Genomic DNA, 144,179 nt, shown 5'->3' on the forward strand with positions numbered 1-144,179 from the left:
CGGCGGAGGCCGCACTTGTATTATTATTGAGAGTCAGCTGGTCACACGTCGGCTGATGACTAGCGGCTGGTAGGAGGTGCTACTGCATGCAGCATTTGGCACTTTGACTCGTCAACTATGTTGAGATTATCTTGCAGCCCTCAGCAACCGGGAAGCATAATAATCAAATTTAATATGATGCCGTGATTTATCATCTGGCCAGGGATACGAGGGTTTATCTATGACCCAGCAAACCCTGTTATTAGCTGGTGGTTTTCCTACATCTTTCCGACACTATCGTGCTAATCACTGCATACCGAAATGTGATTATGTATTTTAGAGAATGATCTATTGGTCAGATGCTCACTTCTCTCCCACTTACTCCTTGTGGACTTTGCTAAACCAATCCCCCTCAGATACGTGTGTGTTTCAATGTTCAGATTCGTTAAGTTCTCTCACTTTGTAATTTACTGCTCACGTTAATGTGTAATTATTGCTTTCTTGATAGTCACTGATAGTGACCGCGAAAAATACCTCACGAAATATGCGACAAACGAAAAAACTACAAAGAACGTAACTCGTCTAGCTTGAAGGGGGAAACCAGACAGCGCTATGGTTGGCCCGCGAGATGGCGCTGCCACAGGTCAAACGGATATCAACTGCGTTTTTTTAAATAGGAATCCCCATTTTTTATTACATAATCGTGTGGTATGTAAAGAAATAGAATGTTATAGTTGGACCACTTTTTTCCTTTGTGATAGATGGCGCTGTAGTAGTCACAAACGTATAAGTACGTGGTATAACGAAACATTCCGCCAGTCCGGACGGTATCTGCTTCGTGATACATCACCCATGTTAAAATGGACAGTTTACTAATTGCGGCAGGCGATCATTGTAGGCAAAACTTCCTTCCGCCTCCTTGATTTCTATCTCACATCTATGGCCGTCCTATCGCCCTCACCCCCACCCTTAAGTACCTTGGCGTCACCCTCGACCGTCGCCTCTCCTGGACCCCCCATCTCCAGATAATCCAAGCCAAGGCACGCTCCTGAGTCCGTCTCCTCAAGCTCCTTTCCGGCCATACGTGGGGTCTGGACCCCTCCACCATCCTCCACACCTATAAATCCCTCATCCGCCCTATCCTTTGTTACGCCCATCCGGCCTGGATCTCCGCCCCCCCCCCTACCTTTTATAAATCCAAATCCTTGAACGCCATGCTCTCCACCTCGCCTATCGCATCCGTCTCCCCTCCCCCACGCGGATCCTGTACGATCTCATTCCATTCCCCCACCCCCTCCTTTTAGTTGAAAGGATATGAATCCTGTACACCTCCCATAAACTCGATCCTCCTCACCCGCTTGTCTCGCCCATCCTCTCCCACCCCCGCCCACTGCCACGCCTGTATTCCCACGTCCCACCCGGTCTCCATCTCTCCACCCTCCTTACCCTCTCCCAAGGTGGCTTCGACCAGCTCCCTCTCCCTGATGATGTCCTCCTCCCCTCCCATCAACTTTGATCCTCCCCCCCACCACTTCCTGTGTCCTTTCCTTTAGGCACCCTCCCTCCCTTCCCCTCCCTTCTCTTTCCTTTTCCCCCCATCCCCCTTCCTCCACCCATCTTCGCCCGGTCTTCCCCTCCCCCTTCCTCCCTTCCCTATATCTCCCCTGCCCGTGGCGTCTCTGCTCTCCCCTCTCCCTCTCCCAACCCCCCCCCCCCCCTCCACCCTCTTAGCAGGTCCCCGGACTCGTACATAGTCAGTGGACTTTCGCGCACCGGAGATCATCACCATCAGTATCTCGTGTGTGTGCCTTCGTTTTGTGTTTAGTGTTCTTTCGCCGTCACGCCACCACTGTTCACGTGTGCTGTCGCAGTCATCCGTGTTATGTGCGCCGTGTCAACAAGTGTTAGTGTTTTTTCTTGTCCAGCGTGAACGGCTTCATGTTTATTGTTTCTCGTATCTACATTTTTTGCCCGCCGTTTTTTTGTATTATCTGTGCCAGCTGTATGTCTTATTATTGTACCACTCAAGGCTGAAGAGCAGCGTAATATGCTGCTGACAGCCCACCTTGTATGAGTTGATTAAAATTACAATAAAGAAAAAAAAAAACCAATTGCAGAAAAGGTAGATTTTGTGTTGATGTATGGCTATTGTGATCAAAATGGCCAACAAGGGTGTGGTATGTAAGCTGCACGGTCTCCTGGACGACATCTTCCAAGTGTCTGGACCGTTTGCCGGATAGTTAATGATGATGCTCAAGTAGGTGTTTTAGCTGCTGTCGCGGCTAATCCGCACATCAGTGGCAGACAAATTGCGCGAGAATCGGGAATCTCAAAAAACGTCGGTGTTGAGAATGCTACATCAACATTGATTGCTCCCGTACCATATTTCTATGCACCATTAATTGCATGGTGACAACTTTTAACGTCGTGTATAGTTCTGCCACTGGGCACAAGAGAAATTAAGGGACGATGACAGATTTTTTGCACGCGTTCCATTTAGCGACGAAGCGTCATTCACCAACAGCTGTAACGTTAAACGGCATAATATGCATTATTGGGCAACGGAAAATTCGTGATGGCTGCCACATGTGGAGCATCAGCGACTTTGGCGCGTTAATGTATGGGGTGGCATTATGGGAGGAAGGATAATTGCCCCCATTTTGTAAAAAAAATTGTTCAAATGGCTCTGAGCACTATGCGACTTAACTTCTGGGGTCATTAGTCGCCTAGAACTTAGACCTAATTAAACCTAACTAACCTAAGGACATCACACACATCCATGCCCGAGACAGGATTCGAACCTGCGACCGTAGCGGTCGCTCGGCTCCAGACTGTAGCGCCAATAACCGCACTGCAACTCTGGCCGGCCCCATTTTATCGATGGCAATCTAAATGGTGCAATGTATGCTGACTTCCTACGTAATGTTCTACCGATGTTACTAAAAGATGTTTCACTGCATGACAGAATAGCGATGTACTTCCAACATGATGGATGTCCGGCACATAGCTCGCGTGCGGTTGATTGATCGTCGAATCACCATACCATGGCCCGCACGTTCACCGGATCTGATGTCCCCAGTTTACTTTCTGTGGGGAAAGTTGAAGGATATTTGCTATCGTGGTCCACCGACAACGCCTGACATCATGCGTCAGCCCATTGACAATGCATGTGTGAACTTTACGGAAGGCGAACTACCCGCTGTTGAGAGGAATGTCGTTACACGTATTTCCAAATGCACTGAGGTTGACGGACATCATTTTGAGCATTTATTGCATTAATGTGGTATTTACAGGTAATGTCGCTGTAACAGCATGCGTTCTCAGAAATGATAAGTTTACAAAGGTACATGTATCACATTGGAACAACTGAAATAAAATGGTCAAACGTACCTACGTCCTGTATTTTAATTTAAAATCTTACCGATTATCAATTGTTCGTCTATAATTGTTAGCCATATGTTTGTGACTATTACAGTGCCATCTATCACAAAGCGAAAAAAATAGTCCAACTAAAACACTTGTATTTCTTTACGTACTACACGAATATGTAATAAAAATGGGGGTTCCTATTAAAAAAACGCAGTTGATATCCGTTTGACCTGTGGCAGGGCCATCTAGCGGGCCAACCATAGCACCTTTTGGTTTCCCCCTTCAAGCTAGACAAGTTTCGTTCTTTGTAGTTCTTTCATATTAATGATTCTAATTTCGGCGTTAAATTGGAACAAGACTTTTAATTCAGCAATCAGATGGAAGCTCCTTTGAATTATGAAACTTTTAATATATTTTGTAAGAGCACCACCTGGGACTAATTTACGAGGCTCATTCTATTCTTATTATTCAATCTGTTGTGGGATATAATCATTTACTAATGGTAGTTCATGGCGAGTCTTCTATCACTTGGTCGGTCCAGCAAATGCAGATCCTAAAATTCTTGCTAGTTCGGTTGGCGTCTTATACTATGTCAGTCGTCCTAAGAGAACTCACAATGACTGATGGTTCCGTGATCTCTCAGGAAGACTGAAATATCACTGTTTAATGCTTGAAGGTGTTTCTTCTTCTCTCGTTGTAACTGCAAAAATGCGTTTATTTTTCACCAGATGCGTTTCGCATTATTGAGGTAAAGCATTATCAGTGGTGTTATTTACAGATACAGACCACTGATGGGCAATGGCCTTACTTGCAGACACAAACCACTGATGATGCTTTACCTCAATAAAGCGAAACCCGTTTGCTGAAAACCGTCACACATTTTTCTAGTTGCAATGACAGAACAAAAATACCCTCAAGAATTATAAAGCAACTACGGACACTATGGCCACACAAATGAAGAATTCACTGCATAATGTGTTTGAGGGTGGCAGAGGGTGGCCGAAACAAGTCGTGTTATATTTTTTTAAGTATGACAGGTGCTGGCATTTTATTTGAAATAGCTCTGCGGAAGGAGTAGTGCTTCTTACGTTTTGCTGTCCTCTTAAATACTCCTTTCACTCATTATTTTGTAAGTTACAGAGAAGTTATCTCAAATACCCTGTACATGTACAGTAATTTATTAAGAAGCCACAAGAATAATTTCTTATACCTTTCACAGATTAGGCGTATCAACCTGTTCTAAGCTCAGTACACCTTTTAACTGAATGTCTTATGTTTCTCTCTCTCCTTTGGATTCTTTATTAGAATTTCAGTTTCAGAACCCTTCTTTCTTCCATCCTTCCAGATTTCGTCCCAGTTTTGTTTTTATTCCTCTATTATTATAGTTCAAATAGTATTCAGTTTGTATCTACTGTTTTCATTATAAGCGCTGTCCAACATTGTTCAGTGGTGGACTACGCGTAAAATTTCGTTTCAGCGGCCTGAAAATGCCTTGCGTCTTTTTCCCTATAACCCAGATTTCACTGTCATACGGTATCAGAGTTACAGTGACCAAGTTACACAGTTTCAATTTTGCGTCTCCGAGTATTTTTCTGATGTTCTGCTTATTGTGCTACATATGCTCCGATACCTGAAATTTAATATCTATACCGCTTTCTTTTTTAGATTATCAATCTTCTGACTAGTTTGATGCGGCGTGAAACGTATTCTTCTGTTTCGCTAGTATCTTCAATAAAGGTAGCACTCACACGCCACGTTCTCTATTATTTATTGTATCCATTCCAATCCCTGCCTTCCTCTAGAGTTTTTACTATCCACATTTCCCTGTAGTACCATGAAGGTTATTCGATAAAGTCTTAACACAAGTCGTTTCATCTTGTCTCTTTTTCTTCTTTACGTTATCCATACGTTCCTTTCTTCGTCGATTATGCAGAGAACCTCCCTACTCTTATCTTATCAGTACACATAATTTAAACGTTCTTCTACAACATCACATGTTAAACGCTTCGATTCCCGTTTCTTCGGTAGTCCCACAGTCCATTGCTCCAAACACTTGTACTTAGAAATTTCTTCCTCTAGTTAAAGCTTGTCTTCGATACCAGTAGACTTCTCCTGGCCAGGATTTCCCTCTTTGCCAGTGCTAGTCTGTTATTTATGTGCTCCATACTTCATCCGTCATGAGTTTCTCGTAGTTTGCATCCAATGTAGCACTATTACTGAACTTTGTCTACTTCGTAGCTAACAGTTTTAGTGTTAAGTTTCTCTCTTTTCTCATTTTTGCGCTTCAGATTACTTTTCTCGCTTTCCTTTTTACTCTCAGTCCAAATTCTGTACGCATGAGATTGTTCATTCCATTCAAAACACTCTTTAATTCTTCTTCACTTTCACCGAGTGTATCACTGTCATCAGCGTGTCTTTTCACTCATGTCTTTTCACACTGAATTTTAATCCCGCTTTCGAATCTTTCTTTTATTACCGTCATTTGTTTTTCGATTTATAGATTGAACAGTAGGGGCGAATGACTGCATCCCTTTCTTAAAGCCTTTTTAAGCCGATCATTTTCTTCTTGCTTCCAGTCTTATTGTTACCTCTTTGGTGTTGCAGGCATTGTATATTAACCGTCTCTCCCTATAGCTTACTCCTATTTTACTCAGAATTTCGAACATCTTGTACCATTTTGCATTGTCGAACGATTTCTCTAGGTGGTCAAATCCTATGAGCAAGTCCTCTTTCTTCTTCAGTCTTGCTTCCATATCAAGCGCAATGTCAGAACTGGCTGATTATTTCTTGTAATAGGTCCATAGTTTTCTTTTCCCTTCTTTACTATGTTACGCATGAGCTGTTAAGCTAACTGTGCGACGGTTATCACACTTACCTGTCGTTATCTTCAGAATTGCGTGGATGATATTGTTCCGTAGGTCTGATGGTACGTCACCAGTCTCATGATTATACACACCAACTTCAGTAGTTGCTTAGTTGACAATTCCTCCAATTATTTTAGAGACTCCGACAGAATGATATCGGTCCCTTCTGGTTATTTGATTTGACGTCTTCCAGAGCTCTTTTAAATTTCGACTCTACTGCTGGATCCCCTATGTCTTCCATATCGACTCGAATTTTTCTTTTGTAACATCATCAGCCTAGTCCTCGCCACACAGAGGCCTTCAGTCTATTCTTTTGACCCATACGTTATCTCCCCTTCACTTAACAGTGGAACTCCCATTGGGCTCTTAATGTTATTACCCTCACTTTCAACTTTCATGAAGGTTATTTAGATTTCCTATATTCTGAATCAATCCAAATGACGATGATTCGTTTTCCGATTTCTTCGCATATTTCGTGCAGCCATTTTGCCTTGGCTGCCCTACTCATCCTATTTATTTCATTTATAGGGGATTTACATTGTTGCATATTTGTCTTTCCCTGACTTTTGGACATCCGTCTTTCGTCTATCAACTGAAATATTTCTTCCGTCACCCAATGTTTCTTTGCAGGTTCCTTTCCCTTTCTGCGTGTGCGTGTGCATGTGCGTGTGCGTGCGTGTGTGTGTGTGTATGATTGTGTCCAACATCTGAGATTACCCCTTCTAGATATGTCCACTACTCTTTATCGTAACTGCCTGCTCTGGTATTTCTTACCGCAGTATTCACATACTTAGCGAACTTCAAAAGACTTCAGCAGCACATTTTCTTCCACACTGATTCTCCCAGGCCATTCTCCTAAACTTCAGTCTAGTCTTCATCATATGAGTCCATACATGCACCTTGGTACGCTTTGAAGTCCAGTTCCTGCTTCCGGAACCTCTGTCCAGCTGTGATCTTCCTGTGTCTCTGGATCATGTCCAAGTATACCACCTCCTCTTGGTGATTCTCGAACAGAGTGTTTGCTATTACCATCTGCTAAATCTACACCAGGACTCAACCGGTCTTCCTCCTCTCTCATGCCCACTGCCAAGCCCACATTCTCCCGTAACCCTTTTCTCTATTCCTTGCCCTACAATTACGTCTTCATCCGTCCTGATTATTAGATTTTCATCTCCCTTTACAGACTAAATATCCCGTTCAGTATCCTCGTATACTTTCTCTATCTCTTCGTCTTCTGCTTGCGACGTCGATGTGTATACCTGAACTATTACGGTTGGTGTAGGTTTGCTGTCGATTCTGATAAGAACAGCCCTATCACTGAACTGTTCACAGTAACATACTCTCTGCCCTACCTTCTTATTCATAACGAATCCTACTCCCGTTATAAGCAGCATTTTATGCTGGTGTCGATATTAACCAACATTTGTCTGATCAGAAAACCTTATCTTCTTTCCGTTTTACATCACTGGCCTCTGCTATATACAAACAGAGTATTAGCATTTCCCTTTTCAGATTTTCTATCTTCCCTACCACGTTCGTACTCCTGACGTACTAAGATTTGACTCGTAGAATGTTATCCCAGCATCGGTTATTCACTCTTCTTCTCATGACCAGCTCTTTCTCAGTATTCCTCTCCCCGAGATCCGATTGGAGGACTAATCCGAAATCCTTTGTCTATCGAGAGACCATCATGACAGTTTTTCAATAGCAAGTGACATTTCCTGTGGATAAACGTTATGTGGCATTAATTCAGTGGTTTCCATTAGCTTCTGCATCGTCATGCTGTCATCACTGCTGATTCTGGCGCCTTTTACGGGCAGTTTGCCATCCCAAAGGTAAGGAGTGCCCTCCACATCAGTCTTCCCTTCCAACCTCTTTGAAAAGGGTGCAGATCGTGGATGACTTGCTATGCCTGAATTCTGCGGACGCAACTTCTAATAATTTTCATGCAAAATTAAACCAGTGGCTAGGTACTAACCCGGCACCGAGGACGTTCTGATTACCAGCGAAATACACTAGCACTGTACCACGGTACGTCTACATCCTTATTCTCGTTGAAAGTAAGTATTGAAGTGATGAAATTGCTCCAAAATCTGGTCTTCAATTACAGTTTTGTTTAGAATTGCTTATTTCCTTTGGAGGGCATTTTCTTAGTTTTACTTACTAGTACTTTAAAACTGTTTTCTTTTAAAATTATTTTAAGAGATGGATAGCTTTTTGAAGCTCATATTCAGAATTAGCCGTTAATACAGTGGCGCCAGTATTGCATAGTAAGTTAATATATTAGTTATTTTTATAAGGATTTGTTCTGGCGCTCTTCCTTTCCATTTTAGGAGGGCAGCGTTTACATAAATGTAAAAAATAGTAGCTGATAAAGTGCATATTTGTCTTACGCCTTGGTTTATTAAAATCTTTTCGCCTCTCTAATAGCCGTAGCCAAATATAATAATTTTCGTTATACAGAATCCCGATGCCGTTTATTAAGGGATTTGTGTACCCGCGTTTTGCCATAAATTTCAACAGGCTCTCTCTGTCCGCTTTGCCAAATGCTTTCTCAAGCTCTATGAAAGGCAGATAGGCTGGTGAATTTAATTCTCTACTTTCTGTATTATTTGTTGCACAGTAAATATATTAACCTACACGACCTGCCTATTAGGAAGCCGCTTTCTTGATCTGGATATAACATCGCGATAATAATCTTTAACTTTTATTTAACACACCTCAGTATATATTTAGCAGGCAGTAATTAACATATAACTCTATAATTTGAAGTTTAGTTGCGATCCCTTTTTTAATTAGTGCCAACTATTTTGCTGTACCCAAGGCTTAATAGTTTATCCAATAGGTGCTGATGAGAGGCAGCGTTTTAAATATAAGCAATACAGCGCAAAATTTAATAATTCCTATATAGAATCATGTTCGGGGCATTTCCTGCAGTTCTGTTTTTCAATTACACTTTTCACTTCTAGTACGGTAATTGATTCTGAGTTAACATAACCAATTTTTATTTTCGTAATAACTACTTGCCCTTGCGTTATGAGACAGAGTGTTGCAATCTTTTGTCGACTGTTCTTAACTTCCTATATTTACTTGTGCTACATCTTTCTCACATCATTTTAAGTGTCTTAATATATGGAAAGACAAGTTTTCTCTCTCACACATTCATGTACTATATCTGCAATAAACTGATCCCACCTATCTTGACCAGCCTCACTTTCTACTGGTACTGTTTATTTCTTATCAGTTAGTTTTCGATTGTTTGGGCATTGGGAGATTGCAGAAATCACTAGCCTGCTCTTTGTTTCTCGTTAATTACTTCTTGAATTTTTTTCATTCCACATTCTAGAGTATTGTTTCCTTTGCCATTCAGATATCTTTATCGCGGCTTCACCTGCTGATTTATTTATACACTATATGATGTCACCGATTCTATGTTCACACCGTCTTGTGTAATTGTGTTTAGAAAATAATAATTCAATATTTGTTGATAGGGATCTTACTTTAGAAAATCTGTAAAGATAGTCGGTAACTCTACTTGACAGCAGCCTTAAGTATTCAAGTTCGTCTACAAAATACAATGATCTGACCCGATCGACGTGGCGTAATGAATACTCCAAATGTTACAAACTCGGGAAATGCTAAGTTCATATTCTCATACAGCGCTCCAAAATAAGATATTCCGCTCTTTTTTTCTAAATCAGTGGAAACAAATTCCAGAACGACTCTTTCAATGCGACCGAGGTCATTTCCTTCCACTGTAACGATAGATGGAAAAGAAAACTGAGGATGTGTTAGATGGCGATCAGTTTGGCCTTAGGAAAGGTAAAGGCACCACAAGGGCAATTCTGATGTTGCAGTTGATAATGGAAGCAGGACTGAAGAACAATAAGGACTTGCTCATATGATTTTTCGACCTAGGGAAAGCTTTTGGCAGTGTCAAATGGTGCAAGCTATTCGAAAGTTTGAGGAAAACAGAGGTAAGCTATAGGAAAAACGCAATACGCACGTTAGCCAAGACGGAACAATATGAGTGAAAGACCAAGAACGATGTGTCGGATTGCAAATTGCGTAAGATAGGGAAGTGGCCTTTTGCCTCTGATGTTGAATCTACACATCGAAGAAACAATGATAGAAATAAAAGAAGCGTTCAAGAGTGGAATTAAAATTCAAGGTGAAAGGATATTCATAAGGTTTGCTAATGATATTGCTATCCTCAGTGATGGAAGAAGAATTCCAGGATGTGTTGAACGGAATTAATAGCCTGTTGAGTACTGAATATGAATTGAGAGTATACCAAAGAATGATGAAAGTAATGAGAAGCTGCAAACATGAAAACGGCGATAAACATAACATCAGGACTGGTGAACATGCAACAGATTAGGTTAAAGAATTTAACTTTGTTCAAATGTGTGTGAAATCTTATGGGACTTAACTGCTAAGGTCATCAGTCCCTAAGCTTGCACACTACTTAACCTAAATTATCCTAAGGACAAACATACACAACCATGCCCGAGGGAGGACTCGAACCACCGCCGGGAACAGCCGCACAGTCCATGACTGCAGCGCCTTAGACCGCTTGGCTAATCTCACGCGGTAAAAAATTTAACTACCTAGTAAAACAACACGTGGCATATGGAACAACGAGAACATAAAAATCATTATTGTCACCGGCGAAGAGGGCATTCCCACCTGACAGAAGTCTACTGGTATAAAAAATAACCCTTCATTTCAGGAATAAATTTATGGGACTGTACGTTTGGAGCACAGCGGTGAGTGGTGGTGCAGCATGGACTGTGTGAAAACAGGAAAAGAAAAGAATCAAATCATTTGATACGTGGCGCTACAGAAGAATGCTAAAAATTAGGTGTACTGGTGACATAAGTAATGTGGAGGTTCTCCGGAGACTCGGCGAGAAAAGAAATATATGGCAAATATTGCCAAGTTGAAGGAAGATAATGGTAAGACAACTGTCAAGCCATCAAGGAATAACCTCGATAGTACCAGAGGGGAGAGGGAGCTGTAGAGGGAAAATAGATTTACTGCAGTTCTTTCAATCACAATTGTTGGTATAAATCTGTTGTTTGCTCCACACATTTCTGAGTATTGACTGTTGAGGAAGACAAAAAATTGGAATACGTCCAGCAAAGTGCTACTCTGAGACGAAAATGTTGGCACAGAAGAGGAATTTGTGGCGTGCCGCATCAAAGCCATCAGAAGCCTACCGACCAAAGAAAATATGACCCAACAGAGATAGTGTTTCTCTGTAAGGACGCTGGCAATTCCGACAACACCAGTTGTAATTCTCCTTCTTTCCCTGTGCCGACGGATCAGACATTCAGCAGCTTCGGTACATCACTCTTTGTCACGACGTGCGTGTACTTGGTGCAGTGTACCAAGTAAAGAGTGGCACCTAGTCTATCGCTGCAGTACTATCGTCAACGCTCTTGTAATTTTTACGACTGGTCGCGGGAGTGTAATGTTTTCAAAAGTGTATCTGCAGAAGGCATCGATGACAGAAACTTTTATAGAGGGCCGTGTGGCTGTCAAGGAAAATGTCTACATCTGCACCCCACAATTTAGATGTCTGTGTGTGTGTGTATGGCTACTTCTGGTACTAATAAGGTTGATCCACCTCTCTGTCCCAATCACGAATGGGACCTAGGAAAAATCCTCTAAGCATTCTAATTTCCCCATTATGATCATTTTACGACATAAACGTGGGAGGCAGTAGAATGTTGCCTAGCCCATCAAGAAAAGTACCCGGGATTTTAACAACAAAACTTTGCGCGATGCTCAGCGATTTACTTGCTGCGTCCGCCACTTGAGTCCCGATGACCATCTCCGTGACTCTCTACTTCTTTATGAAAGAATCCGTGATGAAACGCACCCTACTTCTTTGATCTTCCTCAAGCAATCTGCCCTTCCAACAACGAGTTTTACGTGGCTGTTTCGCTTTAGGTTGTTCCGACGATTACTTGCATATACACTGCCTATTAGAAAAGATGAAGCACTCGTAATGGGAGGAGGAAACCAAGTGAAACATCGTTGTTTTCAGATGGTACGTGATATTATTCCAGTGGTTACAAACCCGAGTCAGATTTACAGTGAAACTGGGACGTTGCACCACCTCTGGTGTGGATGCGTGCACAGACTCGTTTGGAAATGGTGTCATAAAGCTGGCCCCTGATATTCTGGATACTGAGTTGACGTCCAAGCCGGTCCCACACATGTTCGATCGTCGACAGAACTAAAGATACTATGCAGGAACACGCTCCATTAGCCGATCTACATCTACATCTACGTACATGCTTCAAAAGTCACCATACAGTGCGCCGCGGAGTGTGCAATGTAACACAACTAGTCTTTACCGTTCCGTAGCCGTCCGGTCTTGGGCGTCTTGTCACGGTTCGCGCGGCTCCCCCCATCGGAGGTTCGAGTCCTACCTCGGGCATGGGGGTGTGTGTTGTCCTTAGCGTAAGTTAGTTTTAGATTAAGTAGTGCGAAACATAGGGACCGATGACCTCAACAGTTTGGTTCCATAGTCCTTACCATAAATTTCCAATTTTTCCCATTCCTGTTCCGTTCGCAGATAGAGCGAGGGAGAAAAAGATTGTCTATATGCCTGACTATGAGCCCTAATATCTCGTATCTTATCTTCGTGCCCCTTACGTGAAATGTATCTTGGCGGCAGAAGGATCGTTCTGCAGTCAGCTTCAAATGCCGGTTCTTCAAATTTTCTTAGTAGTGTTCATCGACATGAATGTCTTCTTCCTTCCAGGGTTTCTCACTTGAGCTGCCGAAGCATATCCGTATCACTTGCATGCTGATCGAACCTACGGGTAACAAACGTTGCAGCTAGGCTCCCAATTGCTTCGATGTCTTCCTTCAATCCGACCTAATGCGGATCGCAAACAAAAGACTACTTCTCAAAAATTGGTCGCTCTAGCATCCTACAAGCGGTCTCCTTTACAGATGAACTACACTTTCCCAAAACTCTCCCAATAAACCGAAATCGACCATTCGCCCTCACTACCACAATCCTCACATCCTCGTACCATTACATATCGCTTCGCAACGTTACGCCCAGATATTGAAACTACATCAATGTGAAACTTCCAGGCAGATTAAAACTGTGTGCCGGACCGAGACTCGAACTCGGGACCTTTGCCTTTCGCGGGCAAGCGCTATATCAACTGAGCTACCCAAGCACGACTCACGCCCCGTCCTCACAGCTTTACTTCCGCCAGTAACTCGTCCCGAGTTCGAGTCTCGGTCCGGCACACAGTTTTAATATGCCAGGAAGTTTCATATCAGCACACACTCCGCTGCAGAATGAAAATCTCATTCTGGAAACATCCCCCAGGCCGTGGTTAAGCCATGTTTCCGCAATATCCTTTCTTCCAGGAGTGCTAGTTCTGCAAGGTTTGCAGGAGAGCTTCTGTGAAGTTTAGTAAGTAGGAGACAAGGTACTGCCTGAAGTAAAGCTGTGACGAGAGGGCGTGAGTCGTGCTTGGGTAGCTCAGTTGGTAGAGCGCTTTCCCGCGAAAGGGAAGGGTCCTGACTTCGAGTCTCGGTCCAGCGCACAGTTTTAATCCGCCAGGAAGTTTCATATCAGCGCACACTCCGCTGCAGAGTGAAAATCTCATTCTAAACATGAAAGTGTCACGCAGGACACTACTAATGCTATATCTGAAAATTACAGGTTTCTTTTTCCTACTCAACCGCAATACCTTACGTTTTTCTACATTAAGAACCAGGTGCCAATCATCAAAACAACTAGAAATTTTGGCAAGATCATCTTCTATCAATCTGCAGTTACTTATCTTCGCTACCTTCCTGTACATCACAGCATCATCAGTAAACAACCACGTATTGCTGCCCACCCTGTCTGCAAAGACCATTTATATATATATGGAAAATAGCAACAGTCCTATCACACTTTGAAACGTCCCCTTTCAACAATTATACATGACTGTGCTTAAACTGACACACAACATTTTGTTAGCGCAACGCAATCTGACTTTCAAAATTCCCTACAAAAGAATGGCCCTGACTAACATTAAACTATACCTTTCACAAATCACTTACCTCACAAAAATCTTCGCTGCTCAAGCTACTGCAATACAGCGAGCGCCACTACTGTCAGCTAAATAAAAGATTCAAACTATGGAAGGCACTAACTACTGATAGGGATAGTTAGCAAATGAAAGATATTAATAGAGAACAAACAGTGTATTTACCTTGATATCATCATATATAAATATAGCAGTTCATGACAAATTACAAAACTCCGCCATCTCTCTCCCCACATCCACCACTGCTGGCGGCTCACCTCCAACTGCGCAACGCTACGCGCTGTTCACAGCCAGCTGCCTAACACAACAATGGCGAGTATTACAACAATGCAAAGCAGCCACAGACTGCACACAGCACAGCCAGTGATTTTCATACAGAGGTGGCGTTACCAATAAAAAAACCTAAACAGCCTACTTACATAGCCCCCATGCTCCCCACAAAAAATTTTACAAATTGTATTGGGCAGTGGCCAATACAGATTTGAAAAAAATTTTTCATGATTACAATAACAAAGAAATCAAATGTACACACTTATTGATACAATGTTGGTCAAAAGCTAAAATTTTCTCACAGTCCATAAAGACAGTCCTCATCATTCGTCACAGTAAAATTGCAGTGTTTTTCTCAAAGTCTGAGCAGTAAAGGAAAATGCACACAGAAGTAGTGGATTTCCATGCAATCTTGAAGAAGTAGTGTTGTCCTTCCAACGGAACGACAGTGCTGACTCTTGACATGCATACAGGTAATGGGCCACAACAGAGCAAACCCACAGCAGAGTCAGTCGAAATTTTGAAGAGTATTCGTAGGTAGGTCATCACAGAGCAGACCCACTGTAGTCCTGGTAGAGATTACGGTATTGGTGGGCCACCAGAGGTGCAGACCCACTGCAGTCCTTGTAGAAACAATGGTATTGATGGATCATCAAAGATGTAGACCCACTGTAGTCCTTGTAGAGATAATGGTACTGGTGGGTCATCAAAGATGCAGACCCACTGTAGTCCTTGTAGAGATAGCCAGCTGCCATCTGTTGTGACTGTGCAGGTGCACAATCACCATTGAAGAGTCTTGCGGATAATATAGCGAGTCCATAAACCACCACTTGTGCACTCACAAAGATTTTGAAATTGTCCTTAGAACCAGCAATGCTGTTATCCAGTCCCTTGCTGAATCATTAACACACGTGCAAACACTATCAGTCCATATACTATGACCAACAGAAACGTGTGCAGTGAAATGTAACTAACAAGTTAATAATATCATGAACTGGTGACAATTACAATTTTATAACATATGAATACAATAACAGAGGTACAAAACACGTCATGAAAAACATAATAATACAGATAACGTTTGTAGTAATAGGGGCTTTACAAAAGAATAGAAATAACATATACATCAGTGTTACAGGAATTATGACATGAGTACATACATAAAAGATCAGAATAACTTTTGAAATATCAACTTTACACATGAGCATTAAAACAAAACAGAATTAATAATGTCTAACATCTTTACAAAGTAAATAACATATTATTAATGCAAATTATATTTGAGGATAACAGTATTCCTCATCATAGTTCATGTAGCTGAGTATGAGAAAAATTTTACAACAAAAGTCTGATGAGGTAAACATATAAAGACAGGAAGAACATATATACACAAGGGTACCCAAACACATAGTGGGATAACACAAAAGGAAAGGACAGGGTTTGTTTCATTGTAGTATTTTGCAAACAAAACTTTCTTTGCTTCTTGGAGATCTCCCTTCATTCATCATTATTCCCAAAAGTCCTATCTAAGCCTGCCTTCTGTATTTCGTTCACATCCTCTGTCAAAAATAGTTTTTCTCTCTGCTTTCTGTATTCTGTTCACATCCTCTGTCAATAATAGTTTTTCTCCACTGTACACTATCCTTTTTGTTTTGCCAGACCATTTTCTGATAGCTTCTCAATGCATTTCTTATAAATTTATAATAGTTAGTTTCTTATATAGTCTCCTCTTAAGCTAACTTAAATCTACTGAGCTCAGATACTAAACTAAGGGACGAGGCAATGCAGCAGCACATAACAAATTAACACAAACAGCAATGCAAAAAAAAAATGGAAAATTGCAAGGCAAGCTACAGTAAATATAAATTACCAAGCAATGCAACATTACAACTAACATGAGCCAATGTACAGTAGCAAGAAAAATAAGTCAGTAGTAAAATTAGCTTAACAGAGTAACACAATTTAAAATTCAGTAGCACTATGCCTGGCAAACAGCAGCAGCAAATATAAAAAATATAAAAAATATAAAACTTATATCTATACATGACAAAGCTCAAGCAGAAAAAATATTACAGTAAAAACAACAATGCAGATAAGGGAAATGTATATTCACATCTTAATATCTATGTAATTAAAGTGGTGCACCACAACAACTGATTGTAAAAAGAAATATTACCATGTACTTGAAAAGAAAATTATGTGTTACTGTTACTAGTTCCTTCTTATTGTTCTTTCCTTTCCATGTGCTCCTTTTTTAAAGAATGTGGATCATAAAATAATTATTTAATAGATCTGTTGACAGAAAGTGTTCACGTTAGCAAATGCATTTAATTTTATAAAAGCAATGCTGCAACACAGCTGGAAACCAGATATCAAATGAAATAAGCAACTATGAAAAGCAAAGCATAAAAATGTCATTCAGTAGTCATGTGACATTTCATAAGTTAGTAGAAATTCTCTCCACTCTCATAGAAAGACGCTTGTCATAATCAGGTGTGCAGATGTAAAAATATTTCTTGTCATTTTATTAGGCATTTCAGTAAATATCATAAATTACGAGCTCCACAGTATGCTTTCAACAAGGAAATGTCAGTAGCACGGACAATGGCCTCCCCTTTTTTTTTTTCTACCTGTGTCGCTGAAAGGCTAATGGCTTTTTTCTTTTTTTTTTTTTTTTCGGGCGGCTGTCGCCCAGGTGGGTGTCCGCGACGCATTACGTGCAGGTGGTCACTTAACTTTCTTACGAAAATATTTACGACAGCAGTTTCCGCTACAGTGACAGTTTCACATAAAAATACTTCACAGGTCAAGAATTAGCGTTGCAAATCTGTAGAAACAAAATCCTATAAATATAAGTGTCCAAAAAAATTTTCGCCGGCATTGTGATACATTCACACATTTACACACATTTCATAACTCTTAAAGTACGATTCTTGGTTTCCAACATCCTGTTTCACAAGTGAAGAGTCCTTACCCACTATTCATTACTCCTTACCTTATTACACATATACGTATCCATCGACACTCGTCAATATTTCTTCATTATAAATATGAAGCATAATCAAATAACTCATATAGCCTCAGCCTATTAATCATAAACGCACCTCAGCAGCATAATACACATCGTCGTCGTAAAAATAACATCATAACACCTCAGTCAAATCTCAAAATCGTCGTAGCTTCCTCCAATAATTAAAAAAATTCTCTGCTCATGTCAAAAGTGTCATCTGCCTCAAACGTACTTTAAAAATCATGAATCCATACCAAATACATCATTCAAAGCTCTCATAGTATCACAATGGTTCCGGAAAAGTATGAGCATTTCACAAAGTACAGACAAAATACAATTTCATAAGTGTGAAGGTATCCAACTGTGTAATTACGTAAACATCTGTCACTGATGTAGTAAAAAAAGTTTCTTTCTCTGTTAAATGATCAGATAGCTGTGTAATTCTGTGTTAGAGAAATATGGTACCGATGTGTAAAGTTGTATAAGCAAATACCATATTAGCTAGGGATCCTTATGCTTGCCAAACACATGATACACAAAGTAGGCGTGTACCCCCCTGAGGATTAATGTAATTATACCCTCAGGTGTTACAGATTACAGCAATGAAATGAAATGTATCACTGAAAACCTTTGTACCATTGTACTTCAAATATCTTTAAAAATAAATGTTTTAAGTACAAAATTAATCACTCAAATGCGTGTCCTATAGCGCTAAATGTGCGTCTTGCTGTAAGATAATTCTGTGGAAGTGTCGTACTTATCGTCCTCCGAAAGCTAAGTTCTGCAGAAGTCAATGTACTTACCTCAAGATAAACAAAAGTGAAATGCTTTATGTATAGATATCTTAGTTATTACGCTTATTGCCATGATGAAGAAAGTACTGTGCTGTAACGTATTGTTGTGCTACGGAAAAGGCAATCTCATTGTAGCTATACCACAAAAGTTACTACTAAAACATGTTTTACTTTGCAGAATAAAACAGAAAAACTGTGCAGAAATAAAACAGAAACACTACAAAAGCAACATTGTAAATTGTCACTCATTAGTAGCGTCGTGATAAAATCGTGTAGCTGTCACATAAACTAACCACTGTGCCATCTGGTATATCACTGAAAGTACTTTAAATCCAGAATGTATTTTCAAGTAAACCAAAATGTTGCATCAAAATCTCATTAGCAGTACTGGTAAATGTTCTAAGTATGTAAGCCTTATAGTCGTTCCATAATCGTGCAATTAAGAAGCAAGAATGCACACAAACAATAACACTGGGTCGTCTCTTCACAATAACAATGCATTCGTGATTTCTGTTTAAAAATGTTCGCTAGGTTCTTGATTGGATATTTAACTTCAAACATTGTTGCATGGTAACAGTTTCTAAGTCTGACAATGCATACTAGAAATGTGAAGTTAAGAGTTTTATGGCAAAGACAAGCAGATTATCTCTCAATAAGCTGTTTTACATGTGAAGTGTAGTGCAATCCTTTACTCTTCATAGTACTCAGAGTTTGAACTTGAATGCAATTGTCATGCGGTATACGTTGGTAAAGAATACTGGAATTTTTCTCAAGGTTAGCGTCTATGTTATTTTTCTCTGAGCCACCTGGCGCACGCGGCTGCCTGCTGTGCGAGTCATTGTCTGTCTCTTTGTTGGCGCGCGTCGTTATTGGGATTAGGAGACCTAACTTCTACAAATTCGCCTTGCCGAGAGGGCCCAGCTCTGTTAGAATCCCGCCAGTTCTGATGAAATTCACGTCTGTCGTTTTGTCGGTAGTTTACATAGTTTCTTGTTTGTCGGTCATGTGGTGGAGAATTTCTCCCTGAGTCGTAACTGCGCACTGAACTGTTGCGTCTGAAGTTATTCTGTCTCCCTTGATAATAATTATTTTGGTTCCCATATTGTCTGTTTCTCTGATTGTCTCTGTAATAGTCATTACCGCGGAGAGGTGATCTTTCCCTGTAATTATTACTACTCTGCCAACGGTTGTCATACGGGTGGTGTCTGTTTTGGTCACGATTTACGTTATAAGAATGGCCTTGTCGTGTATTATTTCTGTCATCGCGGAATTGTGACAGATGTGACCTGTAATTGTTGTGCTCCTGTTCCCGCGTTCCCCGATTGTCAGTGTCAATTTCCCGTTCTTGTAACAGTCCCTGAAAAGCCTCAATGTCTTCTTTGCAACGTCCTGCTAAAATAATATGTCGTAAATGTTCAGGTAATTTGATTAAGCAAATGCGGATGAGTTCTGAGGGGCTGTATGGGTTTGACAGGTACTGATTCTTGTGCAACATGTCTTCAAAATATTTCACAAGACTGGAGAATTCAGATTGTTCGAAATGTTTCATCATTATGATGCCATGTTTTACTCGGTCTTGTGTGGCTTGAGACCAATATGCTGAGAGGAAGGCATGGTAAAATTCTCCTTCACTGTGGCAATCGTGAGTGACCGATCGCATTCTTACAGCTGGTTCATTCTCTAAATAGCCACACATGAATTCTAATCTGTGTTCTAACGACCAGTTGGGAGGAAAACAATGAGAGAATTGATGGAGCCATGCTTGTGGATTAATGTCGTTGCCAGAATTCTTAAATGTTTTGAATTTATGTGTAGTAATGAACAGCTTATAGTCAAAATCATCATGTCGGCAAGTCGCATGTCGGTCATTGTTACGTCGTTTCGGCGGTTCCATCTCAAAATTCGGCGTACCTTGCCAACTTCTTTCACAATTTCCGAAGTGCCCTGTGTTGCTATTTTGTGTCTGTTCCGTATTTCTATGTCCCTCTTCCCGTATTGGGGCGTGAGTGTCCTCTGAAACACGTAATTCTTGTACTACTTGTGCCAACTGATCTTGCACTTCCCGGATTTCTCTTTTGTACTGTGTATTGATTTGATTTTGATTTTGTTTGAATTTTCTAATTTGTTCATACTCTTCAGTGTCCGTGAAGGCTACAGGTGTTGTGTCATTCAGATCATCATCTACCTTTGTAGATAAATTAGTGAACTGATCCGAAAGTGTACTTATTTCCTCAGTGTGTTTTTCTGAACCAAGTTTCAGAGTATCTACTGTGTCCTTTAAGTTTTCCTGAGTTTTTGCAAGTTGCGTAACTGAATCGATAGATGCAACTGAGTCAAATTTTGCTTGCAAGGTCTCATGATTTTCATGAACAATAGTTTGCAGTTTTTTTATGGCTGCTTCGTGATTCTGTAATGCATTCTCATGCCGCGAAAAAATAGGTTGAAAATGCTCACAAATTTGTGTTTTTACGTCATTACAGACTTTTTGACATTTCGATTCAATGTTATGTAACTCAGTAGTTAAATCTTCACGTGTTTGTTCAAGAGTTTGTTCCAATGAGTCTAACTTTTTAAGATTTTGTTCCATTGTGTCTAACTTTTGAAGCTTTTGCTGTGTTTGTCCCATTTGTTGTATTAATTGTAATAACAATGCATTGGTGTCTGAAACATGTTCCTCAGTGCTTCTCTGCAGTGAATTTGCACCGGAAACATTCACATTTTGACAAGCAGAAAATGTGTCTTGACTTATTTGAGAAAACGGTGAGGATCCAAAACCTGAATCTACAGTATTTGCGAGATCGTGTCGTGTCATTTCGGCTTCCTGAGGCGAGCTATTGCCGACCGATCGATCGATAATGCTTCCCTCTTCACTAATTGTTTCACTGTCCACGCCATTGTTTGCCGCCCGCTCCATTTTTCTATGCACAATTACCAAATTACTACTTTGAACATCAGTTAATTCATTACTCGGTGGCGCTAACACACTGCTTTCATTTTCACTGTCATTTCTCAGTTTACTTTTGAGCCTAGTATTACGTTTTTCACACGCCATTATTGTCACAGTATTTCACACGACAACACAGAAAAACACAATTTGAAGATCAAAAATAAGAGAACACATTAACATAGCACTGAAAATAATATCTAGTTAATTGCAGCTGCGAAATACTTGCTGCAAATCTACATGCATGCCACAACTGTTTTACTGTACAACAATGAAAGACTGCAACTACAAAGGAGATTCTCTCTACAGTTACGCACTAGCAATAAACAAAATCTACGCTAATTACACAAACTACAAGAAAAATCAGAAGATTCCAGTGAGGTATCCTGGCAGGGTCGCCATATGAAACGTCCCCTTTCAACAATTATACATGACTGTGCTTAAACTGACACACAACATTTTGTTAACGCAACGCAATCTGACTTTCAAAATTCCCTACGGAAGAATGGCCCTGACTAACATTAAACTATACCTTTCACAAATCACTTACCTCACAAAAATCTTCGCTGCTCAAGCTACTGCAATACAGCGAGCGCCACTACTGCCAGCTAAATAAAAGATTCAAACTATGGAAGGCACTAACTACTGATAGGGATAGTTAGCAAATGAAAGATATTAATAGAGAACAAACAATGTATTTACCTTGATATCATCATATATAAATATAGCAGTTCATGACAAATTACAAAACTCCGCCATCTCTCTCCCCACATCCACCACTGCTGGCGGCTCACCTCCAACTGCGCAATGCTACGCGCTGTTCACAGCCAGCTGCCTAACACAACAATGGCGAGTATTACAACAATGCAAAGCAGCCACAGACTGCACACAGCACAGCCAGTGATTTTCATACAGAGGTGGCGTTACCAATAAAAAAACCTAAACAGCCTACTTACAACTTCTCTGGGGCACTCCTGATGTTACCCCTGTCTCCGATGAACACTCGCCGTCGAGGAAAACATGCTGCGATCTTTTACTTAAGAAGTCTTCGAGACAATCCGATATCTGGGACCTTATTTCATATGCACGTACCTTCGTTAACAGTCTGCAATGGGGTACCGAGTCGAATGCTTTTCGGAAGTCTAGAAATATGGAGTCCTCCTGTTCCCTTTCATTCATAGTTCGCAGTACATCATGTGAGAAAAGAGCAAGCTGGGTTTCGTACTTGCGACGCTTTCTAAAGCCGTGCTGATTCGTGGACATGAGCATTCCGGTCGCTAGAAAATTTATTATATTCGAATTCAGAATATGATCTAGAATTATACAGCAAACCGACGTTAAGGATATTGGTCCGTAATTTTGCGGGTCCGTTCTTTTTTCCTACGTATATACGGGAGGCACCTGCCCTTTTTTTTCAGTCGCTTGGCGCTTTGCACTGGCAGAGGGATTCGTGATAAATGCAGTCTAATTACGGGGCCAATGATGTAGAGGACTCTGTGAAAAATCCGACCTGATGACTTATTTGTTTACAGCTCTTTCAGTTGTTTCTTCACGCCGGGGATTCTTATTACTATGTCACCTGTACGGGACTCTGTGCGATGGTCAAATGGCGGTACGTTTGTACGATTCTCCTGCATGAATTATTTCTTAAACGTGGAATTTAAAACTTCGGCCTTCCTTACACTATGTTTTACTGCCAAACCAGACTGGGCAATGAGTGACTGGATGAAAGCTTAGCGATTTTACACATTGCAACGTAACGTTCTTACTGTTGGTGGTATAGTTAAGGATACAACTCGACCTTGTAGGAAGATTACCGAGGCTTATCATGTCCTACAGCCCCTGGAAGCTACTCTCTGTAGTAACGGTTTATCAAATTCGTGTGGTCCACGAAATTACAGGCCTCTGCAAGTTACTGCTGGGGTGTAAACAATTTCCAGCGGCAGGGTTTAACCAACAAGTAAAAATTTCAACGTAACGGATAACGCTGTATTTTTTGGAATAACTACAGAAGACACCTATGCAGGGATTAATAGGGGGCATAGAGCCATTATTTACTTTCATGACCCAGCTTTCTACTGTGGCACTGACTTTCACCTATTCTTTATGATGAAGGGAGGAAGCAATCAGTCGAGCGCATAGGTTAACTGGTATTTATCCAATAGCGATAGCATTTCAATAACTAGCCGTTTGTCCGTTGGAATATACTTCATCACAACTGGTATCTCTACTTGATTCACTCTCGCCACTTAATTATGGAAAGGGAGAGAGAAGCGCAGACGTGGCTTAAATGTAATTTTTTGCAGGTACACAATTATACCTAAACCCATACTTATTACAATCAATTACTATAGGTCACGCAGAATAAGTTCAGTAATGGCACTACAAACAAACTTGGTCAGGGCGGAAGAGTATTTGATTAAATATTTCAATTGAAGAAAGGGGTAGCAAGTGTTGCACTTAACTGTGAATGTCAATTTTCGTTTAATCTTGCTTTCAGAAACACCACGTTACTGGGCGGGGGAGAAGGACTTTTACTATCATACGGCGGGAAAGTTTTGCAAGCCTTTATTCCATCAATGGGCATTAAAATCTGCACTTTCCTAGACACAAGAGTTTACACCATGTACTTTAAGTAACTCACTTCATTGTAGGCGAATCAAATAGTTTAGGGGCCACAATAAATATTAACTAACTATCACATCAGTACTATTCCACACATGTGACCAAGTAGTGGTAGCCAACAGAAATGCGAAAAAATACGGGCACACAAGATTATTCCTTCTCTATCTAACACTCACCCACTACCGTATGGTTATTCACTTGACGACTATACATTTTTAGACAGAAACTGCAGTTTAACGACGTGGTGGTTGCTCCAGCCGACCACGTAGCGGAAAAGCAAGTACACAAAGGAAACATATGAAAAATAAATAAAAATCACCTACAATATTACTGTAAAAGAAAGACCAAATTAAAATACATTAAACGAGTGAAATTCCGTTAACCGCAGAGCAGTATTACGATCGTGAGCTTAAGGCCCATGGTGCATGGCCTGAGCAACACACAAACGCAAAGTTCATACCGAAATTGGAATAAATTATGAAAATAAACTCCCTTATGGGGACCATATTAACGAGCAGATTTGAGACTCTCTGATACATTTGTTGTTGTTATTGTTGTTGTTGTTGTGGTCTTCAGTCCAGAGACTGGTTTGATGCAGCTCTCCACGCTACTCTATCCTGTGCAAGCTTCTTCATCTCCCAGTACTTACTGCAGCCTACATACTTCTGTATCTGCTTAGTGAATCCTTCTCTTGGTCTCCCTCTACGATTTTTACCCTCCACATGGCCCTCCAATACTAAATTGGCGATCCCTCGATGTCTCAGAACATGTCCTACCAACCGATCCCTTCTTCTAGTCAAGTTGTGTCTCAAGCTCCTCTTATCCCCAATTCTATTCAATACCTTCTCATTAGTTATGTAATCTACCCATCTAATCTTCAGCATTCTTCTGTAGCACCACATTTCGAAAGCTTCTATTCTCTTCTTGTCTAAGCTATATATCGTCCACGTTTCACTTCCATACATGGCTACACTCCGTACAAATACTTTCAAAAACGACTTCCTGACATTTAAATCTATACTCGACGTTAACAAATTTTTCTTCATCAGAAACGCTTTCCTTGCCATTGCCAGTATACATTTTATACCCTCTCTACTTCGACCATCATCAGTTATTTTGCTCCCCAAATAGCAAAACTCCTTTACTACTTTAAGTGTCTCATTTCCTAATCTAATTCCCTCAGCATCACCCGACTTAATTCGACTACATTCCATTATCCTCGTTTTGCTTTTGGTGATGTTCATCTTATACCCACCTTTCAAGACACTGTACATTCCATTCAACTGCTCTTCCAAATCCTTTGCTGTCTCTGACAGAATTACAATGTGATCGGCGAACCAAAAAGTTTTTATTTCTTCTCCGTGGATTTTAATACCTACTCCGAACTTTTCTTTTGTTTTCTTTATTGCTTTCTCAACATACAGATTGAATAACATCGGGGAGAGGCTACAACCCTGTCTCGCTCCCTTCCCAACCACTGACTCCCTTCCATACCCCTCGACTCTTATAACTGCCATCTGGTTTCTGTACAAATTGTAAATAGCCTTTCGCTTCTACCGCTTTTTCCATTCGTCTGTAACTAATTCACGTTAGTATTTTGCAGCCATGACGTATTAAACTGATAGTTCGGTAATTTTCACATCTGTCAACACCTGCTTTCTTTGGCGTTGGAATTATTATGTTCTTCTTGAAGTTTGTGGGTTTTTGCCTGTCTCATACATCCTGCTCATCAGATGGTAGAGTTTTCTCACGACTGGCTCTCCCAAGGCTGCCAGTAGCTCTAATTGAATGTTGTCTACTCCGGGGGCATATCTCCCATTTCATCTTCATCCACATCCTCTTGCATTTCCATAATATTGTCCTCAAGTACATCGCCCTTGTATAGACTCTCTATATACTCCTTCCACCTTACGGCTTTCCCTTCTTTGCTTAGAACTGAGTTTCTATCAAAGCTCTTGATATTCATCATTTGGTTTTCCTTTCTCGAAAGGTCTCTTTAATTTTCTTGTAGGCAGTATCCACCTTACCCCTAGTGAGACAAGCCTCTACATCTTACATTTGTCCTCTACCCATCCCTGCTTAGCCATTTTGCACTTCCTGTCGATATCATTTTTGAGACGTTTGTATCCTTTTTGCCTGCTTCATTTACTGCATTTTTCTATTTTCTCCTTTCATCAATTAAATTCAATATCTCTTCTGTTACCCAAGGATTTCTACTAGCCCTCGTCTTTTTACCTATTTGATCCTCTGCTTCACTATTTCATCCCTCAAAGCTACCCATTCTTCTTCTACTGTATTTCTTTCCCCCATTCCTGTCAATTGTTCCCTTATGCTCTCCCTGAAACTCTGTACAAACTCTGGTTCTTTCAGTTTATCCAGGTCCCATCTCCTTAAATTCCCAACTTTTTGCAGTTTCTTCAGTTTTAATCTACAGTTCATAACCAATAGATTGCTGTCAGAGTCCACATCTGCTCCTGGAAATGTCTTACAATTTAAAACCTGGTTCCTAAATCTCTGTCTTACCATTATATAATCTATCTGATACCTTTCAGTATCTCCAGGGTTCTTCCATGTATACAACCTTCTTTCATGGTTCTTAAACCAGGTGTTAGCTATTTATTAAGTTATGCTCTACGCAAAATTCTACCAGGCGGCTTCCTCTTTCATATCTTATCCCCAATCCATATTCATCTACTGTGTTTTCCTACTCTTGAATTCCAGTCACCCATGACTACTAAATTTTCGTCTCCCTTCACTACCTGAATAATTTCTTTTATCTGATCATACATTTCATCAATTTCTTTATCATCTGCACTGCTAGTTGGCATATAAACTTGTACTACTGTAGTAGGCGTGGGCTTCGTGTCTATCTTGGCCACAATAATGCGTTCACTATTCTGTTTGTAGTAGCTTACCCGTACTCCTATTTTTTTATTCAATCCTGCATTACCCGTATTTGATTTTGTATTTATAAACCTGTATTCACCTGATCAAAAGTCTTGTCCCTCCTGCCACTGAACTTCACTAATTCCCCTGTATTTAACTTTAACCCATCCATTTCCCTTTTTAAATTTTCTAACCTACCTGCCCGATTAAGGGATCTGACATTCCACGCTCCGATCCGTAGAACGCCAGTTTTCTTTCTCCTGATAACAACGTCCTCTTGAGGTGTCCCCGCCCGGTGATTCGAATGGGGGACTATTTTACCACCGGAATATTTTACCCAAGAGGACGCCATCGTCATTTAATCATACAGTAAAGCTGCATGCCCTCGGGAAAAATTACGGCTGTAGTTTCCCCTTGCTTTCAGCCGTTCGCACTACCAGAACAGCAAGGCTATTTTGTTTAGTGTTACAAGGCCAGATCAGTCAATCATCAGACTGTTGCCCCTGCAACTGCTGAAAAGGCTGCTGCCTCTCTTCAGGAACCACACGTTTGTCTGGCCTCTCAACAGCTACCCTTCCGTTGTGGTTGCACCTACGGTACGGCTATCTGTATCGCTGAGGCACGCAAGCCTCCCCACCAACGGCAAGGTCCATGCTTCATGGGGGGGGGGGGGGGGGGGGGGGAGGTACATTTGTTAACATTACCAAAATTGAGAGCTGCGTCTCCACGTTTGTCCAGCACCGCAGCCCAGGAACAGGTTGACCTGCCGACACTTCGCCTAACTGTTTTTCGCTCAAAAGGTGGTGGAAGGGAAGGTTCGCCAACCCGACAGAGCCAATACTCATGCCTTCGCCACCTCTCTTTCCTGACTTGCACACTATCATTGCCAAACTTGTTCGGATTTAGGCGGATGGTACTATCCTACCACAGAACCACTCCACTCATTCAGTGTTACGACCTCTGATCAAAGCTTTCTGATACTTCATTCATACAGTCCAAGGTCGCATAAGGGAAAGGATGCAGGGAAACGTGGCACACACGAAATAAAAACCAATGAATAAGTAGATAAACAACGCTTGGTCCATTCTCTTCTGCTAGTTACTCACAGACTTACTTCTGCAAAGTAAACTTACTCTCGCTATAATTCTCATAGAAAGGAATTTAATGAGAAAAATACCAAACGGGACAACAAGTTCCATTTCATCAGGACCAGAATTTTCTCGCGTTCTCCGCCGAATCTTTAGCCAAGATATGACAGTGATATCTTTGTATGTTTTGCGCAAAGAAGTTTTCACAGATGCACGAGTCTCTACTGATCTTTGCATCTCATTATTTGCTCATCCGCTTTTGAACCGAGAGTGCAACAGCCTTTGCTTCTTCAGCATTTTCCGAATTTCGATGAGTATTGTCCTGTTGAAAAATGGCACCACTAAAGTGTCTCACGCGGGTTAACACGTGAGGGCGTTCATCTTATGCCATTCTGCCGTCAGAGTACTGCCGTGTTCTAAAGTCGTAACCGATGTTTCGCACACCATGACGCCAGTAGTAATACCAATGCGCCCGTCCAACACATTAGCAGAATGAGACCTCGCCTCATGTCGTTGCCACACTCATCGCCATACCCGCCGAAGATGGTCATTAGCGATTCGTCGCTGAACGCAGTGCTATGCCATTCGTCAGCAGTTCATGCTTCCCGCCAACAGCATCACTCCGAACGCTACCGTTTGTGTTGTTGCGTGGCAGCTGGGACCCTGATTCTCCAGAGCACCTGCTCCTGGTCTCCGACCAATGGTGCGGAAGGACACAATTTGAAAGAGTTACCATATCCTTGGTGAAAAATACAGGGATCCTCCCTTCTGGTAGTCATATGTGGTTGGTCAGAGTATTGATGACGAATGTGGCTCCGCTCACGATCACATGCTGTCGACAGACCACTGTCACATCCGAATGCCCTACAAATATGGGTAATGAGTCACTCGACCAGTTTAGCAAATGGAGACCCAAAATAAGCCTTGCTTCAAACCCTTTCAGGTGCTGATAACGCTGTCTCACACGAGGACGCGTCATGTTCGTGCCATTTATAGTGGTGACAAAATTTAACGCTGTTCATGGCCCCAACACCCAAACCTCCAAATGTGAGACATTCAGATCGCTACCAGACGTTGCATGTGGACAGAGTATGAAACGAAACATCGATTTATTTCGTGCAGTGTGGTGTCGCGGAGTAGAACATACGTAAAGGTATCACCTGAGGTACAGAGCACTGGAATAGAGTAACAGTGAGTGATTATTGTTGTAGATGTCACGTGAGTCAGGAAGTAGAGCGATCGGTCCTCGTACCATAGATCCCGCGTTCATATACGACTGATGGCATTTATTTATTTATTTATTTATTTATTATTATTTTTACTGCTAACGCGTGGAACTGTTGTATGGGAGAATATTTTCCTGACATGTAAACGGACATGTGCTTTTAGCAAGTTTAGCAAGTTTTTTTTGGCAGTCTGCTTTCGCTCCGTTAGTTGAACATTATGTAATCATTCATCTTATTATTTTGTTTACTATTAATTATTATTATTACTATCACTTCCTGAAATGTGATACACTTGTGTCTTTATTATTCTGTTCTTATTTTATACTCTGTGAAACTACAAATGTACTCTTTAAGTTTACTACAGAATCGAAGCGAAAGCAGACTGTCAAGAGATCGTTGCTGTAAACTCCAAATAACCCTTTTACATGTCATAAACACGTTGCTCCACGTAAAAACTTTACGTATAATACAGTAAAAAAGTTTTCTGTTTTTGGGCTTTTAATCCAGGACGTCCGACGGTATACCGCTCTACCAGCTTCCCCACGGGAGCAACGTTTGTTGGTTTCTCACAGTTATGCCTTTGATGTCCTCCGTTGGTTTGGCGTTACTTTTAATTAGCCTTTACGCAATTTCTCCTGAACGACAGCACATAATAGGAACTAAATCTGAGTTTTGGTTGATGTCGACATAGAACGTCTGGTACCGACCGGAGAGTCTGATATCTTGAGGTTGGGGTGTAAGACACGCGTGATCACAACGCTGATGCACCTTGACGGAGAATTGCAACACTAATCATTTACTTACCCGCCCATGGTGAGTGTACATGTAGTAAGTTACATTTGCATCAGCTCATGTCGCTTGGGTGCCTCACTCTTTTTGTCAGACCGTGTATTTTACTATTGTTGCAATACAGTGAAATATTGTCTTTATCATAAGCGAACAGCGATTGTTCTCTCCGCTTACGTGGGCTTAGAATGTAATATTTATTTACGTCGAGGGTCACCTGTTTGTCCCTACATCAAGCATCAACCCGCTGTCGGTTTTACTACATTTTAGTCCCGTGTTCGACGTTTCTCTTAAGAACGGTATCATCCGCGAAAAATGTCTCGGACTATTAATCGTTATTTGAACAGTAACGCGTCTATAAAACTTCCTTAACGCCTCTCTAACTTTCTACTCTGATACTGCGTTTACATCCTACGATTCCTTCGTCTCACGAGTAAGATGTTGGTTTCCATCTGTTGGAAAGCCCCGAATCGAGTCACAAAGCTGAATAGAGATTCCATAACCTCGTACTTTGTACACTAATTGCCAGAGCGCAGCTGTACGGAATGCCTCTCGGAATTGCGGCCTATGTGCCGCTTCGTACTTTGCTCCTTATCTCCCGCACGAGCAAAGCAAGCAAAGTTCAATAAGACCGCTTTTTGCTGCATTCATATTCAGAGATTTGCCTTTCTCCATAAACGGCATATTCTACGAAAACGGAATGTACGATAGAGAGACTCGGCGAACACGCATTTCATTATGTAGGTCTTCCAAATGACTCTTCTTGGAAATGGTAATAACCTGCGTCCTTTGCAGTCACTTCAAATAATCCATCTATACAAGCTGATTCAACTGCTTCTACCGATGTCGTTTTAAGCAATCCGTAATACGACGTCTGGCTTTCAAAAAGAACGCGTTAAATATTCTCTCGCTTGCTACGCACATTGTACTGGTCCCACAGAAAAAATGAACAGGGCGCCTTTATATGAAACTTCATAAAATAAAATTTTGTACTGAGATAAGTTTCCGCTGGAGATCATGGTTCTCGAATTATTTATTTAAAAAAACGTACACAAATTGCCTTCAAATGCACTTCCACCCTCTCACACATTCCTCACCAGTGAGAATTTTTAGTATGTTGTTCGTGGCACTACCTCGTAGCACCGTCCAAAAATTTCTGACTGTACGAAGCGTTCCTGACATTCGACCTTCTTTTGTCTCTATTGATTCCGGCATTGCGCCAATAGCATAGCCGGCAATTTGGTTATAATTTAAACGTTTACGTGAGGACAACGTCATCATTATAAGCACAGTAGCTTTGTATTCGCAATGCCTGACGAATATAAGGAAGTAATCGTTTATTTTATGCTGATAAAACTGATAAAATTACTATGTAAAATTTGCACAAACGTCAGTTTTCAAAATGCGAGTGCTCGACCAAGCCTTTGCTGTTATAAGGTCAGTCAATGAATACGAGAAAGGGTCTAACGTCGGAAGTGATTCGTGCAGTCGTAAATATTTGTCCAGTGGTAGGAAAGAGTGCCGTGAACAACATACTGGAAATTCTGACGGGTGGGAGCTGAGTTTGGGAGTGAAGGTGTGTTTTTTTTAAGTGCTGGAAATCTAAGACCTCTAGCGAAATCGTATCTCTTCCCCCGTCAGAACAAGCCTTGTAAGTATCAACAATACCACCGACCGCCGTGTCATCATTTGTCAACAAGAGTCACTGGATGCGGATATGGAGCTGCTTGTGGTCAGCACACTACTCTCCCGGCCGTTGCTAGTATTCGTGACCACAGCTGCTACTTCTCCATCAAGTAGCTCCTCATTTGGCCTCACAAGAGCTGAGTGGAGCCCGCTTGCCAACAGCACAAGGCATAACGACCCATCCAAGTGAAAGCCAAGCCCAATGGCGCTTAACGTCGGTGATCTTACGGGAACCGGTGTTACCGTTGCGGCAGGGCAGCGAAAACGTATCCCAGTATAAAAATTAACTACATTAAATTTTCTGCAAAAAAGATCCTGTTTCATTTTTTCTGTACACCTAATAGTTTGTGCTTAGCGAGAGAGAAAATACGAAACTCTTCTACGTGGTTTTTGAAGGACATTTTGGGCTGCATAAAACATTGATAAGTGCAACTCACGCAGATGGATTACCTTTTATATTCCTTACAGCTTTCGGCTTCTGCGATTAGTGTTAGGATACCATATCATAAAGTTGTTTCTGTTACCTCCGAAAGTTTCTTTAATTTCTCTAGAAGCAGCGTCTACCTACATCACAGCAGTGCATGCTTTTACACTTTTGCGTTTCTTCTTGGCCTGCTTTGCCAGTTTACGCTTACTATGACTCTGATTATTTTAGACAGATATATTTCCTTATGCTTGGTTCGTGAGCTGCATTCTTATACATTCTTCATCCAAATTTTCAATAATTAGTATCTGACCTAGCGTTATACCGCTTTGTTCTACTACATTTTCAGCATTTTGATCTCTTAAAGGGACCCATCCATCTTCCATTGTATTTCTTTAAGTAGTTCAGTGAGGTGTTTTCTAATGAGCCCTTTGAAAACTCGAAAACCCCTGATTGTTTTACATTAGCCACGTACTACTTTCTTAATTGCCTTCCTTTGTACAATTTCATCAGCTCTAAGCTCCATTTCATAACTAAAACAGTATACTCAAAGTCGAAGTCGGCTCCTCGAAAAGTTTTGTAGTTTAAAAACAGTTTTTTCAGCCCCTCTGTTTACCATTATAATATCCATTTTTACCCTACCGGTGTGTGCAGGTGTTGTGCAACCTTCTTCTGTGGTGTTAGCAATAAAATTCTACCAGGTGTCTTCCCTTTCCTCGTTCTGCTACTCCTATTCTTTCACTTCCTCTTACGAGGTGCATTCAAGTTCTAAGGCCTCCGATGTTTTTTCTCCAGAAACATGTGCATTGTTTTAAAATGAGGCCGCGTTCATTGTCAATACATTCGAGAAATGGCAGCACCGTACGGCAGATGGAATTTTACCGCCAGCGGCGAGAATGAGAACTGTTTTAAATACTTAAAATAGCGACGTTTTCCTTACTTGAACAGCGTTCAGTCATTCGTTTTCTGAATTTGCGTGGTGTGAAACCAATCGAAATTCATCGACAGTTGAAGGAGACATGTGGTGATCGAGTTATGGATGTGTCGAAAGTGCTTTCGTGGGTGCGACAGTTTAATGAAGGCAGAACATCGTGTGACAACAAACTTAAACAACCTCGGGCTCGCACAAGCCGGTCTGATGAGATGATCGAGAAAGTGGAGAGAATTGTTTTGGGGAATCGCCGAATGACTGTTGAACAGATCGCCTCCAGAGATGGCATTTCTGTGGGTTCTGTGCACACAATCCTGCATGACGACCTGAAAATGCGAAAAGTGTCATCCAGGTGGCATGTTGCCAAGCAATGCTATTGCCTCAGCGATTTCCCAGTGGTCAAAACAGACTCCTAAAGAAGCCTTCGCCGCTGCCATGGAATCATGGCGTCAGCGTTTTGAAAAATGTGTACGTCTGCAGAGCGATTACGTCGAGAAGTAACGCCAGTTTCATCGATTTCGGGTGAGTAGTTGATCATAAAAAAAATCGGAGGCCTTCGAACTTGAATGCACCTCGTAGAACTCCAGTCACCAACACAGTTTAATTTTTGTCGCTCTTAATATACACATCTATTTTTGTTTGTTTTTTGTTACTGCGAGTAGACCACCTGAGGACCATGTATCAATTGCAGTTCTTCATTCTTTGTTCTTTTCTTTTCTTCCATGATGCTTTCATCTGTTCATTTTTGTTTCTTGTTTCTGAATTCATACCACTTTGAATCTTTTTCTTTTTTTTTTTTTTTTTTTTTTTACCTACCCTGCCTGGGATTCCTTTCATTTTCAACACTTCTTCCCGATGGGCATCTCTGTTGTTTATATCTCCTGTTTTTATATTGTTTCTTTCTAAATCTTCTTTTACTTCGTTGCTGGCCTATGGTGGCCGAGCGGTTCTAGGCGCTACAGCCAGGATCCGCGCGACGGCTACGGTCTCAGGTTCGAATCCTGCCTCGGGCATGGATGTGTGTCATGTCCTTAGGTTAGTTAGGTTTAAGTAGTTCTAAGTTATAGGGGACTGATGACCTCAGCAGTTAAGTCCCATAGTGCTCAAAGCCATTTGAACCAATTTTTTTTTTTTTACTTCGTTGACCCAGCTTGTTGTGGATTTCTTACCCCACAAACATTTGAAAATCTTGTCAATCGACTGTCTTGCATTTGAAATAAATGTCCAAAAACAATACCACCTTTTATAATTATTTTTGATATGTTTTCTATATTTTGGTATATTTCAGCACTACTTTGTAATTTCCAACCTTTGCTGTGTTTCCTGGTCCTAATATTTTCCTTATAAATCGTCTTTCTAGTATTTCTAATTAATCTAAATTATGGTTTAATGTCAGGCATTCAGTTGCGTATAGCCCTTCTGGCTTCGCTACTGTGCTGTAGTGCCTCATTTTTGCGTTTTTTGGCGACTTACTTTTTATTGTAGAGGTCTCTGGTGATATCATGCACTCTCCTCATTTTATGCAATCTTTCCTCTATTTAAGATTTATCCAAAGCCTTTTCTTGGATTATCTCCGCTAGATATTCGAATTTTTTACCCTCTCCATTTGGCCAATATCTGTTTTCGGATTTTTGGTCCATACTTAACGTTTGTCACAAATTTTGTTTTTTTCTGCAGAAATTCTTAATCCAGTTCTGCTGGCTATTTCTTTCAGGAAATTTATTTGTCACAAAGCAGATGCTACATTTTCTTTTTTCTTCTTGTTACTAACACTATAGGCGAGTTGTCGAGTTCAGTAAGTTTTTCTTTACAAATTCTCACTGTTTTCTGTAACACACTATTGAAACTAATTGGGGAAAAGCCATCATCTTGTCGTACACTTGTTTTTGTTCTCAAAGGCTGTGACATTTCTCCGACAAATGTTATTTTATTTTATAATGAATTTATTTTGTTTGAAAAAAATACATTTTCAGTCTCTTCATCTTCTGCTTTGTACTAATGTAGTGGACTGTCTCAGCCTACACTCGGAGAAAGCAGGAGAAAAAGTTGGAGACTGAATTTGTGGGGATGGCTTCGAATGCTCGGTCCTGGACACAGTACGGCTGACTACAGTAAGCAGCGCAGTTGTTGGAATGTCAACACCAGGACCGGCTGCTCCGGTGAAACAATGGCCATGTCGGAGGAATGGGATCAAAGCGACCCCCACCTGGGATGGCCCTACGACCGCGGCCACGCAGTTACCTGAGCTGGGCTGCGCTATCAGCTGCTGGGTAGCACGCGGACCCCATGCCGCCGGAGGCAGGCTGTAACCGAGGAGAACAATGGAGGTCGACCCCTGCTCTGCGTGGCTCGGCTTTGTCCCGCAGGCTATTATTAGCGAAGCCCCTGCGCATAGCTCAGCTACTGTCCTCTGGTATCGTCGTATCCTAATCATCTACGGAATCGATAAGGCCCAGCCGTCCGACATTAAGGACCCACAACGCTACTATCACACAAAGATCTAATTAATGAGCAGACTTTAAACCTCGTGGGTGGCGGAGTAGACATAATATTTTGATCAGGAACCCATGTCCGGAGATGTACGTTTCCGTTGTACGATGGGCTCAGTTCAGATACATAACGCGTCCCCGTCTGTCTGAGGCTACGACGTTGGGATCATGTGTTTACTTCAAACTTTGTACACCTCTAATACGCCGTTAAAACAACGTAATGAGCAAGTAGTAAGGTGCACTAATCAGGCAATTGCGAGTATATCGCAAGAGAACTTTTACGCGTCTATTATACATAAAGAGCCAAAGAAAGTGGTACCCCTGCGCAATATCGTTTAGGTCACCCGCGGGCACGCAGAAGTGTCGCAACACGACGTGACAAGGACTCGAATAATGTCTGGAGGAACCTGATACCATGAATCCTTCAGAGCAGTCCGTAAATTCGTAAGAGTACAAGAGGGTGGAGATCTCTTCTGAACAGCACGTTGAAAGGCATAGCAGATGTGCTCAGTTATGTTCATATCTGGGGAGTTATGGCCAACGGAAGTGTTTAAATTTATAAGAGTGTTCCTGGAGCCAGTCTTTAGCAATTCTGAACGTTTGGGGTGTCACATTGTCCTGCTCGAATTGCACAAGTCCGTCGAAATGAACAAAGGACATAAATGTAGTATACAGAGAAGTTGCAGCATTAGATAATTGCAGCGAAATGCAGGAAGATCTGCAGCGGATAGGCACTTGGTGCACGAAATGGCAACTTTCCCTTAATATAGACAAATGTAATGTATTGCGAATACATAGAAAGAAAGATTCTTTATTGTATGATTATATGATAGCGGAACAAACACTGGTAGCAGTTACTCCTGTAAAATATCTGGGAGTTTGCGTACGGAACGATTTGAAGTGGAATGATCATATAAAATTAATTGTGGGTAAGGCGTGTGCCAGGTTGAGATTCATTGGGAGAGTCCTTAGAAAATGTAGTCCATCAACAAAGGAGGTGGCTTACAAAACACTCGTTCGACCTATACTTGAGTATTGCTCATCAGTGTGGGATCTGTACCAGGTCGGGTAGACAGAGGAAATAGAGAAGATCCAAAGAAGAGCGGCACGTTTCGTCACTGGGTCATTTGGTAATTGTGATAGCGTTACGGAGATGTTTAGCAAACTCAAGTGACAGACTCTGCAAGAGAGGCGCTCTGCATCGCGGTGTAGCTTGCTGTCCAGGTTTCGAGAGGGTGCGTTTGTGGATGAGATATCGAATATATTGCTTCCCCCTACTTATACCTCCCGAGGAGATCACGAATGTAAAATTAGAGAGATTCGAGTGCGCACGCCGGATTTCCGGCAGTCGTTCCTCCCGCGAACCAGATGCGACTGGAACAGAAAAGGGAGGTAATGACAGTGGCACGTAAAGTGCCCTCCGCCACACACCGTTGGGTGGCTTGTGGAGTATAAATGTATAAATGGGTGCTTACCTACGTGTCACCTGTCAAAGTCGTATCTAGAAGTATCAAGGGTCCCATATCACTCCAACTTCACATGCCCCACATCACCAGCTTGAACAGTCCCCTTGCCGGCATGAAGGTTCTATGGATTCATGAGATTCTCTCCATACCCATACGCGTCCATCCGCCCGATACAATCTCAAACGAGACTCAACCGACCAGGCAACATGTTTCTAGTCATCAGCCGTCGAATGTCAATGTTGAGGGCCAACACGACGCGTAAAGCTTCGAGTCGTGCAGTCGTCAAGGGTACATACATGGGCATTCGCATCAAATAGCCCGTATCGATGATGTTTCGTTGAATGGTTCCCACGCTGGAAGTTGTTGATCTGTAGCAGTTTGCGGAAGGATTGCACTTCCGTCACGCTGAACGATTCTCTTCTGTCGTCGCGGGTCCCGTTCTTGCAGGATCTTTTTCCGGCCGCAGCGATGTTGGAGATTTGATGTTCTACCGGATTCCTGATATTCGCGGTACACTCGTAAAATGGTAATACTGGAAAATTCCCACATCATCGCTACCTCGGAGGTGCTGTGTCCCGTCGCTCATGCGCCGACTGTAACACCACGTCCAGACTCACTTAAATCTCAATAATCTACCATTGTGGCAGCAGTGACCTATCTAAAAATTGCGCCAGACACTTGTTATCTTATGTAGAAGTTCCCAACCGCAGCACCGCATTCTGCCTGTTTACATATCTCTGTATTTGAATACGCATGCCTGTACCAATTTCTTTGGGAAACTGATGCATCTGTGCGATTGTGCCCCCCGTAAGCAGTCATTGTTGTCAAGTGAATATTCCCGCTTCGCGCGAAGGGTTCCGCCTTTTCTCGCCTCTATCATAGGGCTGCCAGGGTTTCCTTGTTTGTCCACAGGGTCATATGCGTCTTTGTGAGCGTCACGTCGTTGTTTGTCTCTCGGCGTCACGTGTTTGTGATGCCATTTTGACATGGCGTTGGCTTGCGCCGTGATGTCGTCAAAGACTCCCACGAATTAAGTGTTCTGCCAATGAATCGCAGACTTTAGTTTGCTCTACCCACAACAATCTCTATGTGATAATTCGAATTTTGGTTATTTGTAATTGTAATCCCTAAGTATTTAATTGAATTTACAGCCTCCAGGTTTGTGTGACTTAGAGCGTATTCGAAATTTAGCGGATTTCTTGTAGTACTCAAGTGAATAACTTCACACCTTTCATCATTCAGGGTCAATTACCACTTTTCGCATCATAGAAATATCGTATCTAAATTACCTTGCAATTCTTTTTGGTCGTCTGATGACTTTACAAGACGGTAAATGACATCATCAACTGCAAACAATCTATCAGGGCTACTCAGATTCTCTTCTATATCGTTAATATAGTTCAGGAACAATAGAGGGTCTATGAAACTTCCTTGGGGAACGCCGGATATTACTTCTGTTTTACTAAATAACTTTCCGGCTATTACTAGGAACTGTGACCTTTTTAACAGGAAACCACAAATCCAGTCGCACAACTGAAGCGATATTCCATAGGCACGCAGTTTGGTTTCAAAACGCTTGTGAGGAACGATGTCGAAAGCCTTCTGGAAATCTAAACATATGGAATCAATTTGACATCCTTCTTCGATAGTACTCATAACTTGGTGAGTATAAAGAGCTAGTGGTGTTTCAAATGTACGATATTTTCTGAATGCATGCTGATTATGTGTCAATAAATCGTTTTCTTCGAGGTAATTCATAATGTTCGAACACAGTGTATGTTCGAAAACTCTACTGCAAATCGACGTTTGTGATATGGGCCTGTAATTCAGCGGATTACTCCTATTTCCCTTTTTGGGTATTGGTGTGACTTGAGCAATTTTCCAGTCTTTAGGTGGGGATCTTTCTGTGAGCGAGCGGTTGTATATAATTGGTAAATATGGAGCTCTTGTATCAGCATACTCTGAAAGGGACCTTACTGGTATACAATCTGGACCAGAGGGCTTGCTTTTATTAAGTGATTTAAGTTGCTTTCCTACACCGAGGATATCTAGTTCTATGTTTCTCATCTTGGCAGTTGCTCTTGATTGGAATTCAGTAATGTTTACTTCGTCTTCTTTGGTGAAGGTGTCTCGGAAAGCTGTGTTTAATAACTCTGCTTTAGTGGCGCTGTCATCAGTGACTTCACCATTGTTATCGCGCAGTGAAGGTATTGATTGCGTCTTGCCACTGGTGTGCTTTATGTACGACGAGAATCTCTATGGGTTTTTCAGTCAGATTCCGAGATTGAGTTTCGTTGTGGAAATTATTATAAGCATCTCGCATTGAAGTACGCGCTATCTTTCGACCTTCTGTAAAACTTGGCCAATCTTGGGGATTTTGGGTTCTTTTAAATTTTTCATGCATTTTTCGTTGGTTCTGCAACAGCGAACTGACCATTTTTATGCAGCATCGGGGATAAGTACCATCACTTATTAATTTGTCATATATATCTCTCAACTGCTGACGATATTATCTCTTTGAATTCATTCCACATCTTTTCTAGGCTTACATTATCAGAAGAGAAGGGGTGGAGACTGTCTCTTAAAAATGCGTTAAGAGCATTTTTATCAGCTTTTTTATACAGATGTACATTGCTTTTCTTTTTTATGGTTGTCGGTGATACGGTATTCAGCCCAGGAGCAACTGCATTGTGGTTGCTAATCCCTGTAACCGTCATGATATTCCCTATTTGTTCAGGTTTATTTGTTGCTAAGAGGTCAAGTATGCTTTCGAAACCATTTACGCTTCGCGTGGGCTCATGAACTAACGTGTTTTATGTCAAGTTCGCAGACGCGCTTTAGGTTGATAGGCATTTCTTGCGGCACGGACGAGAAGTCCCTTTCACTCACGCTTAATTCAGTACCTCAAGCAGAAGTGGATGCAACATATGACTTGAAACTGTCGTTTCCAGACATGAATTCCTTTTCAAAATATTATGTACTTGCTCACTCAACTCTGCAAGTGCTATAAAATTGTGGTGGGAGTTTCCGAAGACACATTAGAAACGGGACTTTATTAATCTGTCGTGTCTTTCAACGGAGCCATTGAGACATTTAGATTGTATGATTTTTCCAAACCACAGAAACGCTCCGACGATGCTTTTTTTTTCTTTTAGAGTTGGTCCACTTCTTTAAGTCCATTCAATACCGTTAATAAAATTCTTCACCTGGTGAGTCAAACAATTTGTTACACAGCGTATATTCTGAGGGGACTCCTCAGATATTTACTCAGTGTATTTGGTGCTACTATGGAACAGTCTACAACCTAGAGTTCAGAGCACTTTATTAGTAAATTGTAGCCTCGAGTCCTACATTTGTCGAACAACAAGTCTCTAAATGGCACACGTTAATTATGAAATCAGTCTGCAAAAGGAGATTTTTTTTTTTAAAGGAATACCCAAGTGGCAAATGAGATCTAACAAAGTGTAGGATATCAAATGAAAAACATCAGGGCAATCTTTCGCCTTTGATAAGGAAAAACGTCCCTTCAAGTGCTAGAGATACAGCATTGTTGAACGGAATGGGTCGGTAAAACGCAGTTGCAGAGACTCTGCATTGTAAGCACGGCCTGAACAGCAGACGTGGCCTGTAATCAAAACGTGTCCTGATAATAATTATATTGGTAAGACATTCTCTATCAGTCCTCCTCCTGTATTTGTGGGAGGGTATTACAGTAGGATATCTGTTATGACGAATATACTGTAACATTAGCCGCATCATAAAATGAAGTAACGAATGCACGATTCATTATGGCAGAGGCGCCAAGTTGGTGGAAGTATTTACTGTGTGCTAAAGGATCGAAATAATAGAAAAAGTAATTGGATAAGCAATTATGTTACACGTTGTAGACTCGCGAGTCGTAGTAGTAAATCTCTGACACGCCACCCCTTTTCACGTTTGTCAGACATCAACAAAAACACTCTGTGAATGCGTTAGCGTCGCTAGAATCAGTGACTGGGATTAGGAGTTGACCCTTATTCTAGGACAGAGCACATTGGTGTTTAACTGTGAAATTTGTTTATTTCCATTTTGTTGTTAAAGAAGCACTCTAGTTTACATACATTGTGACATGAGAATTTCAGGACAGTTGAAAATATGACACATTATGTCCTAGAATGAAATTTTCAGTCTACAACGGAGTGTGCGCTGATATGAAACTTCCTGGCAGATTAAAACTGTGTGCCGGACCGAGACTCGAACTCGGGACCTTTGCCTTTCGCGGGTAAGCATTCTACCGACTTTTTTTCTTTTTTTTCTTTTTTACCAGGAACTGCGTAAATTAACAAAAGATCTGTATTGGTACAAACTTAAATACAACAGAAATGCCATCCTTCCGGCGAAAATAACACAAGACATTATACCCGTACAAGGCGAGCCATTTTTTGTTTTTATGAACAAGGTGTAGGAAAAAAAGAATAATAATACTGATGTAAGCTAAGAGGTGTGAAGCAATATACAGTGGAGTGAGGGAAAAACCAGTGTGTTCTGGTATAGTGCATAAAAGAAAGGAGGCGCGTGTCCATGCGCCTACTCCACTGTGGGTTACAATATAGAAAGTAGCGCGGGGGGTCTCAGATGTCAGCAGGGGGGGGGGGGGGGAGTCTTGTCGGCGTGTGGTACCACCCAACTGAGCGGGGGTGACGTAAAGATCGCATGTAGGTAACTGGCGAAGAAGGCGCGGTAGTGCGGTCGGTGTTCGACTTGACTGTGGGCGGTTTGTAAGTACTGCCAGAAATCAAGGCGTGACTTGTCGCCATCATTATACATGTAGGTGATCGGCCATCCCTTGACCCATACAATCGCATGATTTTTGGTGGCGGGGAAATAAGTATTCTCAGGATGGATAAAAGTCCATGGGTCAATCGAGTCCGGCGGAACGCGGAGGTAACAGGCAACGAACTGTCTGGCTAGTTTCCAGACGTCACTGGTGGCAGCACATGTCAGTTGATGGACGTCGTCATCCACGAGGTGGCAAATGGAACAAAGTGGAGAGTCCATTAGTCCGATGGCGTGAAGGCGATGATTTGTGGCGAATTTTTCATTTGCGACTTGGTACCATGTTGCTCGGACGTTGGAGGGAAGAAAAGGCTGGTGGATATGACGCCAAACCGTGGGCCACCGCTTGTACGGATGTCTCACTTCGATATTGTTGCTGGAAATGGAACGAAGCAGTGGGGTGTAAAAATCTTTAGGTTGAGGAGAACGCGTGGTCGGTAAGTGTGTGTGAGCATAACTGAAGTCGACAATGAAATCAGAAATTTGCGCCAGATGGTGCTCGATGTGTCCGACTGGTACTGGTGGTGTTATGGTTGCGGGCACAAGAATTTCGAGCAAGCTGCGCGTAAGGGAGGTGCCCCCGTGCCACTGCTTGGGCATGGTGGACATGTACAAGGACGCCGCTCGGAGTCGCACATTGACAAGGCCGAGGCCTCCCGCTCGCGTGGGAAGGGTGAGCGTGTCGTAGCGGACCTTAAAGAGCGTACCGGCCGTAAGGAAGTATCCGAAGGCAGCCTGAAGGCTGCGTCCAATTGTTGATGGCAGCGGGAGGACAGGTGCGATGTGGACCATTCTGGACGCCACATGTTGATTGAGGTATTGGACACGTTGCAAAGAATCGAGTCGTCGGAGAAGATTTTGTCGCATCGTCGTGCGGATAGTTTGGAGTGCACGCCGAAAATTGATGGCAGCGGAGCGGCACACGGTGGAGGTGAAAATAATACCAAGGTATCGTAGGTGCTAAGTCGTCCTGTGAGAGGCCGCGTCCAATGGGCATCTCCGCGGATTTAGCCACATTCATGTTACTGCCCGCTGCGGTGCCGTACGTTGATATCAAATCAAGTACCGTGTGTGTTTCACTCCGTGAGCGGATCAAGAGGAGGAGGTCGTCCGCATACGCACGACATCGAAAACTGTGCTGTCGCAAAGTGAGACCAGAAAGGTAGCTCGTCAGACTCCCGATGAGTGGCTCTAGACTTACGGCATGGAGTAGGTTCGAAAGTGGGCAGCCTTGCCGTACGGAACGCTGGATTGCCACTGGTCCCGCCACACGGCCATTAACCTGAATCAGCGATTCGGCGGTGCCGTACAGGCGCCGGATAACGTCGATAAAGGCTGGTGGAAAACCCATGCGGTTCATCACTGAGAACAGAAAAAGATGCCGCACTTTGTCGAATGCGCTGTCAAAATCAATGGCAACCACTGCGGCGCGGAGTCTGCACGCCGCTGCCAGTGCAATTAAATCGCGACATTCTCCTGTGGCCGTTTGTATATTAACTGAGCCGCCCGGAGTTGTCTATTCCGGGGATAGAATGCTAGGCAGGAACTTGCGGCATCGCGTTGCCAGTAGGCGTGTAAAAATTTTATAGTCTGCGTTAAGCATGGTCAGAGAACGGTAATGTGCTGTCGTCACACCTGGTGTCGGTTTGTGGATGGGTATAATAATTCCCGTGACGAAGAACGGCGCTACGGCGTTCCCCATCGTCAGCAGTTCGTGGAACATCGTTGTCCACCGTGACGCCATTAGTGTGAGGAAAGCGCGATAAAATTCTATCGGCAATCCGTCAACACCATGTGACTTATTCAGAGCGCCTTTTTTGATTGCATCGTGGACTTCGTCACGCGTAATTGGCTCCATCATCTCGTCCGCTTCGTCGTTGGTCAGGGTGCGAGTTACGTGTGGTAACACAGACTCCTCAGCGTGGTTGTCGGTAGTCTCCTCCTGGTACATTGTGCGGTAGTGGTCGACAAAGGCACTGACGATTTCAGCCTGGCAAGGGACGTGCTGGCCGTGAGAGGTGTTGATCTCGGTGAAGAGTTGTTGTCGTCGATGTTTTCTATCGGAGGCGATATGATGCATGGTGGGATGTTCTTGTTCCGCCAAATCTTGACATCGGGTTCGCACCATAGCCCCCTGCATTCTACGGCGTGTCAATGTTACAATTGGCGCCTTAATCCTGCTGCGTTCCCTCTGGTGTCGGGGGTGTGTGGTTGGGCGTCCAGGTCGCGGAGAACGGCGTAGAAGTAGTCGGTAGTGTGCCGGCGCCACGCAGCTACTTCCTTTCCATACTGAATCAAAGTACGTCGAATGGCAGGTTTGGCACATTCCAGCCACCAGGTCAAGGTCGTGCAGCATGTAGGTAAGTGACGTTCACAGGTGGCCCATGTCTCGGTAACACGTTGAAGACATTCAGGATCATGAAGATGGGTGGTGTTCAGCTTCCACTGTGCACGACTACGCCAGACCACTTGCTTGGGGAAGAGAATGTTGCAAATGTAGGCACAGTGGTCCGAAAAGGCCAGGGGCCAAAGTTCTGCACCTTGGACTGCAGGTGTGAGTTCCCGAGAGACGTAAATTCTATCAAGGCGGCTCGCAGAGTGACTCGTCTGGTAAGTATGTCCAGGCGCGTCGCCGTGCCGAACTTCCCAAGTGTCGCGGAGCAACAGATCTCGGACGACAAGACGCAGTTCTTGACAGGTGTTGTAGTGGGGCCATGCCTCTGGCAGATGGAAGGTATGTGATATCGGTCACTGGAATGCCTTCTCTGGCGTAGATGGCTACGCCGCGTCCCAGGTGGTCACCAGGAGAAGGATAAGTGTTATATCCCGCGACGTCTGGAAGTGTGGCCAAGTGTACTTCCTGTAGTAATGCGATATCGACATCCGACGCCCATATCATCTCTCGCAGCAGTTGAAGTTTCACTGGTGAGCTACTGGTGTTAGTGTTGATCGTCGCTATTCGGTAGGTTTGGAGCCGTACCCCGCCGTGGCAGGGAACTCCAACGGCGAAGGATGAAGAGGGGCGAGGCAACGGCGAGTCGTGCCGTACGCCACCTGACGGCGTTATCAGCGGCGTAACGATGCTTCCGACTGAAGTAACTCTGTCCCCAGTGTGTGGTCCGGGTCCTCATCGACGTCCTCACTACACACCATTGAAGGCGCTGTCGTTGTGATGGTCGTACGTTCCACGTCGGCCGTAGGGGCGGAGGACGTCTCGGCGGCAGTCGCAGCGGTGGAGTCCATCGGTTCAGGAGCACCTGAGCGAGCCAGTAGAGCAGGCATCGACACAGCCACAGTCGGCGTGATGTTGTCGTCATTCGTGTCGTCGTGCAGGTTCTCCGAGACCTCGTCGGGTCGGACGGCCTCTGGAGCATCAGGGGGAGGTGATCCGTCTCGTTCCGAGACCGTACGGTGCCTCCTCTTGCGCCTCTTAGGTGAACGTTGTTTGCGGGTTCGTCCCTCCGTGTCGGAAGACGGAAGGGAGTCGCGTCGCTTTGAGAGGAAGGCCGTCGCGGGAACGTCAAACGAAGGGGCGTCCATATGGTCGGGCGGGTTCGGGTCGGAAGTCGTCGCTGTTGGTAGTGGCGCCGGAGTAGCGTCAGGCTTTGAGCGTGACGTGTCGGCCCCGGCGGTATCCGTAGCAACTGAAAGAGTCGCCGGTACATGGTCCGACGGGCGGCGGCCGGTGGGAAGAGAAGAGAGCGCCGATGCGTAGGTGATCGGTAAAACCGTCGTCGGAGCCGGAGATGGCACGGTAGCGGCTGGCAAATGGGTGATTCGTCGCTGAAGACACCCAGATCTGAGGTGGCCTTCTTTGCCGCACCCGGAACAGGTCTTGGGTTGGCCGTCGTATATGACAACCGCGCGGCACCCGCTAATTTGCAGGTAAGATGGCACGTGGTGATGGAGTTCAATGGTGATCTGCCGTACACCGTTAAGAACGGGGTACGTTTGGAATTGCGCCCAGCGTTCAGCAGTGTGGCCATGTACAGCGCCATATGGGCGGAAAGCCGCGATAAGGTCTTCCGCCGGGAGCTCGAACGGGAGTTCGAAAACTCGTATGGTGCGCATTCCTAGGCCGGCATCGTCGACGGTGACCGCTCTGACATTGCCGTCGGCGTGGCAAAGGCGTAAGCCATGGTTGGTGTCACGAAGTATTCTTTCACATACCGCGTCATTGACGACTTTGACGTACACCGTACAGCTTAATATGGGCAAATGGATGCCCAAGATGTCGGAAGCTGGGATCTTAGCAAAGTCGCGTAAGAAGCGTTCCACTTCCAAGGCCTTTGGTCGTGCGTAGTCGTTGCAGAAGGTGAATCGTAATGTTGTTTTTCTAAAACGGTTGGCCATGGTTCTAGTGCACGTAAGCGACACGTAAGTGACGGCCGCTGAAATGTAAACAACAGCGAGCACGCGCGCACCGCAGGCGGAAACAACAACACGTCCGCACTGCACGGCGGCGAAAGCCGGACTATGTCGACTGAGCTACCCAAGCACGACCCACGCCCCGTCCTCACAGCTTTAATTCCGCCAGTACCTCGTCTCCTACCTTCCAAACTTCACAGAAGCTCTCCTGAGATCCTTGCAGAACTAGCACTCCTGTTTAGCAGAAATAACACTGAACACAACAATATAAAATTTAAATTCAAGGTTCTCTACAAGATTTTTCTTACATCTACACAGTGAAATTGTCCAATATTGCTACAAATAATCCGATTCCGGTTTTTAGTTCGGTACTATTTAGGTCTACAGAGGATGGTTAGATTTTTTTGACAAAATGAGCAAAAGATTACTCAAGGCTGCTTGAGTTCATAGTCGACGCAAGTTGGTGAACCGACAAGTTTACATCTCTGCCAGTGGCCTTTACCTTTAGTTGTGACGTGCTGTCAGCTGCATGGGTGATCTCATCCTCTGAAAATCCTATGAAAAGATAATTAAAATCGTTACTGATTTTATCAGCTGAAACTGTGCTACTATTCGTGTTAGGCGACAAAACATGCACTCACCCCTAGTATGGAAAATCTGGCGATATGCACTTATATGGATGGTGCAGCATGTATACTTCATTGCGCTCTCAGTTCTCACAAGAACAATTAACTCCATGGCTGTTTCGTTTCTCCGCTATCGGAGTTCAACGACTCTTCAGCTAATTTCTAGCTGAATGTCAACCAAAGTGAACGCAGTGTTCACATAAAATTCCTCTTTTGGCGTCGTACAGAGCGTGATGCTCGCTGTTCTACATTTGATGCTGGTTCAGGGGAGAGACCTCGACGTTTTCGTTCTTGTGTCTTTTGTAGAAAACTGTGCCCCACCCGTATCCTTTTGTGCTTCACGTCATGTCTTTTTCAGACCAATGGGAGCATTCCTTTCTTCTTGTTTAAACTACCTCTGTCAATCTCAAAGGGCCTACCGTAAAAATGCGTCTAAATACCGCCTCTTTCTACTCCTGCCGAGTTCATTTCAGACAGTCGGAGATTTTGTGTCCGCTCCTGGCACCTAAAAGTTACACGTGTGCATCACGAGTGTACCACGGACATTTCGCATGATCAACTGCATCGCTGGTCTGTTTATATCCAGCTGGAAATTCCCCAGTGCATCTTTGTAAAGAATTTTTCCAAAGAAAGCAATGCTGTGCCGCTACCTGCTCTCATCCATGTATCGCCCGGAGCATTCGTTGTCGCTCTCGCTGTGGGTCACCAACTCGTTTGCATTGTACACGGACCATGATGGTGCAACCCGAGCCTGCCCCACCTCAAACGTTTCTCCCAGCAGCTTTTTCTACCTTTTGCTCATTGACATAGAGTGTGTTAATAAAGTCAAATTGAGTGTCATGCCTTTGCATTACATACTGTACATTTAGATAGGCAAATCTACTCATTATCCCCGAAGTATGTAAGGTGACATGTCCTTCTACTTGTTACATATAAAAGCTCATGTAAGGTGCGAAAGTGACATTCATTCAAATTGCCACCTTACACAACTGCTAATTTCACAGTGGTAGTATGAAGAGATGTTCGCTGCCAAGCTTAGAGATCAGCTAATACCATTTGGTCAGGGTGCTTTAATTATACATATTTATGAAAACTATAATATACTTAATACGACTAATTAGAGAAGTGTTGGTAAAGATGATCTCTTTTACTACTTTAATTTATATCACTAACCATACCAACTGTGAATGATAGGAAAGGAGGGGCGAAAATTCGACAAGGAAACATGATAATAATATTGATACTCTTTCGTTTCAAGGTTCTGTCAGAAAATTTGAGGATGGTCCCATTTTGATAGAACCTAGATAAGGACATAAAGTAGATGCCATCCCTTTAGAACAAGTGAGATTTTTTTTTTAGGGTGATCGAACAGGAAATTTTGTATGTGCAAGAAAATAAAAATTTGAAAATCTTCTGAGATTGGAACGCTGTATTCGTAGAATGAACAGGATGTAGAGTTACAGATGAATATGGGGCCATAAAATAAGTTATATGTACATAGAGAGTTTAATGTTCAGAATAACAAAAGGAGGAGATATTCTTTGAAGAGGCTAAGAGACGCAGAAATGTATCAGCTGGAATATTGTGGAGTGTCAAATATTTCGAAATCAGACACTGCACTGTTAGTGTACACAGAAAGAGATATAAATTCAGATCTAAATTTCTTAGGATGCAGATAAGATTGGAGCATATAATAATGGTATGGATGATCAACCTGCTACCAAGTGAGGTACTGGTACTTAGGTGTTCAGCTATGTTATTTGAGCATTTCACTATTCCATAATTGAAGGCATGTCATGAGGATCTCGGCAAAAGCTTCCGGAATAGTCCCCCATTCGGATCTCCGGGAGGGGGCTGACAAGGCGGAGGTTACCATGAGGAAAAGATTGAATAATCAAAGGAAGGATACCGCTCTACGAGTTGGGGTGTGGAATGTCAAAAGCTTGATCGTGTTAGGGAAACTAGAAAATCTGGAAAGGGAAATGCAAAGGCTAAATCTAGATATAGTACAGGTCAGGGAAGTCCAGTGGAAAGAAGACAAGGATTTCTGGTCAGATGAGTATAGGGTAATATCAACAGTAGCAGAAAATGGTACAACAGGAGTAGGTTTCGTTACGAATAGGAAGGTAGGGCAGAGAGTGTGTTACTGTGAACAGTTCAGTGATAGGGTTCTTCTTATCAGAATCGACAGCAAACCAACATCGACAACGATAGCTCAGATATACTTGACGACGTCGCATGCTAAAGAGGGAGGGATAGAAAAAGTGTATGAGGATATTGAAAGGGTAATACAGTATGTAAAGGAAGATGAAATTCTAATAGTCATGGGGGACTGAAATGCAGTTGTAGGGCAAGGAGTAGAAGAAAAGATTACAGGAGCAAATGGCTTGGGTCAATGAATGAAAGAAGAGAAATATTGAGTTCTGTTACAAGTTTCGGTTAGTAATAGCCAATACTCTGTTCAAGAATCACAAGAGGTAGCGGTACACTTGGAAAAGCCGGGTGATACGGGAAGATTTCTGTTAGATCACATCATGGTCAGAAAGAGATTCCGAAATCAGATACTGGATTGTAAGGCCTACCCAGGATCAGACATAGACTAATATCACAATATATTAGCGAAGAAGAGTTTGCTGAAGTTCAAGACATTAGTCAGGGAGAAGCAATACGCAAAGAAGTGAGATACAGAAGTACTAAGGAATGATGAGTTACGGCTGAAGTTCTCTAAGGTTATAGATACAGCAATACGGAATAACTCAGTAGGCAGTACAGTTGAAGAGGAATGGACATCTCAAAAATGGGCCATCACAGAAGTTGTGAAGAAACACATAGGTAAAAATAAGGTAACTGCAAAGAAACCATGTGTAGCAGAAGAAATACTTCAACTGATCGATGAAAGGAAGAAGTACAAAAAGGTTTGGGAAATTCAGGAATAGAGAAATACAAGTCGCTGAGGAATGAAATAAATAGGAACTGCAGGGAAGCTAAGAGGAAATTGCTGCACGAAAAATGTGAAGAAAGCGAAAAAGAAATGGTTGTCGGAAGGAGAGACTCAGTATACAGGGTAGTTAAAACAACGTTCTGTGACATTAAAAAAGCAAGGGTCTTAACATTAAGAGTGCGACTGGAATTCCAACGTTAAATGCAGAGGAGAGGGCGGATAGGTGGAAAGAATACATGGAAAGCCTCTATGAGAGGGAACATTTGTCTGATGCTACAGAATAAAAAACAGGAGTCGATTTAGATGAGCTAGAGGATCCATTTTTAGAATCAGAATTTAAAAGAGCTTTGGAGAACTTAAGATCAAATAAGGCAGAAGGAATAGATAACATTCCATCAGAATTTGTAAAATCATTGGGAAAGTGGCAACAAATCACCTATGTAAGTTGGTGTGTAGAGGGTATGTGTCTGGCGACATACCATCTGACTTTCGGAAAAGCATCATCCACACAGTTCTAAAGACGGCAAGAGGTGACAAGTGCGAGAATTACAGCAGTATCAGCTTAACAGCTCTTGCATCGATGTTGCTTACAAGAATAATATACAGAAGAATGGAAAATAAAATTGAGGATGCGCTACATGAGGATCAGTTTGGCTTTAGGAAAAGTAAAGGCATGAGGGAGGGAATTCTGACATTGTGGTTAGTAATGGAAGCATGACTAAAGAAAAAGCAAGACAGGTTCCCAGGATTTGTCGACCTGGAAAAAGTGTTCGACATTGTAAAATGGTGCATAATCTTCGAAATTCTGGGAAAAGCAAGGTAAGCTATAAGGAAAGACGGGTCATATACAATTGATACAACAGCCAAGACGGAATAATAAGAGTGCACGACCAAGAACGAATTGCTCGCATTAAAAAGGGTGTAAGAGAAGGACGTAACCTTTCGCCCCTACTGTTCAATCTGTTCGTCGAGGAAGCAATGATGGAAATAAAAGAAAGGTTCAGGAGTGGAATTAACATTCAAGGTGATGGGATATCAGTGATACGATCCGCTGATGACATTGCTATCCTGAGTGAAAGTGAAGAAGAATTACATGATATGCTGAACGGAATTAACATTCTAATGAGTACAGAGTATGGGTTGAAAATAAATCAAAGAAAGACGAAGGTAATGAGAAGTAATAAAAATGAGAATAGCTAGAATATTAACATCGGGACTGATGGCCACGAAGCAAATGAAGTTAAGAAATTCTTCTACCTAGACATTAAAATAACGAGTGACGGGCGGAGCAGGGAGGACATCAAAAGCAGACTAACAATAGCAGAAAGAGCATTCCTGGCCAAGAAAAGTTTACTAATACAAAATATCGGATTTAATTTGAGGAAGAAATTTCTGAGGATATACCTCTGGAGTACAGCATTGTATGGCAGTGAAACATGGGCTGTGGGAAAGACGGAAGAGAAGAGAATCGAAGCATTTGAGACGTGGTGATACAGACGATTGTTGAAAATCAGGTGCACTGATAAAAAAACGAATGAGAAGGTTCTGCGCAGAAACGGAGCGAAAAAGAATATGTGGAAAACACTGATAAAGAGGATAGGATGATAGGACATCTCTTAAGACATGAGGGAATGACTTCCATGGTACTTGAGGGAGGTTTAGAGGGCAAAAACTGTAGAGGAAGGCAGAGACATCCAGCAAATAATTGAGGACATAGGTTGCAAGGACTCGAACCTCCGGCGGGACCAGCCGCATAGTCCATGACTGCAGCGCGTCAGACCACTCGGCTAATCCCGTGCGGCTGTTATTCTGAGATGAAGGTGTTATCACAGGAGAGGAATTCCTGGCAGGCAGTCTCAAAGCAGTCAGAAGACCTTGAAAGTAATGAATTAAAAATTATGTTAAAGGGAACTAACTTTTGACTCATCACGTTCATTTTTAGTATAAAAATTTTCGTAAAGGCGAATCTGAATTCCCTTTATAAGATCTTTAACTTGTCCTATAGTTTTCCTCGTTATGTAGGATGAAGATAGCCTGTTATATTAAGAACAAGTGCTTCGCTGTGTTGGTCCGTCCTTTGTGTACAGTGCCCAGATTCTACCTTAGGACGCTGATGCATCACTTGTTGCAGTAGATGCAGCAGGGCTACCACAAAGTCGGGGCATTTAAATTAAGACATCTCATCTTCAGGTGTTACGTCCAAATCATACATTAACTCAACTGCATCAGTAAGTCGCCAGACTCTTATATTGAAGGATATAAAGTTTTCAAATGCCACAATTCGACCAGAAATGGCCACGCCAGGTCTGGTGTCCACAGCAACCCGTCTCATACATCATCAAGACAAGGGAACTAATAGCGTACTTGGACCTCAACCATGTTCTGCTCTCGAACGATCCAAAATTACGTATGAATCAACGTGCAATGTCTGCGTCCTTGGGTGGTGACTGCAGCAAGACAGCTTATTAACTACTGCAATGCAAACAGTGAATAGATGAATTATTTTCTCACTGCCTCTACGATTTTATACTGGCTGTCCACCTGGCCCCTCATACGCGCCGCCCCGTCAAACATCCTCAAATATCACCAAGATTAACAATGAGGACATACTCGTCTACCCTAGTTATACACAAATACAACATTCGAGGTAAGTAGATATGTTTTGAGAGTTCTGTTTCAGTGGCTCCTGATCACATCCATCCATCAAAAATCAATGCATCGACCCTATGAGACCAGCACCACTTAACTGAAGGAACAAGGGCACAAAAAAATAAAACCTAAATCAAAAACAAACATGCACAACGAACCACAAACAATAACAAATTTACATTAGCAGTTACTAAAGATCGCATGAACAAGTGCACGATAATGAAATGAAGTTAAATAAATATAACGCCTTTAATTAGATCACGAACCGGCTTTTAAGGAATCGCCCATAAAAACATCAAATTACATTATTACCACTTACATCTAAAACTTTTCAGTTACCTTTTCATTCTCCAAGTCATAAATCATTGTTTTTCGCCGAGTAGGTTAATGTGACAGAAAGTATTAGCAGGTATATTACTCGACAGTGTTCTGCAAAGTTCGATATTGTTTCTGAAGCTAACTGTCACTCTTTTTCTTTTACTTGCAATGATCACAAAAATAAGACTTTTGTGAATAAATGTTTCGGGATCCAACATCATCTTCATCCTTTGTTGTGCACCTTTCTGAAAAGCTGTATAGGCTTCATATGCAGTTAAATACATTTTCTTACTAATATCTAGATTCCAAAATTCAAGAGAAAAAACCTCGTTCTTACTGTTTTTAAAGTACAAGCTTTCTAGCTTACAGTGATCGAATAGACTAGAATCAGAGTTTTGATTTTCCTTTCGATTGGTTTGAAATACAACAAAAACAAAGTCAGGCATGTCGAATTCTTTGGAGTTGAATTTTGTAGTTAAATCCAGTTCAAATTGTTTACCACCTTATCCTGTAAATTCAATACATTGATTTATTCCAAATGTAATCGATGTTTTATGTTTATTTAATAACGTTCCTCTTATTTCATCAGCATATTTCGGTTGATGAACAATAGGCATTCTAACTGAAATGCTTTTAATTACAATTTTTCCTTCTTTAGGCCTTGTTGTGTTATCTCCCCACCTGTATAAACAATTATCATAATTTGCGTTTCGTCTAAAGGAAATCTGTAAACTTCCTTTCCACATTATTTCTTGGTAATCCTGAAAGAAACCAAATAATAATTTAAGTAGAAAGAGAATTTCATTTTCCTTTCCTTGAACTTTCTCACTAGTGGAAAAACTCATTTTAGCTCTTTTTCTCCTCTGCTGAATAATAGGATCGAGCCATAGCAGTTGAAACAATTTCAGGGTGATAAATTCTTTCAATAATTGTACCATGCTTCCTAATCGTTATATCTGAAAACATGTGAGGAAAAATGTTTTCAACGGGTTTAATGTTTGATAGATAAGTAGCAAAATCTGTTCCCTCGTCTTTGTGAACAACTTCGAAGCGCTTATAGCAATAACTGTGATGTGGATAACAAAAACCATCTCCAATATTTTTGTCGAAATCAATATTCTGGTTGTAAGAGTCAATATTTCCTTTTGTTCGGACATTTCGTGGGAATGACTGGTATTCTTAAGTTTCTGATTTCTCCATTTATGATATGTCTTTTTTTTCATCATTCACTCTTCAGAATTAACAATAACAGTAGCATGAGCAATTAACTTGAATCCCACTTTATAGCCCTTACCTTCCTTCACAGCAATATACAACTGATCTTTTTTCTGGACATAAAAGTTAGAAGGCGATAAATGATAAATATGTCTTTTCAATGTCTCAGGAGGTCTTTCTACATAAATGTACAACTCGTTTCTAGGAATATTTACCGATATGCTTGTAATCCAACCGTTATACATTATTTCAAGAAACGGTAACCCAAAGATTTCAAATTTTCCATCGTCTTTTAAAGTACCAGTAAGTGCAAGAATACTTTTTATGTTCTTTTCAAAGTATTCTAAAGGAATTGGATCTTTTAAAGCCATTGGTCCAGGAAGCTCTGTCGATGGTGGTTTCTTCTCTATCATCTCTTTCAATTTATTTATTTCTCCATCTAGCTGCATCTTAATAACTACATCATCACTTAATTCATCTGCTCCTACTTTCCTTTACAATTTACCAAAGTTATAATTTCCTGCTGATCCAACTTTAGGTAATATGCTATCAAACTTTCTATGCCTTTTTTGCGTGCATTCATTACAGTTTCCATTTGTCTTTTAGTAACAGCATCATATGGATCAGTACCATCACTTAAGTTAGTTAATCTGCATGCTTTTTCATTAATTTTTGTGGGTTGAAAATTTAAATATGTGATCAATGTCCTACTCATTTTCGAAATTATATCGCTCTTTTTAGTTAAATCACTTGATAGTTTTCCTACATTTTTCTTCAACCTATGAACTAAAGAATCTACATTTGATAAATCCATTTTCTTACAACATCCTTCATCAGACATATTTCCAAAAACACTTATGTTCATTTATTTAGTAGATTTTTATGGTGTATGACCATAAAAGATCCTATTCAAATCAACATATTTAATACTTCTTCAAAACTGTTATCATCAGAAAGCTCCTTGAAAATGAATAAACACAAATGACCGCAAATAAAAGTATTAAAACCTCAAATCCTTTTGTCATTGTAATATATTCTTGTATTGTTCAAATATGTAACTATCTCTTTCGAAGCTCTTCCGCAATAAGAATCAAATATATATGAAACGTTTCCTTCTTTTCAATAACATACCTAGTGTGTTCCTTCATTTGGCGATTCGTCCAAATTAACAACAGTACACTCCTTTGTTAGCGGATTATTAAGAAGTTCATCAGATGTGAACACATCTCTAAAATTCTTTATCTTCATTTTCTTAGCAATTTCTACAATATCAAAATTTGGCAATGGATTTAGTTATTTTCTTTCTAGTATTTTGACTTCTTAACCCCTGTCCCTTATTTTTCTCCATAGCCAAGTTGCGTCTTTTCATTTCTTCGAGTTCGTCTTTGTTTTTGTGAACATCTGAAACTGTTTTGGCAATTGCATCAGCTCCTCCAGTAAGACTTCCTACAGCACCAATAGCAGCAAGAATCACAGGAACCTTAAAAATAAAACCGTAAACATGTTTCTTTTCTTTCACTAATTTTTTCATTTGTACAACAGTTAAAGTTAAAGTCATACCCTGACCCTTTGATAAACACTTCTATTTATCTCTTATTTGATTCTTGATTAAAATGTGATCAATATTCAACCCACTCAACTCCTGCTCACTAAAGTTAAATGTAGCACCATTAACAGACATTTATTTAAAGAAAACTAACTTTTATGAACCATTATTCATAAAAGCGTTAACTAAATTTAACAACTAACTATTTACAATCCCCAACCCATTTTCCTTTTTGTGTACATAACACCAGCAACACCAGCCAATGCTGATTTTTCCTTCCAGTCAGAATCTTTGCTAAAAACATTAGCCAATGCTTTATCTTGTAGAACTCTATCTGCTTCATGTCTTTTACTTAATTCTTTGTTCTCGTGATAAGGTATATCATGTTCTTTACAAGCTTCATCCAATTTATTAATTTCTTTATCTCCTCATTCAATTCGTTCTTCGAGCTTTGTAAACGGTCCACAATAGTTATAACCAGGATTGTGAAGGTCAGGCATTTTAAGATTATTTAAAGCCCAATTAACTATTCCTTTATCATATTTCTTATTGTCCCTGAATGATGGTGGTAACATGTTTATGAATTTTATTATGTACGATGTACCTTTAGGATTATTAATCACAAAATCCTTAAACTTCGACGCTAACGTTTTCATTATAGAAACTTTCTCATTCCGAAAATTATTGTTCCCTGCTTTCTCTTCAACATCGATAACAGCCCGATGATCAATTAACTCTCTGACATCGTTCATCCACATGTATTCGATTGGTAACTCATTATATTCTTTTACAAAACCTTCACCACTTTTTGATGTCAGTGTTTTTTTTGTTTGGTGTACTAGTTTCGAAACTTGATTTTTCTTCGATTATTTTGCTGCTAACGTTTCTACAGAGCTTTCCTAGGATGTGTTTAATTATTGATTTGTATTTTGCTCCTCTACTCGATCTTGGTTTCCCACTGTAAAAAATTGCGTTTGATTCAAGTAAGATATCTGCGTAATTTTGTAAATCAGCGTCATCAAATTTATCGTCAAGATCACCAGAGTAATACCCTTTTGATTAAGAAGATTCATTAATCGATCAGTGGCTTCATAGTCTTTTCCTTGTATGCTTAGCTGATCATAGTGTCCTCCACCAATGGTTAATGTATTAAATTTTACAGGTTCATCACCAATATATTTTTCAGCATGTATTTATTTTAAAGCATATGTTTTATAATTGCAGTTGTTCAGATATCTCAGTAAACGTGGTCCAATAAAAGCTGGTTTTCGTTTTGGAGTTCCTAGTCCTTGTGGTTCGTCATCTTGTTGATAATCATAAGCCATTTGACATACTGTGTATTTCATTTCTCTTTTCTTAGTTTCTTCATCATAATCACGGAGCACACCACCTATTTCCGATTCATTTAATGTTCTGTTGACTCCCAAATCTTCACTTGTATTAAATCGAAATGGAATAAGATCTTTACTTTTATTTTCATTGTTTTGCTTTCGAGTCGTTCGCCAAGGTTGACAATTGAGTCAATCATCGGTTGTTCTTGTTTCTTGTATTTGTCATATTCAGCAACTCTCTAGTTTGCAAAACCTCTAAATATGTCCATTAAATATTCTCTCATTTTAATGGCTTCTCATGCTTTATTCACATCATTTGGATTCTTTATTTTACTCGCCATTTATTGTATACAAAATAATAGAAAACATAAACACAACATAAACATAACGTGAAAAAACGTAAACGTAATGTAAACATAACATAAACGTAACATAAACGCAATATAAACCCATCTATGTGAAAAGAAAGTCTTTTGTTTTGTTACAATATTTCCCATCCTTTCATTTTCTCGTCATATCAGTTGTTATAAAACCGTAAGCTTCATCCCAACACTTGCTACACATACTTCTCAATTCATCAGAAGTAAAATCGCCACAAACAAAGTCATCATAAATGTGTTTTAAATTCGTGTTGTCTTGACGGAATACACAAAGAATATTCTTATGCCTTCCATGTGTAAGGAAATCGTGAACATTATTTTGATTCACTAACATATAATCATCGAAAACTACTACAGATTTATTTTTACGGTCTTCAAGAGGAATGTTCTCTCTCGAAAACGTTGCAATTGGTTCTCCTATTTCTTTTTCGATTGAATTGTAATAGTCTTGTAAGTAAGAGTAATTTGGTTGATTTAAACTTCTTGAGAATGTGAATAAATATTTGTTCTTCCAATCCAACCACCCAGGAGAAAGAATAAAATTGTCAATCATTAAAGTGGATTTACCACAATTCGAGGGACCAACAATTAAACAATGAATAGATTCTGGTAATAGTTCACCATTACGTTTTGTTTTATGTTTTTCAGGCAACTGAACATTAATATTCCAATCAACTTTCTTTCTTCTAGTCATTTATTATACATGAACTTTCATGGCAAACCAACCATAGAAGAATTTTCATCAGTCACATCTTCTTATTACAAGCTCATGCAGAAACTCACATATCAAGTGTATAAAAGAAAAGAAACAATATTTACAATCACTGTTTCGTTCTCTCTCTTCTCTATCCGTTTATATTAAAACCAAACATTCAAAACAACAGTGACATTTGCTGCATTAAGATCAATAGGTTGGTTATTTTCATCAGTGAACCAAACACCCATTCTTTCTATTCTACGGTTGAGAGGAGAGTATAAAAGATACTTTGGCTCAAACGATATTAAGCAACCCAACGGAACGTTTGAAATGTTGAAAGTTGAAATTATGTTATATGTTGAATGTCTATACCCATCGTATTCACATATCATACCATCTGCCAAATAACAGTGAACATTAATTGTGTTGAAAGGATATATCTTTGGTACTCATTTTCTGATGGTATTTGTTTTCAGCTTTATAATGTCTGCAAAACCTAAAATCTTTCCAATTGAGTTAGGTTGAACAAATCGTAATTTAAAATCAGATGTTACTGTCACTCTATTCTTAATCGTGTTGGTTTTTATCTTAATGTTTGTTGAGTTAAATGGTCCCTTTGATTGAATGTGTTTCTCCAGATCTTCTTATTTCTTGATTTGTCCAGTTTCAATTTCAATGTGTTTGTCGTCATCACAATGTAAATGTTGTTTTGTTTAGTAACATTTGGGGTTAAGAAAGTTGAATAGAAACTGACTAATGAAACTGAAGCATCAATATTTCTAATAGGATAGCTCAATCGTTTTTCAAGAATGTCGTTATCATTTCTTAACATGTCGTTTAAGAGTAATGTTAGCCAACTCATTTATTATATAGATGTTTTATTTAATAAAATGTATTGTGTAAAGTGTAAGAAACAAATTAATTTGGTGAAAGGTTCTCTAAGAAAGGAGTTAACAACCAATGGCAGACTTATTCAGAAAAGCACTTGTAATGACTGTGGTTCAACAAAATGTCAGTTTGGTAAAGGAATTAACACTAAAGAAGAAATTGTTATAGAATTGCATAAACCGACAAGACGCAACATTAAACATAGAAACATTATTACAAAAGGAATCGAAGATCTGTGGCAAGCAGATTTAGTTGAAATCGGCAGTGGTAAATTTAAGCGAATTTTGAAAATCAACAATGACTTTAAATACTTGTTAACCATAATTGATGTATTCAGTAAGTTTGCTTGGGCTGTACCTGTAAAGGATAAATCTGGTTCAAACATAGTAATTGATTTTGAAACTGTTATTAAAGAACGAGTACCAAAACACATACATATGATGAAATAAGAGAATTCTATAACAAGGATTTCAAACAACTGATGAAGTTAAACGACATTATTCAGTATTCAACACATAGTGGCGTTAAGGCTGCAGTAGTTGAGAGTTTTAACAGAACATAAAAAGAAAAAAAATGTTCAAACTGTTCTCTATGCAAGGTACATACAAATGGGTTGATTTATTACCAAAACTTGTAAGTGAACAAAATAACACAGTTCATTCAACAATTGGTATGAAACCTAAGGACGTAAATAAGAAAAATGAACAAATGCTGTTGGAGAGAGTGTATATGCATGAGTACCGAACAGTTAACTTGAGGTTTAAAGTTGGTGATAAGGTGTTTATTATATAAGTAAGTCTAAAGATTTGTTCGAAAAATGTTACACTCCTAACTGGTCAACATATGTTTTGAGATTTACAAAACCATACCATCAAACCCACCAACTTACAGGATAATGGATTTAAGTGGAGAACGTGTAGAAGGCTTGTTTTACGAATCTGAACTGCTTAAGACAAAATATCCAGATGTGTATTCTGTTGAGAAGGTGTTGAAAAACAAAGGCAACAAAGTGTTTGTTAAGTGGTTAGGTTTCGATAGTTCTCATATCTCTTGGATTAATAAAGCAAATGGTGTTGTTTAAACAGCTTTGAACTTTGATACCATAAAAGCACAAACAATTTTTTAGTTCATTATATAATAAATGCATTGTTTCATTGACTTACAAAGTAATTTCTTCTCTTACAAATCGAAAAACGTGTATTTCATTACTGTTGTTGAGGATAACGGTGTTAAGATATGGTTTAAAGGTAAAAAGATGTGGCTAATAAACTTGAATACACAGACACAGATCAAGCAATTAGGAAACATGTAGACATAGAGGATAAGAAAACACAAGAACAATTCAAACTTGTTAAAACGACAGGTTTAAAACGAAATGAAAAAAAAAATTGTATTTATTAAGGAATCGGGTTTATACTCTTTGATGTTTCCATCTAAACAACAAAAAGCTAAAGAATTTAAAAGATGGGTAACAAATGAAGTATTACCATAAATTAGAAGATAACATCAAACCTTTAACAAAACAATTAAAATCGAAGGAAGCCATTCCAAAGAACATTACAACAGTTTTAAAAGCATCATGTAATCATATCTCTTGTGTGTATCTGTTTTCATTAGGTACTGTATCTGATCTATGAAACTCACTTAAAATTGATGAAGACTTTGATGATGAATGTACTGTGTATAAATATGGAAGAACGAAGAATCTAGAAGAATGCACCAAGGATCATGAAGAAGCTTTTTCAAATATTGATCGAGTTTTCTTATCTCTCAAGTGTTTTTCAATGATAGACCCTGATCAACTTAGTAACGCAGAATGCTCAATATCAAGCTACTTCGATTTGCTGGATGTAAAGATAGAATACCAAAAGTTCAAAGAGCTAGTCGTCCTAAACGAAAGACAATACAAAATAACAATCCAGAACTATGAAGAGTTGAACAGAAGGTATGGGTTTGACATTCAGAGGTTAATCAATGAAAGAGAAAACTTAAAGCACAACTTAAACAGAAGAACACAATTATAACCAAACTTAAAACGGATACAACAATAGAAAAGCTTAAATGTGAAAATCAGATACCAAAGATGCAAATAGATAATAAAGATTTTTAACAGCTTTTATGGTTAAAAATGCCATAAAAGAACAAACTTAAAACTAAAAACATTTACTCATCTTCACTACTACTGATTTCTGGTTCTGATTGTTTGCCTGTAAATTCAATCTTGTGAAAACTTCGACTGTCACTCAGATTGATTTTACCACCATAGACAAGATACAATTGTTCATTACCATCGTTAATTACTTTTCTGGTTATTTTATCAAATGTTTCAGTGTAACGATCAGGTAAAATTACCTTGTAGTCGTCTATATAAACAACAACCTTAGTACCAACTTAAGTTTTGAGTAGTTCAGTCTTTTTTATTAAAAGTGTTTCGCTTAGTGGAAGTTCATTTAGGCTCTTGAATGGGATATTTGGTTTACCTATTTCATTGAGTTTAATGGTAATGGATTCCATGATCCTATCTATTATATAAAAATTTTATTTTTTGATGTTCAAGGTGAAACTGGTTCTTCTTCATGAGTATCATATTCATCATCAGAAATAGTAGGATTATCAAAATCAAATTCATCATCAGTAGTTGTGTCATTGTTATTGTTGGATCATCTTACAATAGTTCTACACAAAGGACACATGTAATTGTTTCTTAACCAGTTTCTTAACTCAGTACAAAACACATGGTTACATGTAGTTTTACACACTTGACGTTTTGTTTCTTTACATACAGACATTCGTCTGTGTTCTTTGCCATATTTAAAGCAGTTGATAGTAAAAACAGTTTGTTCTTGAGGGATGGGCTGACATGTTTGTTACATCTTAAGAATAGAACCATAACGATTTTGCTTCCAATCTTCATTAGGAATTTTTCAGAGAACTTTCTATCCTTGCAGCTCCATAGAAGATCATCTAAGTTTAAGTCACTGTTATCAAATTCAAAAATAAAACTTTCACTCTTGTCATGTAAAAGTACATCTCACCAATGGACGCTATCTTGATATTTTCTTCCTAATGATTCATTCAAAAAGGGTGATGCTTTTGTCCAGTTAATAAGATGTTCAAATTCATTTACGAAAGCTTCTGTTAGTAAATCCTTTTTAGAAGAGAGAGTGTTCCAATATAAGTAGCCCCTGAACTTTCGACAGAATTCAATAGCACTTCTTGTTGAATGCTTTCTCCAATTGTATGCATCACTATAGGCTTTCAAATCAATATTTTCTTTAAATTCTTTTAGGAAGTTTTCAGACATCTTTCCTGCATGTTCCCACATGTATGTTGACCAGCTAATATATTGTCTTACACGTTCTTTACGTTTCAAAACGAAATCTTGGTTCAGATGACGATATTGTCTACAAAAAATTCTCTTCTTCGACACATTATGTCCCAATGTAGTTTATCAGAATACTTGTCAACAATATCTTCATGATTGGTTAAAGTTTGTATGCGTCATAAGGAGATCCAGTCGATGTATTTCTTGAAACGTTTGATAAATGAAAGCAATAGTGCATAACTAGATGTAATGTGATTCCAACATAATTGTTTCCTAAACAAATAAATAACATCTTCAGGGAGGTTGTTTAATTTTGATATCTGTGTCCATTTTTTCTTGATAAGTTGTTGCAGACATCGATTACTGTATCTCTAAGCATAGGGTTTTGAAAGTAGTTTACAACATGTTCAGAGTTCAGTTGACAGTACAGTTCTTTGATGAGGTTGACTTTAATTGAAATCCTTTCTTCTTGGTTGTCCCCCATTGTTTCGTCTTCATTGGTTGTTTCTTCTTGGTTGATCTCTGTTGTTGTTTTGTCTTGGTTGGTTGTTGTTTCATCATGATTTTTATTTGTTGATAACAGATAGTCAAGGTTATAAGGTTAACTTTCCTTAGCTTTGAATAACCACTAATACCTTTCTCCCTACAATATTGTTTCAGTTGGTTTATCGTTTTGTTTTCTGTTACAAACTCTTCCTTTTGCTAGGTTATCATTGATCTTGTTTCATATGAGTTAATTAAGCTTATTAGGTCTACTTTCTTTAACTTACAGTAACCACAAATACCATTATCTCTACAGTACTGTTTAATTTTATTTTCCATCATATATTGTTTAATATATAAGAAAACTTATTTTTAGTCTTTCAATTTTTATCTTCACCAAAAATAAATTAATCATTTTCGGCCATTTTTGAGGGTCTAAGGGGGGTACCACATGGCTTTTTATAAGCACCGCCTATAAAAGCATTAATACTAAAATACACACACGCACACACACACACACACACACACACACACACACACGCACACACACTTAGAAACCACCTCGTGATTTCAAGTCATTTAATTTTGTTAACAATATGCTAGTTTCATTTACTAGTTTTATTTCTTTATGATGGATTTCGTTGATGATATGAAACATAGTTATAATGAATGCTAGTGATAACATATACATCAACAATACAAAAATTTTAGCAATACATCAATCGATCATACAACACCAACCCATTTATTTTATAGAAACACTAGTTAATGTAAATAATTCCAGTTTTTGTTTTTGAGTCTATTTGACTTTGTAATGGCCCTAGGGTAGTGTATTTATTCCATCAGGTAGTATATATCGTTGGTCATCCTTGTTACTAAGTGCTAATTTGTTTACTTCTATTGTGTGGAGTTCGTGTTTATGACTTCGAATGAGTTTCATACTTTTGTAAATACCTGTTTTATTGCTCAAGCACTCTTTTTCGAATTTCAACTCGTTCTTAACAACACATTTCTTGATACCTTTTGCTTTCTTGGTTTCCCTGTTGTCATACTTTAAAGCATACATTTCTGATCTGAAACCTACAAAGTCAGTCATTACTTTACCTGCAAGTTCGTCTTCCATTTTTCCTAGAACTTTCTTGTTGATTTGTGGGATGTTATATGGATTGTCATTTGAATAATCACTTGTCTCAAAGTGGTTAATTATTTCTTTCATATCTTTGTAGAAGTCATTAATCTTGATCTCATATGTTAGTGAATCAGTGTCCATATAGCAAATAGAAACGTTAGCCTTCTACTTGGGTTTTATGATGTTGTAATGAAAGTCGTACATTAGCTCTTTAGATAATTCAAGAATGCTCATACCAACGTAAATTAGTTTGTTGAATGTGATTTTGGTTTTTTTTCATGTGTATACCTGCTAGTTGTTCGGTGTATACGGTTCTATCTTTAAAGTTTGGTTTTGATATGAGTTTATCACCCATATTTGGATCTGACACTAGTCTTATGTCAACTCTATTACGTATGTTTTCCATGGATTTTTCCAAATACACTATTGTTTACGAGTTTGTAAACGTCCTTTTCAAAATCGTTATTAGCTTTGGTTCTCATTTGTGTATTAAGATTAATATACTTCTTTAGCCAATCAGATTGTTTAAACTGAACTGCTCTGTGGATCTTCGTCAGTTTCAAACCAAGTTTTAAGCATTGTTGTAGGTTTCTGTATTGAATAACATACTTTTCTTTGTTATTGAGCGTTGTTAATGGTTTTTCATGTTGTGAGTCTGATGGACACTTGTTTTCAGAAGCTAATGGAAAATCTTTGTGACTGTCATGTAAGGCTTGAGGATGTTCTAAGTCAACTTCAAGAATGAAACCCGTTTTTCTTTCTTTAGGTATGTTTTTAATATCGTGTTCTTTTATTTACTTTTTAGTTAACCATTTAAAGTCTCAAAAAGATGAGTACTGACTCATAACCCAACCATAAAGATCGTTAGCATCAAGATAAGTGTTTGGTTCTTGATCATTATAATCATTCATGTACTTGCTGTTTGCTTTCGAGTATCTTTTGCGGCATTGTGAAATCCCACCTCTTGTACCTTTTTCAATCATAATCTGTTAGTAAGTCAAGGTAAATGTCTGTCATCTTCAGCATCCCATCCCAAGCTAAACCAGGACTTCTATAGTACCATGCAGGATCGAGATCATAAGCTTTCATACATGTGATTCTAAAGTTTTCAAAGACATCTGCCAGTAATAACCCATCAGTTGTTTGATACAAATCGTGATATTTACCCAAGTTGTCTAGCTTGAAATGATTCCAAACGTTCGTTGCATGATTGTAATCTTCACCTGAAATGTGAGTTTGTTCAAGATGGTTTTGAAAAAGTTTTCCTTTGGTGGTAGTTCTGTTTCTTTAAACTTGTTTGGTGAGTCCATGTAATCGTATGGGTAAACACGTTTTCGAGCTACTAGTTCTAGTTCTTTATCTTCAAAGTATTCTTTCATGTGTTTTATCTGATCAGTTGTTAAGTTGTCAACTAATGAAGCTAACAATGATGGCATAAACCTAAATGAATCAACGAATCTCAATTTGATTTTACCAACCCGTTTTGAGAATGATACGTACTTTTCTTCATTGTTTGGGATCAGTTCAATGTCATCTTTTGTGCAAGCTAATTCCTTAACAAATAAGTGAGAATCGTATCCAGAAAGGCTACGCAAAAAGACAGGTACAAACGTTGGAAGTTTCATTTTGAGGTTACAATTGTTACAAGCAGGAGCAATAAAGAAACCTGTAATGTGATTGTGATGAGCAACTTTATAATTATTATTGGTGAAATGTCCTTTACAATACAAACATGTTTTAGCTTCGTTAAACCTTTCCATGTCCACTTCTTTATAATGAATTGGGACATCATTATCACATACATTCGAAATCATTTGAGCTTCTTTCATTAGACGTTCAATAAATCGTTTATTTGCGTTAGTACCTCTATAGCATCTCAATGTTTGAACAGCTCCATATATAACAATTCAGTATGAGTAGCCACATGATTCATGCTTCTGACATGTGTTTGTGTACTTATTATTTGGATCAGGTTGACAAGTATCGAGGTTACAATTTAAACATTCGAAGTCAGCATAAATAACATATGGAATTTATTATGTGTGTTGTATTTTTTCAAATGATACTGATTTTTCGTGTTCTTACATGATTATCTGAACTCGTTCATTTATGCTGCAGTCTTGTTGGTGATGTTTGAATTGTTGTTCTGTGTTGAAATATAATAAACAACCTCTGCATATGTATTTTTTACCATTGTGCTTGCTTAATTGTGTTGATATAAGTCGTGACATGTTTCAAAACAGACAATAGTGCCTTTCTTTCTTGTCAGTGGTTGCTAATAGGAGAACAACTTCTTTTTCAGCTGGCAACCTTCCTTTGTTAGGATATAGAGGATTAATGTTGAATTTACCAGCATAGCTGAACTTGTTTATGTGTAAACCTGTGTGTTGTTCAGTTTTTGGGATGTCTTTGAGTTCTACAGGGAATTTAATGTCCTATGAATGCTTCATCTAATAATTCGTCTTTAATATTAATGTATTTGTATACTTCATCAGGATTTTCATTGGATGGAACTGTATGCAAGTAAGCTTTTAAACAATATAAGAAGCAATTGTCATGTTCATTTTTGATGTTGAGTACTGCTTTCTTGCTTTTTATTCCACATGGTAAATCAAAATAACCATTACCTCTAAGAGGAATGTACTTCTGAAGTCTAAGTTCGAATTGTTTAATTCTGTGAAGTGACCAACCAGAGCCTCTACCTAAAAATTCACTCATCTCTCTCAATATTTGATCTTTTGCACGACTCATGTAGCAATTTAAATTTGTGGAAAGCATTATGATTTCATTCTCTGTTTCGAAGTTAAACTCTTGTATTTCTTGTCCTTTAATACAGTCACATAAAATTTGAACATTAACCTTCAGTGAATTATGTTTGTAAAGTCTGCTTGCTAAAGATGTGTTTACCCTGTTTACTTTTAATCTGTCTCCTGTTGAAGGGTTGGTTAATATATTTTCGTCTCCCTCATGATAAAATGGTAGTTGAGTAAGTAGATATGGTTTAATAACAGATGTAATCATATGTTGAATAAGATTGTTTCTGTTAAATTTAGAGAAGCCTTGGATGTTGTTGGATTTGCAGAATGATTTGACTTGTATAAGGGTCATATTATATAGATTTCTAGAGTCATGTGGTCTGTTATAGTAGTCAATTAGTCTTGAAATTAATTTTTCCTTGTCCCGAGAACTGTAACCATGGATGTTGTTGGCTTTAGATAATTGTTGTAGTCTATTTACAGACCTGCTTCCAAATGCTGCTCTATTCACAATCTCATTCATTCTCTCATTCATACAATTACTATTTTCTTTACTTGTATTATTTGACATTGCATTTATTATATAAGAAAACTTATTTTTGGTCTGTCAATTTTCATCTTCACCAAAAATAAATTGATCATTTTCGGCCATTTTTGATGGTCTAAGAGTATACCCTATGGTTTTTTTCAAATTTTCAAAATTTTCGTATTTTCAACTCAAAATTTAATTTTTTTCTAACCCACTGTTTTGGCAGGTCCTAATTGTTCTTTGTCAACAAGTAATATAATTACTTGTTTGTGGTAGTTATATTCATTTCATTATCGTACACTTCTTCATGCGATCATTAGTAACTGCTAATGTACATTTGTTATTGGTCGTGGTTCATTGTGCATATTTGTTTTTGATTTAGGTTTTAGTTTTTTTGTGCCCTTGTTCCTTTAGTTAAGTGGTGCTGGTCTTATAGGGTGGATGCATTGATTTTTGATGGATAGATGTGATCAGGAGCCGCTGATGCCGAACTCCAAAAGATATCCACTGAGATATGCTGCAGTATTTACCAATTATAACAGATGTGCCTGCTACTCAATACGAAAAGTTTATGTATTACATAAGATGGCCACAGAGAATGGTGGAAAAAGACACACATTAAACATGATCAAAGTTACTGATTGAACCAGGTGTAGCTGAAAGGTCTATATCTTGAAAATACAACTTCTGCCTGCAAAATAAATAATCTACCACAAAAAGTAACGAGAATGAGCACAAAGACACAAATGCATTTCTTGCTTACAGTGATGTGCAAGCGTAAGTACAGATCTCTGATCACAAATGAAACTCAAACTTAATCATCAAATTTCGTATTTCTCAAACTACATAACATCACGAGCACATAATGCCTGAGGCACTGCTGTCAGAACTCGCTAATTGTGCAAGACTTATAAATAATACACATGGATTGCACACTGACACACTGATAAACCTGACGGGTTAGGTAGTACTTGTGTATGACCAAGTTCGATAGATTTGCCACATTCTACAAGCACAATGGAGATTCAAATTAAATATTTCCACATCTAAATCGTCTGTTTTATTTATTAAAATATTAGCAGCTCACTTACTGAAATTGCTGAAGTAAATTACAGATTGTTGAATAAGCACAGTGCGATCTTTATACCTCATGTTGCAACCATGCACTGAATTCATGAAAACACATAAACTCTTGTTCTGGAAAGTTGCTGCTTATCTAGCCTACAGCCTAAACCTGTCAACAAGTATTACCAAAGTTAGTAGTGTAACTGCCACGTCAAGATTCATCAAAGAACTGCTCCCCAACACCTGTACCAAAGTCAGTAAAACGTTATCAGTATGCTAGAGTATTTACTTCATCCTGCAGTTCAAAATGCTATCGTCTTCTATTGTCACACTGCGGAAACTGCATAGAACTTCAATGAAATAGTATACTGAACAGTAGTAATAAAATATGAATAGGTAAGAAAAGTTTTCTGTCCTTTCCAACTACCCATTTTCAAACTCACGCAAAACACTGTAGCGACTTCTCGCTAGGTATTAACTGTACGTTGCAGTACAACAGTTTATCATCTTCTGATGACAATGCTGAGCAGGAAAGGCAGTGACAGTTGATGCAGAAATGAGATAGCTTTCTAACACCGGAAGCTAACAAACTGTGTGCAACAACTTGACAGTATGTGCCATAACTCTATAACAGGTGTGAACTACTGGGTCTTAAAACGTTTATGTAGCACGTGGTTGCTTGACACTTCTTATAGTGAGCAGTTTTTGAAAATACAGGTGTTAAAACTATTAAATGAAACTACATGAAATGTTCAAGGGTCCACTGTAGTTGTATTTGTCCAGGTCGCTTACAATTAAGTGATCTGAACAGGTACAGTCACAGCAGACCATTGGACGTGTCATGTAGATTCATTTGAAAAGTTCTGACAAATGTATTTAAGAAAAAATATCAATGGTGAAGCAGGTATGTATAACTATGAGTAATTAGCTCTAGTTGCCACAGTTTTAAAATAACCTCAATTGTAACACCAGCAACTGACAGTCTATTGATTGTGTCAAGTACAGTGTCAGTAAACTACTGGAGTGTACCAGCTAATGGAGTTATTCGCCATGTTACTGCAAAATTGTAATATGTGGTATCATGTTAGAGAGAAACTATACAAAGTAGCCCTACATGTTATTGCAAAACTGTAACAAGTTATTGCATGTTACCGCATTTCCCAGTGTAATTGTTTTCCAGTGCAATCATCATACAGTTTAACTATTTTCAAGTGTAACCATTTTACATACTGTGGCGTGGTGCAATGGTGGTTATTTGACATGTTGAATATCGTTGCCACATATGTACAGTATGATGACCACCATCTCTTGCAGACATTAAAGGCTAGGGCAGTGATGGTTAGCTAACTTGATGATTGACATTGCGTTCCATGTAAAATAAGATGTCTACCGTTACCCCTCAGATACCATTGTGTGGGCAATGATGCTCTGTTGACATGGTAACTGTCAATAGCTCACATGTGATTTTATGCCGACTTGGCGATATAACACACCCTTATCGTTTGTATCAGTGAACATGTGCAAATGTCAGGACGTCTATCTAACACATAAGCTTATACATATTCTGGCCAACTGGAGCACATTCGAACATGTAAAACTGAAATTCTATAACCAGAAATTGACAGAGTGAATGTGCTGTGTGTGTCAGCTACTGTGGGAGACAGGGGAATCAGCTACTGGGGGTGTCAGTTAATGGTAATATCAACTTTTATCTCTCTTTTGGGTCATCAGTCTTCTGACTGGTTTGATGCGACCCACCATGAATTCCTCTCTTGTGCCCACCTCTTCATGCCACACTAGCACTTGCAACCTACATCCTCAATTATTAGCAGGGTGAATTCCAATTCCTTCCTCTACAATTTTTAATCTCTGTAGCTCCCTCTAGTACCATGTAAGTCATTCCCTGATGTCTTAGTAACTATCCTAGCATTCTGCTCCTCATCTTTGTAAGTATTTTCCACATATGTCTTTCCTCTATGGTCCTGCACAGAACCTCCACATTACATACCTCATCAGTCCACCTAATTTTCAACATTTGTCTACAGCACCAAATCCCAAATGCTTAGATTCTCTTCTGTACTGGTTTTCCCACAGCCAATGTTACAATACTGTACAATGCTGTGCTCCAGACATACATTCCCAGAAATGTTTTGCTCACATTAAGCTCATGTTAGACTTCTCTTGGCCAGAAACGTCCTTTTTTCCAGTTCTGATGTGCTTTTGATATCCTCCTTGCTCCACCTGTCGTTAGTTACTTTGCTACCTAGGAAGTAGAATTCCTTAACTTCATCTACTCGTGACCATCTATCCTGATAAATTTCTCGCAGTTCTCGTTCCTGCTACTTCTCATTACTTTCATCTTTCTTCGCTTTACTCACACTCCCTATTCTGTACTCATTAGATTGTTCATTTCATTCAGTATTTCATGTAATTCTTCTTCACTTTCTCTCAGGATAGTGAATCCTATTATTAATATCCTTTCACCTTGCATTTTAAATCCACTGCTGAACCTTTCATTTATTTCCATCACTGTTTCTTCTGTATACTGATTGAACAGTAGGGGAGAAAGCCTATATCCCTGTCTTACATCCTTTTTAACCCGAGCAATTTTTGTATGAATTTTGAATATCATGCACCATTTTACGTTGTCGAACGCTTTTTCCAGGTCGACAAATCCTATGACTATGCCACTTTTTTTCTTTAGTCTTGCTTCCATTATGAATCACGTCAGAGTTGCCTCTCGGTTGCCTTTACCTTTTCTAAAGCCAAACTGATCGTCATCTATTACATACTACTTTCTTTTCCATTCTTCTGTGTATTATTCTTGTCAGCAACTTGATTGCATGAGCTGTTAAGCTGATTGTGCGATAATTTTCGCACTTGTCAGCTATTGCAGTCTTCGGAATTTGTGGGTGATATTTCCCGAAATCCTCATGGTATGTGGCCAAACTCATACATTCTACACATCTACGTGAATAGTCGTTTTGTTCCCACTTCCTAAAATGATTTTAGGAATTCTGATGGATTGTTATAAAGCCCTTCGCCGTATTTGGTCTTATGTCCTCCAAAGCTCTTTTAAATTCTGGTCCTCATACTGGATCCCCTGTCCCTTCTAAATCGACTCCTGTTTGTTCGTCTGTAACATCAGAATAATCTTCCTTCTCATACAGGAATTCTTCCTACCTATCCGCTCTCTCCTCTGCATTTAACAGCGGAATTCCCATTGCGCTCTTAATGTTACCATCCTTGCTTTCGATGTCACCGAATGTTGTTCTGGCTTTCCTGTACGCTGAGTGTCCTTCCAACAATGATTTCTTTTTAGATCTCTTCACACTTTTCGTGCAGCCATTTAGTCTTAGCTTCCCTGCAGCTCGTATATATTTCTTTCCTCAGCGACTTTTATTTCTGTATTCCTCAGTTTCTGGGAACCTTTCTTTACTTCCTGATTTCATTGATCAACTGAAGTATTTCTCAACTACCGCCAAAGGCAAAGGTCCCGAGTTCGAGTCTCGGTCGGGCACACAGTTTTAATCTGCCAGGCAGTTTCATGTCAGCTTCTGGTCTTAGAATACAATTTCATTTCTGAATGGCTGTCTCTTTATGTCACGCATCGCAGATTTTTCTCCTTAGCATTATTAGCAAAAAAAAAAAAAACTTTTGTACTGCTATTGAAAATTAATGCTCTAGCATGGAGTCAGTATAATTTTTGGTGTTTTTCAAAATGGGTAATTCGAAATATAACATCCCTAATTTGATAACTACACAAATGTATATTACTGCTGTACCGTGTTCTATGTCATCGAAATGAAATGTAGTCTTCCCATGGGTGACTGCACATGTTACCATTATCACAAGAAGATGACTAATGTTTTTACTGCAGTATAAAGTTAATACTCTTACATGAGGTTTACCATAATATTTGGCATTATCAACAGTAGATAGCAAACATTTTGTACTGCAACGTAAAGCTGATATCTCAATGGGTATTTGCTGTAACGATTTGCTTACTTTGAAAATATAATAACCCACTTATTTAGATGTGTATTATTACTCTTCAGTATGCTATTTTGTGAGAGTATCTTGTAGTTTCCACAGTATGATAGCAGAAGATGAGAATGTTTTGAACTTCAAGATGAAATTAATACCTCAGTACTGTATAATGAAATAATAAACAAACAGAGGTACATAAAAAATTTAATTTCTTGGCCGATTTCTGGCACTTAGTGACCTTCTTCAGAAGGTTATGCCTATCGCATTACTTTCGAGTGTCAATAATAATGTGCGTACAGCATAGATGGCAGTGTGGGATATACAGTTTGATACTGATACTCGCAAGTAAATCGATAGGCATAACACTCTGAAGAAGGGCACTAACAGACCGAAACTGGCCAAGAAATTAAATATCTTATACACAACTGGTTGCTTATTATTTCAATATATGATACTACAATTGCTGGATCTGTACAAAATACTAAAGCTCAGTAATGGTTACGTGTAATGTCAGTCAGACATCAATATCGATTTTAGAGACGAGTTTTTTACGAACTTAAATGTGGGAATAACGTTGTTTACTTTGGCACATTTTGTCCGTAAGTGCACTGTAAGCTGTAAGTTCGATCAACAGTAGTGCTAATATGTATTTTGATGTGCTATAGAACTGGCTTCTAAGAATTTTTATGAATTTAATGCGAGATGTTAATGCTTGGTATAAATGTCAAAGTATAGTTGTCTCCTAACATATAATCTACTTCAGTAGTGCCAATAACGGTGCTGCATGCATTTTAATCGGTAATACAGACAATATTAATGTGCAAATTTTTGATATGAATGTCCATTGTGCTCGCTGAGTATGGTACAACTATGAAACTGGGTTTTAAATAAGTGCTTCTTAACATATTAGAATTATCACTAGTGTCAAATCCTATCCATGCGTCATGTTTTTAATGTCCGCCCCGGTAGCTGAGTGATCAGCGTGGCAGAATGTCAGTCCTAAGGGACTGGGTTTGGTTCCCGGGTCGGGTCGGAGATTTTCTCCACCCAGGGACTGGCTGTTGTGTTGTCCTAATCATCATCATTTCATCCCCATCGATGGGCAAGTCGCCGAAGTGGCGTCAAATCGAAAGACTTGAACCCAAGGAATGGTCTACCTGATGTGAGGCCCTGACACACGACATTTACATTTATCTTTTTAATCTTGTAGAACAGTGATATTGCAGCCATAGTGCCATGTGCGTTTAGTGTTAGAAATAATACTGTTGAGAAATATTACAACTTCATTTAAATTATAACTTTTGAATTTTCATTTTCATCACATATCTATATTTATACCTGTGTGTGTGTGTGTGTGTGTGTGTGTGTGTGTGTGTGTGTGTGTGTGTGTGTGTGCTTGAGTGCGTGTATGCGTCGTGTGTGCATTTTATAGTCGAAATTGTTAATTATGATGATCAGTAATACTATCAGGCTGCAAAGACTGTAGTTTATAAATACAGACCTTTCATCACTGTCAGAAGTCATGTTGTATAATATGTTAACATTTCATTTTATGTGGTTGTAAGTGTGTGTTGCGAAAATATGCAATTTAATTTTTTTCTTTTTATAAATTTTTGTTGGACGTTATACTCCATGTTGGTTTAATGCGGTCTGCCTCAAATTCCTCTACCGCAATAACTTCTTCGTCTAGGAGTAGCATTTGCTCCATGCATCCTTTGTTATTTTTGAATGTATTTCAGTCTCTGTTGTCCCCTATAGCTTTTACCCTCTACAGTTCCGTCTAGTAACATAGAGATTATTTCATGTCATAAAATACGTCCTATCATCCTATCCTTTCTCTCATCGGTGTCTCTCATAAGTTCCTTTCTTCACAGAATCTACAGAGAACCTCCTTACTCTTTACCTTATCAGTTCATTTCATTTTCAACGTTCATCTGTAGCAACACACCTCAAACGCTTTTATTTTCCTCTGTTCTGGTTTCTCCCACAGTCCACGACTGACTACCATACATTGTTGTGCTCCGAACGTACGTTTCCAGAAATTTCTTCCTCAAATTAAAGCCTGTATTAGATATCAGTGGACTTCTTTTGGCCAACAGTTTCCTGTACTGGTCTGCCTTTTATGTCCCTTTCGCTGCGTCCATCATTAGTTATTCTGCTTCCAAAGTAACACATGTCCTTATCTTTGTCTACTTCGTGTTCACCAGTCCTGATGTTTAATGTTCCACTGTTCTCATTTCTGCTATTTCTCATTACTTTCGACTTTCTTCGATTCACTCATAACTCCCATTATGTTCTCAGTACACTGTTCAATTCATTATTACCCCCTTTAATTTTTCTTTTTGCCGTCATTGATTCTTCAATGTATAGACCCGCCCCGCCTTATACCCTTTTTAATTCGAGCACTTTGTTCTTCATCTTCAATTGCTATTGTTCCCTCTTGCTTCTTCTACATATTGTATACCGCCTGCATTTTCCAACAGCTTACTCCTACTGTCCTCGGAATTTAGAACATGTTGCACCATTGATTTTTCTTGGGCTTTGCTTGCAGTTTCAGTTGCCTTACCTTTCAAATATCAAAACTGATCTTCATGATCTTCAATTTTGCTTTAGATTCTTCTGCATATTATTCTTGTCAGAAGCTTGATTGAATGAGCTATTTGGCTGATCGTGGTCAGTTTTCGCTCTTATTTGCTCTTGATATCTCCATAATCCTGTGTATTATATTTTTCAGATAGGATTATGGTCTGTCGCCATGCTCATAGATTATACACAACAATTTGAATAATAGTTTGGTCGCCGCTTCCCACAATAATTTTAGAAATACCGGTCGAATGTTTGGTATCCCTTCTATCTTATTTGATCTCAAGGATACAAGAAGTCTTTTAAATTCTGCCTCAAATACTGGTTGCCGTAAGTCATCTACATCGGCTACAATTTCATCTTCTATAACATCATCTGACAGGTCCTCACCCTCATAAAGTCCTTCAATGTGCTCTTTCCACCTACCCACTCTCTCTTCTGCGTTTATCAGTGGAACTTTGATTACACTCTTAATTGTACCAGCCTTGCTTTTAATTTAAGCGAAAGTAGTTTACAATGTTGTATATGCTGTGTCATTCCTTTCGACGACCGTATCTTTTTCCAATTCTTCACAATTTTCCACATCCATTTCGCCTTCGATGCTCTGCACTTCTTTATTTCAATCCTGAAAGATTTTTATCGCTTTATTCCTGTCTTTCCTCGAGGATTTTTGTACTTCCTTCTTCCGTCGATGAACTCAGGTATTTCATCTGCTACCCAAGATTTCTTACCAGTTATCTTCCTTCTGTGTTTGTCGCTCCAGCCTAGTGAGTGCCGTTTTTAGACATGTCCTCTACAAATTATCTCCCTGCTCTGGTGTTTCTTATCGCAGTATCCAGAAACTTAGCAGACTTCAAACGAATGTCAGCATTCCTCAGCACATCAGTATCGTACTTCCTCCTGCACTGGTCATATTGGACGGTTCTCTTCAATATATGTCTACTCCTCCTCATCACTACAATATGATGCGAGTCTATTTCTGTACATAGATACACCTTACAATTCGATATGTGATTTCGAGATCTCTGTCTGACAATCGTGGGTGTTACAGATCAATAAAAACCTTTTTAAAACACCTTTCTTCCTATAATGGTTGTCGGTCATTTTTTTGCCTTTTTTACCTCATCTGACGACGGTTATTTCTATGACTCATCAACAACATAGGGTTAGATCGGAATGCCAACACTGCTACTATCTGAGAAGTGGAGATACCATTGTAACACCTGATAAACATCGGAGAAAAGTTTAGGTGTGTAAATTTTTAATCTTGGAGTCCGTTGCGCCTTATACCACGCACAGCCCTAGAAAATGGAATTAATTACATCATTCCAATTGCTATTAGTAATTCATAGTGCCTATTTGTTTGTGTGCTTGCCAGCTTAGCGTAATATTCTAAACAACAATGTTTTCTGCAGTTATATGTTTGGCCAAGTTATTTTTGTTATGTTACCCCATTTAGCTCTAAAACTAAATGTCAACTTAGCATGTTATTTTTAACCATATGTGTTCTGTAACTATTTAGGCATTAAAACTGGAGACTTCACAGTCATGTTTTGGGCAACAACCACGACCCATATGCGTCTCTGTGTGTGTGTGTGTGTGTGTGTGTGTGTGTGTGTGTGTGTGGTGTGTGTGTGTGTGTGTGTGTGTGTGTGTGTAATTGAGGTGTGAAAATAATGAAAGTTTGGCCTTTATGTAATTTTTTGAATAATCACATTTAAATAGGACGCTAAAAAATAAACAATAGTTGGGATAGTTTTCAGCACAGGCAAGATGGCTGCACTGGGCTTACGTTGTGATTGACAACTTCGTTTTAATGGTGTTTAAAGTACTGGGTTGATTTGTTGCTTTATTTAAATGCTTGTTAAAATATTAGACAATGATTGACTGGAAAGGGACAGCGAATGGAAAGGCCAGAAATGGAGGTGTGTTTCGTACGTGTTGATTTCATCAATGATAGGGGGCGGGGGGGGGGGGGGGTACTTCATTTTAAGAAGCTTGGTATTAATAGGCGTGAGCGAATAGAAGTGGGCCCTGCCCTCATTCAGATAACTGCTTAAACAGGAGACCGTTGAGATGGGTGTTGACTATTTCCATTCCTAGTGCCACTACATCTTCAACGTTTGTTTTAAGAGCTAGTCGTCGCTCGTTGGCAGTAGTTAGTCAGGCAGCAGCTGCCAGCCTAGAAACAGCAGCGACAGGGAGGTAATAGATTTTGTGACATTTTACGAGTTCCTAACCAGGAGCAATATATAGTTTCATCTGAGTGCTTAGGTAGTTTAGTTTTTGCATATCTGCGTGTTAATTTAATCTTTACTAGATACAGTTCCCACGTTTTCGTCTGTGTTGGAAAGTAACCAATTTTGTGACATTTTACAAGTTGGTAACCAGGAACGAATTATTTTGTCTCGATTGTGTCCTCTGGTAGTTTAGTTTTTGAAGTTCTGCGTCTTAGTCTAATTTACTAGACACAGTTCTCGATTTTACGTCAGTGTCTACAGCGCATGTCGATAGTTGTTTATTTGTCTGTGTATTGTGGTTTTTCACGATCACTAGCATGGATAGGGAATGTGACTGCTGTGTGCAGCTGCGAACTGAGTTGGTGACACTTTGCTCTCATCTCCAGGGTGTGTTGGCTTCGGTTACACAGCCTGAGGCGGCAGCGGATGGACGTCGCTATTGTGGACTGGCCGTAGGGGTCGAATGGACGTAGACCACGACCCCTGAGTCCGCCAATCGGTCCGAACCATTGGCCAGCCCAGTTACTGCTCGCACTGAGATTGACCCCTCACCTGGGTCGAGTTGAAGGTCGCCTTGGTAAAAGACTCGACAGGGGACTGAACTGAACACCTCCGTGGTTAATCTGATAGGTTCCAGATGCTAGTGGAAACCTCTCGGCCTGCCAGATCCGGGGAGTCACGGAGAGTTGTATTATTGGTAAATGGGAGCTCCAAAGTTAAGAGCGTTATGGTGTTTCTAAGGAGGAGAAGAAATCCAGTATGCACTCTGTGTGCATACCGGGTGGAGTCATTGACGTGAACGGATGCTTCCGGATGCCATGAAGAGTACAGGATGCAGACAACTGCAGCGGTTGCTCACGTCGGTGCCAATGATGTGTGTCGCTTTGAATCGGGAGAGATTCTCTTTGGTTTCGAGCGGCTAAGAGAAGTGGTAAAGGCCGTCAGTGTTACTTGCTAGATGGACGCAGAGCACATCATTTGACGCATACGCGAGAAAACCGATCGTAAACCTCTAGTACGGGGCCGAGTGGAGGGTCTGAATCAGAGGCTCAGACGGTTCTGCGACCGTGTAGGCTGCAGATTCATTGACATGCGCCATAGGGTGGTGGGACTTCGGGTTCCGCTAAATAGGTCATTAGTCCATTACACGCAGAGGCTACTGCATGGATAGCGGGGACTGTGTGGCGTGGACTGGGAGTTTTTTTTTTTTTTTCGTTAGAAAATCTCTTTGTAACACAAAGATGGGATTCAGTCTCAAAGGGTGCAGGTCGAACACCGGAAGGACGCAGATCTAGGAGCCATCAATATAACAGTTGCAAACGGGGAAAGTAGCAGATCTCCAGGCGGCAATAAAGAGCACTGATGCTCTAACCGTTATAGGCACTGAAAGCTGGCTAAAGCTGGAGATGTCCAGCAGAAATTTTTGCTAAAAATCTAACGGTGTTCAGCAGGGATAGGTTAAATAACAGTTGGCAGTGATGTGTTTCATGCTATTAGAAGTAATTTATCTTGTAGGAAAACTGAAGTATATAGCTCCTGTGAGTTAGTAGGGGTACAGATAGTTTTTGGTAACTGGAATAAAATAACAATGTGCTCTTCTTACCAACCTGCCAACTCAGATGATACAATTGCTGAAGTGTTCAAAGAAAACTTGAGTCCAGTTTGACACATATACCCGACTCTTGCAATTATATTTGCTGATGAGTTCAATGTACACTCAATATTTTGGCAAAAATACGCCTTTAACTCCGAAGATACGAGTAAAAATTATTGGCAACTGTGCAAAAAGCGTTCTCTGAAAATTATTTCTTGTTTACGAGGCCACTCAAGCAGTAAACTGTTGATCTCTTAGCAACAAATAATCCTGAGCTTATAACGAGCATCACAACATATACAGACATTAGTGAACACAGGGTTGTCACACCGAGACTGAATATCGTAGCTCCAGAAACCACCAAAAATAAAGAACAATACATTTATTCAAGAAAGCTGACAAAAATTCGCTTGACGCCTCCATGAGAGGCAATCTCCAGTCCTCGTAAAATAAAAATGTATCCGTAGAGGAGGTGAGGCTTGTATTCAATGAAACGGTATCGACAGCAACTGAGAGATTTATATCCCATAAATTAACTAACGACGGAGCCGATACCCCATGGTATACAAAATAGGTCAGAACACTGTTACAGAAACCACGAAAAATACATGCTAATTTGAAACGAACGTTAAATTCCAGAGTCTGACGATATTTTACAGAAGCTCGACATTTAAAGCGGACTTCAAGGCGAGCTCCACAACGGAACTTTGTCTCGAAAATTCAAAGAGATACTGGTCGCATGTAAAGTATGCTGGAGGCAAGAAATAATTAATTTCTTCCCTGCGCGTTAGCAACGGAAATATGCCGTCGATGACAGCGCTGCTACAGCGGATTTACCAAACACAGCTTTCTGTAATTCCTTCACCAAAGAACACTAAGTAAATACTCCAGAACTCTAATCAAGAACAGCTGCCAACATAAGTAACGTAGAAGTAGATACCCTCCGAGTAGTAAAGCTACTTAAATCACTTAATGCAATCAACTCTTCCGCTCCAGACTGTATACGAATTAGTTTCGAGTATGCTGATGCAATATCTCCATATTTAACAATCATAAATAGCCGCTAGCTCGACGAAAGTTCCGTACGCTAAGACTGGAAAGTTGCACAGGCTACACCAATATTCAAGAAAGGCAGTAGGAGTAATCCACTAAATACGGGACCATAGCGTTCATGTCGAAATGCAGCAGGATTTGGAACATATACTGTGTTTGAACATTAAGAATTACCTTGAAGAGAACGGTCTATTGACACATAGTCAACACGGATTTGGAAAACATCGTTATTGTTCAACACAGCTAGAGCTCTTTACTCTTTACAAATTTTAGAGTGCTATCGACAAGGAATTATAAATTGATTACGTATTTCTTGATTTGCAGTAGTCTTTTGACACTGTACCTCACAAGTGACTTGCAATCAGATCGCTTGCGTATGGAATATCGTCTCAGTTACGCGTCTAGATTCGTGATTTCTTGTCAGGTCACAGTTCGGGGAAATTGAGAGAAAGTCATAGAGGAAAAAAAAAGAAAGAAAAAGTGGTTTCTGATGTTCCTCAAGGTAGTTTTGTAGCGCCTATGCTGTCCCCTTGCTATATAAACGATTTAGGAGAGACTCTGAGCAGCCGTCTTAGGTTTTTTGCAGATGATGCTGTCGTTTATCTTCCAGTAAAGTCACCAGAAGATCAACATCAATTGTAAAACAATTTATATAAGGTATATGTAAGGTGTGAAAATTGGAAATTGACCCTAAATAGCGAAAAGTGTGAGGTAATCCACATGAGCGCTAAAAAGAATGCGTTAAACTTTGGTTACACGATAAATCAGTCAAATCTAAAGGCCGTTAATTCGACTAACTACCTATAATTACAATTACGGATAACTTAATGTGGAAAGAAAATAGAAAATGTTGTGGGGAAGACGAACCAAAGACTGTGTTTTATTGGCAAAACACTTACTATAGATGCTGCCTACGCTTGGCGCGTCCCCTCCCGCCGGAGGTTCGAGTCCTCCCTCGGGCATGAGTGTGTGTATTGTTCTTAGCATAAGTTAGTTTAAATAGTGTGTAAATCTAGAGACCGATGACCTCAGCAGTTTGGTCTCTTAGAAATTCACACACATCTGAACATTTGAGCACTACGCTTGTCCATCCTCTTTTGGAGTAATGCTTCGCGGTATGGGATAGTTCCCAGATAGGATTAACGGAATGCACCGAAAAAGTTCAAAGAACATCAGCACGTTTAGTATTATCTAGAAAGAGGAGAGAGAGTGTCACTAACATGATACAGGATTTAGGGTAGTCGTCATTAAAACAAAGGAGTTTTTCGTTGCGGCGTGATCTTCTCACGAAATTTCGATCACCGACTTTCTCCTCCGGATGCGAAAATCTTTTGTTGTCGCTTACCTACAAAGGGAGAAATGTTCATCATAGCAAAATAAGGGAAATCAGAGCTAGCACGTGAAGATATAGGTGTTCGTTCTTCTCGCGCGCGGTTCAAGAGTGGAATAATAGAGAATTGGTGTGAAAGTGGTCCAGTGATCCCACTGCCAGGCAGTTAAGTGTAATTTGCGGAGTAGCCATGTAGATGTCGATAGGGACGATAATCAATCTGCCTCATATTCTCTATGTCTCTTTTCTTTTAGGTGTCAGTCACTTTATATGCGGTGCTATACGAAACCGTGGAAAATTGCAGAGAAGATGACAACGAAACGTTAAGACATGCAACGGAAATCGCTATGGTCTCTGTATGACTGATTCTTTATGGACTTATGATACATATAGGGTGCATTAAAACTCGTCTGACATTTTTATTTCAAGAAAATATTTTAGGAAATACTGAAAGCGCAAACATTACAGGGCGGAAACAGGGCGTAAGAAAGGCTTAGACCAACTGGGGATCATAGCTGATAGAGGCGGACATGTAACCCACGGAACCTACTGTCACACAGTAGATACACCGTGGATAAATGTTGATCCGAGACGTTGTCTTGTACCAGGGCCGGCCATGAGGTGCCAAACTTCACACGTGCGAAGTGTGCTGGCCACAGGCGGTCCAAGCAGTGCCCTGTCACTCGGCTTTGGTCGGTCTTTCTCGGAGGTACCCGAAAGAGCGCGATATTTCATTCCGCTTTGCGGTACGGCTCAACTCTCTGAGTTTGGCAAAATCGTGGTGTTAGCGCTGTTTACCCTTCGCTACTTGTTCATGGTATGAAAGGCGTCCACAGGCCCAGTGGCTACAATTTGTGCAAAAATAGGCAGTCTAGCGATCCATCGTCACAATCCTTCAAAGTGACTGGGAATGACAAAAGAGTGGGATGACAATTCTCAATTCGCATAAGCGACGTATGTTGCTTATTTGCTGTGAAACGAAATTATAGTACCACGCAGAACGAATTTAAGCTTTCAGATAACAATGAAAGAGCAAAAAATTACAGCGATCGACAGATAGCTTCATTTTTCCGTTCATCAAGAAACGATTTGTGCTAGTAGTCATGGAGTACTTGGAGAAACTGGCGGCACGAACAGCATAATTTCTGAAGTCGCACCCATTATTCCATTTTCATCTGTAACAATTTTCAGTGGAAATGAACGAAGAGAGTGTAGACTTCATATATTACTTCACAGTGCGTTGGTTTAGTCAAGGGGTATGGCTGGACGACTTTTAGGTTTAAACCGAGCGAGGTGGCGCAGTGGTTAGACACTGGACTCGCATTCGGGAGGACGACGGTTCAATCCCGCGTCCGGCCATCCTGATTTAGGTTTTCCGTGATTTCCCTAAATCACTCCAGGCAAATGCCGGGATGGTTCCTCTGAAAGGGTACGGCCGACTTCCTTCCCCATCCTTCCCTAATCCGACGAGACCGATGACCTCGCTGTCTGGTCTCCTTCCCCAAACAACCCAACCCAACTTTTAGGTTTAATTCACGCTATTTTTGTATTTACAAAGGAAAAAACCACTGCAGGAACGAAAATTAGAACATCCTGAACGGATTGCGGACATCGAATTTTATGTGTGCTTCACTGCCCACAGTTAGACAAGGCAGGGTGAGAAATAACTTCTTTCTTATCTGATTGGGACGACTTTTAAAAAAAAATTGTGACAAAGACATCAAATTTCCTAATATCACTGGTGTTAAAGAAAGCGCAAGGTATGTAGAATTCGTTTTGACCTTGGAAGAATTACGATAGTTTTATCAATGTTTTGAGGACGCTGTCAGTCTTATATTTGTTTTAGAGCTGCTTCCGACCCCTTTCTGTCGAAAGTGACCCTGGGCATGTGCAGATGTAACTGACTGACCTGCAAGGTAATTCCAGTTTTAATGACAAATCCTTTTACTTTAAAACTGTCCAGGACGTCTACATTGTTTCTGTCAAATAGATTTTCCAAGGCTCCATAATGAGGTTGCAAAAGTGCTACAATATTTTTAATTACATACTTGTGTGAAAGACTTTCTTTACGTTATGAACCTAAATAAGTCACGATTAGGAGGCCACTTGAGAGTGAGTCTCTGTGAAATTGTTTGAATCAGTCAGTAAGGTGACATTTTGTGCCAGATGAAATTTATCTTTAGCACACCAAAAATAATTGATACTAAAATGCTGTTTTGTTCGTGAAATGTGAAACATAAAACTAAGTCATATGTAGTACGACTGCACTGCCATTTAAATCCGGCGTGTTCGCTGTTTCCCCTCTTCCCCCTCCTCGCGCTCAAACGGCGTAGAGTGGTGATTGGGGGAAACGTGAAGCGATGCTGAGTTCTTTGGCACTCGGGCCCAGGTATGGCCTGAGATCCAAAATCTTGGCCACCTTGCCGTATACAGCCATTTAAAATAATAATACACTTGAAACATCCTGCAGATTAAAACTGCGACTCGAAATCAGCGTCATTGCCTTTCGCAGGCAAGTACTTTACCAACTGAACTACCCAAGCAAAATTCACGTCTCCTGCTCACTGCTCTAGTTTCTTCAGTTCCTCATCTTCTACCTTCCAAACTTCACAGAAATTTTCCTGTGATGCTTCCACAAATAAAATCCAGCTCTTGGCATTCAAAGGCTCACAATCTATAATGTGAGAATTTGTATTATAAAACAAAAATATTGCACAAATTGACATCTTCATATTCAAAGGCTGTGAAGTATGTCGGAGGAGTCATTACTGAAAAAAAGTTGAAAGACTCAATACATTGTGTGACACCATCAAAAGACTGCTGAGTGAAAAAGTACACCAAAGGTTGAAAGGTACCTCAGTTCTCTGCGGACTATATAGGAGCAAAAAATGGAATGTGAAATCTAGAACACACAAAATATTCCAAGCAGCCAACACGATATTTTGTAGAATGATCTGAGAAGCAACAAGAAGGGACAGATTAAAATATGAGACCATCTAGCCTACTGTAGGAACTTATAAAGTAAATGAAAAGATCAAGACGTAAGAAAAAAATGTTAATGACATATAGAAAGAATGCACGATGAACCTACGCCATAACAACTGTTACACTATAGCCATAAAGGAAGCAGGAACGTTGGTAGGCGCAAGAGAATTTGAATAAGTCAACAATTCGCGACAGACCAACGATCTACTGTTGAAGGGAATGTAAAAAAGATGGACCGACCAGGATATTGTAAAGTTTCGGCTCATCAGAGTATATTATAATGCGGCTTCCCTCCTTATCACTGACTTTTAAGAAAATGACAAGTGCGTAATTGAGGATAGTAAAGCATACATACCCGTAACACACGGTGACAATTATTGAACTACATAAAAAGCAACGTAAATAAGTTATACATTACGACGTGCAAACACACTTTAGTCAATGTGTAAACGTTACTCCAGATATTCGAATTTCGGTTATGACATGATCAAAGTGCCTGCCATCATTGGCTATGATGTGGCGCAGACGAATACCTAAATTCCACATGACCCGCCGAAGTGTTGGGTCATGCATGCTGTCGACGATCTTATGAATGGCTGTTTTCAGTTCAGCAATGGCTTTGGGGTTATTGCTGTACACCTTCTCTTACATATAGCCCGACAAAAAGGAGTTGCATGTTTTCAGATTTGGAGAATATTGCGATAAATCGAGGCCCATGCCGGCAGCCTCTGGGTACCACACAGCCAAAGTGCTCCTCCAGGACATCACTCTCCTGCTTCTATGGAGTCGAGCTCCGCCTTGAATGAACCACATCTTGTCGAAATCTGGGCTGCTTTGATAATATCATCTTCCAGAACCTTCAGGTAACGAACTGTAGTCACCGTGCCATCAAGGATTATCGCATCGATTATTCTGTGCCTGGACACAGCACACCACACAGTCACCCGTTGAGGGTGAAGAGACTTCTCGATCGCGAAGTACGGGTTGTCAGTCCCCCAAATGCGCCAATTTTGCTTATTGACGAACCAATCTAAATGCGAGGGGCTTTCTACATCTGCAATTCACGTTCAAGTCCCTGGTAGAGAATTCATCAAACAATTTTCATACTACTTCTCTACCATTCCACTCTCGAATGGCGCGTGTGAAAAAGGAACACCTAAATCTTTCCGTTCGAGCTCTGATTTCTCTTATTTTATTATGATGATCATTTCTCCCTACGTAGGTGGGTGTCAACAAAATATTTAAGTATTCTAAGAGAAAGCTGGTGATTGAAATTTCGCAAATAGATCTCGCCGCAAAGAAAATCGCCTTTGTTTCAGTGACTGCCATCACAACTCGCTTATCAGTGACACTCTCACCCCTATTGCGCGATAACACGAAACCAGCTGCCCTTCTTTGCACTTTTTCGATGTCTTCCGTCAATCCTACCTGGTAAGGAATATTCCAGTAGAGGACCGACAAGTCTAATGTAGGCCGTCTCTTTAGTGCGTTTGTCGCATCTTCTAAGTGTTCTGCCAACAAAGCGCAGTCTTTGTTTCGCCTTCCCCACAATATTATCTATGTGGTCTTTCCAATTTAAGTTGCTCGTAATTGTAATTCCTAGGTATTTAGTCGAATTGACAGCCCTTATATTTGTGCGATTTATCGTATACCCAAAATTTGTCGGATTTCTTTTAGTACCCATGTGGATGGACTCGCACTTTTCTTTGTTTAGTGCTAGTTACCACTTTTCGCACCACACAGAAATTCTCTCCAGATCATTTTGTAATTGGAATTGATCGTCTGATGATTTTACTAGACCGTAAATTACAGTGTCATCTGAAAACAATTTAAGGGGCTGCTCAGATTATCACCTAGATTATTTATATAAATCAGGAACAACAGAGGGCCTATGATACTACCTTGCGGAACACCAGATATCACTTTGTTCTACTCAATGATTTACCGTCTATCACTACGAAGTGTGACCTCAATGAGAGGAAATCACGAATCCAGTCACACAACTGAGACGATACTCCATATGCACGGAATATGATTAACAGTCGTTTGTGAGGAACGGTATCAAAAGCCTTCTGGAAATCTACGAATATGGAATCGATCTGAGATGCCTTATCGACAGCATTCATTACCTCATGTGAATAAAGAGCTAGTTTTGTTGCACAAGAACGATATTTTCTGAATCCGTGTTGGTTATGTATCAAAAAGTCATTTTCTTCAAGGTGATTCATAATGTTCGAGTACAGTATATGCCCCAAAATCCTAGTGCAAATTGAGGTCAGTGATATGGGTCTGTAATTCAATGGGTTCCTCCTATTTCCCTTCTTCAATATTGGTGTGACCTGTGCTACTTTCCAGTCTTTAGGAGTAGACCTTTCGTCAAGTGCGCGGTTGTATACGATTGGTAAGAAAGGCGCTATTGTGTCTGCGTACTCTGAGAGGAACGTGATTGGTATACCATCTGGGCCGAAAAGACTTGCCTTTCGTAAGTTATCTGAGTTGTTTCGCAACACCCAAGGTATCTACTTTCATGTCACTCATGCTAACAGCTGTTCGTCCCTAAACGAAATCATACTGCGCATACTAATTGTCATCATGTCCCGGGACCAATCGTGCAGCCTGAAAGTCCTAACGCAAACCGTTGAGAAATTACGGCATTTTATTTGATGTAGTTTAATAATGGTCACCCTGCAGCTAACTATAAAATGCCTAAGTACAAGTGTATGCATTACAGTATATCTACGGTGGTGCTTATAGCCGCTCTGGAGGATAACAGAACATATCCATACTCCAATAGCGAGTGTGCTGCACCACAGAATCGCACAGGCCGTGCGTGGAGCGCCAACGGAACCAGCAAGCAAGCGGAATTCCGACAGATTCTAAGCGAGGCCGTTGTCAATGCGCGCCTCTGAGCATAGAGAGCGAAATTCACTTCAAGTAGGGTTCGAGCGCGGGCGAAGCGAACTGTGTTTGCGACCGCACAAACAAGGTTTCCGACAGCAGCGGAACGGCTGCCAAACGCCCGTTCCTCGCAGAATACCTACTCCACAAATTCCAGCGCCGGCACAGGGAAAGGACTTGGCAGTAGCGGTTAATACGTTCAGTCGTGAGATAGGCTTTGTGGCTGCGAACCGGCGCTGCGGTTGGTTTCGCGTTTCGGAGCAGCCCAAGCGAAATACTCGCCATGCTCTGCCGATTACGTTGTCCACGATTTGTAAATGCTAACAGTCTACAACACTGGACATCAGTGGCTAGATTACAATAACGTTTTAATTTGGGTTTATCACGGCTGCAGAAATGTGGTTAAGTAGTCGTTTGCATGTGACTGTCTCTAACACATTTAGAGCGCAACATAGTTAAAATACAAATAACGAAAGTATGATTTATTCGTTAGTCGTAAGACAATGACGAGGACTTAAATAGTATAACTCATCAAGTTCACTTATTTGAGTGAAGTATTGAAGTTAGAAAATTTTAAAAAACGTTGGTACTTGGCGTAGTAGGCAGAAGTGCTCAACACCACTTAAGTTGAATGGAAAAGACTGGCATGTAATAAATGGTAGCATCATACAATAAACCTTTTTGCCACACTACTGGACTTAACAACCCAAAATACGAGAAAAGTGTTTCTTATTGTAGCATACCATTTAGAACTGTAAGGGTGCATTCGATTATGTACACCAACACTTCGTGGGCAACTGGTCACAGATAAATCTTAGCACCGAGATACGCTCTTCCTATCACTGAGTTATACTATATCGATCATTCTTAACTTGTGGAAGTAACATAGCGCTGGTTGTCAATGGCAGAAACCGAAAGGAGCAGTACCGCGTCTTTATTATGTGCCCAAGTTTCATTGATATCTGGCATCTACATTTCTATTAACATATTAATAACTTACAGCATCCGTTTCACAAGTTATTACAGCTGTAATGGAATGAGATAACGAACTTGCAGCATGATGTAAGTGCGATACAGGTACGCAACTTCTCTCATAATTCAACTAAATAGCTGTAGCTCCGTCATAAGATGCTTTGAGAAGCATATTTTTTTATTTGCTGATGGTGACTAGTTTCGAACACCTATGTCCATTTTCAAACCTTCCGTATCGTAAATATGACAAATACAGGAGATAGCCTCTGTACAAAACTGCCAAGGCAGTAATGATCAAACGGCACTATGGACATTAGAGAGCCTCTAATTTCCGTCCTGTAGGGTGCCTTTACTGTCGTTGAGTAGACCATAGTGCCACTTTGACCATTATTGCCGGGCTATCGCCTGTATTTGTCACGCTTACGGTAAGAATGGTTTGAAAATGAACATAGGTATCCGAAACTAGTCACCATCACAAAATTTAAAAAAAAAAAAATGCTTCTCAGTGCAACTTATGACGAAGCTACAACCATTTAGTTCAAATGTCATACTTTTGTTACAACTTTGTTCTATACAAAATACTGTGCTAAGATGTAAGCCTGTGCTAGTTTCCTATCTTCCTCGCCAACACCAACAGCAATGAAAGGACATCTGGATAAAACGAAGTACAATAATAACTAAATATACTATTTTCGTAGTAATTTTAGTTTTGCACAGTATGCTGCAATATTTTAAGACCAGCCCACATGCAACCTCTTGTCTTACTCCTTAATAACGGTTACAACAAAAGATCGTCACGGTAAAAGTATGAACAAGTAAAAGAACACATAATTCTAGAATTGAAAATCCGTACATGACAAAATCTTGTTAAAAATCGGTGTAACCAAATTCGAGACACTGCCAACACTCACAGTCTTTCTACTTAACGAAAGTAGCAATAAAAGAACATCCGGATACAGCATAAATAAGTTAATTGAAAAATTACAAATTAAAGCGGCATGTGTAGCAGCAAGAATGAGACACGTAACTATTTTCGTTGATCCACTATGGATCGTGAGACGACGGCTGGCATAAACTTCTTGATCCAATAATTTACCCACAGCCGTATGTATTGTTCAAAAACGGTTCAAATGGCTCTGAGCACTATGGGACTCAACATCTTAGGTCATAAGTCCCCTAGAACTTAGAACTACTTAAACCTAACTAACCTGAAGAGATCACACACACCCATGCCCGAGGCAGGATTCGAACCTGCGACCGTAGCAGTCCCGCGGTTCCGGACTGCAGCGCCAGAACCGCTAGACCACCGCGGCCGGCGTATGTATTGTAGAAATTTATTTTATTTTATGAACTTCTATGTGCTACCAGTTTCGGCATTACATTGATGCCATGATCAGGTCCCACTCGCCATAGTCGTAAAATCGCTATACACGGAAGGTGCCATATAACTGGGTCTGTGAATCAACACAGAGCCTGCGTCGCCTGGCCACCAAGAGCTGTTGCAGGACGATTGATTCACAGACCCAGTTATATGGCTCCTTCCATGTATAGCGATTTTACGACTATGACGAGTGGGGCCTGATGATGGCATCAATGTAATGCCGAAACTGGTAGCACATAGAAGTTCATAAAATAAAATTCTACGATAGATGGGGCTGTGGGTAAATTATTGCATCAAGAAAAACCTAACTGTCCGTCCATAACCGCAGATTCAACCATTAGAGTGCGAAAAATATTGTACCAAACAATATTCTAACCAATTTCAACATGTAATTCTCTTTTTTTGTTGTTAACAACTGTAGGACTAAAAAGAATCGGATAAAAGAAGAAGTATATAAACATGAAAATTATAAAAAGTGAAAGAACAGATGGCGGGACTCTCAATAATTATGTGGAAGAGTAAATGTTATTGTATAAATCAAGGGTGTGCAGAGTTTCTAGTACCGCCAATACCCCTCAGTGATTGCGTTAGGGGTGCAAAGAGGAAAGAAAAAGAATTATATGATAACTTCGCACCATTTGTTTCAGAAATATTTACTTTATTCAATAAATACAGTTACAGCAATGTCATCTCAATAGAGAAATCTCAATAGAACTCAGTTCAACAACCTCCCCCCCCCCCCCCCCCCCCGGTCTTCTTTCCGGAAATGAACGAAAAGTCAGCAAAAACTTCACAAAAAACCAACTTGAGGGGACGGGCCCCATCAGATAAAGAGCGGCGGTGTGTGCATCCCTGATATAAATGGCTTATGTCAGACAGGCATTCCTTAAATTCTTCTGCCCTTCGAACTAAATAGCATGCTATCGATCGAGGTGTATATCGATCTATGACTCCACAATTGTAAGAAATCGATTGTCAACAATCTAAAGACCGACTGGGAGAACTCATATTTTACTTTGTACATATTGACAAATGCTGCAGAATTATATGCATTTCTGACATGAGAACTCGAATACTAATAAGCTCACAAGTGTTTTGGAGTATTCTTAATTCAGGTTGCGAAGTGTCACGTAGTTCACCATCTGAGCTCAACTATTGTGTTTTCCCCAGCATTACTAACATAATATTCGAAGTGTGAGGCACTCGTAGAGTACATTGTGGTAACAGGGTGATGGGAGAAAGCTTTAAGAAGTACTCGGACAAAGTTGACAAAACTAGATTCACATTCTTGATTTATCCAGAAAAAGGTAGTCACAAGCACATATTACAAGGTCATTCAAGCCAAATAATTCTTTAGTAAAATATAAACGGTTTTGATGTCGAAATGTCAATGTTTGGCGTTCTGGAGTCATAGACTAGTAATACTTACCGGACGAAAGAACCTCTGTATTGTGCGGAAACCTGAGAATGTGATTAAAACTAAGGATTTTTTTATCCCTCCGAATCATTTTTTGGGCAGAAATGTGAAATTTGACTTAACAGCTGCACTACATTGTGAAAGTGAGGTTGTAGGTTGCCTATTGCATTAAGAACTGATGAAACTAACATGAGCTGATGGAATAAGTCCTCGTTTATTGAAACTGCGCCTTGTATATGGCCCAGTAATCAATTTCATAACGCAATCAGCCGTTAAATAGTGAGAGAAATTGCATTTCAACAGAAGCTACGTACAGTAAACTGCACAATGTGGCACTGACGTACATGATTGAACATCACACATTGAGAAAATAATCCCGAAAATCCTATTTCAGTTACAAAATGTGGATGTGGTTGACTTGCAGCCAACACAATGCAGTGGGATGATTCCTTACGTATGTCATCACTGTGGCTTAATCTGAAAATTGCCTATCACTGAAAATGTCTCACCGAAGCAGTTCAATAATGATGTACTGTGATTCAAGGACAAAATCTGCGTATACTACTGCATAAGCTGAAGACATGACTCCCCTGTCCTTTGGAAATAATATATTTGTCACATAAACACTCTTCAGCCAAATCTGTCATAGCAGTCTGCATTCAAGAAAGAGCACCTACACTTATCTTTCACAACCTGAAAATTAGTCATCCATTACAACGGGATATCTGTCATTAACAACTTGGGAGAACGATGTACGATTGAGCTACTTGTTTGTCTGTACGTTGTGGAGACAATAGGGATGTTGCCATCAAGTGTACTCAGTATGGTATCACAAAAAGTGTGCATCAAAATTACGTTCGAAAATTAAATAAATGATCTGATGGAGCAGAAATGAAAGAGAATAATATGGAACTATACTCTGTATTAACTTCAGAGTAATCGAATAAGAGTATATACCACGTAGGAATGACAATACACGTGAATATGATTCGAATTTCTAGCAATCCCAGAAATGCAAGTTTTATAACCGCGTCTTCTAGTATGGCATCGAACACTCAAAAATGCAGGTGAGAATGAGAAAACTGAGTGCATAATGCAATACATTCAGTAACTACTACGCAATCCTTTAAACAGGTCCCAACTTAGGAAAAACGAACTGTTTCTCAACCCCTGTAATGCTTCACGCCCGACATCGGGACCACACGGCCATTGCATTTTTTTAAAAAAATTTTATAGCTATAGTACGTGAAGTTCATAACTCAAATATGAATCAGCAGAAGTAGTTCGATCCAACTCCCAAAAATTCTTGAAAAAATTGTTTCAGTTTTCCATTCATCTGTAAGGTAGGCCGACAAATCGTGTGGCTGTGTGGCTGTTTAAGAACACCGTGTTTAATAACTCTGCTTTTGTGACAGTCGAGCAGCAAAGGTATTGATTGTATCTTGCCGCTCGTGTAACGCACATACTACCAGAATCTCTCTGCACTTTCTGCAAGAATTCGAGACAGAATTTTCTTCATTCAAGTCTGCGCTAATTTTGAGTTTCAGTAAAACATGGCCAATCTTGGAGATTTTGCAGCCTTTTCAATTTGGCATTCTTCTTTCATTGTTTCTGTAACAGGGTTCTAATCTGTTTTGTGTACCACGGGGGACAACTACCGTCATTCATTTGGTATAGGTCTGTATCTACCAATTATGTTCGACAGTATTTCTGTGAATTTAAGCCACATATGGTCTACGCTTACATAGTGTGGAAGAATTTGACACTGTCTCTTAGAAAGGCTTTAAGTGAATTTTTATCTGCTTTTAGTGTTCCGTTCCTACATCGATAGATAACGGAACCCTTACAGCATCACTTTTATGTCTGTCTGTCGTCCGATTCCTAAAAACGCTGTTTCTCAAGAACAATAGACGCAATAAGTTAAAATTCGTGCCACAGAGTAGTGACTACAGTTCCTCGGCTGTACAAAAAACTGAAGCTTCAAAGTAATTGCAGTCAAGATTTATGGCCTTTTATGTTACATATTTTGATAATCACTATCTCACTCATCAAATCTTGTAGGGTAATCCCCATTGACTTGGAATCATGAAATTTACAAGAAGCAATGTTTCACAGTATAATTAAAGTAAAAAATTAGAAAGCCGCTAATTTGTAATTATGTCACCCGAAAAAAATTTCTTGTCATTTTTTATCCGATTGTCTGTCTGTCCAACCGTCTGTTAACATCCCTTCTTCCAACAATGGCTTGACGTATCGTGTTCAGACTTGTGTCACATACTATACGGTCTCTTGGCAGTATAACAAACGTAAGCTTCTGAGTCCCGGTAATTCAAAACATACAAACATTTCTGTCACATATTTTGATACAAGCAGTTTCACTCATCAGGACCTATAGGGTACTTCCCTTTGGTCTAGAATCATATTTGCATATTTGGCAACATGTAAGGTTTCACGGTAGAACTAAAGGAAAAATTCCGAAAACTATCAATTTGTAATTATTTCGCGCGAAAAAAAAATTATCATTTCTTACCTGACTGGCTGTCTGTACGTATCAAGCTCAAATTTATGTAAGATTCTAAGGTATATAGTCTGTTGGCAGTATAGTACATATAAGTTCGGGGCGTTGAATGTCAGAAGTCTGAGTATGGAAGGGAAACTAGAAAATACGATAAGGGAAATGCTAAAGCTCAATCTAGATACAGTGGGGCTCTGTGAAGTGGAATGGAAAGAAGACAAAGTCTTCAGGTCAGTTGAGTATAGGGTAATATCAACAGCAGCATAAAATGGTATAACGGAAGCAGGATTCATTATGAATAGGAAGGAAGGGCAGAAAATGTGCTACTATGAACAGTTCAGTGATATGGTTACTCTTATCAGAGTCGACAGCAAAGCAGGACCGATAACAATAGTCCAGGTATACAGTGCAAGCCGAAGATCAAGAGACAGAGAAAGCATATGAAGAGTCATTCAGTATGTAAAGTGAGATGAAATTCTAATAGTCATGGGATATTGGAATGCGGTTTACGGTAAGAAGTAGAATTGAAAGTTTCTAGAGAATATGGAATTGGTACTACAACTGAGCGAGCAGGAAGACTAATTGAGTCCTGCAGTAAATATCATTTAGTAATATCTAATACTCCGTTCAAGGATCACAAGAGGACGAGGTATACTTGGGAAAAGCTGGGAGATAAGATTTCAGTTATATTGCATCATGATCAGGCAGAGATACCGAAATTAGATATTGAATTCTAAGGCGTACCCAGGAGCACGTAGATTCAGATCACAATTTAGTTATGATGAAGAGTATGCTGAAGATTAAGAAACTAGTCAGGAAGCGTCAGTGCCCAAAGACATTGGATACGAAACTACTAAGGAACGAAAAGATGCGCTAGAAGTTTTCTGACGCTGTACATACAGCGATAAGGAGTAGTTCAGTTGGCAGTTCAAATGAAGAGGAGTGGACGTCTCTAAAAAGGATGACCACAGAAGTTGAAAAGAAAAACGTTGGTGCAAACAAGGTAACTGCGAACAGCAGAAATACTTCAGTTGATAGAGGGAAGAAGGAAGTGCAAAAATGTCCAGGGAAACTCAGGAATATAGAAATACAAGTCGCTGAAGAAAGAAATAAATAGCAAGGGCAGGGAACCTAAGACAAAATGGCTGAATGAAAAATGTGAAGACATCGACAAATATATGATTGTCAGAAGGACTGATTCAAAATACAGGCTGTTGCAAAAAGGTACGGCCAAACTTTCAGGAAACATTCCTAACACACAAACAAAGGAAAAATGTCATGTGGACATGTGTCCGGAAACGCTTAATTTCCATGTTAGAGCTCATTTTAGTTTCGTCAGTATGTACTGTACTTCCTCAATTCACCGCCAGTTGGCCCAATTGAAGGAAGGTAATGTTGACTTCGGTGTTTGTGTTGACATGCGACTCATTGCTCTACAGTACTAGCATAAAGCACATCAGTACGTAGCATCAACAGGTTAGTGTTCATCACGAACGTGGTTTTGCAGTCAGTGCAATGTTTACAAATGCGGAGTTGGCAGATGCCCATTTGATGTATGGATTAGCACGGGGCAATAGCCGTGGCGCGGTACGTTTGTATCGAGACAGATTTCCATAACGGGGGTGCCCCGACAGGAAGACGTTCGAAGCAATTGATCGCTGTCTTAGGGAGCACGGAACATTGCAGCCTATGACTCGCGACTGGGGAAGACCTAGAACGACGAGGACACCTGCAATGGACGCAATTCTTCGTGCAGTTGACGATAACCCTAATGTCAGCGTCAGAGAAGTTGCTGCTGTACGAGGTAACGTTGACCACGTCACTGTATGGAGAGTGCTACGGGAGAACCAGTGTGTCAATCCTCATATCAGTGCAAATGTTCTCTTTACGGATGAGGCTTCACTCCAACATGATCAAATTGTAAATTTTCACAATCAACATGTGTGAACTGACGAGAATCCGCACGCAATTGTGCAATCACGTCATCAACACAGATTTTCTGTGAACGTTTCGGCAGGCATTGTTGGTGATGTCTTGATTGGGCCCCATGTTCTTCCACTTACGCTCAATGGAGCACGTTATCATGATTTCATACGGGATACTCTACCTGTGCTGCTAGAACATGTGCCTTTACAAGTACGACACAACATGTGGTTCATGCACGATGGAGCTCCTGCACCTTTCAGTCGAAGTATTCGTACGCTTCTATACAACAGATTCGGTGACCGATGGATTGGTAGAGGCGGACCAATTCCATGGCCACCATGCTCTCCTGACCTCAACCCTCTTGACTTTCATTTATGGGGGCATTTGAAAGCACTTGTCTACGCAACCCCGGTACCAAATGTAGAGACTCTTCGTGCTCGTATTGTGGACGGCTGTGATACAATACGCCATTCTCCAGGACTGCATCAGCGCATCAGGGATTCCATGCGATGGAGGGTGGATGCATGTACCCTCGCTAACGGAGGACATTTTGAACATTTCCTGTAACAAAGTGTTTGAAGTCACGCTGGTACGTTCTGTTGCTGTGTGTTTCCATCCCATGATTAATGTGATTTGAAGAGAAGTAATAAAATCAGCTCTAACATGGAAAGTAAGCGTTTCCGGACACATGTCCACATAACATATTTTCTTTCTTTGTGTGTGAGGAATGTTTCCTGAAAGTTTGGCCGTACCTTTTTGTAACACCCTGTATAGGAAAGTGGAAACAGCCTTCTGTAAAATTAAAAGCAAAAGTGGTAACATTATGAGTGCAACTGGAATTTCAGTGTTAAATGCAGAGGAGAGAGAAGATAGGTGGAAAGAGTATATCGAAGGCCTTTCTGATGGGGAAGATTTGTCTGATGTGATAGAAGAAGAAACAGGTATGGGTTTAGAAGAGATGGGGGATCCCATATTACAATCAATTTAAGACAATTTTGGAGGACTTAAGATCAATTAAAGCAGAAGGAATTGATAATATTCCATCAGAATTTCTAGAATCATTGGTGGAAGTGTCAACAAAACGACTCTCCACGTTGATGTGTAGAATGCGTGAGTCTGGCGAGATACCATTTGACTTTCGGAAGAGTATCATCGACACTATTCTGGACACTGCAAGAACCGCTAAGTGCGAGAACTATCGCGCAATGAGCTTAACAGCTCATGTATCCAAGCTGCTGACATTAATGATATACTCGATAATACAAAAGAAAATTGAGGATGTGTTGGATGACGATCAGTTTGGCTTTAGGAAAGGTTAAGGCATCAGAGAGGCAATTCTGGCGTTACGATTGATAATGAAAGCTAAAGTGAAGAAATATCAAGACACGTTCATAGGATTTGTCGAACTGCAAAAAGCCTTCGAGAATGTAAAACGGTGCCATATGTTCGAAACTCTGAGACAACTGTTGGTAAGCTATAGGCAGAGACGGGTAATACACAATATGTACAAAAGCTAAGAGAGAATAATAAGAGTAGACGACTAAGAAAGTTTCAAAAGTGTAATTCAAATGCTAGGTGATAGCATAAAATTAAAACGAAGGGTGATACTATATCAATGAGAAGATTCGCTGGTGACATTACTATCTTGAGTGGAAGTGAAGAAGAATTATAGGATCTTCCGAAGAGAATAAACAGTCTAATGAGTACAGAAAATGGACTGCGAGTAAATCAAAGAAAGACGAAAATAATTAGAAGTAGTAGAAATGAGAACAGTGAAAAACTTAACATCAGTGTTGATGATCACAAAGTAGATGAAGTTCAAGAATACTGCCTCAAATAATGCAGCAAAATAACCCGTGATGGACGGAGCAAGGGTGACATAAAAATGAGATTAGCGCTGTCACAAAGAGCATTCTTGATCAAGGGAATTATACTAGTAACAAAGATAGGACTTAGTTAGGGAAAGAAATTTCTGAGAATGTGCGTTTGGAGCCCAGCATTGTATGTTACTGAAACATGGTCCGAAGTATAACCGGAAAAGAAAACAATCTAAGCAATTGAGATGTAGTGCTGCAAATAGTGTGTGGAAAACTGTGTGACTATTAAGAAACGGAATGAGGACGTTTCCCGGAGAATCGGCGAGGAAAAGAGTATATTGAAAACACTGGAAAGAAGAAGGGACAGGATGGTAGGTCATCTGTTAAAAGAGCCCAGAATAACTTCCATGTTACTATATTGAGCTGTAGAGGGTAAAAACTGTAGAGGAAAATGGAGATTTGGTTACGTCCAGCAAATATTTGAGGACATAGGGTGCAACTGCTGCAAAAAGATCAATCCAATTTAAAAATACAGTCATTTATGTCACATATTTTGTTACTGGCAAACTCTTTCATCTAAACCTGTAGGGTTATTCCCTTCGGCCTATAATTGTGATGGTTGCGAGGAGCAATTAATCACGGAAGAACTAAATGAAAAAATCCGAAAATTATTAGTTTGTAATTATTTCAGTAGAAAAAGAATTATTTTGTCATTTCTTATCTGTCTAGTTGCCCTTGGGTAAACACCCCTTTTGTTCAGGAACTGGACATTTATGTCAAGTACTATGAGCTACGGTTCCTTTGCGGTGAGATACCTTTAAGCTTCTAAGTCGACCCATTCAAGAGATACTGCCTTTTTTGCCACATATTGTGATATCACGCTAGTATCTATATTGATAACAGGTTAAAATGGGTGAACGTACAGTACTCATAATTAAGTTTGTGTGGAACCCTTGACGCTTGGGTCCTACTTTCACTTACCCATTATTTTTAAATATACGTATTTTGCGTTTATTGTTGGTGTATTGTTTATTTTAAGGTATTCAGTCTTGCTAAAAAGCCCTTGTGGCCACTAATGACTGTATCCGTCATGATGTTTACTTTTTCCTCAGGATTATTTGCTATTTGTAGATCAAGCATTGGTTCGCAACCATTTACACTTCTATACGGCTCCTGAACTAATTGTTCAAAATAATTTTCGGGAAAAGCATTCAGTACGATTTCGGATGACATTTTATGTCTGCCACCGAAATTAAACGTGTATTTCGCCAAGAAAGCGAGGGTAGGGTAACGTCACCACCAACTATATCTGTATGAGTTCCTATTTGATACTCAAGTTTTCTTTGTCCTCTTCAGCAGCTGTAACACCACAAAGGGGGATCGGTAAAAGGAACCAATTAATGAATTATTCCTGTTGTCAAGTGTAACCGCTGTCTATACTTACTCACAGGAATCATCTACTTCAATTTCACTACATGGTAAACTATTTCCAACGGCAATCAACACTCCAGCACCAACTGTATTTATATACGAGGGTTGCTTTTTAAGTAAGGGCCGTTTTTATTTTCAAAAAAAAGATACAAATACTTTTGTAAAAAAACTTTCATTTTATGATTCTACACACTTATACCTATATTTCTACATATTTGCCTTGTTTATTTACGCACTTGTCATACCGTACAACTAAGTTTTTAATTCCCTCTTCAAAGAATTCGGCCGCCTGCTCCGACAGCCAAGAGTTCACGGCTGCTTTCACTTCATCGTCGTCATTGAAGCGCTGCCCGCCAAGATGGTGTTTTAGGTACCGGAGAAGGTGAAAATCGCTAGGAGCAAGGCCGAGGCTGTACGGTGCATGGTCCAAAACTTCCCAGCCAAAAGAATCAATCAAATCCCGAGTCTTTTGAGAGGTGTGAGGCCTATCGTTATCGTGCAGGAGCAAAACTCCTTTTGTCAGCATGCCGCGCCTTTGGTTTTGAATTGCTCTGCGGAGTTTCTTTAGAGTTGCACAGTAGGCATCTGAGTTGATTGTAGTTCCTTGTGGCATAAAGTCCACTAGCAAAACACCGCGCCGGTCCCAGAACACAGTTGCCATAATCTTGCGCTTTGACAGCGTCCGTTTGGCTTTGACATTGACGGGTCAGGTTGTGTGTCACCATTCCATCGATTGTCGCTTGCTTTCGGGAGTGATATGGGATACCCATGTTTCATCTCCAGTGACAATATGACTCAACAAGTCATCCCCTTCTTCCTCGTAACGAATCAAAAATTCCAATGAAGTGACAAATCTTCCCTTTGTGGTCCTCTGTGAGGAATCTGGGTACCCACTGAGAACATAGTTTCTTAATGTTTAGGTTTTCAGACACAATTTTGTAAAAAACCGATCTTGAAACTTGTGGAAATTCCAAAGAAAGAGTGTAAATAGTGAATCTTCTGTCCTCACGAATCTTTGTTTCGACTGCAGCCACCAAATCATCAGTGATCACAGAGGAGCGTTCTTCGTCATGGACGTTTTGACGGCCATTTTTAAACTCTCTAACCCATTGACGCACTTTACCTTCACTCATTGCATTCGAGCCATAAACTTCTGTTAACTGACGATGAATTTCTGCAGCTGATAAGCTTCACGCGGTCAAAAAACGTATCACTGACCGTATCTCACACGCGGCGGGCGATTCAATAATCGTAAACATTATAAAGTAGCACAGTGATGCGTACACGTCAGCTACAGAGCTGCAACTTGCATCAGTGTGAACGGGAAGGATGCTGGCAAGTGGCGCTGTGGCTTGTTGCGGCGTCCGTGCGAACTAGGGGACTACACACGCGAACGGCCCTTACTTAAAAAACAACCCTCGTAGTATACTTGACTGCACGCTGCTCTCTTTGGCCGAAAGCGAGTAGAGTTTGCCAGAGGTGAAACACATTATTTCAGCAGCACCTCACAGTGAGGTAACTCTATACGCTTGCTCTAACTATTGATCATGGATTACAGGATATCTTTGCAAAATGTCTGCAAAGACTGCTTCGTGATCTAAAGAAAACCAAACTGTGCGTAAATTGAAAGTTCAGCTTAACATGCATCTCTCAGGATATCAAATTCATGCAACCAGTTGAAGAGGTGACCAGCTGTCAGTTCAGACAGTATGAATTAGTTGTGTAGAGCCTTATAACAGAGCGTCTATCATTTGTGACTTGAACGTTTTGTGTTAAACGATAACTTTCGTCCAGTCAGCAGCCAGGGAGCTTAGATGGGGGCACACTGAGGTATGTTTCATCGTTAAAAGACAGTGTGATATCTAAAGAGCAATTTCACTTCAAACGTCTCCAGCGCCACTGTGCTTAGTAATTCATTTATACATAAACTCGGTAGCTCATCCGCTATAGAGCAAGAAACGTAACCAAATAGTACTAGCGATAAGTATTCAGTTCCTTAGCAGTGACTAAGACTGAAAACAAGGTGTTCCACAGCAGCTACAGTGCACTAGAGATATTTTTACTATAATAAGGTGAATAGTGCAGAATATGACATGCAGTCCTAAAGATAACGAGGTCAGAGTTATGTAGACCTGTTGCACAAACAGCAGGATTGTTCGTGCATCCTCTTTCCTTACGGGGATAATAAATAAATCAACGGTAGTGGAAATTAAGAAAATCAAAACATTAGATACGTGATGTTATATAAGGATGCTGGGATTCATGTGGACTGATACCAGAAATCTGGAGGTTCTTGGTGTGATCGATGAGGAAAGGAATAAATGAAAAATGCTGACATCTCACACCTACCTCCATTACCAAATTAAATATTCGTTGACGCTTTAGCCGGTATGTTATCAATCTGTCCATTCTTTCAGAGAAATTAGAGCATAATAGCATTTTACATCCTAATAGTCAGGTACCTGTTCGTTACTCATTCGATTTACCCTCTTATTGCAGAACTTTCGTCTGTAGCATATTTAAAATGCTTTAGGTCTTCTCTTGAGTGTCTTATTTTACATCCACGTTTCATTTACGTGTAAGGCGACACTCTAGTAAATATTTTCAATTATATATATTCGGTGTTAAGAGATTTGTTTTTCAGCAATGTTTTTCTTTATGTTGCCAATCTCCATTCACTGGCCTCTACTTCTTCCATATTCAGTTATGTGGCTGGCTTAATAACAAAATTCATCTATTAAATTTTGTCCCCCATTTCGCAACGCAGTTGTCTCAGCATTGCCTGAATTTATTCGATGACATTCTATCCCCTTTGTTATAGTTTTATTGATGTTTATCTTAGAACATCTGTTCAAGATGCAATCCATACGCTCAACAGTGCTAGGAAGACCTTTACCGTCTCTGACGGCAAACCTCTGAATTTTTACTTCTTTTCTTCGCAGTTTAAATTCCCTTCGAAATTTCTAGTTTCTCCTTCTCATGGATTACTATTTGCCCTTGTACAGATCTAATAACATGGCTTTCTACCGACTTACTACATTCACAGTACTGCCTGCCAGCCTTTCATCTCGTGTGGCTCTTTCAAATGAGTATCTGGAACGTAGATGCGATAGTAAAAGATACGATTTTATTTGCGATTATGATATGCTGTAGCATCAGAATATTACTCAGCAATTTCAGAGATAAAATTCAACAAGCTGAAAAATTAGGATTGTACTAAAATGAAAAAAAAAGACGAAATCCACTTTTTGTGGGAGATTCTTGTGTTTGAATGTGCTGAAGAAGTCCTGGAAACTTTTAAATTCCAGTATGGAACAGAATCTGAGTGGAAGAAGCGCTATTTTTACACTTCTGTATCAGCTTATTCATGAGTCCAACTTATTGCGTTTCATCTGCACAGCATTTAAAACTGAATTTATCTGGCATTTTTCCAATCTATTCAAAATGAAGCACCACTTTTTAAATCATAATTAAACTGCGAGTCCTCAGGCACGGCACGAGTTCTGCCGCTTGCGTCGAGAGTCGCCGGCGGAGTGGTGAAGTGGAAGTATTGGAGACGCGGCCTCGGGCCGAAAAAGTTGGCGGGAGTCGGATGCCTGGCAGACAGGCGTTCGTTTATACACAAGCCGCTCAAGGCTCGCGACGCCTCATTAATTTGCATGCATGAAAAGGCGGGTCGCCCCGTCGCAGCAAACAGCCGACAGTGGCTGTCTGCTGCTGCGGGAGTTTTGAGGGGCGATGAAAAATTTCTCATCCCACAGTTTGTTACTTCTAACTGAAAGAATCCAATTAAACGCATCTTCTGATACTATAAACAACAACGAAGCGTAAAGCACTTTTAAAAGTAAGCTCGCCTTTCTCCACCCTCGAGTTCACACAAATCCCAAGTGTTTCAGAAAGATTCTTCCGATTTCAAAAGAGATACCGTCCATGTAAATCGAGATAAAAATTTAATACGAATTTCAACTTAAGCTCTTGTAAGGTAGTAGGATACAGGAGATGCGATGTGCACCGTATACCAGCTCCGCAGCAGTGACAAAATTTGCTCTGTTGTGTGGCACGGATCGTAATCTTTCTTTTTTTTTTTCGTCGTTTTATTTGAGACACTTACTGAGCGGAGGGGCAGCGAGAGAGCTTATGGATGATTCATGACCATTTCTCATGTGTACGCGCATCTTGCCATTAAAATGGCGAATAAACAAAAATTATTCTCTCACTGGAGCTATCTGGTTGTTCGGAAACTACAGAAATAAGACGAGCTATTGCCTGCTTTGTGTGAAGCACCTTTGTGTTTACTAAGTGCTGTCTTAGAAGCCAACCACACTCAAAAGTATTTACAGGTTCTTGGAGTCAGCTTCAATAACGTTAATTGTTACGAAGCTTAAATATCTGTTTGAAAGAAACAGAAATTATCTTGTTGAGAGAGCACTTCGATTTGTGGAGGACATATATCACGAGATGGTGAATCCTGTGGAAAAAATTGGAACTATCAGAAAGAAGAAAATAACGCCGGGAGAGAAGGATGCAGGCAAGAAGCTGACTTTGCACATGGAACTGAGACGATCAGTGCTAGAGCGGATATGCAGCTTCTTACAGGAAATCGATACACACTGCAAAGTCGTGGAGGTATTTGAGATCATTTTGCTGCATTAGAACCCAGCAACCCGTTTTAAAACTCAGAAACGTAACAACACCTGGCTGTGAATATTTAGGCGACAATTTTTATGAGATTTATAGTACCTGGGGTATCGTACAGATATTGCTTTGCCACAGTAAAAATGGCAACGCCAAGCGATACCAGACATATTAGTGAACTGTTGATGCAGTCAGCAACGAGGTATTGGAGGCACTCCAGAAAATCGTGCTTCCCTGTCAGTGTCAACAGGGCCATCACACTGAGCATGCCTCGCTCACCCCAGTTTGAGAGCTTAGCTTGCACAGCCGTCGTCATAGTACAGAACCAAAGAGTCGTTAAAGTTACAGATAGACGTACAGTTTTGTCAAGGTTGAACATGGTACCTCGAAAGAACAGCTTTTTAATTAGCACATCAAGTGACGCTTTGCCAGCCCATGACAGTTATTAATTATCCAGTACTCCTGTGAAAATGACGTAAATCTTTCGTTCACTACTGTAATAAAGTGAACTAATATTTCATGTTTTCTAGTTTGATGAGCCTTCTCCTAGAGTAAAGAACCTACAGTTGTGGTCGGAAGAAAGAATTTTCACCTGGTCACAATAGTATCCTCACAGAAAGTCTGCAAGTAAAAGTTCTGCATGCCACCAAAGCCCTTCCTTGTAAATCCTCAGCCGGCCGGAGTGGTCGAGCGGTTATAGGCTCTACAGTCTGGAACCGCGCGACCGCTACGGTCGCAGGTTCGAATCCTGCCACGGGCATGGATGTGTGTGACGTCCTTAGGTTAGTTAGGTTTAATTAGTTCTAAGTTCTAGGGGACTCATGACCAAAGAAGTTAAGTCCCATAGTGCTCAGAGCCATTTTTTGTAAATCCTTAAGACCCTTCCAGTTTTTTGTTCAATATGAATTTTTCGAATCTGTTAACAACATCATTTCGGCTTAAAGATTTTTTAAACTTTCTGTGTGTCGATAGCATCAAGTGTAAGGCGTTTCTCAAATTTCAAATTAATTAACAATCACCTTGGGGCCGCTGTGAGTCAATGATGACTAGTATGGAGATTTTGTCAATAGAAAACATAGGTGTCGATTTTGATGATGCGCTTACAACATTTGCTATAGAAAAATATAGAAGGAAAATATTAGTTGTTTGTTTTCACTTACAAAATCTCTTTCAAAATACATGGTTTTACAGGTTTGGAAATTCACAGATTAGATACATGATAAAATATATGTCAACTGGGCAATTAGGTGACCTGACCTCCCTACTTCAGCAATAGTCACGTCTCCGCCAAGTGGCTTTTGTGGATTTTTGTTGTTCATCACTGGATCGCACTACTCACGTACACGGCCGTGGTTGCTATCGATTGGAATATCTGTTATTTCTTTTTGTAATGAGCTAATTTAGGTAATTCTGTCAAATCGAGCGATTTCTAACATCGGAGATCTAGTATTTTTAAAGAAACACTGTTACATTGAAAATTCCTGGCAGATTAAAACTGTGTGCCGGACCGACACTCGAACTCGGGACCTTTGCCTTTCGCGGGCAAGTGCCCTACCAACTGAGCTACCCAAGCACGACTCACGCCCCGTCCTCACAGCTTTACTTCTGCCAGTACATCGCCTCCTACCTTCCAAACTTTACAGAAGCTTTCCTGCGAACCTAGCAGAACTAGCGCTCCTGAAAGAAAGGATATTGCGGAAACATGGCTTAGCCACAACCTGGGGGGTATTTCCAGAATGAGATTTTCACTCTGCAGCGGAGTGTGCGCTGATATCAAACTTCCTTGCAGACTAAAACTGTGTGCCGGACCGAGACTCGAACTCGGTACCTTTGCCTTTCACGGGCAAGTGCCCTACCAACTGAGCTACCCAATCAGTTTCAATCTGGTCCCGAGTTCGAGTCTCGGTCCGGCACACAGTTTTAATCTGCCAGGAAGTTTCATATCCACTGCAGAGTGAAAATCTTACTCTGGAAACATCCCCCAAGCTGTGGCAAAGCCATGTCTCCGCAATATCCTTTCTTTCAGGAGTGCTAGTTCAGTTGGACTTTGCGCAGTACTCGTTATTTGCAAATTTATTTCGAGTGACATCTATCAGAAATTCGTTGAGGAGTACGCTGGCGTGAGACCATTTCGTCATAATGATGGCAGTATTATTAATGTCCAAATCGTGCCTTCGGGATACGGAGTGAGAACCTGAGTGCCCTAATGATCTGATTGTACGGTCTCTGTCACTGTACGGCGCTGTATTGTCAGTTACAAACGAAAAATGGTCGAGTGCATATCGCTAACAGCGGGGTGCGAGGTGTACGTGTAGACTTAAAAAAGCATATACCTTCGTACGTTGTCACTGGCGGCTCTCGTGCACAGGTAACTTACATTGGACAACCCCTTACCTGTTCGATCTGCCATTCAAAAGAACATCTGCGGACGAACTGAACACGTCGATGTCCATTTCAATTTTTACGGGAACGTCCTGCAGATGGTAGTGAAATGTTTGTTCCGCTATTGAGTGAGGTAGTCGCGGGGATTGTAACACCACCCCGGCAGCCGGAACATGTTAGCGAGGCGGAGATGCCAGTTCAGGTGGAATGCAGTGCCAAAGACATTCGCGGTAGGACGGACGTCGATTCGGCCCCGTCGTCCTCGCCGCGACAGTTACTGCTGGATACCAACGATGCGCCAGCCACCTCTGAAACTAAGCCGTGTGAGATACAGGAGCGGGTGCAGATCAGTTTGCCTGAACCACCTCTATCGGTAGAGACTGCAGCAGAAACGAAGAAATGCCGCCGAAGGCAAAGCAAAGGGAATAGTAGCAAAGAGGAAAAGTCGGATGATTTGAGACCCGTACACGTGTCAGAAAGTGGCAGCGGGACTGAACCTCAATCTTCTTGCTCCGAACGCATTCGTGAACAAACCAAACACCTGAAGGCACTATTGATCGCTGAGGGGGAACAGAGCAGCGTAACGGCTAAGAGGAAGAGCGAGCAGAGCAGAGCAGCGAGCAGCTGCAGCAGCGCTCCCGCAGGAACTCTATGACGTCAGTCGCAGCCCCACGTGGTGGCCGGGCGGATGCGTCCACGATGACAGACTCAGTCGGCGGTGGCGGGCAGGGCGGCGCGCGCACCGCGCAGCACCCCAACAGCAGTGGGCCGTGGTGGCAGCAGAACGAGGAGCTGCAGCAGTAGCTGCTCTCAGAGCTCATTGTCCTCTCAGCCATCATGTGCGACAGCCAAACCTACAACATTACCACACTTAACGTCAATAGGATTCAAAGTGCGGTGAAACTCCGTTCGCTAACTGATTTCCTGCATGGTACCAGCTTTGACATTGCCCTCCTACAGGAGGTAGTCACAGTCTTAGAAGTGCCCGGTTACGTTCTTATTGATAACATCAATCTCCAGGATGATGTAGGCACTGCCATACTTCTGCGCGTCCGTATACCCTTTACGGATGTGCAGCGGCTGCCTAGTGGTCGTGGCATTTCTCTTCGAGTGAATAGTGTGCAGATTGTTAACGTGTACGTCCCCTCGGGGACACTCATAAGAGAGATCGCTCAAATTTTTATAAAAACGAGGTTCCCATTCTTCTTAGCGCTTATCGTTCACATCTCTTCCTTGGTGGTGACTTCAATTGTGTGCTTAACGACAGAGACCAAACTCCTAACACGAATAGATGTATCGAACTTGAACATTTAATTCATGGCATGCGTCTTCACGATACATGGGAACAACTTCACGGTGAACGAGTAGCGTCCACCTTCGTAACCGGTCATTCTGCCAGTCGGCTGGATAAGATCTATGTGTCCGATGCCCTCCAGCGACACACTGTGAACTGTGACATAGCTCCCGTCAACATCTCCGACCATTGTGCGTATCAGTGTTACCTTAACCTACAATGCCAGCAAATTTACCGCGGGAAAGGCTACTGGAAATTGAATGTCAGCCTTCTGCAGGATGCCCAACTTGAAGAGGAGGTGAACATAACATGGCAACAGCTCCAGCGACACCGACGTTGTTACGCAAGCGTTCTACAGTGGTGGATTCAGTGTGCTAAGCCTAGATTACGCCTCACCCTCTTGAGCTACGCCTGACAAAAAAGCTTTTGGCAATAACAGACTATTGAATTTTATTATCGCTGTTTGAGAGAACTGTACAGTCACACTACCAATCCTTCTCGCGATATCGATGTAAAGATCAAACGATACAAAGCGAAAATCACGGCGATACAACGCCAACGAATGCAAGGCATCATCGTGCGAGCCCACCCCAAGGACGTTGCCGCCGAAGAACGGGCCTCTCTGTACCACATCCTGAGAACGACGAAACGGTGTAAAGCCATGTTGATTGAAGCCGTCGTTGATGACGCTGAGAATGCCATCACGAAGCAACGTGACATCATCTCGCACGTCTACGACTATAACTTTACAAGAAGCAATCCGTTGATGAACACTCGTGCGACGATTTTCTTAGGACCTTGAGCTGTCGCTTGTCACAACAGGATAATGCAAATCTGGAATCTGTTTTCACAGAGGACGAAATCCGACTGGCGGTCCACAGTGCAAAGAAAGGGAAATCACCAGGACCCGACGGCCTCAGCGCTGAGTTTTACCAGCGATACTGGAACCTCCTCGGTCCGACACTCCTCGAGACAGCGAATGAACTCTGGCACCTGGAAGTAATACCCAAGGCATTTACGGAAGGTATCATCCTGCCCTTACCGAAAAAAGGGAACAGCAAGAAGATGGAAAACATGCGACCCATCACACTCCTGAATGCCGTTTTCAAAATCATCACCAGATCGATTAAGCTACGGATGTAAACCGTTATGTACAAGGTTTTAGGCAGTCACCAGTACAGTGCAGTGCAAGGCCGAAGTGCAACCTCAGCTGCCTGCGATTTGAGGGACATCATCTGTTCATATGCTGAAACTAAAGGACAGGGCCCTCTGATCTTTCTAGATTTTAAGAAGGCTTATGACCGTGTACGTCATGACTTCCTCTTTAAAAGCATGAAGAAATTAGGATTTGGACCTCATCTCATCGACTTAATTCGCAAACATACTACAAACGCCTCTTCACGGATTCTCATTAATGGCCATTTTACAAAAGAAGTTTCCATTGGGCAATCCATCCGCCAAGGATGTCCTATGTCAATGATTTTGTACGCCATTGGAGTAGAGCCGCTACTGAACAACTTAGCGCATAGAGGGATCGGGCTTAGCGTCGAGTCTGTCACTATCCCATGCATTGCGTATGCTGACGATATACGCGTAACTGTGTCATCATCGCAACAACTTCTGTCAGTGGAAACTCTTTTACAAATATTGAAGTTTCTTTCAGGAGCAATACTAAATAGAACTAAAACCACAGCTTTGCAGATCGGTGGCCGTATCGGAGACATATCCCATGTTACCTGATGCAAGGTCAAGGATTATCACACAACCCTCGGTGATACCTTTGAGGCCAAACCAGACAAACTCCTGACTAAAAACTGGTCACACATGCTTAATAAATTACGTGCTGCTTTGATACTTTACTCCGACCGTGACATGAACATACTACAGAAAGTTAAGACCATCGAGATCGCCATTACGAGCAAGATGAATTATTTGGCGCAAATTCTTCCAATCTCCGACCATCTAGCAAAGTGTATACAACAAGCGTTATGTTGGTTTCTTTTTAGGGGGCACATTTTCAAAGTTCATTTCGATACCTTAACTTTAACTTTGTCCAAAGGTGGCCTTAACCTCATTATGGTACTCAAAAAATGTGTCACCCTGCTCCTATATCGTATCAGGAAGGAGTTTCGTACCCGGAGGACCAGTACCACCACATAACTCATTCAGCGGTGGAAGCCTCAAAGCCTTGACCCACCCGTTAATATCGCCGCCATTCCAGTTTCTTACCGACATGTGCGACTGTACTACATGGAAATGAGCTACATTCGACACAACATCGTCGATAACGGAAGCCTGACGAACAGGAAACTCTATGACTTTCTCATGACAACACACCACAGTAATCGTCTCGAAGAAAAACATTCACATACCCATTGGAGTATAGCATGGCGGAATGTGCACAGCGATATGTTACCATCACGCGTCATAGCCGACTGGTATCTGACAGTCAACGATAAAGTAGCTACGAATGGAAAGCTACATAAAATAGGCCTTCATCCAACGCCCAACTGTGACGCATGCGGAAGAGTCGATACGCTTATTCATAGGTTCACGTGCGGACATGCAGAAGAAATTACATTTCTTCGTCAACGGTTGTCGGTGATAGACCGTATGTCGCCCAGTGGTGTAGACCTTTTAGAGATCATTCAGCCACAGAAACTGTGATATCCACGAGCAAAAAACAACGCTGCAACGTGGATCATGGGCCACACAGCATCGTTTACTATGAAGAATAGGCATGCTACTTTCCTAGACTATTATTCTTACATAGAAATTGAACACTTTAAAATGAGCCAACATTGTGACTACAGGAGTATATTTGGAAATATGCTGAAAATCATAATTAACGATTAAATGCTTCAAATATTATATTTCGGATAGCAGAAGTTGCCAGTGATCTGTATGTATGAATCCTATTTGCTTCCTGGGACTTTAGTTCTTGTCGGAATTTTAAGATACTATCCAGACGCTCACCAATGCAGAAGGCATTTTTTCTTTCCCATTTCCGTTTTAACATTTTCCTTCTCCCTCAGAGCAGCGGAGCAACTTTCCTTCAACAATGAAGTGATAGTCTTTCGTGGACCATAAAATTTTCTGTTTACTACTTGGAAAAAAAGAAAGGAAAAAAGTTGGTAGAGCACTTACCCGCGAAAGGCAAAGGTCCCGAGTTCGAATCTCGGTCCGACACACAATTTTAATCTGCCAGGAAGTTTCATATCAGCGCACACTCCGCTGCTGAGTGAAAATCTCATTCTGGAATGTTACATTAGTTATGTGAGGATGGGATTAAATAATCGCGAAACCCGTTTTGTATGATCCTGTAATAAAGGAACCACTAACAGCTGATGTGGCAATCAAAAGGTCTTTTAGAAGATATTAACAGTTATTTTTAAGAAAAAATTTTAATATATTTTATCTTAGCAAAATACTTAACATTATACTTAGCATATTCATCACTTGTATAAATACATCGCTTTCCTTAAAAAAATTATTTGATAATTTCGTTGGGCTGGCGGGTGTTGGGGTTGCGAGGGTGACAAGTTAAAACTCGATACCAGGTACCAAATCACCCAGCTACACTACTGCTCGTGAGTTTCCATTTCATGTGGTTCCTGACGATGTCTCGCTGGTGCTAGTGGCTCGCGCTCTTCGTTACAGAAATCATGTGCCAGGGTACAGTGAAGACCTGGCTTATCCGCAAAATTAAACGAACATGCCGAAAACTTTATTTTTCAACAGGATTGAGCACCATCATCCTCGCACCTGGATGTTACTATAGTTCATACCACTGTGTTTCCTGAGTGAAGGATGGGCTGCAAGAGAAGGACGGATCCCATACTGTTAGCGACACATAGAAACCATCGCAACTTCTTCGCATCGATTACTTTCTTCTGGACACTTTCCAATAGATACTTTCTCGAGAGTGAGTCAACAAACAAGTCACAAACCGGGATGGAGAAATCAGACACGCGGGTACCAGTCTGAAATTTATTTTATTTTTCAACATACTCTCCTTGTCAACTTTAAGACATGTCTCATCGCTCGACAAAGCGTTAAAAGCCTCCAGCACAGAGTTCTGGCGGCAGCGTTCGCATTGTTTTCCTGTCACAGATGAACTACCACCTCATGGCTGGATTTCCTAGATGTAGAAGGAGAAGGTGTAGTTTTCCCTCTATTTCTACTTGAGAATGATAATGTGTTCGTTACTTTATTACATTTCCTTCAATGTTATGTGTTGTTCCAGGGGACTTTACATTTCTGTCACACAATGTTACGTTACTTTTCCTCCTGGTTTTGTCTATAAACATGCATTACTTTTTATGACATTAGGGAACCTCTACAACGACGTGAGAAACTCTGATGCGATGCCACCTCTCACGAGCGACTGATACCACGTAATCAAGATGTCTTGTAGTGGGCCTTAGTGCTACAATGGTAGCGAACTGTTTTTGCGTGGGTGATACTTCCCTGATGGTCTCCATGTGCTGCAGTTCCTGAAAGAGATCTCTCATCCTTGTCCACCTAGGTGGTCCAAGAATTAACCAAAGGCATCGGTTTTGTAGCATTTGCAGTGGTTTGAGATTGCTATTATAGATGATACAGAGGAACATCCACGTAAGGTTGACTACAGGATCATTGCTCAACCGATGTGTAGTTTGGCCCTCAAATTCAGATGTTGACTCTACAGCAGTTGGTATAATTGGTGAACATGGTCCTCGAAGAGTAGTTTCCTGTCCAATGTCACTCCCAGGTATTTAACCTGATTTGACCAAGGGAGTGCGATGTTGTGCAGTGTGAGATGGTTTCTGAGTTTGAAAAAAAAATGGTTCAAATGGCTCTAAGCACTGTGCCTGCAAAGTGTTCTGTTGACACCTCTATCTGATCATCGTCATGTGAATTTATCTGAGGTGGGCACAGGGTGTTGTTTTGCGATGTTCTCCGCTTCATGAGTTATTTTGTTTTATCTTCCCGATCGTTGATGGACAACTAGTTGACTCTTGGTCCCTCCGCAAATCAATGGTATGTGGCATTATTACACTTGTGGCGGCGAGACCGTTAGAACTTTCATCCCGGAGTCTTCTGTCCTGGGAGGTGGTAAGGTGGTCAGGTGCTGTCAGCAACTGTTGAATTGGCTGGGAGGTAGGGGTGTGTTGTTCTAGCGTAACGATCCAGCTTGATTTCGCTTGCCGGGTTCCGCACCGCCACCTGTGTCTTGGTGGGCGAGATCTGACCACCCGAAAGGGAGGCCCTGGCGCTCCATTGTCCTATGCACGTGCTGCTCCGTCGTGTACCGCGTGCATTGCCTTGTTAGTCATGAGTCGTTGTCCGCCCTCGGTTGCCATGGTCGTCGTATGTGGAGCAGCCGATGGGGCCGGCGGCGGGGCAAGCTCTGCCGGTCATCGATCGGCCGACTCCTGCGCGGCTGAGCACGTAATAAGTTTATTTGGTTGCTTTAATTGCCACAGCCAACAATACCGATGTGTTCTGGGGTTAGCGAAATGCCCAAAGACCGGGAAGCAACGGGCGATCACTGGATAAACAGGACAGCGAGGACGACATCTGTCTGACACTTTTTTGTCATCCCTTTCTGTATTCCTTCATCCAATCGAAAAAACAGTTCGTGAGACACACTTCTAACCATACACGGAACGAAATTCGTTACTGGCGCTCTCTGCAGACAGTCCCTTGTCCCATAAAAATCGTATTGTTCTAGTCAGATTCATACTCATAGTAGTAGTTGCACTCTATCAAAACTATGATTCTGTAGTCTTGGTACACAACATAAAGTTTTCCTATTATTATCGATAAATTGAGAAGCTGTTTGTTAATAACAGAAATATGTTTTATACAATGTCGATGAAGTATTGAAGCTATGTTTGATATATTTTTGTTTTGCGTTTTCTTTCATTTTACTTTTTTGTTGAATAAATAGTTTCCTAGCACTACATGGTTCAAATGACTCTGAGCACTATGGGACTTAACATCTGAGGTCATCAGTCCTCTAGAACGTAGAACTACTTAAACCTAACTAACCTAAGGACATCACACATATCCATGCCCGAGGCAGGATCCGAACCTGCGACCGTAGCGGTCATGCGGTTCCAGACTGAAGCGCCTAGAACCGCTCAGCCGCACGGACTGGCTTCTAGCACTACATAATAAATCTTATTGTTTCCTTTATTTTTAGTACTTCATCCCTCCATTTGGGGTAACAAATCAGCAATTTTCAAAAAAGAAAGCCTCATTTAAATATTGACAGCTCAGTTTTTCTGTAAATACTGTTTATAACAGGAGGATAAAAGTTCCGTGGGTAGCCCGGCCATTCATATATCCTCGCTCAGTCTCCAGCCGATTCACTGCTTCCAGTTTTTAGGGGAATCTAGTAAGACACTGATGGGATAGATAAGGAAAGCGATAGTTGTAGCGCCTGACAGGTAAGCAACACCTTTAACTTACAAGTAATTCATGTACGATCTTAATTGACCAAAACCAAAACGAAACCTAGCCTACACTTACTTGTGTTACGAACGGGGGCCCGGGTCCGATACCCGACTGGGGTTGGAAATTTTCTCCCCTCAGGGACTGGGTGTTGTGCGGCCCTCATCATCATTTCATCCCCACTGTCGGCGCGCAAGCCGCCCAAGGTGGCGTCACACTCAATAAGGCGGCCGAACTTCCCGCCTGGGAACTCCCGGCCACTGACTCCATACGATCATTTCCATTCTTTTTTTTACTTATTTGTGGTTAGACTACAGTAGACTACGGTAGTTTTACAGCTCTTACTCATACCACACCTGCCATCATGGTCTCACTGCCGATCGTTAATCACTGGCTGCAAAATAATGTGTACTGGCTACCTTTCACGAAGCATGTGCTGCCACCTATTACACATGTATAGAAGCGAAATTTTAAACTATGTGCCGTATACTGAAGATTACAACTTAGTTATTGACTCACCATCGTATCTGTATCAGTAATTTACGGGAGGAACCCTATCGAATGACCTTAATGATGTGTTACTACACATTCATTACTTGCCTAACATTTTAACTATACGACTGTGCTCGAACACATTCAAGTTCTGAATGCGTGAATACCTGTTAGCTAACAATTCACGTATTGGTGAGCGTACGGGTGACAAAGTAAATTTGCGAAATCATTTACCGAGCGAGGTGGCGCAGTGGTTAGCACACTGGACTCGCAATCGGGAGGACGACGGTTCAATCCCGTCTCCGGCCATCCTGATTTAGGTTTTCCGTGATTTCCCTAAATCGCTTCAGGCAAATGCCGGGATAGTTCCTTTGAAAGGGCACGGCCGATTTCCTTCCCCGTCCTTCCCTAACCCGAGCTTGCGCTCCGTCTCTAATGACCTCGTTGTCGACGGGACGTTAAACACTAATCTCCTCCTCCTCCGCAATCATTTGTGACACCTAGGAAACCTTGGCAACGTTTCGTCAGCAATACGTCCACTTGGGACTAGTTGGTCTTTACAATTCTTAGTCCTATTTGTTATGGCCTGACGCGCTTAGCATCATTCTAAGATAGGTCACATGAGTGATTTGTCAGCATTCTCTTCTGTAGATGGCATTTTCTCAGTATCTCACCGGTCAAATGAATTCTGACACACTACTGGCCATTAAAATTGCTACACCACGAAGATAACGTGCTACAGACGCGAAATTTAAACGACACGAAGAAGATACTGTGATATGCAAATGATAAGCTTTTCAGAGCATTTACGCAAGGTTGGCACCGGTGGCGACACCTACAACATGCTGACATGAGGAAAGTTTCCAGCCGATGTCTCATACACAAACAGCAGTTGACCGGCGTTGCCAGGTGAAACGTTGTTGTGATGTCTCGTGTAAGGAGGAGAAATGTCTACCATCACGTTTCCGACTTTGATAAAGGTCGGATTGTAGCCTCTCGCTATTGCGGTTTATCGTATCGCGACATTGCTGCTCGCGTTGGTCGAGATCCAATGACTGTTAGGAGAATATGGAATCAGTGGGTTCAGGAGGGTAATACGGAACGCCGTGCTGGACCCCAACGACCTCGTATCACTAGCAGTCGAGATGGCAGGCGTCTTACCCACATGGCTGTAACGCATCGTGCAGCCACGTCTCGATCCCTGAGTCAACAGATGGGGACGTTTGCAAGACAACAACCATCTGCACCAACAGTTCGACGACGTTTTCAGCAGCATGGACCATCAGCCAGGAGACCATGGCTGCGGTTACCCTTGACGCTGCGTCACAGACAGGAGCGCCTGCGATGGTGTACTCAAGGACGAACCTGGGTGCACAAATGGAAAAACGTCATTTTTTCGGATGAATCCAGGTTCTGTTTACAGCATCATGGCGGTTGCATCCGTGTTTAGCGACATCACGGTGAACGCACATTGGAAGCGTGTATTCGTCATCGCCATACTGGCGTATCACCCGGCGTGATGATATGGGGTGCCACTGGTTACACATCTCGGTCACCTCACTGACGGCACTTTGAACACTGGACGTTAGATTTCAGATGTGTTACGACCCGTGGCTCTACCCTTCATTCGATCCCCGCGAAACCCTACATTTCACCAGGATAATGCACTGCCGCAAGTTGCAGGTCCTGTACGGGCCTTTCTGGATACAGTAAATGTTCGACTGCTGCCCTGGTCAGCACATTCTCCAGATTTCTCACCAATTGAAAACGTCTGATCAATGGTGGCCGTGCAACTGGCTCGTTACAATACGCCAGTCACTATTCTTGATGAATTGTGGTACCGTGTTGAAGCTGCATGGGCAGCTGTACCTGTACTCGCCATCCAAGCTCTGATTCAATGCCCAGGCGTATCAAGGCCGTTATTACGGCCAGAGGTGATTGTTCTTGGTACTGGTTTCTCAGGATCTATGCACCCAAATTGCGTGAAAATGTAATCATATGTCAGTTCTAGTAGAATATATTTGTCCAATGAATACCCGTTTGTCATCTGCATTTTTTCTTGGTATAGCAATTTAAATGGCCAGTAGTGTATCTGCTTTATGTAGAATTAATGATTTGTGGTCGTTCTATTACGTATTCCCACAAGTTGTTACATCCAGGTATTTCTGTGTGCTAACTGGTTTCAGTTGTGTCCCACTGACAAAAAATTCGTGTCGCATTGTTAGCAGCAGCCGACGACAGGCTGTCTCTTCTGCCAGCTTGTCACAGTTTCCAGGACAATCTTTCCTTCGCAAAATGTGGCTGTCATGTCCCTGTGAGGTAGGGTAATGTGATTGTAGAGTATAGAGTCTAACCAGTAAACTCACATCCACGATTCTTCACAAAATCGAAGTTACACGTGTAACACGTCTTATCTGCCTACCTAGGTTACTTACTGCGACGTAATTCTATAAGTACATTCCGCAGACTACGTGAATACTGTCTGCAAAATGTGTGTGAATATCGTTAGCAGCAAAGAAGTAATAAATTAAACGTTGTGCATGGTGCTGCAGTTTCATTACATTAACAGCGAAGAAGTAGTAAGCTTATTCCTTTAAACATTTTATGGGGTCCTCACCGTGATAGAGAGCTAAGGTTAGGTAATGTTTGAAAGTGAGTGGCAACTTTGTTACGAGTCCTTAGGTAGTATCACTCTCAACTATGGCAAGGGAAAGAGATAGTGAGAGGGAATTACGTGTGTATGATAAATACCTTACCCCGAAAATTTCCCTTCTTCATGCTTCCTCTATGTTACCACTAATGACGTGTAAGTGATCTCATTTGTACTAAGATTGCAGTACACGTAAGATGCCTAGCTGCCTCCGCCGCCCCGATAGTATTGCGTAAGTTCAGAATATTGATCACCAACCTGCCGTCGTCTATAATTGTTGTCCCCTGCGAAGAAAACAACTCGTAGGTAGTGAGTCAATTATTTTGAGGCCTCAATTAATTGTTAGCGAAGAATTTGTACTCTATAAATAATTTCATTTTGAATTGTTATGTCTGAAAGGGGTGCCAATAGCTTTATATTAGCAGAATACGAGAAACTGCACAAATGTAGTCCACTTTATGAATCACAAGTAATTTCCATTCTTCATACTTTCATAGAAAGTAGACAGTATAATGAACTGCGTATTTGCGTAATTGATATCAAACTGTTCTCAATTACATGTCCAAATAATCAGACGTTTCTAATTAAGTTATTAACCAATACCGACCAAGGCAGACAACATCTCTTTCCTCTTATATCTAATTTTACAGCCGAACCACTTCGCCCACCATCCAAGTTACGTGCGATCTGAAGATTTCGGAAGTGCTTCGTCTGCCTTTTGGCTTCGCAATTGTTTATTAATCTATTGGTAATTAACACTTTTGAACTAATTAAATGATAACCTGCTATGAGAGATGCTTCAAGAAGAAATGTAATTAAATTAACTGTTTAGTTATTCCAGTATTAATAACATAACCGCAATTTAGGAGGTCTTCTCACGACCCTGTACCTAACAAACCATCCTTCATCGGAACCTTACACCACATTATCTAATCTACCCACTGCTGCCATCTCAACTGCTCTAAGAAGAGCTACTTGTAGATGAGTATGATGGCGTAAAGCCAGGAATATTACACAACTACTGGATGAATTTAGTTTGGGTAACTTGTGCGCCATGAATTATGTTGCCTCAAGGCATCTACACTGTTTCTAACTCTAATTTTTCTCTTATTTTGTTAAACCTTTTATACAAGGTTTTAGATCTTAATGAGTAGATCATGATAGCATTTGATGTTTTTGAAGTCGGCCAATAACTGTAGTGTACATCGAAAACAAATTCTTGTTGACTCTAAGAGTCATCAGAAAGGCAACCAGCAAGTGACTCTCTGGCCCTGGTTAGCCGTTTAGTCGTATAGTAGCCTTCTTCCTGCAGCTGCTCGTGGGTACGTGTATGTCACATATAATGTGCATATCTCTTGATTCATCTCTTCTTCACACCTCTCTCCCCATTACCTCCTCATCTCACTATCTGCCCATCTCCTACCCCCATGTCACAGCCAATTGCCTCCCTTTCTTTATCCATCTTCTCAACCCCTCTCTCCCCCTACACATCCCCTCCTGTCCCCTCTCTCCCTATGTATCCTCTCCTACTCTCTCTCTCTCCGCCCCCCTCTCTCTCTCTCTCTCTTTCTCTCTCCATTTCCTCCTATATACAACTTTCCCCTAGGCATGCCCGAGCAAACATGTAGCCCCTGTGAGGAAAGTCGGTAAATAGCCTAAGGGGAGCCTACACACTGCAGAGTGGAAAACTGTTTCTGGGCCCTGAGATGTAGGCTGTCCTGCTAAGCAGGTCGGTAAGACATGTCGATACTACTCTCGCACAACGAACCTGTTGTGCACGGCAGCCTTGAAGGTTCAACGATTCCAGTTGGATGAGGAGTGCATCAGGAAGTTACAAAATTCGTCACACTGCAGTGGGACACAGTGTTTTTCCAAACTGGTATTTTCAACCTGTTGCCTCAATGGGATGACTGCCATCTTGCCGGTCCGCGGTTTTGCCTGACTGGCCTTCGAACAATCAGTTTGATAGCCCCTTAATTATGCTATTCAAAACTTGTGGAAATCAACTATGTCTCTCCATTATAGTTAGATTTTAAAAACAGATATACGGAGACAGACTTATGTTGAGTAGATTTACCCTAATTTTTTTATCAAAATTAAATATCTATACCTCTAGGTAGCTATTTGTTTCTTTCGATACTTTTATGACTATGATACTCATAATGAAAGTATCAACACTTCTCGTTCGTATTCCAACATGGTCCCAAATATTGCCAAATCTCACATACAACATGTGATGAAAAGTATCCGGACACCCCCAAAAAATACGTTCCGCATAATAGGTGCACTCTGCTGCCACCTACTGCCAGACACCCCATATCAGCGACCTCACTAGTCATCGTGAGAAGAGCAGAATGGGGCGCTTCGCGGAACTCACGGACCTCGAACGTGGTCAGGTGATAGGGTGTCACTGGTGTCATACGTCTGTACGCGAGATTTCCACACTCCTAAACATACCCAGGTCCATTGTTTCCGCTGTGATACTGAAGTGTAAACGTGAAGGGACACGTAAAGCACAAAAGCGTACAGACCGACCACGTCTGTTGAGTGACAGACCGCCGAGAGATGAATTACAAACTGCATCAGCATCCCCTAAAGGTACTAGACAGTTAGACGGGAGGTGAGAAAACTTGGATTTCAAGGTCGAGCGGCTGCTCATAAGTCAGACATCACACCGGTACATGCCAAACGACGCCTCGCTTGGTGTAAGGAGGGTAAACATTGGCCTATTGAACAGTGGAAAAACGTTGTGTAGAGTGACGAATCACGGTACACAATGTGGCGATCCGATGGCACGGTATGGGTATGGTGAATTCCAGATGCATGTCATCTGCCAACGTGTGTAGTGCCAACAGTAAAATTCGGAGGCGATGGTGTTGTGGTGTGGTTCTGTTTTTCATGGAGGGGGCTAACACTACTTATTGTTTTTCGTGACACTATCACAGCACAGGTCTACATTGATGTTTAAGCACCTCCTTGCTTCCCACGGTTGAAGAGCGATTCGTGGATGGCGATTGTATCGTTAACACGATCGAGCACCTGTTCGTAATGTACGGTCTGTGGCAGAGTGGTTACACGACAATAACATCCCTGTAATAGACTGGCCTGCACAGAGTCCTGATCTGAATCCTATAGAAAACCTTTGGGATGTTTTGGAACGCCTTCGTGCCAGGCCTCACCGACCGACATCGATATCTCTTCTCAATGCAGCACTTTGTGATGAATGGGCAGCCATTTGCCAAGAAACCTTCCAACAACTAATTGACCGTATGCCTGCGAGAGTGGAAGCTGTCATGAAGGCTAAGGGAGGGTCAACACCATATTGAATTCGTGCATTACTGATGGAGGGTACCACGAACTTGTAAGTCATTTTCAGCCAGGTGTTCGGATACTTTTGATCATATAGTGTACACAGGCAAAGTACCAGTGTAAAGATATTTCTACAGCATATTTTCGGTAATGCACTACCCAGCGGAAAAAGATGTCTGATATTTACAAGTCCGTTACTCGGAAACAATTGTAGTTGTTTGCGACGAAAGCGATTCGTTACATCGGAGTACTCTACAGAATTTTAATTTCGAGATTCAGGGACAAAAATTGGAGAACTAAAGTATATGCACCAATATGCAAGATTTCATGGAGTATCCATCAGTAGTGGAGTTTTTGTTACGTTACCGCATTCAAGGTGTACCAGTATTTTCACTAGGTTCTGAATATCTGGGGACAGATCCCGATTGTCCATAATATTCATTTATCCATTAGTAAACCTGAAGGTCCTTTACAAACGTCTTTTGAATATGGCTTTCATGTTCACACACTAAACTAGGAATCTCACGCCTTTAGAGGTATCTTTACTTGTAACTGAACCATAATTGTGTTGAGTGCTACCATCGTCATCCTCACGGTGGCTACCGCGGTCTTCATCACTGCAGTCTTCCGGAAGTAGATAAAAGTCACTGACATCTGTTGACACATCTTCAGTGTACTCTGCGCCGTCAATAGTGACTTACTCCTAAGACCCACTCACCTTCTTTTCTTCCATGATCCCGGATGCTAGTTTTGATAGCTGTAGGTAGATCTTTAATACAGTTAAATCAGTTTCTTTCCTGTGGTTTCGAAGTGGTTTCTGACTGTAATGAAAGGTTCTTATCTCATGGCAGGAGATATCCACAGAATTATCAATTATCAAACTCATTAACAAATCATACCACTTCATTTTTAGAATCACGATTGTCTATACATGATAAAATTTTATATATATATAATATATATATATATATATATATATATATATATATATATATATATATATATATATATATATAATCTATTGATTGGTTCGTTGTTTCCTGCCACGAATTACTTTCTCCCACCAACGTCTTCGTCTCAGAGGAGTACATGTACCCAACACCCTTAATTATTTGTTGGATGTATTCCAATCTCTCTCTTCCTCTACAGTTTTTATCATCTGACACTAATATAACGGAAATTTGTCAGTGTTTTCCAGTTGTTATTTTATTCTCGAATTCTGTTGACATCCTCCTCATTCACTGTCAGGCTTCTTAAATTTCCACATCCTTTTATAGCACCCGACAGCAAACACTTCAGCTCTCTACTTTTACAAGTTTCCCGCAGTTCATGATTCGCTACCATAAAATGTTCCAAACATACATTCTCAAAAAAATTTTCCTCAGATTTAGGCAGTTGTTTCATACGAGTAGACTTCTCTTCTCCAGGAACACTCTTATCATTCTTTTTTGCTTGTGCTGATCTCCATTGGTAGAAGATTCCGGACTAGTCCCCCATTAGGATCTCCGAGAGGAAACTGCCACGTGGAAGGTGACCATGAAAAAATATTGAATAACCAACGGAGAGATAACGTTCTACGGGTCGAAATGTGGAATGTCAGAAGTTGGAACGTGGTACTCAAACTATAAAGTCTGAAAAGGGAAACGCTATGGCTGTCTAGGTATAATGGGTGTCAATGAAGAAAGACGACAAGAATTTCTGGTCAGACGACTGTAGGATAACGTTAACATCAGGAGAAAATGATATAACGAGAGTTGAATTCCTTATGAATAAGAAGGTAGGGCGAAGCGTGAGTTACTATGAACAATTCAATGATAGGTTTGTTCTCGTCAGAATCGACAGCAGAAGAACACCGACAGAGATAGTTCAGGTATACGTACATGCAGACGTCGCAAGCCGAAGATGAAGAGATAGCTAAAAAATATGAGGACACTGAAAGGGTAATTCATTACTTAAAGGCAGATGAAAATCTAATAGTTCTGGGGGAAATGGAAATGCGCTTTTAGCTGAAGGAGTAGAAAAAAAGGTTTACGGGAGAATATAGGCTTGGTACCAGGAATGGGAGGAGAAAAAGAGAAATTGAGTTCTGCCCCATAAAGTTCCGCTTGTAATAGCAGATACTCTCTTAAAAATTCACAAGAGGAGGAAGTATACTTGGAGAATGCCAGGTGATAAGGGAAGACTTCAGTTAGATTACATAACAGTCATGCAGACATTCCGAAATCAGATACTGGATTGTAAGCCGTAACCAGGAGCACATAAAAACTCAGATCACAATATAATAGTGCTGAAGAGTGGGCTCAAGTTTGAGAGATTAGGCTCAAAGAATCAGTACACAAGTGAGATACAGAATACTAATGAATTAAGAGATACCCTTGAAGTTGTCTGAGGTTATAGATAATGTGATAAGGAATAGCTCAGTAGGGAATTCACCTTAAGAGGAACGGACATCTCTAAGAAGGGCAGTTGCCGAAGTTGGACAGAAAAACATAGGTACAAAGAAGGTAACCGTGGGTAACAGAAGAAATACTTCAGTCGATCGGTGAAAGAAGGAAGTAAAAAAATGTTCAGGGGAATTTAGGAATACAGAAATGCAAATCACAGAGGAATGAAATAAGTAGCATGCATCCTAGTTACTGAGAAGCATGATATACGGAAGAATGCAAAAGGAAACTGAGGATTTGTTAAATGACGAACAATCTGTCTTTAGCAGAATAAAGGCAACAGAGAAACCTGACGTTGCGGTTGACAACGGAAGGTAGACCAAAGAAAAATCCGCAAACGTTCACACGATTTGTTGACCTGGAAAAAGCCAGGAGCCAAGATGGAACAATAGAAGTGGAAGACCAAGAACGAAGAGCCAGTATTAAAAAAGAATGTAGGACAGAGATATCTTTTCCTGATCCTGTTCAAGATATGTATCGAATAAGCAATGGAGGAAATAAAAGGAAGATTAAAGAGTGAGATTACTCTTCAAGGTGAAAGGAGAGCAATGACAAGATTCTCAGATTACATTGCTACCGTGAGTGAAAGTCAAGAAGAGTTGCAGGATCTTCTGAGTGGAATAAATAGGCCAAAGAGTACAGGATATGGTTTGAGAGTAAATCGAAGAAAAACGAAAGTAACGAGTAGTACCAGAAATGAGAACAGCGAGAAACGTAACATCATGATCGATGGTTTCGAAGTAGATGCACTTCAGGATCTGTTCTACCTAGGCAGCAAAATAACCCATGGCGGACGAAGCAAGGAGGACATGAAAAGTAGACTAGCACTGGCAAAAAGGGCATTCCTGGCGAAGGGAAGTTAACTGATATAATGCGTAGGCCTTAATTTGAGGAAGAAATTTCAGAAAATATACTTTTGGAGTGCAGCATTGTTTGGTAGTGAAACATGGACTGTGGGACAACCAGACAAGAAAAGAATCGAAGCATCTGAGACATGGTGCTACAGACAAAATATAAAAATGAGGTGGACTGATAAGGTAAGAAATAAGGAGGTCCTCCCGTAGAATCGGCGAGGAACAGGGATATATGGGAAATACTGACAAAAAGAAACGACATCATGTAGAACATCTGTTACGACATCAGGGGATGACTTCCATGGTACTAGAGGGAGCTGTAGAGGGAAAGATTGTACAGGAAGACAGAGACTGGAATACATCTAGCAAAAATTTGAGGACGTGGGTTGCAAGTGCTTCTCTGGGATGAAGAGGTCGGCACGGGAGAGGAATTCGTGGTGGGCTGCATCAAACTCACAAAATCTGTATTTTAATATCCTCCTTGCTTTCTCCGTTATGTGTTGTTTTGCTTCAAAGGTAGCAAAATTCCTTCGTCTGCTCGTGATTCCTAATATTGATGTTATATCCTCATTTCTGCTATTCGTTATTAGATAAATCTCTCTCTTGGGTTTACTCTCAATACGTATTCTGAATAAATTAGACTGTTTATTTCATTCAACCTTCCTGTAATGCTTCACTTTGATTGAGGTTACGAATGTTGTCAGCGCATTTTATCATCGATATATTTTCATCCTGAATTTTAATCCCACGCTTGAAATTTTCGTCTATTTACGTCACTGCCTCTTCTATGTATCGATTTAACAGTAGGGATGAAAGACTACGTTCCTGTCTTGCACGTTTTTCATTCCTAGCACTCCATTCTTTGTCTTCCATTCCTATTTTTCCCGTTTTTTGCACACATTACGTATTTCCAGCCGTTCCCTATACTTTACACACATTTTCCTGAGAATTTCCAACAACTTCAATCATTTTATTTTCTCATACGCTTTTTCTGCTGCGGTAAAGCCTTTGAACGTGTCTTCACTCTGCTTAAGCCGTGCAGAAAACTAAAAATAACTGCATCTAAGAGATTATATTCTTCCATCCTTCTGGGTATTATTCTTGCCAGCAGCTGGATGGATAAGCTGTTGTGTTGATTATTTCTCGCACTCCTATGCCCTTGCTATCGTCGGGAATGTGTGGATGACATTTTACCTAAAATCAGATGATATGTCTCCGGACTAACAGCTTCTACCATACCAATTTGAGTAGTAGTTTGGTTGCAACTTTCCCCCCTAATTTCAAATACTTCTGTGACCTGTTACCTATCCCTTCTGCCTTACTGTATGTGGGCGCACATCTTCCAAATCTTTGTTAAATTCTGATTCTAATAACGTACACCCAATGTCTTTCATATTGACTCCCCTCAGTCACATCGTCGGACAAAACATACCCCTCTGGCTTTCATTGTACTCTTTCCACATATCCGCTCTCTCCCCTATTCTTAACACTGGACTTACCATTAGCCTTCTAATGTGGCCGCCCTTGCTATTAGTTCACGAAAGGTTTATGTACACTATATCAGTCGTCCAACGACAGTTTTTCACATTTTTCCTGCAGCCATTTCACTTTGGCTTCAATGAATTTTCTATTTATTTATCACCAACACAAAATATTAAAATTATTAATAATTATCAGACCTATCGGCTGGCAGTTTAAACTAGTGTTCGGCGGCAAGAAGAGCAGTTTCACATTCGTTATAGTGACGTTGTGGCTTAACAATGCAATGTCTAAAAATAAAATCACTTTAATGTTTTTCCTTTTCATTTCTCAATCTATCGGCAACAACGACCCAGTTGTTATTGGCCGATTTATCCAGGCATTCGGCTTCAGTAACACTTCACGTTCAATTTTATCAGAAACCCACATAGAACTCCCATGACTAGGGCTAACGACAAAATTTTTCAGATCACCAGTCATATGGGGCGTAGTGGGAGATAAGTTTTTCTTTCGTAATTTTCCTCCCGGAGCACGGTTTAAGTGTATTGTATTGCCATGTAGAGCTCCAATGAAATACGCAGTCTCGTCACAGATAAATATTGTTGTTTCTCCATAACCTTCGAAAACTACTGGCACCTTCTTTTCCTCCCCTGACGCAAATACCCAGTTGGGTAGCAATATACTTCATAATCTCACTCTGAGATCTTTTACTTGGTAGGCGAGCGGCTGCGTGAGGAAGTGAAACAGTGACGGAGTCAAGCTGACATTTTTCAACTCTCTTTAGCTGGAGAAACTACAGAACGACTCGAATGTTATGCTAAGGATAGTGATGGTGATAGGGAAAATGAGACTCTGGATTGGCTTACTGGTCTGCTTTATATTTGTTTCTTGACGCGTTCGCAATGAATATGCGGAAGAACTCAGAAACTAGTTTAAAACTTCAGTAAATGTGTAACATAGATGAAGCTGACAACCAATTACCAGAACAAGGGCCACCCTGGCCAATATCCTTGTTATGATTCAGGTATACACAATAATGTATACTACAGACCACGAACTGTGAAGGTAGCAGGTTCTATTGTTCTTATTCAACCCTTAGGTTCAAGTACTCTTCACTACGTAAGTGACATACAGAGATAGGCACGTTTAGACAAATGTACGATGGAAACAGATAACACTAGCCCAGATATGTGTACAGGCAAGCTTTGCAAGTACTCCTCAGTGCAAAAAGTTAAGTGAGCCTGACTGCTCACTTACATAGGATCCGCTGTAGGTTCGTTCATCGGTGGGGGTAGTCGCTGCATCTCTTCTGTTCGCTGGAACTCTCGAACTCTGCTGAAATCTGCCTTGGTTGGCTTTTACGGACTCTATTTATGGCGATTAGGTTGTTTTTTATATATTGCAAGTGACTGCGTCGCTTTTTACCTCCAATTCGCAATCAATGCCGATGAACTCAGCGGCTTGCGCTGTGCACCGCTGCATAATTTACAAGGCTTAAAACTAATGTCCATACTTGGATCATATTTTCTTTTTTTCTGTAACCATTCATGATTCGGTAACTACACAACGTCTCTTCAAGAAAGCCTGACTTGGCGAACACGTTTCAAAAAGAGATGTCGTGCCTAATCCTCAACTTACCCCAATTCTTTACATTCATGACATTCACATTCTTTTGCTATTACGAATGCTTTTGTACGAGTATGGCTTGTTCCTACGAAATATCAAGTTGTCAATTATCAAATCTAATATAATGATAAATGAACGCTTAAACGAAACGTTATAATTTTCCATCCACAGTTTAAGGATGTCAGGATCCGTTCCCTAAAGTTTTGACATGTGTTTTAGACATATTAAAACGCACATGGGCGCAAATAATTCGCGACTCTTCAGGCAAATGATAGTAATAATTTTAAGATAGATCATAAAATTGAATATGCTGGTAGAAGAAAAGAAATATTTTACGCAATAGAAAAATGGTTCAAATGGCTCTGAGTACTATGGGACTTAACATCTATGGTGAGTCCCCTAGAACTACTTAAACATAACTAAGGACAGCACACATCACCCAGTCATCACGAGGCAGAGAAAATCCCTGACCCCGCCGGGAATCGAACCCGGGAACCCGGGCGTGGGAAGTGAGAACGCTACTGCACGACCACGAGCTGCGGACTTACGCAATAGAGGACAGGTGGTCAGTTACATACGTTTTAGGATAGAGTAACAACAAAAAATAAATGTTTGAAATAGAGAAGACAGGTAGTCGGTTGCATAAGTTGAAATATAAAATGTCGATGTGGTGATTGATTAAAAAAGTTGGTGAAGTAATGAGTGGATGTAGACTGCCAGGAATGTGGATATCATGTTAACAGAGCATTTGAGGTAGTGTGTAGGAGGGTGTTTGTGTGCATGGATGTTTGGAGAAGGGATCTGGGACAGTGAAGAGGAATGTGGTTCCGAATCAAGCCTTAGAAGGGTACCTTATGAGCGCCTATTGCGCGACAGAAAGTCCCTTATCAGCGCCTATTGCGCAACCGGAAGTAAATTATTCTGCAACGCGATCTAAGTACAACTAGAGATGGTGTGTTGCAGCAGATTCTCCAGAGACTAAGTCCCGTTCAAGGTCACCCGCATTAAGATGCGAAACGTACATAACGTGCCACAGCAATGCCTCTGCGACGTGGTTACTGTCGTAGCTGGCGGCGCAGTGTGCCTGTTTATCGCAGTTTGAAGGCGATTGGTATTGACTTGGCTTGTCAGTTTAATAAACAGCAATTTATTGGAGGTCCTAATGATTTTCGTGGACTCCATCTGAACTTTACTTGTGATGTACAAGCAGTGTTTGGAGGTAGTACCTGGCTGACACTTGCTGTTGTATGGGGCAATCAAGCAGATTATGGTGGCCTTGAAGCATTTCCTGATGCTAACATTTTGGCCTGGAAGATATGGAGTATCGCTGGAAGGAAGCCTGACCAGGGGAGGAGCGATGGATTCCGCAACAACTCTTGGAATGCGTATACATCATAGAGGACTTGATAATGGGATAAGTGGACATGACTACAGAAAAATTTTAAGTTGTAAAAAATTAATGGACCGTTATTTTTTGATTACATTTATTGGGTCCTGGATCACTGTAAAAGAGAAACTTCATATGAAAGTCCACCATGTTAAACGGTCGATGGCAATGGCCCATTATACACTAAATGAAAAAAAATCACAACACCAAAAAATAGTTAAGGTAGACTAATTAAATATTGCGAATACATTTGTCTACGCAACATATTTAACTGATTATCATTGCAGGATCACAATTCAAGGTACACGTTAGATAAGCCAGTGTAAATGTGAAATGCCAGTAGATTAATAACCGGTGTAACTGCCAGACTGCTAATGCAAGCATGCATCCGTGAATGCGTTCTGTTGTACAGGTACCGAAGGTCAGATTGTAGGATGGCGCTCCATGCCTGTTGCACTTGGTCGGTCAATAATGGGACGGTTAAAGCTGTTTGTGGATGATGCTGCAGTTGTCGTGCAATGATGTCACACATGTGCGAGATTGGACACAAGTGTGGTGATCGAGCTGGCCAATGCAACATGTCGACACCATATAGAGCACGTTGCGTTACAATAGCGGTATGTGGACAAGCGTTATCCTGTTCAAAAACCCCTATGGAATGCTGTACACGAATGGCAGCACAACAAGTCGAATCACCGGATTGACGTACATATTTGCAGTCAGGCTTGGTGGGACAACCACGACAGTGCTCTTGCTATATACGAAATCGCACCCCAGACCATAACTCCAGGATTCGGTCCAGTGTGTCTAGCATGCAGCTGGTTGGTTGCACAATCTCAATAGTGACCTTCTAACCAACACACGGCCATCACTGACACCGAGGCAGAACCGGCTTTCATCAGAAAACACAACAGACCTCCAGTGATCTCTCGTTTGGCGCAATTTAAGTCTCAAATGGCGGTGGTTTGAGTTCCGCGTAATGCACGCTTCAATGCATCTGGCTGGGAGCTGTACTCGAAGTAACCGATTTGTAACAGTTCGTTGTGTCAGTGTGGTGCAAACTGCTGCTCCAACTGGTGCTGCAGACTCAGTGCGATGCGCCAGAGCCATACACCAGACACGATGGTCTTCCCTCTCCCTAGTGCCACGTGGCTGTCCGCAGCTCGGTCTTCTTGCGACCGTACATTCCCGTGATCACAGTTGCCAGCAGTCATATACGGAGGATAGAGTCCTGCCAAGTTTTTCTGCAGTATCTCTGATGGAACATCCAACTTCTCGTAGCCCTATTACACGATCTCGTTCAAACTCAGTGATAATGACGTCTTTGTCGCCTAAGTGGCATTCTTAACTAACATCAGTTCACCACGATTAATCCCAAACGTTGCAGCGTGTATTTAAGGCAAATCTGATTTGTATCCCCACAGCGGCGCTACTGGGGTCACTCATGCGACTGGCGCGATATCTGAATGGGCATCATCATCGTACAGACGTAGAAACACGACTATCAACTTTCGGTGACGTCACGCAGCACGCAGCTTCTTCTTGGTGTAGAGATAATTTTCCGTGTTTGTATTGTGGAACCAATGGATCTCACTTCTTAGGTGTACGCAAATCTGTCAACACTTGGTGATGGAAGATGCTCCAAGATTCGGTCCGTTTCTCTCTTTTTTTTTAACATGGCTATAAGAAGCAACAGACAGCTCGAAAATTGACATGGTTCGCACTTTTGCTCCAATATCCATATGAGAAAAATTGAATATAATTCCACGTGCGGATTTAAAGTGCAATGGTAACACACGTCGATATTTAGGTTAACATATTCTTGAGAAAATCTTTTAAGAGACAGTAACTCGTCATAAAATGAACTGATAGGTGTACCTAGCTCCACTTACGGCGGAGGACTGTCGACGTACTGAACATAAAAACCGAAATTGTCAGTTCAGGCCGGCTGCGGTGGTCTCGCGGTTCTAGGCGCTCAGTCCGGAACCGCGCGACTGCTGCGGGCGCAGGTTCGAATCCTGCCTCGGGCATGGATTTATGTGATGTCCTTAGGTTAGTTAGGTTTAAGTAGTTCTAAGTTCTAGGGGGCTGATGACCACAGAAGTCAAGTCCCATAGTGCTCAGAGCAATTTGAACCATTTTGTCGGTTCAGAAGAACTGACAGGGTTATGAGATCTATGAAGCAAGATGACAGTAGAAGGCGAAAGTAAGGAAGACACAAGCAGCGCACTGAAAATATTATGACAATATTTTTGTTTCTTTTTGTTGTTGTGGTCTTCAGTCCAGGGACTGGTTTGATGCAGTTCTCCATGTTACTCTATCCTGTGCAAGCTTCTTCATCTCCCGGTACTTGCTGCAACCTACATCCTTCTGAATCTGTTTAGTGTATTCATCTCTTGGTCTCCCTCTACGGTTCTTACCCTCCACGCTGCCCTCCAGTTCTAAATTGGTGATCCCTTGATGCCTCAGAATATGCCCTACCAACCGATCCCTACTTGTTCCACAAATTTCTCATCTCTCCAGTTCTATTCAATACCTCCTCATTAGTTATGTGATCTACCCATCTAATCTTCAGCATTCTTCTGTAGCACCACATTTCGAAAGCTTCTATTCTCTTCTTATCGTCTACATTTCACTTCCATACATGGCTACACTCCACACAAATACTTTCAGAAACGACTTCCTGACACTTAAATCTATACTCGAAATTTCTCTTCTTCAGAAACGCTTTCCTTGCCATTGCCAGTCTACATTTTATATCCTCTCTACTTCGACCAACATCAGTTATTTTGTTCCCCAAACAGCAAAACTCATTTACAACTTGCGTCTCATTTCCTAACCTAATTCTCGCAGCATCACCCGATTTCATTCGACTGCATTCCATTATCATCGTTTTGCTTTTGTTGATGTTCATCTTATATGCTTCTCTCAAGACACTGTCCATTACATTCAGCTGCTCTTCCAGGTCCTTTGCTGTCTCTGACAGAATTACAATTTCTGTTTATGAATATGATATTTTCTAGAGCTGTCGACGAAGCTTCTTAAACTACGTTAGCTGCAGACCAATGTGTGCATGTAAAATACAGAGAAAAAATGAGAATCTGAGGGATTTGAAATGCCATACTACACAGGAATGTTAAAAATTGAAAGAAATTGGAAAAGATACTAGAAGTAAAAAGCAGAGGTTCCTATCTCTTAGCAACCTTGTAGAAAGAAGGAGCAGGCTGCTCATCGATAATCTCAGAAATCCTGATACGGTTAATGACACATCTATGGAAATGGGGGTGGAGGCTTGGTGGAGTGTGATTTCGAGAGCAAATTATATGTATAAAACCGACAGAACGAAAGTAAGACAGATCTGGAGGAAGACACCAATTACTGATAAAGGATTGATGGAAAAAAAAGATGTAACACATAGCGTGTCAGAATCGTCGGTATTTAGTGTCGACGTCAGTCGTCGAAGCTTACCTTTGGCCACGTTTCCGACTTGAGCTACGGCCCCGGGGCGGTTAGGAGCGCTCTGTGGCTGTCAATGCAGCCTCTACGACGTGCATAAATTAATCCGTCTGCTCCGAGCACGCTTCCTGCCGCAGTAATTGCCAGTGATGTAACAAAATTTACGTCCCTGTGGCAGCAGGAACCACGTGGAATCCAATTACGGCATAATTGCCGCGACAGGCGCAAGGGCTCCGCTCGGTTGTCGCCCGGAGTGCTGTGAAGGCTCTGCGCATGCGCACACTAGACTCCCTCCCTAGTGCTGACTCCTGTCACCGACTACAGCTGAACGCCATATGTGTGCATGCACGGTAGACGTATTCCTTTACAAACAAGACTAAACTTAGGTGTTCAACTTATTTTCTTGTAGTGGATTCCAGTTTTCGTGATGGAGGTACTTATTTTTGTTCAGGCTTCCACAAATGTTGGTGGCGCAAGGTTTTATCAACACCAGCAGTTTCATCAGTAGTTATTCACCCATTCCAAGAAAAATACTTCCCCCACGTTCTTCTGCACAGCAGCATCTGTAGTTCCACACACCCAAGTATCGTAAGATAAGGTTACCTTGTCGCTGATTTTATGGCTTTTTTGTTACTGAACTGACAGCTCTAAACCAAAGGGTATACCTGTTGCAAGATATTGATGTGTCGGTGTACCATACAGTTATTTATTGCACAGAGCCAAACCGTTTATAATCAAAGTGATATTTAGGGAAAAAATGCTAAAAATTTTGCTCCTACAGGTGGAGCTACATTGTGACAGCTTTCCTCGTTCCTTCTACATCTACATCTGCATCCATACTCCGCTATCCACCTGACGGTGTATGGCGGAGGGTACTTTGAGTACCTCTATCGTTTCTCCCTTCTACTACAGTCTCGTATTGTTCGTGGAAAGAAAGATTGTGGGTATGCCTCTGTGTGGGCTCTAATCTCTCTGAATTTATCCTCATGGTCTCTTCGCGAGAGATACGTAGGAGGGAGCAATATACTGCTTGACTCTTCGGTGAAGGTATGTTCTCGAAACTTCAACAAAAGCCAGTACCGAGCTACTGAGCGTCTCTCTTGCAGAGTCTTCCACTGGAGTTTATCTATCATCTACGTAATGCTTTCGCGATTACTAAATGATCCTGTAAAGAAGCGCGCTGCTCCCCGTTGGATCTTCTCTATCTCTACTATCAACCCTATCTGGTACGGATCCCACACCTGTGAGCAGTATTCAAGCAGTGGGCGAACACGTGTACTGTAACCTACTTCCTTTGTTTTCGGGCTGCATTGCCTTAGGATTCTTCCAATGAATCTGTCTGGCATCTGCTTTACTGACGATTACTTTTTATGGTCATTTCTTTTAAATCACTTCTAATGCCTACTCCCAGATAATTTATGGAATTAACTGCTTCCAGTTGCTGACCTGCTATATTGTAGCTAAATGATAAAGGATCTTTCTTTCTATGTATTCGCAGCACATTACCCTTGTCTACATCGAGATTCAATTGCCGTTTCCTGCACCACGCGTCAATTCGCTGCAGATCCTCCTGCGTTTCAGTACAATTTTCCATTGTTACAAGCTGTCGATATACTACAGCATCATCCGCAAAGATTTTCAGTGAACTTCCGATGTTATCCACAATGTCATTTATATATATTGTGAATAGCAACGGTCCTACGACACTCCCCTGCGGCACACCTGAAATCACTCTTACCTCGGAAAACTTCTCTCCATTGAGAATGACATCCTGCGTTCTGTTATCTAGGAACTCTGCAATCCAGTCACACAATTGGTCTGATAGTCCATATGCTCATACTTTGTTCATTAAACGACTGTGGGGAACTGTATCAAACGCCTTGCGGAAGTCAAGAAACACGGCATCTACCTGGGAATCCGTGGCCCTCTGAGTCTCGTGGACGAATAGCACGAGCTGGGTTTCACAGGATCGTCTTTTTCGAAACCCATGCTGATTCCTAAAGAGTAGATTTCTAGTCTCCAGAAAAGTCATAGTCGAACGTAATACGTGTTCCTAAATTCTACAACTGTTCGACGTCCCTTCTTGAAAAAGGGCATGAGCTGAGCCCTTTTCCAATCTTATGGAACGCTACGCTCTTCTAGAGACCCACAGTACACCGCTGCAAGAAGGGGGAAAAGTTCTTGACGAAAAATAAACTTCATGAAAACAAAGCGACAGTAGTTGGAGCAACGGATTGAACTCTTAAGTATGTTATTTCAAATAAATAAACAATTTTTTCGTTCATGTTACAGTTCTTTGACACTTCGAACAGCCTTCATTTGCCCTCAGACTTGGTAGGTTCGCTGACTTACTAAACTTGATTCGCTGTGTTTGAATTTTCAACTAGTTGCGCTGACGTTATTCGGTAGAGATTCGATCGTCCCTTAATGCTCGCCAGGGTTATCTTTCGTTTTATTTTAATGCTAACCATGTGATTTCGTTCTGTGGAGAATAGGCGTCTTGCAAAATTGACCACAAAAAATTTTTTCCTAATAGAGCTTATGGCGCTGATGCTGCTCGACCTAAATGTAAACATTGAAATCTGAACGCAGAAAAAAAATATTGGTCAAAAATGCGGTATTCCGTTGGTACGGTGACAACAGATCATGGTAAAGGCAACGACCACAAGTCTATTCACAACAGTATTAAACTGTAAATCTCTCAGCACGGTCCAACTTAGAGAGAGGGAACGCGACAATGGTGAGCCATCCGCATCACGTAAGCATTGAATTCGGTGAACCCTTGGGAATGTTCGAGAGAAGCGGACAACGCATTACCAGATTTATTTCCATACGGGAACAGTTGTGCCCAGCGACAGTCTTAATTTCAAGTAGTAAATGGTACAGCAATTAGTCACAAATGATGTTTATTCCTTATCCAGATCTTCAGTGCAGTAAAGAAGTTAAAACATTAAAAACATATGTATACGCACATAGTCCTAATCGACTCTGTCATATATAACTGTTTTTAATGTTTTAACTTACATTTACTGTAGTGAAGACTGCCACACAGTGACAGATATCTAGATCAGCAATATACACTCCTGGAAATGGAAAAAAGAACACATTGACACCGGTGTGTCAGACCCACCATACTTGCTCCGGACACTGCGAGAGGGCTGTACAAGCAATGATCACACGCACGGCACAGCGGACACACCAGGAACCGCGGTGTTGGCCGTCGAATGGCGCTAGCTGCGCAGCATTTGTGCACCGCCGCCGTCAGTGTCAGCCAGTTTGCCGTGGCATACGGAGCTCCATCGCAGTCTTTAACACTGGTAGCATGCCGCGACAGCGTGGACGTGAACCGTATGTGCAGTTGACGGACTTTGAGCGAGGGCGTATAGTGGGCACGCGGGAGGCCGGGTGGACGTACCGCCGAATTGCTCAACACGTGGGGCGTGAGGTCTCCACAGTACATCGATGTTGTCGCCAGTGGTCGGCGGAAGGTGCACGTGCCCGTCGACATGGGACCGGACCGCAGCGACGCACGGATGCACGCCAAGACCGTAGGATCCTACGCAGTGCCATAGGGGACCGCACCGCCACTTCCCAGCAAATTAGGGACACTGTTGCTCCTGGGGTATCAGCGAGGACCATTCGCAACCGTCTCCATGAAGCTGGGCTACAGTCCCGCACACCGTTAGGCCGTCTTCCGCTCACGCCCCAACATCGTGCAGCCCGCCTCCAGTGGTGTCGCGACAGGCGTGAATGGAGGGACGAATGGAGACGTGTCGTCTTCAGCGATGAGAGTCGCTTCTGCCTTGGTGCCAATGATGGTCGTATGCGTGTTTGGCGCCGTGCAGGTGAGCGCCACAATCAGGACTGCATACGACCGAGGCACACAGGGCCAACACCCGGCATCATGGTGTGGGGAGCGATCTCCTACACTGGCCGTACACCACTGGTGATCGTCGAGGGGACACTGAATAGTGCACGGTACATCCAAACCGTCATCGAACCCATCATTCTACCATTCCTAGACCGGCAAGGGAACTTGCTGTTCCAACAGGACAATGCACGTCCGCATGTATCCCGTGCCACCCAACGTGCTCTAGAAGGTGTAAGTCAACTACCCTGGCCAGCAAGATCTCCGGATCTGTCCCCCATTGAGCATGTTTGGGACTGGATGAAGCGTCGACTCAGGCGGTCTGCACGTCCAGCACGAACGCTGGTCCAACTGAGGCGCCAGGTGGAAATGGCATGGCAAGCCGTTCCACAGGACTACATCCAGCATCTCTACGATCGTCTCCATGGGAGAATAGCAGCCTGCATTGCTGCGAAAGGTGGATATACACTGTACTAGTGCCGACATTGTGCATGCTCTGTTGCCTGTGTCTATGTGCCTGTGGTTCTGTCAGTGTGATCATGTGATGTATCTGACCCCAGGAATGTGTCAATAAAGTTTCCCCTTCCTGGGACAATGAATTCACAGTGTTCTTATTTCAATTTCCTGGAGTGTACATCATTTGTGACTGACTGCTGTATTCTTTACGACTTGAGTAGATTACATGCCAGCACTGATGTACACTCTGTCAACATCAACAACCAAACATGATGCTACATTGAAGTATCCTTACAGTCACCTTCACTAAACCGCACAGCAGCCACACGGACCTTTTTACTATCACGCAGTTAATATGTGAATCAAATAATGCTTTCTGTAAAAATAGTGTCTATGATTTAATTGTAAAATAGACTATTAGTCATTACTAATAACAACTATGATAACCTTCTTGTCTTTCGCATTGAGCCATTACCAATAATTTAATTGATTGAAGCATTTTCGAATCATCTAAATGAGGCACCAAGAACTGTGGGTCTTCTGAGGCTTTTCTATCATTTTCATATAGTTTGCCATTGCGCGTTCGACCTTCTACGTCAGATCTAAGTGTAACTTAAATTTCAAGCAGAGCGGGGAAGTCACGTGGTCTAGGGCGTCTCGTCACGTTCCGCGCGGCTCTCTCCGGCGGAGGTTCGAGTCCTCCTTCGGGCATGGTTGTGTGTCTCGTCCATAGCGTAAGTTAGTTTAAGTTACATTAAATAGTGGGTAAGCTTAGGGACCGATGACCTCAGAAGTTTGGTCTCATAAGACCTTGCTACCAATTTCCAAATTAAATTTCATGACTGTACATTGAGGCGACGAAAGTCATGCGATACGTCCTAATCTGGTGTCGGATCTCCTTTTTCCCAGCGTAGAGCAGCAGCTCGACTTGGCAAGGACTCAACAAGTAGTTGACAGACCTCTGTAGAAAAACTGAACCATGCGACCTCCACAGCCATCCGTAATTGCGAAAATGTAGCCAGTGCACAATTTTGTGCACGAAATGACCTCACGATTATGTCCCACAAAAGTTCGATGGAATTCATGCCAGATGATCCGGGTGGCCAAATCGTTGTCTCGAACTGTTCATAACGTTCTTCAGATGAACCTCGAACAATTGTGGTCTGATGAAACGGTGCATTGTCATCCATAAAAAGTCAATCGTTGTTTGTGAACATGAGCCTATGAATGGCTGCAGATGGGCAGCAAATAGCCGAACTTCACCATTTCCGGTCAATTATCGGTTCAGTTGGCCAGAAGAGCCTCTCCATGCCATGTATACTAAGTCCACACCATTCCGTTGCCACCAACCGCTTGTATAGTGCCTTGTTGACAACTTGGGTCCATAGCTTCGTGGGGTCTGCGACACACTACAACGCTATCGTCATCTCTTACCAACTGAAATTGACACTCATCTACCTGGGTTAAGGTTTTCCAGTCTTCTAGGGCCCAACCGATATGGTTTGCCAGACCAGGAGAAGCGCTGTAGGCGAGGCTGTGCTCTTACCAGCCACTAATACGAAATTTTGCACCAGTGTCCTAACGGATACGTTCGTCGTACGTCTCACATTGATCTCTGCCCTTTTTCCACGCAGTGGTGTTTATCTGTTGGCACTGGCAACTGTAAGCAAACGCCGCTGCGCTCGGTCGTTAAGTGAAAGCCTTCCGCCGTTACGTTACCCATAGTGAGAGGTAATGCCTGAAATTTGGTACTCTCCCATACTCTTGACACTGTGGATATCAGAATATTGAATTCATTAGCGATTTACAAAATGGAATGTTCCATGCGTCTAGCTCCAACTACCTTCCCACATTCAATGTCTTTTAATTGCCGTCGGACGGCAATAATCACGTCGGAAACATTTTCACATGTATCACCTGATTACAAATAATAGCTCCGCCAATGATCCGGAAATTTATATCTTGTGTACGGAATACTAGCGCCATTTGCGTATGTGCGTATCACTATAGCATGACTATACTGCACAATATGAAAATAACTAAAAGGATGTAATTAAGTTAAATAATCATTTAATTTTCCCAACTCTCCAAACAGTTGTTGTTGTGATCTTCATTGTAATGAGTCGTTTTATGCAGCTGTCTACGCTATTCTATCCTACACTTTTCCACCTCTGCCTAACTATTACCATCTACACTAGTTTGAAAATGGCTACCTTATACAACTCTCGGTGTCTCTATAACTTTAAACCCTTCTCTCCCCTCCCTGCTTTTCCTTCCATCACCAAATGGATGTGCTCTACCACTGAATACATTCCTATAACTAAGTTGTGCCACTTATTTCTTTTTCTCCAATTCGATTCCTTGGTTATTCGATTTACACACCTAACTCTCAACATGCTTTAGAAGCAAAATATTTCAAAAGTTTCCTTCCTCTTCTTGCCTGAACTGCTGATTGTACAGATTTCACTTCCATGCAAGGTTACACTTAAGAAAAACACTGTGAGAAAAGACTTACCAACTCTTCCACTTATATTCGACGTTTACAAATTTGTAATTTTCAGAAATACTTTTCTTACACATGCCGGACTACATTTTATGTATACTTCCTCTATCAGCTATTTTTCTGGCGAATATCAAAACGCATCTACTACTTTTAGTGTCTCTTTTCGTAAACTAATTCTGTCATCCTTCCCTGATTTGATATATTCCATTGCCTTCGTTTTACTTTTTTTGATATTCATCGAATCTGTTTCCAGGGCACTATCAATTCCGGGTGGAACTCTGTTTCCGTCTCTGGGGTTTTCCGATACCATTGTAATTTTGTCAACGAATTTGTTTCTTCACACTGAATTTTAATTCCCTTTCCTAAGTTCTCCTTGGTCTCCATTACCGTCTGCTCGAAGTAGAGACTGAATAACGACGTCGGGGATATGCTACAACCCTGTTTCACTCTCTTCTCAACTACTACTAACCGTTTCAGGCTTTTCGATATCTGTAACTGCAGTCTAGTTTTGCACAAGTTGTAGAAAACTTTTCGTGCCCTGAACCGTATCTGCTACCTTCGTAATTTCGATGAGTGTTTTCAATCAGTCAAAAGTTGTCTCTAAATATAAAAATCATGTAAATATAAGTGTACCTTTCAGAATCATGAGTCTTAAGCTTAGTATGGGTTACCATGTTCCTAAATTTCTTCTGAGCCCCAAATGATTTTCCCCGAGGTTGGCAGTTACAATTTTTTTTTATTCTGTTATAAGTAATTTCTCCCGGTATTCTACAACCGTGATTTATTAAACTGATGGTTTGTAACATTCGCACCAGCCTGCACCTGCCGTCATTGGTATACTAATTATTACATTCTGCTTGAAGTCACAGTATTTCGCTTTCGTGCAAGGGAGAATAGTTTTATCATACCACGCTTTCCCAAGAATCTCAGTAATTCTGAAGGAATGCCGCCTACTCCTAGAGACTTGTTACGATTTATGTCTTTTAGAGCTCTGATAAATACTTCTCCCTTCCCTTCTTTATTGACATCCTGTTATTTTTCTGCAATATTGTCTGCTATTATAAATTATACATTCTTCCCATTTTTCAGTCTTCCATTCTCTGCTTAGCACGGGCTTGCCGCCAGAACTATTGATATTTATACAGAAGCTTCTCCTTCCCCCAAAGCTTTATTTACTTTTCTTTTACACTGCATCTGTCTTTCTCCTAGTTATGTATGATTTTACAGCCTTGCGTTTCTCCTCCAACCATTCATTCTTTACCACTTTGCCTATCAATATCATTTTTAGACGTCTCGCGTACACTCAACATTTCCTTGTTCATCTTTTCTTTGTGTTTCATGGCAAAAATTCTGGATCTTTCTTGACTATAAATCATGTCAATTTTCGTGTTCGAGGTGAGCGTATAACTAATGACCTTTGTTGTGGGGAAGATACAGTCAAGTGTTCCCCGAGACAAATTATTGTCCTGCTTTATTTTTGCCAACCCTATTTTTTATGCACTGCTTTGGCATTTAAGCAGTCAAGTCCAGTACATGCTTAAAAAATTGTTCAAATGTGTGTGAAATCTTATGGGACTTAACTGCTAAGGTCATCAGTCAAATTGGTTCAAATGGCTCTGAGCACTATGGGACTTAACATCTGTGGTCATCAGTCCCCTAGAACTTAGAACTACTTAAACCTAACTAACCTAAGGACATCACACACATCCATGCCCGAGGCAGGATTCGAACCTGCGACCGTAGCGGTCACGCGGTTCCAGACGGAAGCGCCTAGAACCGCACGGGGTCATCAGTCCCTAAGCTTACACACTACTTAACCTAAATTATGCTAAGGACAAACACACACACCCATGCCCGAGGGAGGACTCGAACCTCCGCCGGGACCTGCCGCATAGTCCATGACTGCAGCGCCTGAGACCGCTAATGCCGCTCGGCATGCTTAAAAATACTGTAATAATATAATAAGATTTTTTCGTTCTCCTCCTGGACATTTCGTGTCTTCTTAATTTGGTGAAACGAACAATTACGAGCACCCTTCTTTTTTGAAGTGGCCATCCGATGGGAGTTTCTAGGACATGCAGTATCCATAAGTGAGCATTAAATCTCTTTTGCCTTGTTGCTCCGGAAAGTAAGGAGTGGAACTCGTTCCCCAGCCAGTGTGATATCTGATAAATTCTCGGTTAGCTCAAATGATGAACACTCATTAAAGTGCAAAGTTAAAGAACAGTGAGTTGGTAGGTGGCGCTTCGTTGCAGTGAGAGCTCTTATCCCTCCAATATTCTTGTTGTAATTACGAGGAAAAGCTGAATATCACTCGTTGCCGTTCTTTTAATCTGCATCTTGAAATGTGTCACTATAGCGCTTGCTGACCATCAAGACGTCTCTTTTGTTCTTACATTTCGCCAGCGCTTGCTTGTTTCTGTATGTCGCTACGTATTGGCCTTTATTCAGCTACCCGTTTCTCATTAACTCTGTCAACTCCTCTCTGTTTCACCGAACTGTGCAGACAGCTTCTGCGTTCTTACTCATTAATCAAATCTGTACTATTGAATCAGTTCTCGAGGTGAATAGCACACCCCTTTCAGAGAGAGTCATGGGCAACCTTCAAGATAATTGGAGCTTTGTCTCCCAACCATTACACACAATGAAAAACGTTGTATATTGTAATTGGCCGAGAATACATTGCCTTGACTGACGAGAGGCACCATCTAATGGACAAGGCATTACCTTACAGTATAAATACAGCTGCCGGCCTGCAAATTGTGATTTGTGGACTCAAGGAGAAGGAGCGGGCAACACATGGATAAATACGTAATGCCCTCATACAGGGTCAATTTCCATCTTTTTCCTATTTACTCAGTTTCACTGTGCAGTTACTAGCCAGTACATTATGGCAAGAGTCCAAATCTGCCCCTGCAAATATTTTGTAATCCGATTTCGAAACATATTTCAACCTTCCCATCCCTCTACATGTCTTCCATGTATATAACCGTTCTTCATGATTTTTAAACCGAATCTTAACGATAATTATATTGAGTTCAGTTCAGAATTCTACCAGGCGACGTCCCATCTCATTCCTCTCCCCCACTCCACGTTCTCCCACTACGAATTTCAGTCACCATAGTTAAATTTTCATCTGTCGTAACGATTTGAATAAATTGTTATGTACAGTAATATTCACTAAATTATATCCTCTTGCAAAATTACTGTATCTGTGAATTTCAGAATTTGTGAAGGCTTGCTAACTCATCAAGATTCCGTGAGTGCTGTATCGAAACACGATTAAACTACACACAATAATACAGGAAAAACGTTGACGAGACGTTGGAAAAATTGTGTCGACTGAGATAAAACTGTTTTCAAAGTACCTTCCAATTAACAACGACGTAATTGAAAAATGGAACTCGTAGATACGATTTACAGTCATATCATAATATATTACAAACAATGGATCCATGAAAAACTGACTTATTTTAAAACTTTTGTTTCAGAGTGAAGGACCACTGGTTGAAAAAAAAATTAAAAGGAAAAAGAAAGAAAAATCATAAAGTGTCTTGGGGTAACGCTTATAACTAGTAATCAAAAGGTTCTGTCCTGGGTTCGAACCCAGGCACTGCTTCTTTCACGGCCAACTCTTGTCTTTCCCGTGAAAGAAGGCAATGGAGCCTAACGCATTAATGAATTATCCAACAGATATAACAATAAAGCAAGTATACATGCCGACGTCAGAAGTAGTTAATGAAGTGTTGGAGAAAGTAGATGAGGTTATTAAAATTGTAACTCAGTATGTAAAGGAAGATGATAATCTAATAATCGAGATGATAATCTAATAATCCTAGATGAATGTAACGTGGTAGTGAGCAAAGCAAAGAAGACAGAGGTACGGTGTAATATGAACTTTGTAGTAGGAATGAGAGGGGAGAAAGACTAACTGAGTTTCGCAACAAAGCTCAAGTGGTAATAGAGAATACACTGTTCAGGAATCACATTGGGAGCAGATATAATTCTAAAGGGCCTAGACGTACGGAAAGATACCAGCTCGATTACATCATGGTTGGAGACAGATTCCAACATCAGACAGTGCATTGCATGGCGTACTCAGGAGCAGATATAGACTCGGAGTTTAATTTAATAATCATGAAGAACAGGCTGAAGTTTACGAGCACCGTCTGAAAGAATCAATGTGCATTGAAGTGGGTAGGGAAACATTGTAGAATGATGAGACGCATTTAAAGTTCTCTGACACTGTGGATATTTCAATAGTGAATGCCACAATAGGCCGTTTAGCTTAAGAGAAATGAACATTTCTCAAAACAGCAGTCACGAAAGTTTTTTTAGACAAACATAGGTTAAGAAATGGTAACTGTAAAGAAATACTGAGTAACAAAAGAAATACTTCAGTTCATGGACGAAAATAGAAAGTACAAAAACATTCATGGAAATTTAGGAATACGGAATGCAAACGGTTCAGCAACAACATTGAAACCTGATAGTGAAGGGAAGACAGGATTCGGTTACGATTGTGGACGGGGGCGTAGTCAGTTACTATTGGTTGCCTTTTACAGTTACACACAATTTATTTTAAACCAGTAATTCCAGACTTAACAATAAATAAATAAACCACACGTTATTAATGAAGGAATAAACAACAGTGTAAATAATAGTGTTTTCAGTGAGTTACAATTCAGCAAATCATCATTAAATACAGATACAGTAGATAATGTATTAAAAGCAAGCCACTGTGATTTTGGCAGAAGGCGTTACACTCCAGGAATGGCAATAAGAATTCTTTAAGACTCGCTGCAACATATAGATTACAGGTATTGAAATGTTAAAGGTAAGTCGCCACAAATATAGCAGAAGGCATGAGACGCCAGGAATGGCAGTAAATAAGGTTTTAAGGCTTACTGCTAAACTACAAACACCAAATTAGAATTTTAAGGCAAATGACCACAATCACGGCTGAAGGCCTTACATGCCAGGAGCCGTAATAATATAAAAAAAATTGAAACCTGCTGTAAAACAGCAAATCAATAGCAAAGGTCAATTAGAAAAACAAACAACTGATCACCAAACGGGTGAAATAAGATGTGGTAAACTTTGTGACACAGCTCTTAACATCTACAGGACACGAAACTGCTAGATTTATTCCAGAAGGCGACCAGAACTATTAACTAGACATATATAACCTTTAATGTAGGCATTACAGGGTATTGTAATAAATAATACAACAATAAAACACAAGGATCGGTACATAAGTTCCTTAAAGGGTACTGAGGCAGATTATACCCACATAAGCCGTGGACTGAAGGAGCGTTACATTGAACTACTAGCCATCAGACCTCCTTTTAGAACACATATGTCTTAAAAGAACGAAGGGGCCACAGACGTTGCTCCAGGAATCGACCTCTGAAAAGGTCCGACAACAAACACTTTCGCGAGCGATGAGAGAGGCAGCCAAGAGTTGAATTCACTTCACAGGAAGGTAACCCAGACTAAAGGCAGTGTAACGAATGACTACTGATAATCTTGGTGAAGCCACCTGACGTCCGATAGACCAAATGCAACGATGGAACAATACGCCAAGCCGGAACCGGCAGTCTGCACTATGTCCCCAGAATACTGTGTTTCGACCGCCTGGAACGAGAAAGGAATCATTACCATCAGAGTAGAAGAATCACCAACCGGCCTCAGGTAACTGGGGCGTTAGCAGCTACCAGACAAGAAAAAATTACCACTGGTAGAACTTAACAAATTGTAACAAGCTGAACGCAGTAAATAATAATAAGAAGTCGAGGAAAGCTAATCAGATCTGACTTCCCCAAGCACTCCACTCGCTGCTCTTCGCCTCGGCGACACTACGAGCAGCAACACGAACCCAAGTCACTGGAGAACCGCGAGATATCCCAGTGGTGGAGGTTTCACTACTTGGTCTGAAATGCACTCATCTTAAACCTTGCTGGATCCGGTTTACGACGAGGTCGTGCACCCTCGCGACCACAGCCCTTCCATCCGGCAGTCCATTTGTGCCGCCAGCGGTCCCGACTTGTTCTGGCACTGCGCGGACCTGGCTCCTCCTGAGTCCCCAACCGAACTGCCCACTGACACGACCTGGAAAAACAATGACGTCGCCTCAAAGATAGGGGAACAGTTACTACGCCGCTGCTGCCACTAGCGGACAGGAAACGCTTGCGAAACCGAGTGGCGCCAGTTAACACGAGAAGAAGACAAACAACCGCAACCATGCCTACTGAACGATAGCGTCTGGCCCCCAACAGAGGGCGGAAACCTACAAACAGCTCCAATGCGAGCCGCAGCAAGGCTCAGAAATAAATATGAAGTTCTGCAGAAAGGTGAAGAAATCGAGAAAGAAACTGTCGTTGGAAAAACTGAATCATCATACGGAAACTTAGAACAGCTTCCGGTAAAAAGCAAAGGGGTCGACATTTTAGAGTGCATTGGTAATTCCACTGCTAAACGAAGACGAGAGAGTGGATAGAGGGAACGATTACACTGAAGGCCTCTACGAGGTGAAGGGCTTGGTTGATGAATTGACTGACAAAGAAATGGAAGTCGATCGGCCCATTATTGGAGTCAGTGTTGCAAGACTTGCCAATATCTGATATTGAAATAAAACGAATGGCTATAGATAATATCCCTTCGGAGTGTCTGAATATTCTTGGAGGTCCACATCAAAGCAATCAGAACACTGAGGACAAAAAATCATTTCAGCTTATATTTGATAATTTTAGAGGTCTTATATATTTAATCTGGATGAGTTACTAGGAGACTATAGCG

The sequence above is a fragment of the Schistocerca americana genome, chromosome 2 (assembly GCF_021461395.2).
Source record: "Schistocerca americana isolate TAMUIC-IGC-003095 chromosome 2, iqSchAmer2.1, whole genome shotgun sequence".
Lineage (NCBI taxonomy): Eukaryota > Metazoa > Arthropoda > Insecta > Orthoptera > Acrididae > Schistocerca > Schistocerca americana.